The 121,896-nt window shown below is 43.4% G+C and overlaps 2 protein-coding genes across 3 annotated transcripts; one reads left to right on the top strand and one right to left on the bottom strand.

Moving 5' to 3' along the window:
• Positions 1-527: 527 nt before the first annotated feature.
• LOC136053026 (histone H2B 5-like) lies at positions 528-14,251 on the bottom strand. Its single transcript, XM_065743570.1, has 2 exons — positions 14,209-14,251; positions 528-2,303 (listed from the first exon to the last, which is right to left on the bottom strand). Exons 1-2 carry the CDS (start codon positions 14,214-14,216, stop codon positions 1,892-1,894), a joined length of 420 nt encoding a protein of 139 aa, XP_065599642.1. The 5' UTR covers positions 14,217-14,251; the 3' UTR covers positions 528-1,891.
• A 653-nt stretch (positions 14,252-14,904) lies between these two features.
• On the top strand, positions 14,905-94,463 carry GRAMD4 (GRAM domain containing 4). 2 transcript variants are annotated; one of them, XM_065743560.1, is made up of 20 exons: positions 14,905-14,985; positions 42,762-42,972; positions 50,788-50,908; positions 62,328-62,448; positions 71,050-71,111; positions 73,308-73,440; positions 73,908-73,933; positions 75,920-76,011; positions 77,418-77,509; positions 78,522-78,570; positions 79,446-79,517; positions 81,059-81,102; positions 81,198-81,307; positions 82,418-82,572; positions 84,840-84,875; positions 86,200-86,347; positions 86,784-86,877; positions 87,941-88,025; positions 89,688-89,756; positions 90,537-94,463. In XM_065743560.1, the coding sequence occupies exons 1-20, from the start codon at positions 14,957-14,959 to the stop codon at positions 90,636-90,638; spliced, it is 1,851 nt and encodes a 616-aa protein (XP_065599632.1). In that variant the 5' UTR covers positions 14,905-14,956; the 3' UTR covers positions 90,639-94,463. The 2 variants fall into 2 exon arrangements, with proteins under 2 accessions (XP_065599632.1, XP_065599634.1); XM_065743562.1 differs by lacking the exon at positions 84,840-84,875.
• Positions 94,464-121,896: the final 27,433 nt, after the last annotated feature.

The raw sequence follows: 121,896 nt of genomic DNA, 5'->3' as shown, positions 1-121,896 counted from the left end.
TGGCATCCTGAGACCCAGCTCATGCTTTATGAAAGATATCTTTAGTGATTCCTGATGGAATTACTGTATGAAATGTGGCTGAAAACCCTGCCGTGTCCTACCACTGAGCAAAGCACAGCAGGAGAGCCTATTTTTGGGCATGGGTGTTCAACCCCCAAGCTGCAGTTTGTTGCCACTTGTCCTTAGCTCCTGCACAGTGACCACATGGGAGCTCACATTGCTCTCGGGTTTCTGAGGTGGTCTTGGTGGCACAGGCACAAGCAGACTCTTCCTAAGGCCAACTGGATTCTGCATCACCCTCTTAAGCCAGGAAATAACAGAGTCTTCTGGACATGCAGAATTCTACATCTCCAAAAGCAACACAACGAGGGCCCCCATCATTCTCAAAGGGCAAAGAAAGAAGGTGGAGATAAGAAGTAGTGGAAAATGAGAGATGTACCACAAGACAGTTATTTAGGGGGTAGGAATTTATCCAATCATTAGCAATGAATTTTGGAGAGCAACTGCATTATTTCTGGATCCTGTGTCTTTTTATTTACAGAATAAATTGCAAAAAAAAAATAAAAAAATTTAGGCATGAATATTTTTGATCTGAAAGTGCTACAGCCTACCAGAAACTTTGACTTTTTTCAGTGTTGGCTAATTTTGTGTTTGAGTAGGAAGCTTCAACTTCACACCATTTCTACACGTGCTATTTATCTGTTACCCAGCAGTCCAGGCACGATAAACCTGTAACTGAGACATTCCTCCACTAATCTCTATGGCTTTATAGGGATTCTATTATTGCTCACCTTACTGTAGATTTTGAGAAGACATGGGGAATATCTGAAGTAGCTTAGAGTGATTTAATCTGTGAAATACTAGTGGGATGTAGTGATATTTTAAGTGTCCCTACCTATTCACCCAGCCCTGACTTTGTTTTGCTTGCCAGCAGATAAGTGAAGCAGGGAAGGCAGGGGCAAGGTGAGCTGCCCACAGTCCCTGGGACAGCACCCACTCATCCATCCTTACAGTGAATACGGCGGAAAGGAGCACACAGGCAGAAAGAAGTCTCCAAAAAGCAGCAGCGTTGGCAATGTCTTGCACACTGAAGTAGGTCTCAAAGTGGGCAAAGCAGCAGCTGGAGGAGGTAAGAACCAGGTCCCACCATTCCCCTTGTCTGTCTATATGCTTTGGCACAAGCTGGGAGGTGGCTGGTGGCTCTGGCATCCTGGTGGGTAAGGCCACATTTGCCTGTGCTGCCGGCCTGCTCGCTCCTCCTCCCTCAGGAGCAACGAGGAGGGGCAGCACATGGCATTACCACAGCATCTTCAACAGAGGCCTTGCACACCGTTGCCAAGCAAGATTTCTGCTGGATCAGTACAGATTTCACTCTATGGACTGTGCCTGGTGGTTGGTGGCTGTCGATGGCAGCTTGACCTGCGTGGGTAGGCTGTTTTGCTGTACAACAGGATGGATCTGGGCTATCACAGAGTGGATACAGCGCAGTCTTCTTGGCGCCCATGGACAACTGTAAGAAAGCAGCCAGGAAGACTTCAAAGGCAATATCTCTGCAGCAGTCAGACACCACGGCCAGCACCACACATGCATGTTCTTCAAGCACTGAGGAGAATCTGGATATGCTGAAGCCAGTCCTTCAGATGAGATGTTAAAGCAGAGGCCTCCTCCACCAGCGTTGCCTGAGGTGCAGCGTGCGGAACCAGTAGCACATCTTGAACTCATAATGGAAATAAGCCAGCATACATCTCGCTGCGTCCTCTTCCACTAGCCAGCTTCAAATGCCCATCCCAGTCCCGTCCATTGCCATGGAGAATAGCTGTGACATCCATCCAAACCATAGCTGCCTACCTGTGCCTGTGCTCAACCGGCCCACTGGAGAGGAAGCACTGGGCTACTTGGAGCTGGTGTACTTGGTCACAGCCTTGGTGCCCTCGGAGACGGCGTGCTTGGCCAGCTCGCCGGGCAGCAGCAGGCGCACGGCTGTCTGGATCTCCCGCGAGGTGATGGTGGAGCGCTTGTTGTAGTGCGCCAGGCGCGAGGCCTCACCCGCGATGCGCTCGAAGATGTCGTTGACAAAGGAGTTCATGATGCCCATGGCCTTGGAGGAGATGCCGGTGTCGGGGTGGACCTGTTTCAGCACCTTGTAGACGTAGATGGAGTAGCTCTCTTTTCTGCTCTTGTGGCGCTTCTTATCGCCCTTCTTCTGGGTCTTCGTCACGGCTTTCTTGGAGCCCTTTTTGGGTGCAGAAGTGGATTTCGCTGGCTCTGGCATCCTGAGAGCTCTCTTCTTCTGCCTCTCAAAGCTGCTTGGAAAGAACACAAAAAGTCATATTCAATTTTTATTCTCCTGTGGCACAGTTCTATTGAAAGATGACATCTCCAAATCTGAGACTAACACCACATGACCCCATCCAAGTGTTTCTGAACTGCCACTGCGAGCCACACTGGTTTTTGATTATTTTTGTGTTGTTTTCTGTTTAAATTCCCATGACACTGGCCTAGTCAACATTGCTGAACCCAGACCCAGCTGGCATCTGCTTTGTAAAGATGGGCTGGGGATGGACATATTTCTGAGAAGAATACCAAAGTTCCAAATAAAACATTAACTGCAGCATGGATTAAATTAAGTCTTTCTGGAACGGGCTGGAGACTCTTGGATGATCTCACTGCAGCCAACTTTTTATGAGACTGTTTATTTTATACAGTTACTACAAAGTCCAGCAGAGCTTTTCGTTTGGCACGTACACAGAAGTTCATTTTCAGAGTGCCTGCATTTATGTGGCTATTGTTTAACATCACATATTACAAAGGAAGATAAAAATAATATACTGCTAAGCTAACTGGCTGAAGCACCAGAATCTCTCAGCATTAAATTTAGCAAAAATATCAAGAAGTAGAAAAGCTCAGAGGAGAGGTCAGGAATCATGTAGATGAGAAGCAGGAATGAAGATAGGAACAAACAGAGAGCTTTTGGTCTGCGTGTTGATTGAGACCGTCTTCCCAGACTGAAATCACTGCTGGCTATTTGGTGCTGTCTGCTTTGTGGGGAGCAGCTCTGTAGGCCAGCCTGAGTTTCAAGTCATTCTGCCACAACTGGCAGAGCCTTGACCTTTAGCTGCCTGCCGTTGTCAAGGAGCGCTGTAACAAGAAGGCGGTATGTAAACAGGTCATAAAAGTGGATGCCTCCTCTACACTACAAATTTACATGTGTTTTACTGCGGGTCAGGGGAATAGCTATGTTGCAACCTGGTCTCTTAATACAAAGGGTTTTGTGTTGGAGTGCTCCCCTGGAAGGCAAATCTCCTGCAGGCTCTGCTGGAGGATCAGCTTCCAGCATCGCCCCAGGGCTTGGGCTTTCATGCTCTGCAGTCTCCCGCCTCCTGCTGAGCCTGCATCTCCCTCCAAGATGTCCTATGAATGGTAGTCAGTTGGCCAAGAGTCTAGAGGAAAAAAGGGAGAGTCAGGGCTGATGGCATGTGTGAATATCATAGGATGGCTTGGGCTGGAAACGACCTTGAAGACCGTATCTATTTCCACTCTGGGCAGGGACACCTCCCACCAGACCAGGTTGCCCAAATATGTAGAAGGACGTGAGGTAACCAGGCATCTCCATCCAGAACAACTTCTTACCTTTCTATAAAACCTGCAAAGACAAGATTTTCACCAATCTACATACTTGATTCTTCCACCCTTCTAAATTCTTTTCTGGTGTTTTTTCCCAGTGGAGCAATTGGAAGGGTAAATTCTGGATTTTCCTACTCTGGTGACACCAACACTTTTCTTCCTTTCCTCCTCTCCTTGGGAAGCAACATCGAGAGAAGAAACCCCCTACTGTTCTTGTTTGCAGACTCAAAGATATGACTTTTCAAGGGAAAGGCGTTTTTCCAAGACCAGAAATAATTGTGCACTTTCTTCATTTTCTCTTGGGCTAATTCCCTGACTGAAAAAACACTGCAACTGAAAAATGGATGTGACTGTTTCTTATGCTTACAGGATAGTTCTAGCTGCTCAGCTCACTGAAGCCCTTGGGTAGTGCAGCCAGGATCTCAGTTTTATCCCATTTATAGCTGTGATGAGGAGAGTAAAGATGCTAAAGCTCAGAGATTAGCACAGAAGCTTCGGTGCCATTGCGTTTCCCCACCTATTTCTTTGTAGCATACAGTTTAACAGCTAAATAATACCTTCTATGGGAACTGGCTGCCTGCCTTCCAGTTTGCTGGGACGGTGCCTGGTACAAAGGGCCTGACTGAGGTTGCTAAGTGCTGAATAAATCATGTCAGTAATGGCCCACAGTATCACCTAGAATTCTGTCAACGTGCCACACAGGCACTACCCTGGCACAGAGGCAAAATTAGTGGGATTATCCCCAAGGTGTCCAAGAGAACAGTCTGCTCAGCAAAAATTAGCCTAACTTAGGAAAAAAAAATGAAAAGTCCCATTCCTTTCTTTTCTTAAAAAAAAAAAAAAAGAAAGAAAAAAAGAACAAAAAGGAAGTCTGGAGAGACTAACGTTTATTATTTTTGCATTTAGAAGCGTTGCCACGATAACTCTTTTACAGGGAATGTGACTGAGCCCTGGCACAGGCTGTGGGGTCTCCACCCTTGGGGACACTCAAAACCCAACTGGACCCAGTTCTGGGCAGCCAGCAGCAGCTGGTCCTGGTGGAGCCACACTACACAATCTCTAGAAGTGCCTCCAGCATCAGCCATTCTGAGGCTGTTGGACACGGCAGCTGGGTTCCTAGAACAGGCTTTAGAAGCTGTGTTCCCCCACATGGCCATTTCCCATGGGATGCTGCAGCTAGCAGCAGCCCTACAAGCACCCATGATGAGGGGTGACCCAGGTCCGTGGACAGTAGGGTATGGCCACACAAGAGGAGGCACTTGGAAGCATTAAGGTGAGATTTAGGATTCAGGCTCCTGAGGAAAATCTTCTGGCATGTTTTTCTTTTACTCTTTATGCTGTGAGTCAATCAGTTACCATTGTTGGCATTTGTTTCCCTTTCTCAGAAAAACAACAACAAAATCACAGCAGTATTTCTTCCAGCAGTCCTAAGCTGTAAGCAGCAGCCTGCCCGCTGCTAGGAAGCAGAGCAGTAGGAAGTGACAGATACACCTCTGCCTCAACACCCCTTTCCTCAGCATCATTAAAAGGAAAAAGAGCTGAAAACTTATTCAAAGATAGGAATCACTGCAGCCTCCCAGATTTGAAAGGGAAGAGTCCTGCTGGGAAATCCCACGTGAAGCTTGATGCTGCATGCATCTTTCCTGTGCCTAAAATATTGATAGCCAGGCAGGCAGAGAAGCTCCTTCAGCATTTCTTTCTTATTGTTGGGGCTGCCACTGTAAAATCAGTGCCTAGTTAGTGCAGAGGTGTGCAGAGATGACAAAGGGTGGACCGTTCCTCGACCTTCGGGAGCTCTCCTCATGCAGAGGTGGGGATGGCACTCAGATTTTTCTTCCTTTTCCCTCACAAAATCTGTCCTCGCTGAGATGAGCTCTGTGGCATCCACTCTAAGTCCCCATGCCCACCACACCGCTCCCTCACTATAATTTACTAAGTCACAAAGACTACATTTCTATTGTGGTACTTTGTTCTTAGGATGTTTTGACGGAAAAAAATGAACATTGGTAGGAAAAAGCTGAAGCCCTGATCTTTTTGACATCTGATACTCTTCTGATATTTGCTGATCCTCTGATGATCTATTTTAATCCTTGTTCTAATAAATGGGAGCCAAGAGGATCCTGCTCTTTACTCTGCCCCTTACATACAAAAGTTTTCTCAGTTCTGGTCAATTATTGTCCTTCTCTTCAGTTTCTCTTGTAATACAAAATAAAGAAAACTTGGCTTTAATCCCATGCGTCAAGAAACCTGAAGAGAAATTAGGTATTGCTCTTTGCTTTACTCTCAAACATGACGAAGGGCAACAAATTTCAGAATCCTTCTGCAGAAAAGAGGCTTTTTAACAGCTTCACCTGCTCAGAAATGCTTCTAAGAGCACAGATAGATCTGTTAAATGCAGTTAACAAATTACCAGATGTCAGCAAATGAGCGTTATTGGAGCACACCTCCACCCCAAAAGGGCAGATCCCCAACCTTTGATAGTGGATGGCAACGTACCTCAGAGTTATTAAACATCCAACACATGCCATTAAGAGTGATAGCTGAGAGAACAGACTCCTAGCTTATGGTTATTTGGTAGCACGCTTTGCCTGGGTAGTAAAACAGATCAGAAGTGTGATGAGTCACGGTGAGATGTCGGTGACACTTCCTCACGTGTAAAAACTGGTCATCGTGTTTCGGACTGGGAAGAACATATTCTCTTGGCATGTGATGATGAGGTAACGTTTGCTTTCTTCTGAAGTTATGAGGAAAACAGTTTCCTAGAATAAGGGAGACTAATCCAAACTGACTTTTTCCCAAGGAGGAATGCCAAAGAGCTTGATTTCAGGGTCCTGCGTAATCCCGTATCAATAACAGTGCCCCATCCCAATCCCACATGTTCTGCTGTGTTTGTTTTGCTTACTTCTGTAAAATTATCATTTAGTGGGCTAAATTCTTAACTTTACATACAAACATGCAGTTCTTCTGGTTAAGAGATGTTAAGAGATTCGTGGTTACGTACTGGACCATGAAAATCTGTTACAGTTGAGGACGCTCCCCTCTTCCACCACATTTAAAGAAACACAAGTGGAGTACAGAGACAGACACAGTGGCATCCTAACCCTGTGACTGCTCCTTATCATTGCTTGTGGTAACACGTTACCTGGGACTTCCATCAGGAATCTACAGTAAGCTTTGCTTTGCTTTTCTCTGCAGGCATTTCCATTTACAATTTTAGAAAACACATTTCTAAACAGCAACAGCAGTAATTTCTCGTGCTACTCCTACCAAAGCTGCAAGTACTTCTCAGGGCTGTGGAAGCATCAGTCAGAGATGCTTATACACCAAGTATGGAGCAGGACCATACATCAGAGCTGTCTGCAGGGAACACATACTGAATTTCTAAAGAAAAGAAAATCTTATTCATGAGCCAAGCAGAGCAGCAAAGAGACACAGGGCTGCAAGAAGAATGGCTGTCATGAGGTTAAATATTGCTGTTGTTACTCTGACCGGAGTGCCTGAAGTCAGATGGAGCTTAGCCTGGGTCTGAAACCACAAGTACAATATTTAGAGATGCTTAGCACCAGCAGACAGCATTGATTTCCACTGGAACCCAGGAGGTTCAGTACTTAGCAAAAATCAGACAGTGTTTTATCAGGGTCTCGTTGCTGCAAATAAACATGTGAGTACTTTGAACATCTATTTAATGTGACTTTCATCTGCTCTTCACAAGATCACTTGATAGCTACCTGCTTTGGCATCAAATGCAAAAAGGAGAAATTATATTTTTGATAGATCAGTATCCTTTACAAGTTTACAAGAGTGTGTGTGGTACAGTAATCTGCTACAATTCTGCTCCAGTCAGCTTTCCTACAAAGAGCTGTGGTTTAAGAGAAGTGTGTTATCGTTACAACCATCCTCCACAGCCTCAGTACTAAAACGGTCCAACAGAGAACACAAGCAGGCTCACCTTCACCCAGTGCTTTTATCAGCAAGTCAAAACATTAACATGACATGAACTTCAGGCACAAGCATCCTCTGAAAGTTTCACAGTTACTGGATTTGCTTCTTCTGCCACAAATCCTTTCCTTAACGGCCTCCCAAGTGATGGCAGGAGCTAGGTGAGAACCAGCACAGCTGTACGGGGCACCTCTTTCTCCTACATCACCCGCTGCCAGGTGTCAGGAGGTCTGTGTGACCTTCTCCATTGCTACAGATAATGTGTAGCAGAAAGACGCTTAGAGCAGGGATACTCCAAAATGTTTACCACCTGGGAATAACGTGTAAAAACATGCAGAAGCGCAGGGCTATGCTCCCACACAGACCGAAGATCAGGCCAAGTCATTAAAGTTTTAAGGGTGGTGGGCACCTCAAAACAAGTATTGCCATGAGTCTCCTATGGCACAGGAGAAACCTTTTTGTGAAGCTCTGTGTCACGTACGTAGGTCTATGCTCAACGGAACAGCAAGTAGCACAAACCCACTTTTATGAGCAGAGACAGAGCCAAGCAAGGGTGTGCAGTGCTGTGTGCAGCTGTAATCAATCATGACCCACATTCCTTCCAAACCAGAGCCTCCGAGTTCAATTACAGTCCCACCGTCACTGCGCCCGCGCCTCCGCATTTCAGCATTTCCTGAAAATGATTGAAAAAATAATACTGGAAAGCATGCAAGTAATGAAGAAGTTGGGAGTACGTGAAAGCTGCTTTATCATCAATGTAAAGTACAGGTGTCCAGGATTGCCAAGTGCAAATGCAGAAATCGTGAGCTGAATCTGTAAAGCAAACAGGTGCACTCAAAAGGATTTGTGGCACGGCATGCCACGAGCCACACACGTCAGGTTTCATTCTTGCGAGGTACTCAAAATACTGCTGTGTGTATATTAATAACAAATTGGGCAATTTACAGCAATTTCACTGTAAAAGGAAGATGTGTGACTGTCACTACAGGGAAAAGCAAGACCAGCATCCTTCGCCAGAACTCCCAGCAGGCAGGAACAAACCAGGAACACAGCCCAGGGCTGCTGACACCTTTCTGCTGCAACCAGCAGATCATATTACCACAGCCCTGAGTCTGCAAACGTTGGAGGTCACAGCTGCGGGGACAGGGACAGCCTCTCCTAGGGCAGGGGATGAGGAGAGCACGGCAAAAGGCACTCAGAGGGAGCTGGCTGCTCTCCAGGAACAGAGCAGGGTGAAAATGAAGGACGTGAGAATTGTTTAAGTTGAAGTCTGCAATAAGAACTGACAATAAATTGTTTCAAAATGTTCACAAATAGGTTCAGGCTGGAGATGAGATGTAGAAACCTTTACCTGGAAGTGGTGGGAGAAGGAGGGAGAAGAGGGGAGAAATGAAGAAATCTGTATCTAGTCCAAAGACTAGATCTGGTTTCTTTGGGAAAGATTCCTAGGATGCGGCAATAGCAAGCAGCTACTCTGCATTAACCAGGCAATGCCCTTTCTGCTCTGTACTGCTGGGCTACCAAACTGCTATCAAAAGGCAGAGAAGCCTTTCACCTCGCTTTCTTCTTTCTTTATTATTTTTGTAATTGTTCCTTCCTCCTTTCTCTTCCACCCATTGTAGGGGCCTGGAGCTTCGGGGGAAGTCTGCAGCCACTCGCTCCCATTCAACACGTCATCTTGGTACCAAGGCTGAGCAGCCACAGGGCCAAAGAGCCTGCAGTTCTCCAGAAACACTGGAAAAGTGTGTTTCAGGTCAGCTCACAAGCAAACTCTATGCTGCACAGCATGCCTGCGAATGGAGTTTTAATTCAGCACTAATGCTGAGGTTAGTGTCATTGTCAAGGGGAGTACACGTGCTAGCCACTACCACTGAAAGACAATCTCCCTCCAAAGAAATCAAAGTATAATTAGGGATAAGTCAATATTCATGTCAGGCTGGAGTGCAGAGAGCTCTCTGCTGCAGGCTTGGTGACAGCCACTAGACCAGCAGTGAAGAGAAGAGGACTGGAGGACAAAGTGACAGCCCCAAATGCCAGCGGTCCTTGCTGGTAGGTAGCAATTAGAAAGCCTAAAGGTAAGGCTTGCTTTTTAAAACACAAAAGGGTTGTCAAGCACAGCCGGTGTAAAATGTCACATTATCTGTACCATACTGGTATTTTTAGCCATCCATGGCTTCATCCTCCTACACTCATTTTCCCCGAGGCTCCCACACCTTCAGTTTCCCAAGCTGTTTCTCCTGTTTGCCCCTTGCTCTGCCTCCTCACTGATGCTGCCCCTGTCCTAGATCCAATAGTTACATGCTTATGGTGTCCACCTGAGCCCTTATCTTGTGTTCTGCCCCCACTGTTTAGCAGGTTCAATCAATAGGAAAGATGGAGCTTAGCTGAGGACCCAGAGGCACACAGAAGAATAGAACAGGGGAATTAATTCTGGCATGGGAGAGGACAGGAAGGGTGAGACAGCTGCAGCATCCCTATCTCCAGGACAAAGCTCCTGTATTTGCAGTGCATTTAAGTTGCAGACACATGAAGAATGGAACTAAGCCTGTTTATAATGAGGATGGTCAGACGGCTCGCTCGCAATGGAAATCCCTCTTGTGTTCTCTACCCCAGGATGCTGCCTCCTGTCCTGCAGCACCTCACAGGATTCCTGATCGTTTCTTAGGTTCCAGACAGGACAAGGTGTACTAACCCTCCTCTCTCTCTGCTGATATTTTAGCAACATCTTTACTCTTCCTTCACCTGTGTTAGTCAACTGTTTCCACTTTTTGGTATTCCAGTTTGTTGATTCTGCCCGACCTTAGACAGAAGAATATGGAAACTCACATGAAATTATTTTTCCAGACACACAAAAATGTATCATCAGATACAGATAAGTTTTTTTTTTTCCTTCACACTAAGATTTTTCTTTATGCATTAAACTCCAGAGTGGTCTCAACTGTTCCGTCTCTGGCTTCCTGTACCTCAAGACAGAAATTTCTTTATCAAAAACGTCACATTTTCTGCTCAAGCTTCCTCTCACCTTCTATGGCAATTCCTATCCTCTACGTAACATGGAGTAATTTTTACTGAAGGTCCATTTTCATTTCCCCATATCCTTTTTCTTCATTGCCTCCTGCACACACATTCACTGTACTGCCATCTTTGCTTTTTGTCCTCATTCCTATTCATGTGCAGTATTTTCTGCTTGACAATACCAGCCTACTACATATAATCTCTTCACCCGCAAGTGTGACAGCTATACAGGTTACATAAACAGGTTATAAAGAGTGATCTGATGTGCTCCAAAGCAGGACCATTTTTCCTAACTTTTGCTTTTGGTCTGCTATAAACATGGGTCAACACAAAAAATCCTTATCATGGCTGCAGTCCCACTGGTTCCTTCCTCTTGCAGGGGTTACCTGCGGGAAGGATCTCCACACACTGACCCAGCTTGCCTCTCCAGATGGCAGAAATAAGTCCTCTGCAACCAGAACCCCTTCCTGGACCTGGAGTAGACCCACGTAAACTGCCAGCATTTAATGATGAGCACAGAAAACCTTATTGCTACGGACCACTTCTGCTGAATTGAGAAAAAAAAACCACACCTATTCTAAAGAAGTTTTCAGGATGGTTTGAAAGATAAATAATCAACCCCCCAAAGACTGCATCTTTAGGAAGGTCTGTGAAATGATATGACAAAAGTGGTGATTAACTCTCACCACAAAGGGAAATGTTGAGCTGATGTAGGTGGCACACAAAATCCCCCACTCCCTCTATGAGTCAAGGTAAGCTGCCAGGAGGCGGAGGTGGGATCTGTGGGATGGAGCTCTGTTCGCCCCAGCCACTCAGCAGTATTCTTTTTGAAAGACAAAAAACAAAACTAAAAAAGTTTAATCATTAAATCGTATTTTCAAAATTAAGTTTTATTTAAATAGCAAAATCTAACACTTGCCCTCAATCCCCAACGATGCTGTTTGCAGTGATAGGAAAGAAGAAAAATTATTAAACAACTCCACCCCCTGAGGTTAAAATAGCATTTTTGGGTAATTCATCTATTCTTCTGCCTCCCACCCACACCTGCAGTCACATTTCTGCTCTCTCCCTGGCTCCAGAAAAAAGGGAAGCAGGCAAGCCAGGATCCCAACCCCACACAGAGCTCAGCCCGAATGAGGAAAAACCATTTCCCTCACAATAGCTGCACAGTGTGGTTTAACAAACGCGTAAAACGAGACAACTGGGGAGGGAAAAGAAAAGCATCTTTTGGTCTGTTTTGGATCAGTTTAGGATTCAAAAGGTAATTTAAATCATAGAATAACCTGAGATGAAAGAGACCCCTGAGTACCACTGAGTCCAAACCCTGGCTCCACAAAGGTCCATCCCCCACATCACCCTGTGTCTGAGAGCACTGTCCAAACACTCCTTGAACTCCAGCAGCCATATGCTTAATCCTTCAGTCTACCTGACAGCTCAGTTGTCTCTGAGGAAGGGCACAGAGCGGCACACTGCGGGAGCTGGGAAAGAGATGTGATAGGATCAGACCTTCAGCGTGAGTTAGTTCTTTGTTTCAGATGGAGAATGGAAGATCTGGAGTGGAGTACATATATACGCATGGATGGGTGTATCTATATACATGGAAATGTCAGCCAGGAGAAGGGACAGAGTGGAACAATGAGCAAAGGAATAGACTGGGAAAAAAGTGTTAAGAGGAAGGTTGAATATGGATCTGAAGGTCCCCCATAACATTGTTCTCTCTAAATAGGAAATATACAGATTTGATGGGTGGACTATTCTTCTGGCTGTGAGACTGTACCCAGAGTGGTGCTCAGTGGCTCAACGTCCACACGGAGATCAGTGATGAGTGGTGTCCCCCAGGGATCAGTACTGGGACCGGTGCTCTTTAACATCTTCATCAGTGACACTGACAGAGAGTGCTTTTGTTGCAACCGTACCCTGGGCTGTGAAGCACTGGAACAGGCTACCCCGAGATGCAGCGGATGCTCCATCCCCGAAGACATTCAAGGTCAGGCTGGATGGGGCTCAGAGCACCTGATCTAGCTGTAGGCGTCCCTGTGCACTGCAGGGTAGTTGCACTACACAACCTTTAAGGGTTCCTTCCAACTCAAATGATTCAGTGATTCTAACAGAGATTTCTGAAAGGAGAGAGCAAGACTGGATATAAAAACCAAGCCAAATGAAGAAGAAAAGATAGGAGGAGAGGACATATGAAATGGTGCAAAAATGAGAGAAAAGCCTTGAGAGGACAAAAGGCAGAGAGAAGCAGGCAGGCAGGTAAAGCGACCAGCACAATGTCAGGTAAGACAGAAATACTGAATGATAAATGCGACATACTGAGGAGGGATGCAGAAAGCTGCAAGAAGAAAAAATGATCTGGCACAGTGGAGAGGGGAAATAAGCAACTGTGAGGAACACACCCCTGGAAATGAAGGGCTGAAACCAAGCAGAATAATTGGAAAGGCCCTGGAGATGAAAAGTAACACTGTCCTGTAAGGTTCCTGATTCATCTGAAACAGAATTCAGGTCGGTCATCAACACTGCTACTTAGATCTTACAGTTGAAACTTAATGATATGTATTTCTTTCCCAGCAACTTGTCCTCCTTCCCAGCCGTGATGACATTAATTACTGTGCCCCCCAATTACAGCCCCTGCCAGGGAACAAACCCTCGAGACCATCACGCCCGCAGCAGTCTGCTCCCCCCCCCATTCACATCTGGAGGGTTCTGCAGAAATATCTCCACAAACAAATCCAAATTCCTGCAGCTCCCAAATTACCATGAAGGAGCTGAGTATCATTAGTGGGATGAGGAAGGAAATAGGAAGGAAAGAGGGGCGCACGCTCTGGGGAAGGTTCATTTTGTTTTCATAATTAGCAAATCATACAGCACAGAGGGAAAAATTGCTGCTGGGACCTAAGCTGTCAGTCCTTCACACATCAAATAATAGGAACCAAGAGGAGGGTGTGGGAATTGCATTCAGATTATCAAATTCCTCCTGTTATTAGCGTGTGTTCAGTGTAATAAAACCTCATCAGGGAAAGTACACACTGTAACAAAAATCCTAGGGAGGATAATAGAGCCAAGTGCCAGCAGGACCAAACAGCGTTCCCAGGCAGCCTGAGACCCAGCGCGGTGCTGGTGGCACCAGGAGCAGCGCATGGAGATGAATGAAGCCCCGGTTGTGAATGTGCCATGCCACCGCACGCTCCTGGCTCTCATTTTCTGCCATCTGACTCAGCCTCCGCACAGATCCACTCCCCCAGGTTTTGATTCATAAATCCTTCATCTCAGGGAAAGTTGCAGAGACATGACACAAGCAAAGGGCACGCGATGACGTGAAATGGGAGAATGGCAGTGTGGAATGCGCTCGGCCGTGGCCCCGTGCCGACCTGCTGCCATAAAGACAGCCCCGGGCCATGCCTGGGGAGGGCACCTCGCCGGGTACACCGCGCGGCACACGGGGCCGTCAGGGCCGCATGGGGACCGCTGGGCAACGCGCGGTGCGTCCCCCAGGGCAGCGAATGGGACGCGTGCGGGATGCAAAGTAAGAGGCGAAAAAGAGCGTCGAAAAAGAGACAGGCGTTAGCATCAGCAGCGCAGATCCAACAGATGATGCATAAGCAGTGGTGTACGGCGCTCCGTGCTTACTGAACCATTCACGAGCAACCACAGCGTCGGTGCAGTGATGGACTTGCACGCGGGACTGACCCTTCCCTGCAGCCCGCTCTGCTGGGTGCGCGCTCAGGGCAGCGGGCACGACCGCGGGCCCACTGCAGCAGGGCAGGGCAGGGCAGGGCAGGGCAGGGCAGGGCAGGGCAGGGCAGGGCTGAGCCCCGCGCCCGCGAGCGGCAGCGGGCCCGTGGCGGGCTGGCAGCAGCGCGGCCCCAGGTGCCGCAGGGCTCCGGATGCGGCACCGCGCATCTCCGCGAGCGGCCGCCGCCAGCACGCGCGTTCCGGCACAGGCTGCATAACAAAGAGCGCGCTCAGCCCCGTCCCCGCGGCCCAGCACGGAGGTCCTTGCCTGCTAGGCGTCCCGGCTCCTCCGCGGGCGGGCTCCGGGCGCGCGGCCGCTCGCTGGGGCCGGGGAAGGCCGCCGGGCTCTGCGGGGCTCCGGCTCTGCGGCGCCGCACCGCTGCGGGCCGCCCACAGGCCGGGCTGCGCCCCGCCCGCCCCCGCCTCTGCGGGCTCCCTCCGCCGGGGGCGGGGCGCGGCCCCAGCGAGCGGCGCTGCGCTGCGGCGGCGGCTGCGCAGGGCGCTCGGCACGGCCTCGGCGCGGCGGCGGACGGGCACCTGCTGCCCCCGCGCCCGGAGCCCGCGCCCGTGTCCCGGCGGTGCGCGGCGGCTCTCGGGGGCGGCCCCCTGGCTCCGGCGGCCTGGGCGCGGCGGGGGAGCGTGAATGAGAGTTTGCTCCGATTTCCGAGCCGGGTGAGTGCCCCCGCCGGGCTCCTGTTTTCACGCTGAATTCTACGTGTGCTATTTTCGCACCTCCGGGGCGGCCGCTCTCTTCCCGCGTCCTCCGCCGCCTTTTGTTCGGCGTGCTCGGGGACGGGGACGGGACGGGACGGGACGAGATGGGGGGACGGACGGACGGACGGACGGGATGGGACAAGGGCTGCGGCGCTGCCCGGCCCTGGGGGCAGAGGGCGGCGGTATATATACGGCGCGGGGCTTGTCCGGAGCCGGGGAGGTCACATCCCCGAGCGCAAGGGCCGGCCTGCCTCGCTGCTGCTGGTAAGGGGCTGCTGGGACGCAGTGTTCCCTCTGGAGCTGGTTGTGCTCTGGGTGCTGGCTTCGGGCTGGGAAACGAGGCCGGCGGTGCTGCTGTTACGAGGCGTCCTGTCTCGCGGGCGGACGGGGGAAGCGCCGCGCTTTTCCAAGGGCGCACATGGGGACCGCGCACGGCAGTGAGAGGGACTGCTGAGGGGAGAGCAGCCCCGGCCGCAGGGAGCCCCGCGGGATGCTCCTGTGTGTAGGTGTGGAGTGTGTGTGTGTGTTCTGGGCCTCAGCTTTGGTCCGTGGGCCGTCCCCAGCTTTTGAGGCAACCGTGGTGCAGGTGGGAGATGTGAGAGTTGGCTGTCAGCCTTTCTTGTGGTTATCTCCGTGGCAGGGCTTGTGTAGTAGTGGTACTGTTAGGCTGGCGTGGATGTGGAGTAAGTGTTGGATGAGATCTTGGGGTTAGATGTGGGTGAAATTGGAGGCGCTCAATAAAGCGAGATGCCGGGCATCTGTGTGCTGCTCCTTACAATGTGACAAGTGGTCTTGTACCTCAGAAGTCATCTAGCTGTAGGTGTCCCTGTTCATTGCAGGATTTGCACTTGCACCCTTAAGGGTCCCCTCCAACTCAAACGATTCTGTGATTTGTTTCTTTTTTAATTCGAAGTGGGAGCTCCCTTAAACCTTCTTCGTTCCACATCTGGTTACCGGGCCCTTCAGAAGTGAGGGCTCACTCATTCCCAGTCTGCATTCCTTTGAAACCTGCATTGGATCTTTAACCTTCTGGTTCTGAAATGGGTAAAATATAAAACTAGTTGATCGTTTGTTGGTACCAGGTGACACAGGAATACTCAGGAATCCCGAGCAGCCCGAGCTGGGTGTCAGTGCTGTCATGCTGGGCTCGTTTCCCTGCTGTAACAAAGGTGATGTGGGGCTGACATTGGGACAGACTGCAGACCTGCAGCATTCACTGCATGTCCACAGCTCAGCGAGCCTCCTCCTGGAGGCACCTGTGGTTGGCAGGTTGGGCTGTGTCCGAGGTACAGAGTCGGGCTAGTGGGCTTTGCTTGTTTTTTCATTGTAATGGTGGCACTGCTGAGCCCCATTGGGGCTGGAGGTGCTGCGGTGGTGCCCGCGGGCACTGAGCACATTTCCCCATCCTTACCACCCGCCCGGAGCATCGCAAGGCCTCTGATGTAAGTGCCTGTGGGGGAGGAGGAATCGAGGACAGCAGCTGGAAAAGCCTGTCCTCTCTCCTCGAGGAACTGCCTGAGGGGAGAGGAAGCCCTGCTCAGAGAGAAAGCCCTGCAGGGGAAGGAGCAGGGCTGGCCAGGATTGCTGGTAGTGGTGTGCGGCAGCTCCAGGCACTGCCCCTGCCCTCCTGTCCTTGTGTGGTGCAGAAACAGATGGGAGTTCCTTGTAGGAGTCAGTGCAGTGTCAGGTGTTCTGTGTTTGAGAGTAGGAAGCTCTAGGGGGGAAAAAAAGCCCTGCGTTTTGTTTTGGTAAGGAAATTCGAGCGGTGTATGAGAAGTGGTTAATTAGTGTCACTGTTAAATTCAGATATGCCTCTGGAACACGAAGCCTTGTCTGTCCATTACACCGTGTATGTGCAGTGTCTTCACCGTAGTTTGGTTCTTCGGTGCTCATTCTTCAGCACAGAGACTTTGTGGCTGAGGAGAAATATAAAGTGTTTAACCTCCAAAGTAATGACCTGTTGGAAAGTGAACCACGACCTCATTTCATATTGTGCTGCTGTGAAAATTCATAGTTTAGTTTTCACTCAGTCACTGCCTCTCCTGTTTCTGAAGATAGGGGGCTGCTTTGTGTGTGCCATATGGCTCCATTAAAAGTTTTATGGTGATTGTCTTTCTGTTTAAGAAGTCAAAGATCGTGTTTCCTGATGTTTCCTAAAGGTCAGGAAAAGCAATGCTGTTCAGCAATGCATGAGCACCTCACTGGATTTTCTTGCTTTAAGGTAGGCTGTCGCTGGTCCAGGGCTCCTCCTCAGCCCAGTATTTGTTAGGCTAATTTGTCATGGTTACTCCCAGAGTTCCCAAAGCCCAGGCTGTCAGGATGAAACTGCAGTCTTATATGCAGGCAGTCTGCCATCCTGAATTGTGGGCTCTCTTCTCCAAACCTGACTGTGTCTGGCCCGAATGAAGCGTGCCGTTTTCTAGCTTTATCCTGCAATGCTGGTTCTCTGTGCTGATTTGTTTCTCTGGGTTAGATACTGCCTGATGTTGGTGAGCTGATCTGTGGAGTAATCTGTGCACAGCAATACAGCTGTCAGGCATTGCTTTGGGTCACGGTGTTGGGCACTGCCAGGATTTATGAGTTTTGGTCTTTAAAGTCTCAGAAAAATGCAAGTTTTTTCTTTTCATCTCGTGGTCACTGTCAGTTGTGGGTGTGGGAGACGAGGCAAAGAAGCAGAGCAGTTTCCTTGCTGGTCAGAATTTATTAATACAACGACAGTTTAGTGGTGAAATGAGTTAGTGCTGCTTCGTGTTATGACACAAAAGAAATGAAGAAGTCTTTGAAGCCACTTCAGACTTCATAAATATTAGCTATCTGCAGGCTTTGTGAAGAGTAGGTACTAGATTTTTTACTTCACATTAATGGTGCAGTTTCTCTTGTGCAGTATGTTGCCTTGGTTAAAGGGCAGTGTTCAGCTGCAAATTAAAAATGCATTATCTTTAGTTAGGAGCTTTCTTGCTCTTTTCCCCCTCCTCCCTATAACACCCAGTCATTTCTCCTGATGCACTCTCTGGCAGTAATAGATTTAGTTCCCTGACTTAGGAGAGCAGGCCTTCAGGGGTGTGTAAGTGACTGAAGATGCAGTTATCTGCTTCTGAGAGTGGCGGAGGGTGAAGACTCCTGACCTGCTCGGCTGGTTGCTCTTGAAAAATTATTTCTATTTGAATCTCGGGTCACTGTGAGTCTTTAACACTTGCCCGTGTTAACAAAGGGAGAGATGGATGGAGGTTTTTGTAAACGTGCTTGGAGAATGCTTAGGGTTGTCTGGTTTGCTTTTAGTTTGAAAGCTGTGTCCGCATCTCAACGGAAACTGTAGTTCTGCTGAGATGAGCTTCTTCCAGCTTGGAGTTAGTGCAGCCGTTCTCTGCCAAGCTCTGTTGAGAACACGATGCCTGTTCTGTAGAGGTGTGCTGTCAAGAGTGCATCGCGCTTAGCGGAAAGCTCGCTGTAGCTGTCTTGGGGACAGAAGCAAATCTTTTATTTCCTAGTATGCTGTAAAAAAGTAACTTTTAAAGTAAATTTTGTGTCTCGCGTTTCCTTCCTGAGATGCAGGTCCTAGAGGTCACTGTAAGTCGCTGGTGCTGCAGCTGTTCCAAGTGCTGCTGACCCTCTGCAGGAGCTGACGTTTCTGGTTACAAACCCCATACATTGCAGCCCTCTCTTCCTGATCTCATTGGCACCCGTGCTGATGCATCTTTTGACCTGTGATGAGGGGATTTATGACTAGGTTTGTGGGATGCACATGCCCAGGAAGCATAATCATTAGATGCTGGATCACTTGGATGCATGTGTGCAGGCTTCTGTCTCAAACTTATCTCAGTTTTGAGGGTATGTCATTGCTGTGTGCTGCCCTGGCTCAGCAGCAGCCACCTCACATTGCATTTTCCTCTGTCTGCTCAGTGCATATTCCTTCATGCTCCTTTGTGATGTGCATGAAGGTGAACATCTGCCTTAGAAACTAAAGTAAATGGGCTGAAGTTCAGATGTTTCCTTCTGCCACATCTGTTTTGTGTGCTTATGTGAGTAACTCTGTGGTCAATGTGAAATTTATAAATGAGGATTTTATTTTTAGGTCAGTGCTTTAGGTGCAGAGTGAAGCTGTTAGTGGGATCTCAGCAGCCAGGTAACACTGCTGTCAGCTGGGAGGGAGGGAGGGAGGAGGGCAAGAAGGAAGAATAAAGGATGAAACACCACTTCATCTTTGGGGTACACATCAAGCTCTGTGCGAGGGAATGCTTTTGTTTCTTGAGTGTGGAGCCTCCTCCTGTGTATCTGTACGTAGTTGACAAGCTGAGGTGGATTTTTTATCTTAACGTGACAAACTTATGCAGAAAAAGTAGTAAGCAGTTGCTTGCTTTCTCCACATCAATATGCAATGGTTAGTAAGTGCATTTAAAATTTCCCAAGTATCCCCCTGAAAATAGCTGCTTAATATGAGAGGTCTATACTTATCTTAATTAAAAGAGAACAAAGCCGTGCACTTCCTGGTGGCCTGACTTATATAATTAGTGCCTGAGTTCTATTAGTTTCCTACCACTATAGCTGCTTTATCAGAGCTCTTGGTAGGGCTGTCGGTGGCTTTTATTAGTAGCTTGCATTACCAATGCTTGGCTTTTTTACTATCTCGTAGGAGCCAGTTGTTCCTTTAATATTCATTTCAGGTACACAGTCACTGATATACAGAACACTGGAGATTCATGGGTTTGGAAACAAACTGATTTTGAGAATTAACATCAGAGTTTTCAATGAAAGATCCACAAGTATCTTTAGATGCTCAAAGCAGCGTTCATTTCATAACTTGAGGTTTACCATGAACTTAAATTTTGAACGTTAGACATGTGAAAGGGCTTCTTAAAAAAGCGTGAGCAAGACTTTTAGTTCTGAAGCTGTCTTAGGAGAAGCCCTCCTTCCTCACATCACTGAGGTTGCTAACTGAAGTGCCACATTCAGGAAAGGGTTCGTCTCTACTCGTTCTCTGGATCTCAGTTGTGTCCTTCTGTGTGCAGTAACTGCATTTCAAACTAACCTGCTGCACTCAGGTTTTGTCAGTTTGAACAGTGTTTTGTCATTTTGAGGGAAATGTGGCAGTGCTGCACAGAGATGTGGATTTACAACTGTCAGCAGTATTTAAGCAGTATCACGGCTGTAGGGATGGGGAAATGTGCAGCAGAGACCAGCCAGAGGACTGCCTTGGGATTGAAGGGGCTGGTGGCCTGGGCTCTGAGTGTTTTGTGAAAGGTAATCCAGCATCCTACCTCTGGGATATACTCACTGTAGGGTTCAGGCTTTCTTCAGCTTCTTTCTTCCTCACCTTTTCTCTCCTGCCATAAGCAGCAGTTCCTAGAGCGTTGGTTGTGTGTCCCATCCCAAAGCTCTGGCTGTTCCTGTTGCTGTGAGGAGCCAAGCACTACGGCTGCAGGCACAGCATCCCTGTGCCACTGAGACTGGGGTGGCATCAGTCTGTCACCATCAAATAATTGTTTAAAAAAAAAAAAAAGCCCATCAGAATATGAAGTGTTGTCACCTTGCAAAAATAATGCCATAGGATGGCGTAGGAATACATGGAACCCTCATTACTGTGTTCTTTATGTAGTCTGTCTCTTTTCAAAGCATTAAACCACTTCCAGGGGTTACAGCAGGCTGATGAAATTTGTAACTTTTAGCAATGAAGTGCAGCTACTGCTGTAACTCTGCAAACTGGAAGCATGCAATGGGGAATATCCTTCACCCATATTCCTTAGAGATAAGCTGTAGAGCACCCAGCTAGGTGTGTCAGTCCTGCAGGAGCTCTGCCAGCTGCTGCAGGATGCTGTACGTTTAAGTTTCACTTGAGCTGTAAAAGCTTCCTGGAAACTTGCAGTGATTAAAACTAACATCAGGAGCTTGCAACACGCTGCAGAATGGAGGATCGTGGTCTCTTCCAGATGACGTGGAGCTAGCCCTGCTGTGTTTCAGAGAAACGTTCTGAGTATGAAGCTGATAAGAAGGATCTGTGCCTGTTTTGTGGGTTTTTCACTTTCCCTATCTTGCAGCATTACTGATGGGACCAATGAAGGTATTAATCAGCTCTTACTTTTACTCCTAGTGGTGTGAAATAACCAGCCTAAGAAAAATAGTTCTGATTTCCCCAGAAAACTGTATTAAGAAATATTTTTACAGCCAATCTGCTTCTTTCCTGTTTCTTCTAGTAGCAATCTTGCTTCCGTTTTTGAGGGATCTTCGAACAACGATTCCATTTCATGCTGGATCACTAAACCCTCTACAATGAGTGAAAAAAGAGGCACAAACACCATTTCTTGGAATATTCTGTAGGAAGAATGTGGAAATTGCATTGCTGAGCAGTTGGTGGTGGAGCTCTCTGGCACTTGGGTGTCCTCATAAAGCAGAGCAGAGACAGCACGTGCTTTCTGAGTGAGAAACTGCTTGCTCTTCTCAGGCTGGTTTTCATGGCGGAGTGCAGGCCCAAAGGCACAGTATCTGCTTTGACTTTCAGTTTGATGAGTAAAGTTGGAGAAGATGGAATAAGTAATTCTCTGTTTTGTTGTTAATACTTTGGAATTGCATAAATATTTTTTTCTTTATAGATAAGCTTTAAGCATTAGGCTATTATTTGTGACTCATTACTGTGTAGTCTGCTGTTGGTGACAATTTATTGTCTTTGTTAAATCATGGAAAATCAATCTTTCCGTGCAGTTTGTATTTCTTTGTGTCTGAAGCAAACTCCATTTGTTTATCTTACCCTCTAGGTGGCTTTGTTCTCAGTGGCTGGAAGTTCACCATAATATCTCATTGCTACAGCAGACCTCACTTGTATCACAAAGATGTGTGTGTGTACTTAGCTGTGGAACAATTGTGTTAGATGGTTTCTGGAAACACCACGTGGACTTAGGCAAAGACGAGTATCTGTTTTTCTAAAGGTGGTGATTTGCTTTTCTGCTTTCTCATTCCTTTTCAAATTCTTCAGCTAAACAAAGCATTTGTAGTTTCATGCTCTGATATTCCTTAGAGCTTTTTTAAAAATATAAATATCAAAGTTAGGAAGTTAATACTGTGTTCTCATAAATGTCAGAAGTAGGTAAAGACAGATACACTGGAAATGCTAAGGGGCAGGACCCCTGACTGGCTGACTGCAGCTTGCTTGTTGTCTGAAACAGGAGAGGAGGAACTGTGGGGCTGTGTTTAGGAAGCAGATGCATTGCTGGTGTTTCTGAACCATGGAGGAAATACCAGACGCCAACACACTAGGAGATTATCTACTGCTGCCATACATAGTTTCTTACTTGCAGGCTGATCATTGTTTGAAGTAACTTCCCTTTTATGTGAGGACGTATTAGTAGATTTACCTCGTAACATATGTATATATTTGCCAAATGCAGTTATAAACCGTAATGTGAGTATTTTTAAGTGGGACAAGGAACAGCAAAGCACTCTGCTTATCATGGTGTAAAGGAAAGCTCATCTTGTAGCCAGTCAGCTAAAGAAAACACTTCTGTGTGAAGGGATGCAATGTCATGAGGTTTGGCAGTGCTGTCATTTCTACAGGTGCTCCCATCTACTCTTCTATGCATGCTTGTGTAGGGGAGCCACTATGATCTGAGCTCTTCTTGTAGCCTTGTTAAGGCATGTGCCCAGTTTTTTTCTCCAAAGGCTTTTTTAAAATTATTTTTTATTTTATTTTTTTTAATTTTTCACTTGTGAGCTTTTAGTTAAAAGTCTGGGGCTGATGGTAACAAATTGAACCTAGCTTTCATATCTTACTGCTTGCCTTGGTTCCTGGGTACCCAGAAACCTTTCCAGTTACTGGCCCTGAAGGCACTTTTCAAGACCTGACAAATGTGTGTATATCTTCTGGGTGGTCAGGCTGCCTTTTCTGAATGAGTATTTGCAGCAGGGTGTGGTTTTACTTCTGCTTCTTGCAGTGCAGCTCTTGGAGGCCTGGCACCTCTGGTTTACTGTGGGCCACTGGAGTTGAGTGGAGTAGCCAGAACAGTCCTTTCTCTTAAGGTTTTGTGATATCCAGTAAATTCCAGAGTCAGGCCTGAGAAAAGGACAACCGTTTTCTTGCAACATGATAAGCTTCAGGCACCATATGAGTTTGAAGACTGTGGTGCACATTACCAATCTTGGCTGGACTGTCCTACCACACCCACTGTATAGTCTGCATTTGGCATCTTTCCGGACTGATTAAAGATGCATTGTGTGAGCTACATTTTCCTAGCAATGATGCTGTTGTAGCAGCTAGGAAACAGTAGGTCACCTCCACTAGTGCAGATCTTTATGAGTGCAGCATGCAGGCCCTTGTTTGTTGCTGGTAAAAATGCATAGCTAACAGTGGTGACTGTTGAAAAAAATGTTTTGTAGCTGGGAATTTGCTTGATTAGACATTGTTATAGTGGTCTTGGTATCTGTTGTAGTTTCTGTGGAAATCAGGAGGCATTTCTTTTGGAGTGACCTGCACAGAACCAAGCTGGGCCCTGTGGGAGCTCCATGGTGTTTATCTTGTCCTGCAGTCTTCAGCTTGCTTCTGTCATTAATGCAAAAAGTCCTGAACTCCAAGTTACCCTGACTTCAGGGGACTGCTGCTGAAACATGTGCGAAGTATGAGCAGTAGGCTTGCTACCCTTGAATCAGAGTTTGAGGTTGGCAGGTAACTACATTCTTAAGCTAATTCTGGAAGAATGAAATCCATGGTTTAATTTTTAAAATTGCAAGGTTTAAATATGCGAATGTTCATGAAGTAACTTGGACCAGGATGGAGCTGGAAGAAGTCCTTGCTGGGAGGCTGATGAAGATGTCAGAAATGGGAGCACCTCTTTGAGAGGGCTGGGGCTTGGGTTGGGGAGCAGCCTTTTGGTTTTACAGTTAGACGCTGTTGTCATCTTCTCAGCTTTGTGTTGAGAACCAAACCATTTCTTAGAAGGAAGCATTCTTCAAAGAATGCTGCATCTTTCTGGAAAAGAAAGTTGTTACCTTTATAAAACCTGTCCTTAAAAGGTGCTGAAACAATTTTACTGCGACCTATGTGTGAGATGATAATCCATCTTGCCTCTTTCCCCATATCGAGCCATGACTGTTCAGAAAGATACTGTGTGTGTATGCAGCTTTTTTCCTTCAAGAGCTTTGACCTCTGGACCTTTATCGTTACTGACTGAAGCGTCATCATGGCATAAATATACCCGTCAGCTCAGACAGTGTATCTCTGGCCCTCATCCCAGTCTTAGAGGCAGACTTACAAATGCCATCCTTTATCTGCCGTTGAAATTGCTTGGTCTGATTGGACTGATGACTGCATTTAATCCTTTTCATATTCCTTCTACCTTGGTTTCTTCACTTCATTACCAAACCATCCATCCTGTTTTCCTTGTGTTAATTTAATTCCATTTGAAGTCTGAAACCTCAGCGATGTGCAAGGTTACTACACTGACACTGGGTTGTCATTGTTTTAGGAGCCTGACTGCCTCTGTGGTGTGTTTGTGATGTTTTGAGACAAGGAAATACTTTGTTTTGGAACAGAGCATGCAGAAAGTAGCTCAGGGTGCTTGCACAGACTTGGTTAATAACCTCCCCCAAGAGCCAGTCCTTCTAAGCGCTGACAGCATTGGATTCAGGGACTATTTTATGTTTGGGATTAAAAAAGCCCAACAGATTGGCAGAGCTTTTCTCTGCCTCTTCCTTTTGTCCAGCACATCTCATGTTGAGATGCGGTTGAAACTCAGCTAATATGGCTGTGTCAGAAGAGACTTCTCAGAGAAATGCCATTTAGCACAGATTTAACCCTCAGTGGTGCTGCCAGGAGTGCATTCCCCTCCATAGAGGAGTAGAGCTCAATATGCTGATATGCTTTGGTTTATTTAAGACTTGTTTGAAGATACCTTGTTCCAGTTGTTTTGAGCGTCTTCAAAACTGTAGTTGCCAACTCTGTGGGAATTTTTTTTTTTGCCATTGGAAACATCTGCTGTTATGAGGCAATAGGATAACAAGTGCCATTAAGATGTTAATTTCCTACGAATACAGCCAAATTAATGAGAACTGGACTAGTTTATGGTAATAGCTTCAGCTGGTTGGCTTTCTTGTTTGGAGGAGGCTTTGTACTCTTCTTACAGATTCACGTAACGCATCATTTCTGTTTTGTTGAAATTGTGCAATTTTTTGCTTTGCTTTCCTCAACTCTGTGCATACTTTAAGGAAGCCTGAAAATTTAAAAGATATCTATTCAGACTCGTTTCTTGTTTGGTTGCCTGAAGAATAGTTGTCATAAGCTCTTTGAAAGCCAGGGAAAAAAGCTGAAGGCTGTTACATTAAACTTTAGAAACTGCTGTGCTTTTACATTTTTTTAATCTGGAAGTTGTATATAAAATCACTCGGACTAAAAGTCTACCCATAGGACTGTTGTACTTGCAAGATTTTGGAGGTGTTCTTTGGTGTCTGGTGGAAACTGACGTGGATGTGACTTTGTCATGAGACCATGGAAAACAATGGCTGGTTGCAAAGCATTGATTTGAGGTGGTTTTAGGATTCTGGCAGCGCTTCAGGCCTGACACTGAAATCTCCTTATTGTCTCAGAGTCTGCAGAGCCTGGAGGGGAATTTGAGCATCACTGTAGGGTGATGTGGAAGAAAAAAGGCTGAGGGAGGAAGTGGTTTTGCTAGTGAGTACCCCACTGAGGCTGCTGACCCAGAAGTCCGTAAGTGTTAGTTTGCTGGCTTGTGATGGCCAATAGCTGGATGTGTCTTACTGCTTGGCACAGCCTCACTGCTGCTTCGTTGCAGAATGTAGTTGTGTATCTTCCCCTTTTCCCTCCTCTTCCTGGTAAGGAAGAGTCCTTATCAGTCATGTTTGTGTTCCTGTACATCAAGGTGCTGAAGATGGACAGTTGAACTTCTCTGTGTATCTGGGGATGAGGGAATGATGGCTGCTGGCCGACGCTTATTTGTATTACTGTTGAATGTTTCAAGTGATTAAATAATTTAATTGCTTGCAAAATTCCAAGTGGATGGAATTGGTTTTATGAACCAATAAAATTTGAGAGAAAAGTCAAGAATGTGTGAGAAACTTAAGGTTGTTTTTTTTTTCCTTTACTCCCCTACCCTCTGCTTCCTTACAAGTGCCTGACTTGTATGCTCTGTCATTCTTTCTGAGGTTATTGCACTTCATAAGATCACTGTATCATTTGAGTTGGAAGGAACCCTTAAAGGTCGTGTAGTCCAACCACCCTGCAATGCACAGGGATGCCCACAGCTAAATCAGGGTGCTCAGAGTCCCATCCAGCCTGACCTTGTATGTCACCTAGGACAGGGCATCCAACACCTCTCTGGGCGACCTGTTCCACTGCCTCACCACTCTTTTTGTAAAAAACAAAACCAACCTTCTTCCTTATATTCCGTCTAAATCTCCCTCTTTTAGTTTGAAACCATTTCCCCCTTGTCCTGTCACAACAGAACTTGCCAAAGAGTCTGTGCCCTTCCTTCTTACAGCTCCCCTTAGATGCTGACAGGCCGCTCCCAGGTCTCCCTGGAACCTTCTCTTCTCCATGCTGAGCAGCCCCAGCTCTCAGTCCGTCCTCATAGGTGAGGTGTTCCATCCCTTGGATCAGTTTTGTGGCCCTCCTCTGGATGCACTCCTGTCAGTAGGTCTCACTGTCTCACTTCCCAGCCCTGCCCATGTCCTCCTCTGTCTGTAACTGCTGGCGAGTGGGGAACAACTTCTGCTGGGGCTAATGTTTATACTTACCTGCCCCCTGATTCTTTAACGAGTCACAGTTGTGAGCAAGTGTGGGTTTCTGGTGTCTGTCCTCTGCTTAATGTAGTTAGTGGTAAGGCCAAAATTGGCTTTAGTTATTTATATATTTTTGAACGTGCAAGGGTTATGGGGAGAGAAGGTGGAGGAGATGCTGACAGATGACAGGCTGTCAGTGCCTCTTGGCAGAATCGGTCTCAATGGCAGCGATTACTGATTTTTGCTGTCCTGAGAATGTTAAAATAAGTACATGAACAGAAAGGTCTGCAGTTATGATGAAATACCCAGGCAATTAACTAACAGAGAGAGTTAATGTACAGGATAATGGGTGATTATGTTCCTAATGGCTCTTTTATTTTCTCAAAGGGTTGGATGCTCTACTGCCTGGTATGCCTGTATGCCAGCTTGTAACAACCTAAAGCAAAAGTAGTTTTTATTACTTAAATTCAGGATTACTAATCTATGTGTGAAGACAAGAATAGGTATTTTGTATGCTGAGGGAATGATTCAGTTTGAAATTTGATCAGATGGAGGCTTGCCCCTGTAACGTACTAGCTTGAAAGCAGTTTTCCAACCTTATTTCATTGTTTTAAGTCATTATTGTTCAAATGATCTAGTTATTTTAGACTGCAATCCAGAAGTCAAAACTCTTGGGTACAGTGAATCAATTTTGTTTATAGCAAATGTGCCAAAGTGCAAATGTATTTACGTAAAGAGTTATGGAGAAGAGGTCCGTGACACCTACAGGACAAGTAAAATGCTTTCCTGTGTATTGCAGCATTCCCTCTATGTGACAGAGTTTGGAAATATGATTTCTCCAATCTCTTCCCAAGCTGAGTGCGTGAGAAGGAGGGAATGATGAAGTTCTGCCCACAGTAGCTCCTGTTTCACTTTTCCATCAGTTCGGTTAGAGCTTGATCTTTTCAAACTCTTTGAAAAGATCTGGAGGAATAGTTTACACGGCTCTTAGGAGCTGCTGGATAGTACAGACTGTGCCAGAAATGAAGCTGTTGCTGGAAGACAGACCTACTGTATGCAGCTTCTTTGTTATTTCTTCTGTTAAATTATTTGGACAAATTCCTCCTGCATGCGTTGTGCGTGCTTTCTTTAACACAGTGCCTTTTTGCATATTATCTTTGCAAGTTTTTACACAGTACTTCACCGTATCTTCATTTAGAAGTTGACGTGATGAGGGAATTTGAAGACTATGAAGTTTCTTAATCTGTGCAATCGTTTATCTTTAGAGTTAACTGGAAGAGCATTTTCAGGTTTCTGTTGGGGAAAGGAGCAGAATGAAAAGCAGCCCTGCTTCTAGTCTAGAAATGTGGGATTTGGGGATTATATACATTCCATATGAGCTCAGTGCCAGTAGGAATTAAGCTGAGGATTCTTTACTGTAGCGATGGGTATTGTTGATGTGCCGGCCATATCACTGCAGTTCATTTTCATGTACTAAAAACTTCTTTATTTGCGAGAAGAGGAGGTGATGGTTTTTTGGTCTTTGTTCTGTTTTTATTTTTTATTATTATGAATGTACAGTGGTTGGAGAGCTACTGGTGGTTGGTGAAAGGCTTGGTTCCTTCCCTTGGCTGTGTCCATCATTGGTCACTGCAGCTCAAATACTTGCATTTTTTGATACGTTTTATTTTATACCATGGACATTTTAGAGGATTTGATCTTTCAAATGACAGTGGAATAGCTCAGGTTTGCAGAAGCAAGTTCAGCAGTGCTGTGCTTAGAATCACCACATCCTTCAAACGTTTCTGTGAAAATTCACATCTACATGGTTTCATGATAATTTGGTTACTCATAAAACTGTTATTGTTGGTTTTTGCTGAATTCTCTCTAAATTGAGGAGAGCCTCTAAAACAGACCATCTTTCTACACTCTGTATTATTTCCCATAGCCTTATTTTCAGTGAGGTGCCCCTATCTAATAGCTGAGTGATTTGAGGGAACTCTATAGTTGATTAGTGAATAAAAAGCTATGGGAGTTCATTTTGTCCTTGTGTATCTAGCATAGCAGTGCCCAGTGTGACAAGGGCATAGACATGGCCCTGCTGGTGTTTGTTGGTAAGGGCTGGGACAGGCTGTGTTTTGGCAGTGAGCTGCATGCTCTCAACTGTGCTGAGCCGAGGATCACTGCGTTAGTCATGAGCTGTGTCCTGCTTCAAAAGTGTGCCTTTTAGCTCTCTCTTTTATATTTTTAATGAATAGAAAGTTGAAATATTTATAACAGAGTGACTGTGTAGTCATTCTTGCAAACTGTACTTCAGGTTTTATGCTTTTGTTCTGTTGCTGAAGATTACAGGGTGAGCTCGAATAGAGGTACTCAGCTGCTGCTGAGAGGCCCCAGACCATCCTGCACAGACCGACCTTGGCAGGCTGTTCTCTTAGCTTGGAGTATGGTTCACCATTCATGGTGCCTTTTGTCACAACACTCCTTTAATTTATCTGTATTTATCATTAAAAGATGATGACTGTGCTGTTCAGATCGTTCAGTGCTGACTGTGTATTTCCACAGGCTTAATTGCATTGGCCTTGACAACTTGCGCTTGTTTTTACTTGAAGGAACTAACAGGGCTTTCGCTTTATAAACATTGCAGTGACCATCCTTCATAATAAATTCAGGTGCTTTGTCCCAGCTCCGTGCCTGCCTGAGCTGTGCTGGAGCTGAGCTGTGCAGGGGCCGTGCAGCCCTGCAGGCTGCTGCTGAGCTGGTGCTCCTCCCACCCTCACAGCCAGTGCCCCTGGCCAGCCTGCAGAAATCATTGAAAGAGTGACAAATGCATTCTGTCTGTGGTAAGGCGTGACATGTTCCATCCTTCAGAGGAGGAACTGAAGCTCTGTTGTGGGCCTGATTCTGGAAGTTCTCTTAGGGCGGCATCATAAAGGCTGGTTTCAGGGTGAGGTTGCGTGGTTGTTGAACCTGATTTGGGTGCAGGTGGCTGCTGTAACAGGATACTTTTTCACTCTGCCCATGACCATAAACCTCATTGGAGAGGTGAGGGCTCTAATAATGTGTGCAACTGTGAGTGAGGCTGAATGGCTGTCTGCTCCAATTAAACCGACCCTGCCAGAAAGCAAACACAAAAATTAGTTGGATCAGCAGTGAACTGATAGACGGCATTGAGCGGCCAAGTGACAGAAAGGCCCTGCCAGAAGTGAGGAGTGCGGGCTGCCCTTTGCTGTCAGCTGCGTTGGAGCTGCCTTCAGCCCGGGCTGCGCTTGGCCAGGGGTAGGCCCTGAGGGGAAAGCTCCAGTGGGTGCTGGTGGGAGTTGCTGACCGGGATGGAAGTGCTCAGCTGGAGGGTGACCAGCTGTTATTTCTTTTGCTACATGCTGCCTCTTTTGACAGACTATTTGCCATGCTCAGGGGGCAGGACGTGAGCTGGTAAACACAGATGCTGAGAAGCTGCCTGCTGTCCTGTGGTTTCAATCCGTGGGCTCTGCCTGTCACTGGAACTCATCTCTGCAGGCAAAGTGATTTTCTGGCAGGGTATTTTTGGTGGTTGCTCTTCAGGGGGAAGAGTAAATGTTTCACTTTCTCACAAGTGCCTCCAGAAAAATGAGCTTCTTCCTAGTCCAGGAGTTAAAATTGACACTTAATCAATTTACAGAGGGATTAATTTAATGTATCTTGCTAGTATTGTTTCATGATGAGAGAGTAGTACGGAGGAAGTAAGGTGTCTGTGTTTTCAGAGGAGGTGTGTTTTGAGAGATGAACTCTTCCAACTGGATTATTAAGTACAAATCACACCTTCGAGAGCCACTCAGCTGCAGTTGTCACTGCTCTTGATTTCTTCGCACACCGACAGGTGATCTGGGTAGGTACATGTGTATGGTGGTGGTGTTTTTTTGTCCGCTCTGTGCATCTCACAGTATTACAGTGGTGATCAAGCCAAACCCCCACATTTCAGCTGGCTGGGGATTGTCCATAGCCGTGGGAGCAGCAATTCCTTCTTCTGTGGAGAGATGCTGGCAGAACTCTGTGAAGGTCCAGAACTGAGGCCACGTTTTGCTGCCTGGTGTTATGCAGCTGTGTTCTGTGGCACCCCGCCCCTCCTTATTGTATGTACTACCTTGGTCCATCTCCTAGGCAGCTTTATGTTGGATGCTGAATGACACATGAGACTATTGGAAAAAATAGATTTCAGAGTAATCCATATTCATGAAGCTGCACTATGGTTGCTGTGACAACCTCACCTCAGTCAAGATCGGTGTTTTAAACTTCTGTCTCCTGTGTCTGGGTTTCTCCTGTAGTGGATGTTACACATTTTCCACTTTTCTCCCAGTCCTCCCATAGTGGATGGTTTAAATTGTTGGTAATTAATAGCTGCATCTAATAAAGCTTGTAACACATAACACATCCAGACACAGTTTCCTGCTTCTTTCCAGCTGATGTTAATCGAGTGCTGTGGGAGTTGGGTGCTTTCTTCTGCAAGCTGTCCTTAATGCTGGCAAGAATATTCTGGCTGGATTTTCCTTGTTCATCTTTCTTTTAACTTGGAGGGGGGGAAGGGAATCTTAATTAACCAGCATATTTCTTCCTACTCTAGGTAGGTAACCTAAATGATTACATAATCTCTTATGCCAAAAAAACAACAAAGCTGACCCCATACAAGTGTAGTGTTTTAAGGATTCCTGACCCTGGATGGATTGGATGCTTTTGACTGGCATTACTCAGAAAATAATTTTGCTCTTTGTGCTGGATGCATCATGTGTGGGGCCAGGGTATGATAATTTGGGGAAGATTGTAGCAGGTTGTGACATGAAGACAGTGACTAATTTCTGGATGAGCTTGTGGTGAGTTGAGCATTTGGAGAGAGAGCTAAGCTCAGAAGGTCAAGTCCTGCCTGTTTGTTGATGTGAGAAATTGAGGGCACTTGTGCAACTTCTGTGACTTTTGGAAGGTGTTTCTGTGCTGCTTTTGCCTGGTCTGACTGGATGCTTGGCCCAGAGGACTGCAGTTTGTTTCCAGCAAGTATAAAGTGCGTGGCCTTCTTCCTAATGCTGATGGCATGCGTGGATTATAGCTTTCGGAAACTGGCTGCCTGCTTAAAGCGTTCCTTTCTGAGGCTCTTGGTCAGCATGTGGGTTGGGTGTTGGAAGGAAGGGAACTGTGCTGGCTGGTGCCTGAGTTTTTGGGGAAACAGTGACATAGCTCTATAAAGAGAGCTGAATGTGTTGCGTGGTGCCATGTGAGGTAGGTCTGAGGGGAGATGGGTGTTTCCACAGAGGGATTTAGGACCGGGCTGTGTTAGGAGAAGTTTGTGCCTCCCCTCTTCCTTAGTCTTTCAGTGTCTTCTTCAGTTGAGCTTAATGCCAAGAAAGGTACTGTCTTTATCTGCACGAAACCACTTCCTGCTGTTCAAGAGAAGCTGTAAATAAGGTTTGGTTTTCTGAACAGATTTGAACCTTCTGGAGATCAAACTGGGAGAACTGTGTGCACCGGGGAGGGAGAACTGAACAGTCAGGGATCTCACAGTGCAGTCAGTCGATCTTTTTCTGGTTAAAGTTTTTGAAATATTAATAAGCACAAAATGTTCAGACAATGGCTTCAGTTGAGATTCTACCCATTAAAAAGAAAAGTGGGAGGAATGTATGTAGAAAGAGGGCAGTTTTTGTGCAAAGCTCTGTACGGAGCTGCCCTTTAAATCTGTTGTAGGTGTAGGTGTTCCACTCAGGGTTCCTGTTTTAATTAGACACTTTCAGAAGAAAACATGACAAGCCTTAGTTTTCAGCGCTCTATCAGCTGACATGTTTGAACCATCCACATATCTTGTGGTTTCCTTGCTTTCCTATCAAGAAGATACACAAGAGCATTTCACTGAAAAAGAAGTGAATACCTAAAATAAGCCTGATGCTGTTCACTCCCTCCATTTGCATGTCCCTCCCTCGTGATAAGGCTGAAATGTCCTGGTGTTGACACTGCCTGTGTTTGTTCACACGCACACAGTTGAGCTCTTACTGAATGCCAGAACTCCCTGACTTCTGTAGAAAGACATTTTGAGATTAAAAGGAGAATGTGAAGGAAAATGAAATGTGAAGATGTGAAGCGGGGGTATGTTAGATCTCTTTTGGCTCTAATATCTTTAGCTTTCTGAAATGCTGTTTTTCTAGCAATAGGAACACAGGTGCTTTGAGGGCTGCTCCACTGAGCCATAGTTTGGTATGGTGTTTTTGATTTGGTATAAAGTTCATCTATAATGTTGTAGTGTTTTGTGTTCTTTTTTTTTCTCCTCGGAGTCCCGATGAATGTGTGCCAAGGAGATGCTGTCTGTGTAGTGCCCCTGCATTTCATTATCAGATGAGGAAATGGCAAGGGTTGTGAAGCAGAGTCCTTTCTCTGACAAAGTGTACATCAGATTTTAGTTGCAACATCTCTGCCTGGTCTAGCAGGCCACGTATTCAGATTCGGCATGTTGTGGTGTCAAAGTCTGGATGTGAGAAAAGAAAACCGAAACCCTTCAGCAACTCACAGGAGGCTGCAGGGGAACGAGTCTTCCACATTCAGGCAAGTGGAGATAGATCATGTTTGCTTCTTCCACAGGGCAGCGAGGGCTGCTGGTGTTAGCTCCAGACCTGCCAAAAATCTGTCAGTTTATTGGGATGGGGGGGAGCAGTGGTGTGATGAGGTGAGACTCTTTCCATAGTAGCGAGTCCTGTCACTGCTGACCCTTGGGCTGTGTGGGCAGGCTGGCTCTGGTTGTTCTCCAGCTGCCTGCAGCTCATGGATAGCTCACGGCTATCTTTGTGCTGAAGCTGCTCTGGAAACACGGGCAGGAAGGCTGCTCCAGATCTCTGTGGCTTTTATTAGAAAGTTTAGGAAAACTTGAATTTTTCTCCATATCAAACATTAAGAATGTGTGCGTATGTTGCTTTGGGGATTGGAGTCTTGATAGCGTAAATGAAAGTCTGATGGTTATTTTGGTGCTAAATGAGGGTTTTAATCCTGGGTCCAAATAAAGTCATTTTATCTCTGGCCCTCTGTAAAAGGAATAAAACATCAGCCTCTGAGATTTTGCTTTAGCTGAAGAGTATTGATGGCAATGGAGGAAAAAAAAATAAGGGTGGTTTTGGTGTTCCAGCATTTGCTTCCTTTTAAATGTTAAAACCGCAGACGTTTTTCCCTGACCAAGCTCATCAAGTAAGTACATGAGCTGTTGCCTACCTTGTTACTGGATGATTTGGGAGCCAGGATAATTTTAACAGGCTGGTATTTAATTTTGCTGATATGACCTTTGCTATTGCAACAAGAGAAATGAAAGCCACCTTCTTAAAAAAAAACCAAAACCTGGGTGCCCGAATAGCCTTGTTTGTAAGCACGTTACTGTAAGATAGCTACACCGTATTATGACAAGAGGGTCTGCTAGTATTACGAGATCTGGCTGTGGTGCCGTGAAGTTGGACCTAAATCAATCTGCAGAGTCAGCGTCTGCTGTGCTGCACCCTGTGCTCTGCATGACAGAGCTGGACGTGGGAAAGATCGCTCATTGCTTGCATTAATGCTACAGTGCTTGTTTCAGAAATAATCTTGTCTAGCAAGAGGGAATTTGCCTCTATTTTGCTCAAATTAATAATTTATAAAGATGATACCAGTCTTAAGTCTTATTTGTATTATTTTTGTATGCTAGTGTGAACAACTGCCACTGTATGCACAACAGTGTTATGCACATTTGCAGTGCGCACAGTTAAAATAGTTGTTTCTTTCTGCTGATGGTCAGTTAGAACAGGGGACTGCTGGCCTGCATTCTTGCTTGTAGCTCTGCATGTACTAAGCTGCCTGTCAGGTTTGATATTACTGCTCTGGGATCTCTAGTCTGAAACTCAAACAGTCTGAAACTCAGAGCTGAGCATGCTGGGGCTGGGCCATGGATGGGGAGCTGGGAGAGGGCAAGGGGGTGAATAGTTGTGGTGCTGAAACAGGTGTTTTGGTATTTAGTTACTGTGTTTTACAAGACCAGATTCTGACCTATTAATAGGTTTCTTAATGTTTTGCAAAGACTTATTTGCTTCCTCATGCTTAGCTAGATTTCATCTGAGTCACTTGAAATACAAAATCTCTGAGAAGCTTTTCTTCTAGTGAATGTGAAGCTATTGAAATGTTGCCATGTTTATCGATCTTCATCTAAAAATGAAAAAGTTGCTCATTACAGGAATAGGCTGCTGACATGAAAAGCCTATCTCAGAGCACATGTTTGGCTTGAAGCCAAAGAATGAGCTTCTGTAGGAGCTTCTTGTTGGCAAGCTGAGGTTTTTCTTCTCTAATATAGCTAAGCAATCTGGGAGCCTGTTACATCTGAGCAACGTGTAGACAAGATGATGGTATTGTTTTAAAATTATAATTTAGCATATATTTCTGTATCACGGCTTCTTGTTTAAATACTTTACAAAAATGCCTAGGATTGTATTTCATTGCTATTTAATCATTTAAGGATTGACTTACTGAATAATACTTGAAGGAATTAATGCACTGATGAGATCTTCTTGTTATCCTGTCTGTTACAGAATTTAAGGAGATTGTTCAGTGAGGGTAACAGTGTCTTAAAACAAAGGTTTGCATTTTTAGATAACCAGATGATAACACTTAGTGACAGGTATGTATGTTTCATTAGTAAAAACACAGTAAGAGTGTTCTTGGTTTCATCTTTTGGCTCAGTTATTCCATGAGAAGGGCTGAAACACGTGAATGGTGCCTAGGAGAGGGCTGCCATTTGGACTTCTTGTTCCTGAGTGGTGTCCCAGTGCAGGCAGATACAGCACAGATAAAGTACAAGCTTCTTCACTGGCCTTGTGGATCCTTCATTCTTCATCCTTTGAAAGCAAAGCTTGAAGAAGAGTATCTGAGTTTGTTCTGTCTCAGTATTTTAGTTGCCTCTTGCTGCTTTTGTAAAGTGTGTATGAATTCATTCTCAGATGAAAACTGACTTCAGATCTCAGAATGGCTATTGAAGGGCTGTATGTGCCAACCTGCTGATTGGAAAGGTCCAGCAGCAGCCCTGGACTTTGGGAGCAGAGGATGAGCATAACCCTAACAAGAAACTCTGAGGGTTCTGGCTCTGCTAAGAACAGATGCCCATCTGCAACACTGAGCCAACTGCTTTGTCTGTAGGAGGGTGGAGATGGCATGTTTGTCTCTGTTGGTACCAGGCAGCATGTACGGACTAGAAAAGAAATACCATGTACTGTTGTCATTTCTGCTTCGTGCAGTGATGGTACAGGTGATGGATACAGAAGTTCGGTTGAGAACTGCCTTCTTGCGGGTCTGACCTGCATACTGTGTGACATCAGCTGAATGGTGATGGAGATCTTTGAGATGGAGGGAACATAATGTGCATTTGTGCTTATCAAGGATTTAAACTTCCCTGATAGCATTTGTTCTTGAGTTGCTATTAATAGCAGGGCCTAGAGATAGTTCAGGATGTGATAGCTGACAACTTTCTTCATCATATAGTCAATGAATGAGCAGAAGTGTTTCTATTTTAAACTCAGCTTTGACAAGTAATAGAACTTCAAAGAGAAGCCGTTTGTAGAAAATAACCTTGGGGTGAGTTACCACAAGAGGTTGAAGAGGAAAACTAAACAGAGGGCTGCAACTCTGATGAAGGAAGTCTTTTCTTTATCCAGCTGTGCTGTGGGGAATTTGTATTAGTTTCAAAGATGTTTGTTTAAGTTAAGGGTGCTAATAAACTTTGGCAGAGGTGCAAGTTATGGCAGGCTCTGAAGGAACTATCTGGTTTGAACGTGGTGTGAAGAGTTGCTGCAGAAGTGTTGAGGAATCTGCAGAGAAAGAAGGAACACTCTGCTCAAAAGAGGTTTTGTACTAGGAGGTGGGAATTACCTCTGGTGTTGTACCCTCAATCTTGCCAAGGCTCCTCTTTCTTGCTGTTTGTCAAAAGTGATGCCTGTCTATATCTTGCTTGTCTTCTTCATGTTGCATTGGTTTCTGGGATGATGTGATGATGTGCAATGCAGCTGATGTGTTTCTTTTAATGATTAGGAAGGGAATAAGTTCATAAGTTCATAAGGTTGGAAAGGACCTACAAGATCATCTAGTCCAACCATCCTCCTATCACTATCCCTACCCAACTACTAAATCAAATCCCTTAGCACCTCATCTAAACGCTTCTTGAACAGCGCTAGGGATGGTGCCTCAACCACCTCCCTAGGCAGGCCATTCCAGTGCCTGACCACTCTTTCTGAGAAAAAATGTTTCCTCAGGTCTAATCTAAATCTTCCCCGGCGCAACTTGTGGCCATTCCCTCTCGTCCTGTCGTTATTTATCAGGGAGAAGAGGCCCACCCCCTCCTCACCACAACCCCCCTTCAGGAAGTGGTAGAGTGCAATAAGGTCTCCTCTGAGCCTCCTCTTCTCCAGACTAAACAATCCCAGCTCCCTCAGCCGCTCCTCATAAGACTTGTGCTCCAGACCCCTCACCAGTTTTGTTGCCCTTCTCTGAACACGCTCCAGGGCCTCAATGTCCTTCTTGTAGTGAGGGGCCCAAAACTGAACACAGTACTCGAGTTGCGGCCGTACCAGAGCTGAGTACAGGGGGATGATCACCTCCCTGCTCCTGCTGGCTACACTATTTCTAATACAGGCCAGGATGCTGTTGGCCTTCTTGGCCACCTGGGCACACTGCCGGCTCATGTTGAGCCGAGCATCAACCAACACCCCCAGGTCCTTTTCCTCTCTACATTCTTCAAGCCATTCTGCCCCAAGCCTATAGCGTTGCATGGGGTTATTGTGGCCAAAGTGCAGGACTCGGCACTTGGTCTTATTGAACCTCATCCCATTGAGCTCAGCCCAGCTGTTCAGCCTATCCAAATCCCTCTGAAGGGCCTCCCTGCCCTCAGGCAGTTTGACACATCCTCCCAACTTGGTGTCGTCTGCAAACTTACTGAGGGTACACTCAATTCCCTCATCTAGGTCATCAATAAAGATATTAAACAAGATAGGCCCCAAAACTGACCCTTGGGGGACACCACTCGTAACAGGACGCCAGCTGGACTTAACTCCATTAACTACTACCCTCTGGGCACGGCCCTCCAGCCAGTTCTCCACCCAGAGAAGAGTGAACCTGTCCACACCACGGGCTGCCAGTTTCCTTAGGAGAATACTGTGGGAGACCGTGTCAAAGGCCTTGCTGAAGTCCAGGTAGACTACATCAACAGCCTTTCCCTCATCTACCTGTCTGGTCACCCAGTCATAGAAGGAGATGAGGTTGGACAAGCACGACCTGCCCCTGGTGAACCCGTGCTGGCTGGGTCTGATCCCTTTATTGCCATGGACGTGTCGTGTGATCTCCCTCAAGATCATCTGCTCCATAACTTTCCCTGATACCGAGGTCAGGCTGACAGGCCTGTAGTTCCCCAGGTCTTCCTTACGGCCTTTCTTGTAGATGGGAGTCACATCGGCAAGCCTCCAATCTTGTGGGACCTCTCCAGATAACCAGGAATGCTGATAGATGGCAGAAAGTGGCTCAGCAATCACCTCTGCCAACTCCCTCAGCACCCTTGGGTGGATCCCATCCGGCCCCATGGACTTGTGGCAGTTCAGATGGAGGAGAAGATCTCTGACCGTCTCTACTTGGATCACAGGGGGTGCATTATGCGCCCCGTCCCGGACTTCCAGATCAGGGCAAGTACCGTGTGGACAACTGTTCTGTCTATTAAAGACAGATGTGAAGAAGGCATTGAGAACCTCAGCCTTTTCCTTATCATCTGTGGTTACATTCCCTGCCTTATTGAGTAAAGGAGGGAAATTTTCCTTGTTTTTTCTCCTGCTGTTAATATATTTGTAAAAGGGTTTCCTGTTCTCCTTTACAGTAGTAGCCAGTCTAAGTTCAAGCTGGGCTTTAGCATTTCTAATTTTCTGCCTGCAGATCTTGGCCAGTTCTCTGTAGTCACCCCAAGTAGCCTGACCCATCTTCCAGAGGACATAGACTCTCTTTTTCTCTTGGAGTCTCAACAAAAGATCCCGGTTCATCCACACTGGTCTTTTTCTCCTCCGGCTTGACTTACGGGACTCTGGGACTGCCTGCTCCTGTGCCTTTAAGATTTCCATCTTGAGGAGCATCCAGGCTTCCTGGACCCCTTTACCCCTCAGGAGCAAGTCCCAAGGGACCCTTGCAACAAGCGTCCTGAACAGGTCAAAGTCTGCCCTCCGGAAGTCCAAGGTAATAGTTTTGCTAGTCACCCTCTTGACGTCACCCAGAATAGCAAACTCCACCATTTCATGGTCACTCTGGCCAAGACAATCTCCAACCTTCACATCCCCTACTAGTCCTTCCCTGTTAGTGAAAAGTAGGTCTAGCAAGGCATCTCCCCTGGTAGACTCTTGCACCAGCTGTGTCAGGAAGCAATCATCCACACATTCTAGAAATCTCAAGGGCTGCTTCCTCTGCGCAGTATTGTATTTCCAGCATATATCAGGGAAGTTGAAGTCCCCCATGAGAACGAGTGCTGGCCATCGCGCAACATCTACGAGTTGTTTATAGAACACCTCATCTATTTCTTCATCCTGACTAGGTGGTCTATAACAGACCCCCACCACGATGTCACTCCTAAAGTCTATCCCCCTGATCCTTATCCATAGACACTCTACTTTATCATTTCCAACCACGAGCTCTTCAACATCAAAACACTCTCTGATATAGAGAGCTATGCCACCACCCTTTCTTCCCTGTCTATCCCTTCTGAAGAGCTTGTAGCCATCAATCCCAGTATTCCAGTCATGGGAGAGGTCCCACCATGTTTCTGTAATAGACACGAGGTCATAGTTAGCCTGCCTCACAATGGCTTCAAGCTCTTCTTGTTTGTTGCCCATGCTGCGTGCATTGGTATAGATGCACTTCAGCTGAGATATCTGCCTCACCCCTTTTTCCAGCACAGCCTCCTTAGGCTCTTTACTGGTGAGCCCTGTTTTATCCCCTTCCCCCGTCACAGCTAGTTTAAAGCTCTCTCAATGAGTCCAGCTAGCTCCTGTGCTAGGATTCGTTTCCCCCTTTGGGATAGGTGCGTCCCATCAACAGATAACAGGCCAGGAGCCAAGTAAACTGCCCCATGGTCAAAAAACCCAAAGTGTCTATCTCTATACCAACCTCTCAGCCAGTTATTCATCACCTGTGTTTTCCTAGCCCATTCTGTGTCCTTCACCGCCCCAGAAGGTATGGAAGCAAACACCACTTGTGCTCCCACCCCTTGAACTAATCGCCCTAATCCCCTGAAATCTCTTTTCATAGTTCGCAGACTTCTCTGAGATATTTCATTGCAGTCTGCCTGAACTACGAGTAATGGGTAGTAGTCGGTGGGGCGTATCAAGTCCGGGAGTCTTCTAGTAATGTCCCTGATCCGAGCCCCAGGGAGACAGCACACTTCCCTGCGGTTTGGGTCTGGTCTGCAAATGGGGCCCTCAGTTCCCTTTAGAAGGGAGCCACCCACTACGATCACCTTCCTTTCTTTCTTAGTAGCAGCAGTCTCAATGCACGGAGGTGACTGCCTTGCCATTGGTGACCTCCTGCGGGAATCTTCCTGCACTTCACCCCTTATCACCTCTTCAACATCCAGTGCTGCAAATCTATTGCTTAGGGGTATCTGGGGACACTGGGGAGGCAGAGGGGGAGATTGCCCACGGTACTGAGCAGGGTACCGAGCAGGGACTCTCTGCCAGCCCTCCCTATCCTTCAGATATCCCCCTTCTGCCCTACGGGGACAGGTCAGGGAGTCCACCACCAACTGGGGGGGATCTCCCCGGCGCCTTTCTCTCTGGCACTCTAGGGAGCTACTCCACCAGTCAATCTCCCGCTCACAGTCCCTGATGGCCCTCAGTCTCTCAACCTCTTCTTTCAGTTCAATCACCATGCTAAGCAGATCTTTCACCTGCTCACACCTTGCACAGGAGAACTGCTTGCCACCCTCCTCCAGCAGTAGCAGGCTCTGGCACTCCTTGCAACCAGAGACCTGTGTAGCCACGCTTCTAGGCAGACCTTCTGTCTGGGTCGCCACAGCCTTTTTAAGGCAAGCCCTCTGTCTAGTAGAGACCATGGCACAAAAAAGAATAAAAACAAATAAATGAAAAATTGAAGCAAATAAATAAATAAAAATAGTTTATAATAATAATATATTTAGTTATGAATTGTAATAACTTAAAAATAAATAATAATAATAATAATAAATATACATATAAAAAATAAACACAAACAAACAGTGGGTAGTGACACTTCGCTGCCCTCCCTGAGCCCTATTCAGCTGAGGGGTGAGGGCGAGGGCGCTGAAACCCTGGCAACGCCTACGCCAGAGAGCTGCCGGGATCTGTCGGGACTAGCCGCTCTCACTTGGATCCCATCTTGGATCGAGAGACAGGAACCTCCCAAAAACCTGCCCTGTACCTCAATCAGCCACTGCATTGCTGGGTGACCTGGATGAGGGAATTGAGTGCACCCTCACTAAATTTATGGATGATACTAAGCTGAAAGGAAGTACCTGGGGGTATGGAGGCTCTGCAGAGTGATCTGTACAGGCTGGATAGCTGAGCTGAGGCCTATGGGAATGAAGTTCAACAAGACCAAGTACCGGGTCCTGCATTTTGGCCACAACGACCCCAGGCAATGAGATTGGGGCAGAGTAGCTGGAAAACTGTTGAAGAAGTAGACCTTGGGGATTTGGTCAGTGCATGGCTGATCGTGAGCCAGCAGTGTGCCCAGATAGCCAAGGTGGCATTCTGGCTTTTATGAGAAGTAGTGCTGCCAGCATGAGCAGGGAAGTGGTTACCCTTCTGTACTCAGCTCTGGTGAGGCCACACCTCAAGTACTGTGTTCAGTTTTGGGTCCCTTGCTACAAGAAAGAAACCACAGCTCTGGAGTGTGCCCAGAGAAGGGCTTCAGGGGAGGTTCAGGTTGAACATTAGGAAATACTACTTCCTGGAGGGAGTGGTCAGGCACTGGAAAAGGCTGCCCAGGGACATGGTAGTCTCACTGCCCCTGGAGCTGTTCAAGAAACGTTCAGGTGTTGTACTGAAGGATGTGGTTTACTGGGGAAGTATCGGTAGTAGGTGAATGGTTGGACTAGGTAATCTTAGAGGTCTTTTCCAACCTTGGTGATTCTATGATTAAGACTTTTGAATTATAATTTGTCTAAATTTAAGTACTGCTCACATGAAGTGTGGTCCCCAGGAGTGAGATATGGGCGTTTCCGATGCCTCCAGATGAGGTGGTATCTGCATGATCTGCAAAAGGGCTGGCTGCACTATTGCACTTAAACTTTTGCTTGCTCTGCCTTTTTATTAGTGATCTTACATTTAGTGATTCTCCTTTGTATGGAAAAGAGAGCTGTAGAAATCTATAAAAGCTGCTTCCCAGTGCATACAATATGGTTGATAGCGGTACGTTAAGGATTTTGGCTCTATGTTTAAATGTGGGTTATGTCAAATTCAACCATGTGCAAATTTTTGGTGGGATCTTCTTCATGGATCTGTCTGTCAGCTTTCTTCAGTGAATCCTTGTTACCTTCCTTTTTCTTAGTCTGAAGTCAGAGAGTGTTATGATAGCCTTGCTGCACTTTTTCTCCAGTTTTTCAGGGAATTCAGAGTTGTGAAATGGATTTTCATGTCTTTGATTAGACATGTCAACAAACTGAAGAATGTGGACTTACCAACTAAGCCTTTCTTGTTTAAAGTAACTTGTTACGAGCTGACTTCTTAACCGTTGTTTTTGGGGCAGCTTGTGAACTTGTTCCCATTCTGTCTTAAAAACAGCCATGAGAAAGGCCCTAACAGTAGGGGAAGATGGTAAGTTATCAACAACTGGAGAACAAACTGTGCATCTTTTGCATCATGGGGAAAAAAACACCTCTTAAAAATAAGCTGCAGAATGTTTTTTTTCTTCTAGTGACCAGAAGGCTTTTGAAAAGATGGCTGTAAGTAGGTAGTTATCAGAATGTATGTATTTAGGCTTATTGCAAGCTTTCTAAAGAGCTCTTGATGTCTTGCTTTTTGCAGAGACTCCAACCGTCATGTTAAGGTAAAGCAGAAAAGTGCAGTGCTGAACATGCTAAAGAAGTTGGACAAAATAAGGTTCAGAGGTCACAAGAGAGATGAGTTCCTTGATTTAGCAGAGTCTCCAAATGCTTCTGACACTGAATGTGGAGATGAAATCCCAGTGAAAATACCTCGAACATCACCCCGAGACAATGAAGAGCTGAGAGACCCTGTAAGTACTAGGTTTAAATATTGTTACCTTATTACATTGTTGGGTCTGAAAAAAAAATAATAATTCCTTGTCCCCAATATTTTGGATTTAACACTTGAAGTTTTGTGGATTGGGAATAAAGCTTTAAGTAGACTTCCATATTGTGGAAAGTTCAAGATACTTTCTCAATACTTGAGTTCACTCTTCCTGCTGTTGTTTTTAGATGTTGTCGGTTGACAGGTCTGTTAATTTTGGACATGCTTCTGAATGCTGTCAGGTTTTATTTGCTTTGTTAAAATACTAACAAATCTGAAGGGGAGACTTCTGGTTGCTTTTCAGCTAGAGAAAGTCAAAAGCTGCTCAAATGCCACTGCCAACAACTGCAGGCATACAGTTTCTGATGGCTTCACTGGAGGGTTGTACCACCTCGTTATTTACTGGGCTGTTGTACCCAGTGATGCTGCCATGCTACAGGGCTGGCTTAACCCTATGCAAGACTCTTCTTTACAACTTTTTGACACTTCTAAGCAGAAGTTACTGAATGTTATTGCCTTCTAGAATGCTGCAGGAATTATTAAATATTGTTTTTTAAAAAGGAAAGAAACAGTGTAAGGAATCCTCCTTTGAATTCTTGTATGACTGTGATCCTTGAGCTTGGACTACTGGGTACAATCTAAATTACAATTTGGCAGTTTAACTGTTGAAGTCAGAATGTGTTCCACTCTGGGAACTCCCAGCATGGCTCTTGGACCCAGATATGATGCAGCTGTTATCTGAAAGCTCATGTTTCTAGCAGCGCAAAGCATGCTCACTGCTTAGAGGAGTTAAACTGAAAGATTTCAATCTGTGTAAGGTTAAGCATTTCCTTTGGGTTTAGCAGCTTGTATCCTGTTCAGGGGCTATTAGTAATGGTGCTTTTTTTTTTCTTTGAATGTATAGTTTCACAAACAGTCTTTGCTTATATGGAGCTCTTTTGCCAGATTTTGTTTCCTATGATAATGGAACAAACAAGTGGTAATGCCAGAACATTTTTGTGTCACAAAATAAAAGCCTATTGTATTCATGTTGTCAAGCTTCTCAAACAAGGTTGGTCTTGAATACCTTTCTTTTGCCTTTACATTCCTAAGGCATCTGTCCTTTCTTCCTTCATATGTATTGTACGTACTGAGACTACTCTGTGTTTCTACCCTTCCAACATGATATTTTCTGAATGTGTTGTAGGTAAGTAGTGATTTATTTTCATCCAACCACCTTCTCAGCACGCAGAGATGAACAATTTCAGAAACCAATTTGAAGGGAAGCACTTTGCTAGCTAGTTGATTACATGATGTTAAGTGGAGTCTCCTGATCTAACTCTGTGGGATACAGTTAAGCGCAGAAAAAGTGAGAGAGAGGGAAGAAAAGAAAAAGCAGGAGCACTGTTGGACTTGTTCTGTGCTGCTTGTGCTGTTAGTGACTTCCAAAGACAGTGTGATGCTGGAACCATGTGGTAAGAACAACAGCTGTTCTACAGATAATGACAAAACAAGCAAACTTGGATGAGGAATAAGACCTGAACTAAAAGGGCTAAGTTTCACATGGGGAGTGTGAGGGATTACCACTTGGCTCTGGAAGATTTCTGTCCTCCTAAGCACTACTGCCCACCCAATAAAATGAAGGGAGAAGAAATAATCCGTAGAGCTGCAGAGTTGCCAGGAGTAACCAGTGTAATTCTTCTGTATTTAAGCCAGTGTTAAAATAGTAGCTGGGATCGTGTGAACAGAGGGATTCTGAGTTATGTCTGTTTCTTGTTGAGATCAGATGCTTAAATTCTGCCAAATTGTTCTCCGTAACTAAAACCCAAATCTTAGATTGCTTATACAGGGTGGTTGCCTTTCATAGGCTTTTGTAAGCACTGTAGCATTATACTGTGATTACGCTGTCTGGGAGAGGGATCAAGAAAAGAACAAGTTGGGTTGATATCTTCCTGATTAATTACTTCAGGGAGCTCTTTAAAGCAGACAGAAGTCAGTGCAAATAGTTTGCTTAAATAGAAGTTAGGTCACATGTATTTTCACGCACAGGTGAGCTGGTGCTGTGTTTTTACTTCTTTTGCTTCATTGTTTCTCTTGAAATGTGAGTGGGCAACTGCTGAGCTGGAAATAGCAGTGTTGGTGGCTTAGACGTGAAGGTAAATGTGGAAGATTTGAGTCTCAGTCCCCTTAGCTGTATCTTCAGTACACAGATGTCTCTGACGTTACTATCAGTCATTCCCTTGCTAAAGGTTTCTTCTTTGCCCATTCCCCCCCTCCCCCCCTTTTTTTATTTTATTTTATTTTTTTTACATTTTGTGGTCAGAAAGGATGTCCAGATGAAGGAATCTTGTGTGCTGTATCTTAAATGGTAAGCATTACCTTATTTAGTTCCATAATAAGCACCTGGCCTGTATTTGGGTAAAGCAGCTGTTCATAGGAACAGGTTGGCACTGCTAGGGGAGCCCTGGAGCTTGAAGAATTGCTGTTTTTCTTAGAATTTATTTGAATTCTGTTCAGAATCTTCAGTGATGGTTCAAAATATTTGTTGCTCTTTCCTTGAACTAGTTTGGTCTTGATTTGCTGGCTATCCTTTTACTTGTGTAGTAGTTACTTCATGGAGTTGTTGAGTTGGAAATGACTCTTAAAGGCCATCCAATCCAACTCCCCTGTGATGAACAGCTAGGTCAGGTTGTACTTCTCCCTTCTCTGCCCTTATTACTTGTCATTTCTGGGATAACAGCTACTTTCTTAGGCGCCTTCAGGTTCCTGGGCACTGTGACCACATCATAGCCCAGATACTGTGTTGGTTAACAAGCCCTTAGCTAAGTGTCTTTCAGTTCCCGAATAGCTTCCCAGATTATTCCTTCCCCCCACTTTAGCATCAGTTTTTTTGGTAAATGTGGACATTCAGCTCTATATGCAGCGCTGTTATTTCAGACTTGATATGTCAAAACACCACAGTTGTTGAATAGACAGTGAAGTAACCTGGTTCATTCCATCTTCTTTATAGTGACAGTATTAGCATTTGTCATATTGTGATGCTGGAAATTTACATAATATTTATTACCTGATTAATTAAAGCCACTTTCATTTAGTGCTGTCATAGTTTCCTGTTTTATAGATACAACATCTGAAGCTTCATTTGCTAAGATGCAAATCATCAGGGATGGGCTGCACCCTGGAAATCATGGGCCAGCCTTATGTTTGCCAGTTTGCTTGCTTTCTTGATAGCGTCCTGTTGTCTTGTGATACATGTGAATTTATGCACTGTTAATATTAAAGTGTTCCATTTTTATAAGAGGGAGAAAATGTTTGCTGGTACATACAGTGAGTTCAGTGCAGCAGAGGATCATGTCCCCTTCGGCAGAAGAGGGAAAGAACAGATTTGTGTTTCAGCCCCTGGAGCTTCTGCACTGAACTTGGTGAGAATTTCCAATTGAAGCTCTCTGGTACCTGGCATATTGTACTGAAAGCAGCCTAATCTACTTATGCAAGTTCCCTGCCAGTGCGCTAGGATTAAATCTGAGTTATTATGGTGCAGCAAACATTAATTTAATTGCTGTTCCAGTACAGTTTGGCTTTTCCTGAAACATGTCAATTAAAACCTTAAACATTTATGTGTCTGTTGCCTCATTTACAATGATTTGAAGATAAAAAGACTCAGGCAAACATTACAGATAAAATAAGCTGCCACTAAAATAAAGTAAAATAAAAAAGATCTTGCAAAATATAGCAGTGCTTTGTGCGCTGTTATGGATGTGCTTCCCAGAGCAGCTACTGAGGATTAACAGTTGATGCGGATGCTTTGTTCTTGAGCCGTCTGGCTGGGTGTTTTTCCCTTCCCTGCAGCAGGTGCTTGTGGCAGCCGTGGTGAACCCTTGCTTATTTCAAAGTATCTTTGAGCAATGTCAGTTGAGAACAGTGGACTGTTTCATAGCATGTGGGTATATGAAGGAAGTAGTCTAGAAGTCACGTGCGCTGTGTGCAGCGCTCATATGTGAAGGTTTTTGTTGGGGAAGGGGAGAAAAGGGCAGGATGTGATATCTAAGCTAGTGTCCCCAGGTGTGGCAGCCACTGCCATGGACAAATGGCAGCAAAAACAGTGCTCATCTTTCCCTGCATCAGTATTTGTTTCATTTGGGAATTGCTCCTCTCTGATAAGTTAATTACAAACCTGGAAACAAGACCAACACCTTGTTAGATGTTCCCAGAGAAAAGTCTCTGCGTTGTGTGAGTAAATAAAAGGAATTGGACAGTTGCACATCTGTGTAAGGCTGAGATGTGCTGTGCTGCTTGTGGAAGCACATCTGTATCTGCTGAGCAGCGAAGTTCCCTAGACCTTCGCTGCAGTTGTGCAGTGATGGTGTTCCTTGTGCTCAGCACCCAAAACCAAATGCTGGGACTCTCAGAATACAAGCATGTGCAGAAGGCAAAGTGCCCAGGTTGAGAGTTGCTGCAGGTAAAAACCCAACCTGCAGACGGCTTTAAAAGCACGTTTGTGGGCCAGTGAGATTTGCTTTCAGACCTGGAGCTGGATGTGGGGGGCAGGAACTCAGACAGCAGGTTAGAGGTGATCTATCCTCATCGGCAGTGTGCCTTTAACCCTCTGACTCAGACTCTTCCTTCTTGACTCCGTGGCATTTTGCTGGCTTCCTAGGCACTGTGAACTCATCTTTGCTAAGTAATTGTGATTGCCAGCATTTTGAGAGGGTCCCTGTGTCAAGCATTGTCAAAGCTTGGGAGGCGGAAGGAGATGGAGGAGCAGAAATCTGTGGAAGCCTTTGAGGCTTTCACTGAGTCATGCAGAAGCAAGAAAGGGCATCTGTGCAGTAAAGTTGTGTTAATCCAGTCCCTGGGCTGTCCTACAACGGCAGCTGAAGAAAGAAACTCTATTACCCACTTAGCACAGGAATTACAACAGGAACATTTTTTATTAACCCGTGAGTGGAGTCAATTATGCATTCCTCAGACAGGCAGCTGACCTCCAATGAGCGTAACAGGCTCATTTCTTATCTTTTTAGCCTATTAACAACTCTAGACAGAGCAAGGTGTGCTGGTGTGGAGAAAAATCTTCTGTGACAGAAGTGCCATCTGCTTAAATGTCTCCCATCTCTCTTTCCTGTATATGCTCAGTTTTTTGGCTCTGTTCGCTAATACTTCATGGTGTCGCTAAGTTTGGAATGGGTGCTCTGTTTTTCATCTCATCTCACTACTCAGGTTAAACCATTTCATTATTATATAGTCCTTGTATGGTGTTGCTTCTGGCATTCTTATCAAGCAGCCTTATATTTCAGTTTGTCTTTTTATTTGTTTTCTTCTCTCTGACTTAGGTCATTTTGGGTTAGTTTAATGAACCCCAGCAGGGGGGTTGAAACTAGATGATCTTTAAGGGCCTTTTCAACCCAGGCCGTTCTATGATTCTCTCTGTACCTGCTGATTTTTATCCCATGAACTGACAGACTTTTTGGGTCGAATGCTTTAGCAGACACACGTCTGTAAACTTTCCAAATGAATCCCTTTCATTTGTGTCATTGTGCTGTGCACCTTTTCCTGCTTCTAAAAGTCACAGCAGAGGTATCCTGGGCTTTAATTAGAGGTTTGGCATTACTGAAGAATCAACAGTGGAGCTGGTTCTGAAACGTGGCTCATCTGAGGGTGAGATGACTTGAGTGGCAACTTGAATATGCTCAGGCACACACTAGCCCTTTTCTCCCTCCTCTCCTCCCTCATTTCTGTTGCCCTATCCCATCCACTTTGCCTGGGGCTGGGGACCAGGGAGCTGTGTGACAGGACCAGTGTGCCTCTAGCAGTAAAGCTGAGGTGTCAGAGCATGTGTTATCACACAGCCCGATGTGCAAAGCCTTGTGAGCATTCCCGCTGAGTATGGCATCTTACTCTCAGGCCTGTATGTTGTTTTTATTTATTTGTGTATTTCTCAGCAGTGTCTTCAACCAGCTCCGTATCTACTCCTGCATGCTGGGGCCAGAGGCTGTCCATTTGCACAAGGTGTACCTCTGCCAAGTGTGTTTAGCTCTCTCCTATATGAGTCATAGTGATAAAAACTCAGTCACAATATCCAATCTGTGCTTTCGTGTCTGGGTAGCAGTCTGAATTTTTATAATGCTTCCTTCTGCCTGCCTGTAGCATGTTGCAAGATGCTGCTGCCTGATTTCTGCCACACCTTCCTCAGCAGGGCTGTGTGTCTGGCAAGCAGTAATGCTAAATCCTGCAGCAATGGATGCATACAATCCAGTCTTTAAGATAAGAAATCAACACTGAGGTTAATCATTGTACTGTGCTCATCTGCAAATAAACTGCTGCTTTTCACCAGGCTGGAGCAGTGTCAGGTAGCCTGTAGTGCTGCACCTCACTAGCTGGATGGGAAATGTGGTACGTGGGCAGCAGGATGCTGCACTGCATCTCCCCATACCAGTGTGGCTGTGGGCTCTGTCTGTCTGGTATGCCGTGCTGCTGGGATGCTCATGCTCCAGCTGTAAGCAGCACAGTGCTGACAACTTATTATCAGGGCTGGCAGCTTGCGGGGTTGTGGGTGCCCCTGGGGCACTTTTGGGACTGGAAGCAGCATCCCTGCTTTTGGCACCATATGAAACAAATCCAGGTGGGGAGCTGGTGCCAAGTAGATGTTCTGCAGTAAATGCCCACTGCTCCTTCATTTGACTTCATAGACAGTTCTGAGGTTTAAACTGTCTGTTCAGCTTGAGCAAGAAAACAGATGTTCAATAGGGTACCTCCATACTGCTGTGTTGAAAAGAGCAAATCTTTCCCACCAGTGAAAGTACTTTGGTGCCTGTGATCTTTGTACATCCTTTCTTAAGACATAGACGATATTTTTTAATTAACTCTCCTGTAAATTAGCTGAGTTTATGTGAGTATGTAATTAAACTGTCACAGTTAAATGTATGTAGCTGACTTTTGAAAGCAGTAGAACTCCTGTGTGTTTTCAGAGGTAAACGAAGGGTGGGGAAGTCTTTAAGACAGATGCCTCTTTGTGTGAAGATCAGTATCAAGATGTAGGCTCCTCTAACGTAGCACTTCAGTTGGGGCTTCTCTAACCCTCATGGGCAGCTGTTTTGTAAGCAGTGGGCACTGCACTCAGGGCCTCAGCCTCCGTTGCTGAGGAGATGCCCTCACCCACTCCTTTCCCTGCTTTCTGAAAATGCTCACTTTGTGAGGAATGGGCAGCATCACCTGCCTTCTGCTGTGTGGGCTCACTTTTTTTTCCTCTGCTCACTTCGTGGAGGTGGCAGTTGTCACTGCTGTTCTTAACTGATCACACTGAGCTTTAATTCTCGTCTCCAGCAGTATTTCCAGTGCTTGGGGATGACAACAATAAATCAGTCAGTACAGTCTCCTGACTCCATCACCCAATCCTCCAGGATGCTCTTTTAGAGTAAATATCGAGAATAATATTTCTTCCACTAGCTTTTCAATTTAATGTGTAAAATATGTCACATCATTCCTTAACTGGGAGGGGGAGGTAGATAGTTTAAATACGCTTTTCAAATCAGCACAAGAAAGGGTAAATGATGGCGCAGCATAGCTGCTACAGGGGTAGAAAAAATAAAATCTCTTTTCTGTAACTCCTTGAGGTCTGCATAATTCAAGAGATACTGTGCGTTGAATTAGTTTTCACTCATTTATTTTTGATTATTTAATGCAGGCTAAGAAAAATGCAGAATTGTTGATACTTGTATGTTTCTCCCATGTCTGTCTGTTTACTTCACCAAAAGTAAGTTGATATATTTAAATGACTGAAACCAAATTGCCTCTGAACTGTCATTGAGTTCTGGCTTTGTTACAGGCTGGTCCAGGGACCATCATCATGGCTTCAGGAGTCCAGGATTTTAACAGAACGGAGTCTGACAGACTGAATGAAATCAAAGGTCACCTGGAAATAGCCTTACTGGAAAAACACTTTCTGCGTAAGTATAAAATTAATACTCTGTGGGGAAAAAAATGACTTAGGCCTGCTGAAAAAAAGACATGACATATGTTCTGTAAGACTGCAAAAGATGGCATTAGAATTCTGAGGAATGCTGATGACTGGATAGTGCAGGGGCAGACATTTCTCTCAGAAGGATTTTGCATTCCCAAGGTTCCTAGATCATTGAAGTATTTTTTTTTTATTGCTTTTCTCACAACATAATACAACACTATGTGACAAGTGCTGCTTATTTGAAGCCTCAGTGTTGTAATGGAATATTGCTGGAAAGGTTCAACCTTTAGTGCCATACCACCAACATCTGCCCCCGACATCTTGGGCCAATATTATAAAACAGGAGAAATTATTTACAGAGCAGCCCTCATTTCAGCACATCAGAACAGAAGACAAACATTCCTTTAACGTGATAGAAGCAAAGGTCTCCAACAAGTAAAGTTCTTGCTCAGTTGCCTTCCCAAATGGTCATTTTAGTGGATAATTTTTGAACTTCAGAATACGAGGGTTGTTTTTAGATGTCAGATGCTTTCTAAGGATAAAAATATAATGTTTACAGTTTCTATTCAATAAATAGATTAACGTCTTAAAATAATTTCTGACTTGTATCTTACCTTCAATGTGTTCTCAAGGACTTGAAATTAATTTTATGTGATTTGTTTATCTTTTGGCAATATTTCTTTGATGTTTTATTCCCCTGAGTGCAAGAGGGAGGCGTGATAAAGAAACAGGACAAAAATGTATAGTGAGCTGATATAAACTTCCACTGATAACATGGAAGATCAATCTGTCAAGCGAAAACTCTTCTTAATTTATTTGAATACTGACTTATCTGTGCAGTACTGAAGTTACCTCGTACTTCTTATATCCCTGGAGGTGTATTGCTTAAGGTGCTGTTATCAAATTGTTCTTTGAACAAGATGGGACTTTTGTGATTCCCTAATGTAATCTGGTGTGTAAGAGAAAGTAGACCTTCCCAGAACTCATTTCTGGTTTGAACTAGGACATGTATCTTGTTAGAAAAATACTGTATGGTTGCCAAACACTTCCACTGAATCTGTTTGCAGCCTTTAGTGTGTGGTTACAAGAGCTAAAAAATGTGTAGACCACACGTCTTGGCAAATACCTTTTACTTTCAGGCTTATGCTATAGTCTGAAAACCTTCTTATCAACCACTTTAGCACTTGTAGTTGAATCCTTTCCTTTTGCACGCTGATTACAAACCTCAGGGTGAGAAGGTAAGGAAGGAACCTCATTGTTTGAGAAGATGTTTGGAAGTTCATGCCAACAGGGGTGGTTCTGGTGAGTCAGTTGTTATTCCAGCCTTCCTGCTGTGTCGAGAGCTCTTTACAGAAGCCTTCTCTTTGCTTTAGCTGCCATCGTTCTTACTCTGTACAGAAAAAACAAGAGAAAGAGTGGTAAACTGGTAGAGGAGCAAGCACAGGAAAGCTCGTTCCTCACTATGACTCCACCCTCTTCACAATTTTGGGCTGAAATACATAACTGTATTTGCCAGTTGGGATGAAGTAGGAGCTGACTTTTTTGAGTATGGTTCCTGTATCTACTAATCCTCTTCCTTATTTCTTTAAGGTTAACAAGTTGGAGGTTTTTTTTCACGGTTCTTTTTGTTCTAGAAGTGCTTTCTTATGATTATATATATATATTTTCTTCCCAGAAGAGTGAACTGACAATGAGAAACAGTCTTGAAGTGTGCAGTTTGTTTACTTTATTTGCCTTTGGAAGAAAGCCTGGTTTTTAGTTGTTTTTTCTTTTTTTAATCTTACTGCTTCCATGGATATTTTTAAGGCTATTAACTGTTTTTACACACTTTTATTATTTTTTAAATTATGGGATTCTTTAAGGACTCTTAAACTGTTAGGTGTACTCCCCACTGTTCAGTATGTGCAGATACAACTACAGATCAGTTTATGGTTGTAAGATATGGTTCAGTGAGTGGCAAACTGCTGATCTTTTCTAAACTATATTCATTAGTTGTTAGTGGGGATGTGTAAAAAGTGTAGTTTGGCTCAGCAGTATGTTTTGGTAGAACACATCTACTTGTGACCAAAGCCTCTAAAAGCTGGAGAGGAAATGTAGAGCAAATATTTAGCTGACACACGCACACACAAAACAATGTAGTTATCTAAAGGGAGAATATCTTCATCCATGATGCCAGATGAATCCCTTTCTTCCTAAAGAGAGAATCTGAAAATCCAAGGAGTTGAAGATGGAGGGGAATTGCTTAGCATGTTCCGTTGCAGGAAATGCAAATAAAATGACTGGAAATGAGTGGATTTTAAGCTTCAGACTGACAGCAGTCCTCCTGTCACCTACCAGGAGGAAAGGATCTTACATAATGACATCTTAAGCAAGAGGGATCATCTGGCTCTTCCACCCAAAAGGACTAAAGTTGCTTTTCCTGTCCATACAGGAATGTTCTTAATCTGAGTAATCTAATGGGTCCTTCTGAACCTCACTGTATGACTATATTATATGGTGACAACATGGGTTTTGGGTATGAGACTGCAGTACTGGAGTGGGTGACTCAGTGCTTCGTTCCAGCAGAACAGTGTTTAAATACTTGCTGAATGAAATGTGCGAAGACCTTGGTCTGCTGGAAACACCAAATAGAAGGATGAAAATGAATTGTTTCGGAGCTGTCACTATGATACATTTGTAAAGGACCATGCATTACTACAACCTTGTGTTTGTGCACTCCAACACTGTGTTGTTGCTAGCTGAAGGTTCAGGTTTGAAAGACAGATTCTGAACTGGAGCAGCTAGACTAATACGTTACAATTAGCAGGGTTTTTAAAAACATTGTTCATAGTATTTGTTCTGTTTGATCATTCTTAATACAGATGAACAAACTACTGAACTGTACTTCAGCAGCTAAAATTCAGTGCTTCCATTTCATGCTGTCTGTATGTAAATGAGAAATAAAACCTCATTTGCTGCTCTTGCATTTGGAACACAAAAGGATAGGCAATACCCTTCTGGATTTGCAACTCACTGAGGGCTTTACTTCCTGTTAGTGTTTGTGCATGATTGTAGAGGGCAGTTCTGCAGCTGGAATTAGCTGATGCCTGCACTCTGTGCCTCAGGCATGCTTTGTGGGCAGGCATACATCCTATGGCTCACATGAAGCATTAGCTAATTCTCATTCAAGGATGCTCAAGCCTGTTGCAATGCTAATTTTAGCAACTCAAGGAAGAGGAGATGATGGTAGCAGCAGCTGAGAGTAAACATACCGGGTGACTTAGAGAAAAGTCACCTGGTGACCGAACTGGTGAACTGAGATTTGGCACGAGGCTTTGAGAGGAATATAACGTCCCTTCCCATAAGAATTTTGCAGTCCACTCTGTTCTACAGGCTGTTGCAGGAGTCCCTAGGTGCTTAAAAAATACTCTTCTGGTTATGATTTTTATTACTATGTTAAAGAAATGGAAAGCACTCATCTTTCATATTAAAAATTCTGCTGAACTTCTGTCCCTCTCCCATGTACTAAACTGTGTATGTGGCTGAGCTTGTGGCTTCTTTTGTTCTGCTGCTAACCAACTCAATGATTCTTTGCATGAGGAGCAGATTAACAGAATGTACTTAATGAAAGTAGGGCTCTAGATGTGTGTGGTCTTCAGGCACATCTGGGATGTTAGGAAAGGGGTGACATGTGTTGCTGGTGGTTGTGACTGGACAAAAACAAACCTGTTTGAAGGCGTGATCTGTATAGAAACAGTAATAGCTCCTAGCACAGCTGCAGGATTGTATACAACAAACTGACTGTAAAGCTGAGTCAGAGTCCCATTACCAACTGTGTCACAGTACCCTTGGTGTAATCATTCCTGATATGAAGGTCAAATACCTGCTTCAGTAGCAAAGCTGGAGAACAGCAGAGGAACAGTTTTAGTGCAAGTTTTGCTTTCTTACTGACTCAGCAGCCTATAGTCACCTTTGGTTCAGAAATTTTGAAGTAGGATTAAGAGTTGATAAAGCAGCCTTTGTTCTTAAAGTGCATCGATGCTGGTGGACACTGAGGGCTTTGTACTGCCTCTGTGCCTTCACCTGAGCCTTGTTTTTCTCAGCTTAATATTCTGGACTCCCAGATGCTGATAGTACATGATCAGTACATGTCCAGTGCTTTATCTAGCTGGTGGAGGATGGGTTGTGCTCCTGCTCTCTTTCAGCTTGGCTCCAAGAGCCCAGGCTTGCCAAGAGATGTGAAGGAAAGGCTGCAATGACAGCCCAGTGCCAGCAGCAGGATGGAGTCTTGGTCTGGTCCTGTTCCAGGGCTACCTTGTGCAACCTGTGCTAGACATTGCCCAAAATGTGATGACAGTGATGTTGAGAAGGTGCCAGAAACCTATGGGGTGCAACCAGGGAGGATCCCACGCTCCTCTGATGCCTCCTGTGGGGCCAATTAATCTCAGTACAGTACTGTGCTGACAAAGATAGATTGTTTCTGGTTCTGAAACTCATACATTCACTGCCTCTGACAGATGCTGTCTACACATTATGTTATATAGATGCAGGATGCTCTTCCTACTGTGTTTTTTTTTTGGGGTGCCCAACTTGGCTTCGTGAACTGTGGGGCTGGAAGTGGCTGAAACCTCAAGCTGGGCGGTGTGAACACTGCAGTGCCTGCTCCTGTTGTGTAACCAGGAGATTTTAGGAGCTCTGTGTAGAACTTGCCCTTCCCTGCTCGATTCAGTAATGCAGAAGTCTTGGGAGAGTCTGCAGCTATTCCCGAGCCAGGCGTTGAAATGTTTATAGCCTGTTTCATTTCTTCTGCCAGAAACATGGAGTGAAAACACTTCCTGCACTAACGACAACATTTTTCACAGCTCTCTTCATTTTAGATGGATCTGCAACTCTTCTGGCGTTTTTAGTCTCTGAAATTTCTGAAAATTCACAGAGCAGTAGTTCTCATGACTTCTAAGCTGACAAAAGTCTATCTAACAATGGAGAACTTCACAGTGAATGTTTCCAGAGTAGAATCTATCTCAGTGAGCTGTGATCTTTAAGATAATTGGCATGTTTTCAGGAAGCTTTTAAAGTTAAAACCCATTACAATAGTCAAATACTTGTCTTTTCTGTATCTATTATAGAACAATAAAGCTCAATTGAAAAAGCTGCACGTAAATGTAACTAATTAAACATTAGTGTAATAATTCTGTTCAAACTGTAGTAATGACACCTCAGTTCTTTCTAACATCACCCTCTCTAAGTGGTATGCAACAGGAGTGGTGAGAGAGGACAGCACACCAGTTTGCACTCACCTTGTTGAATAAGATGCACTTTTAAAATTAGGCATCCTCATCACGTAAGACAGAAGAACACTTTACAAACAAATAACACAGAACTTTGCTTTTGAGATCAAGAATACCACACCTCTGAGCAGCAGGATGATAGTTCAGGCTTAGCCTTCCCTGCTGCTGCTTCTGGATCAGCTCTGTTTTCTATCAGCGCAGAGGAAGTCCATGCCTCTCTCTTTCAGTTCCTGTAGGAGCATGCTAAGGGACTCAGAAATTGGTTTCTCAAAGCTACACTTGTTAAAGTACTGGAGCAGGAGCTCTGCCTTAAAAAACAAACGAAAAAAATGGTAAATGGAGATACAACATAATAATGAGGATGGGGGGTAGGAGGGACAAAGGAGGGAAGAACAAAAGGAGAGAAGGGGGATTGTTAAACTGGCAAATTTGAGATAGGTTGGTTTCAAGAGAGCTGTCACTTCAGTTTGATGTGTGCAGGTAAACCAGACTGGGCGGGAGAAAGATTATGGTGAAAATGTGTGTTTTGTTCTCTTTCCTTTTAAATATTTAACTGTTTCATTTCTCCACTCTTAATGAAGTGCCCATATAGGATGCAAGAAGAAGGAGGAAAAGATGTACAGTAGATAAACATAGTTCATTTTTAATGTATCCTGTCTGCTTTTCTGGCTTCATATGACAGCTGTATTCCCATTAGAAAATCTTTTTCCCCTTCTTTCTGCATGAAAGATTCTTTCAAGCAAACAGGAGGCCTGACTGCAAAGAGGAACCATTGAATTAACAAAGCAAGGCATTTGCAAATGGAGTAAAACGAATAGCTCTTCCTTCCATCTTCCATCTTTGCTGACTTTTTTTCCTCTTTCTTATCTCATTAGCTTTCAAGTGTCTTCCTTTTCGTCTTTACACGTAGTCTGGTTGGATTTAAAAAAAAAATATTGCTTTTATCATTATCTTCCGCATATCACAGTGACTGTAGTTCAGCAAAGAACAGCTGAGGATAAAATAGTGCAGGGTAAGTTTTGTAGGACAACATGGAAATAAGTTCTTGAGGCAAGAGGAATGAGAGTTCTTGAAGAGTAGTTAAATGTATGGAGAACGTGTTCTGATCCTTGTGCAGTTGCAGATCATGAAAGATCTTGGTTTGTTGTTTTTTTTTTGTATGGTTTTGAATTCATTCCTACCAGGGTTTCTTTGCTCATTTGGGACTCCTTGCCACTGAATGTCTCACAATTAAAAAAAATAAAAATAAAAAAAACCCCCAAAATCCAACATGATAACATTTTAATTTTGCTGTGTCAGATGTTAATGTTACCTCATCTGCTGAAGGTTCCATAGGTGAATCTGAGCCCTTAAATGGTGTTCTTGTTGCTGAAAGGTGGAACTGTATTTGCAACGTATCGAAAGTATGTTGGTTTCTCCAAAAGTAATACCTCCTATTTTTTTCCATGAAGATTACAGCAGCTACAAAGAGCACAACAGTGCTGTTTGATAGTGCTTTATAGCTGAGAACTTGCTCCATTTTTCAGCATCATCACCATTAGCTATGCACTTCACCCAATATGAACAAGAGCCTGCATGCCATGCTTGTGAAAATCTGCACCAACTTGAAAGCTTGTGAATTTAAGAGGTGACTTAAAGAAGAGAGGACAGCTAATGAAGTGAAGCCACTGGAACAGTCAAGCCCTTTTCTTTCTCAGGCATCTCTCTTGTGAAAAATTGGGAAGTTGGTTGCAAAAGCTAGTAAATCATTTGAAGTCTTACGGACAGATGTGTGGTAACATTTTGGAGTTTCCATGGCTCTCAAGTCACTGGTGGAAAGAACAAAAACCTTTTGGGAGGAGAGGTAGGGATTCAAAGGAGAACTGTTAAATAAGTAGTTCACGCTGCAGCTGTATCCATTTATAACTGGATTGTGAACTTGCTTCAACAATACAATACAAATTTCAAGATTACTGTAAAAAGCAAAAACAAACAACAAAAAAACAGCAAAAAAACCCCAAACAACATAGGTTACCATGTAGTTATTTTTTGGTGGGTCGTTCCTCATCGCTACTTGTTGCTCAGACAGCAGATGGTGTTCTTAGAAAATGGCTTTGTATTATGACAAGTGGTGGAGCACTTCCATGTCTTTCACTGTGCTATTTAATGCTGGAGTTCAGAATAAAGAATAAAAGCTCTTCAATGTCTATGACAATAAAAGTACATATATATTTTCACATTTGTAACGTTTTGTCTGCAGTGTTGTGCAACTAGCTTACTTGGGGCAAACTTAAAACACTGGCTTTCTGTAAGAATTAGAAGTCAGGCAAAGGCAAAATCTGCATGTGTTGGAGGTAACTTCCAGCACTGCTGCTGAGATCCAGTCTGGTGATGTGTGGTTGAGATTTAGAGCATTCATTAGCTATTAGATAGCGTACTTTTAATCATTGTTCAAAGGGTTAAAGGGAGATTTGCCCTAATTAACATAGACGTAGAAGAGTTATTTCTGGCTTATTAAGCACTGGTGTTTCCCCATGTAAACATGACAGGATACATGCAATGCTATTTCACGCTTCTATTTTAACTTCATCTCTTTGAATTTAATGCTGAGCTGACTCGGTGTCCGTAAACACCAGTTTACAGTCTCTACAGTCTCCTCACTAGGCTCTGCTCTGGGAGCAATTTTTTCTCTCTTTGTCTCGTGGGAGATTATGATGCGTACCTGTAGGCCTCCAAAGGAAAGCTATTATGTAAAATAGCTACTGGGAGTCTCCCTAATCCACCTCCAATCCCCTTATTAAGGGAAACATCCGCTTTACTACACACGCAGTATTGAATTAGAAAGCCAACTTCCTGCATAATGCCTTCCCAACCTAACATAGCATCTTCCTTTCCTAAATATTGCTCAGTTTTGTTTGGACTCTCAGAACTAGGTATTTTGAGTATTTACAAGATTTTTTAGCAGAACATTTCTTAAGGTATGCTTGTGTCTTCTGAGGGGAAAATGGAATTTTTTCAGTTGCTCCAGAGGCTTGTGGTGTGGTAGGGAACGATGGCTGCATTGCAGTGAAATACTGGATAGCTTGTCTTCGAGTGATTAGGTGATAGCGACTAAACTTCTGCAAATGCTAATACTATATGCTAAAACTAATGCTATATATATGCTATATGTATTTATACTATATGCTATATACTAATGCTAAAACTATATGTTCTTTATATTTAGATGACTGAATCCTTAGAGTGCAGGATTCTAAAGCTCGTTTTTAAAAGTGCCATAGTATCCAGAAGGTTCTCTTTACTTGGAGAGCCTTTAAAACACCTGTGGGGTCGTACTTCCATGTCTAGTTAAGCCATGCCTGGAACCTCTTCTAACACCTCCATACCCAGCAGGAGATAGGGAGCTGTGACTAATGTGCATGGGAGGGAAGTTAAGGAAGCGGATTAATCTTGGACCTGAAGCATGACCTTCTTTGTGTACCCTTCTGGGGCAGCAGGGGAGGGAGAGTGCTTTACTTTTGGTTGTCTGAGGACAAACTGCAAGGAGCGCACATCTCTCATCATCATGGAGACTACACATCTGTAAAGCTCAGTAGATGTTGTGTGATCTTGTGGGCTGTCCTCAAGGGTTTGTGACTACAGCTGCTCCGCAGAAGGAGCCCCGGGGGCTCGAGAATTTCAGTTCAGTTTAACCAAACTGTGCATTATTTCAGGGGAGAGAGCAAGGAAGAATACTTCATTTTTTTTCCCTTTTTTCCCATTTTTTCTCTCCTTTGTGATTTCTGTTGCTTAGCAAACCTGAAGTATTTAACAGAGATTTTACAACACCAGACCAGCAGTGCTGCCAAAGTAGCAACAAATGCTGCTTTAAAAAGTGGAACAGTCCAGAGCTGAGGTGTGTTTAAATTGCAGAGTCACATACCTGAAAGTTAAGGAGTGCAATGTAAAGTGAAGCTGATCAGGTGCTGTGTTTTTTGCTTTGTTTTTCAGGAGTTCTGCCTTGTTCATTGTGCACCCTTTAACTCTGCCTCCTTTTTGTAAATAAATCTGTATCTGACTCTTCCTGTCCTCCAAGTGCTCAAGTTTCTGGGTTTTGTTTTGTTTTTAATAGAAGGAGATACAGTACAATCAGAACAGCAGGGATTACGAAAGCTGGAGGATCAGTGTAGGCTTTCCAGAGCACTGAGGTTAATTTATACTACTTGTGGTTTTCTTATGTATACAGAATGTTTATTCACTTCCTCTTGTTTTTAGTTTTTATTTTTTAAATACCTAACAAGGAATTTTTTTCCTTTTAATGGTCATGGGAAATTGACATCCAGTCTGGAATCTTTTGTGATATTGCACAAGCTCCAGTGTTTTTGAATTACAGCAACTGCTTCCATTCTTCTGAGTGCATGCTCTCGTGCAGCAAGGCAAGCTCTTGCGAGTGTAGGCAAGGCAAATTGCAAAAACAGATTTTTTTGCTGGAATTAAAATTGCTTTTAGACATGTAATTAGAAACAGCACTGGGTGAAGATATGCCTCTGCCCATATCTTTATTTACAGGAGAAACAATCCCTGCTGCAACAGTGAGTTTTTCTTCTGTATCATGTCATAGCATACGACAGTCTTGAAAATATATATATATATATTTTTTTTTTGCTAGAGGATAAGTTGACTGCTCTGCTCCATGTCTTCTTTCTGGGGTTGTTAATGAAGCATCAGTGGTGAGATGACAGCATGCTCCTTGTGTTTGCTGGAATACAACCTGTAGCCTCCCAGTGGAACACATTGCATTGTGCTGTTCTCTCAGTTCATCTTTTTCTCTCCTAATTCTGTGCTCTAAGCTCTTACTATGGCATGAATACAGATAATCTACAACCATCTAACTTGAACAGCAGATAAAATGATCGTAGATTCTGCAGGAGCCCCTTGTGTGGTGGGGGGGGAGAGGATTTATCAGATCTTCTGAATACTTGCAGTGGGACTACTGACCTCCTCAAGGCACATGCTGATTGAAGTGACAAGGTTCACATATCAAAACTGTCAGATTGACCACAGATTTACAAGACTACATAAAAAGAAACAGAAGAGGTTGCTGTAGGGTAGAGCATAATCTGTGACTCATGTAAAACTTGTGTAAGGCTTGAACCCCTGTGTCGATGGTGATAGTAGAAACTGCAAGTATTTCTGTTCTGGTTTGCTGTAAGCTTGAAATACACCTGCTGTTCTATTTATTGCCAAGACTGAGCTAAAAAACTCAACAGCCCAGAGAACAAAAAAAGAATAAAATAGAGTAATTTTGTCATTTAAAAAAAGGGAAGAACAAAAGAGATTCCCAGTCTTCTTTTTGTCACGTCTCTTGAGTGCCTATCTTGGCAAAGTGATTGGTGACAGCAAGTCTCTTGTAGCTCTAGACTAAAATAAGATCATGACAACGATACTGCCAGTGACAAAAAGCAAAGCTAATTAACTGCAAAAAAAGCCTTATGCGTAGATGATAGTTCATGAAAGAGAATATGTATATTTGTATGCATATATAGGTGCGTTTATACATATGTATGTAAATTATTTCTTGGTATTTATTTAGTAAGGCATGCTGTAGCCTTGGAAAAAAAACAGAAATCTGAACTCAGTTTCTCATTCTGTGACCTGTTCTTAAAACTGTGATGTACTCAGGTCTGTAACGCGTCCATCTGAGTTGGATAAAAAACTTGGTGTGCCAGGAGTTGACAAATAGACAATTATATAGTACTGGAGAACTTTGAGCTTGTATATGTTTTTCCTACCCGTAAACATGGGAGGAAAAGGAGGAACAGAATTGGCCTTTTTTATAATTTATTTTTACATTTTTTGAACAACAAATGCCTTTCCTACTGATTATTCCTATGGAGAATAAAAGGTATACCAAGCTGTATTTAGCTTGTACCAAAGGCTATTTTTTGGTTTATCTGTAAAAGTTTGAAGTCATTTTTCTAATTTGCTTTAACTGTTTGAACTGAGCATGTGCACTTTTTGTGAAGTCATTCCAAATTTTTATTGTGAACATATTTGCTGTAGCCCAAATGGAAAAGACGAGAAAACAACGACAAATCACCATCTTATTTGCCATAGTTAGGGTTTATTTTTCTTTTATTTTTCTTCATCTGAATCATTTTCTTCTATCCTACTTAACAGAGGAGGAACTGAGGAAGCTGAGAGAAGAAACAAACGCTGAAACATTAAGGCAAGAGCTAGAAAAGGAACGACAGAGGCGACTAGAATTAGAACAAAAAGTCAATGAAGTACTCAAAGCAAGGTAAGAGAAATGTCTTTACTGTATAGCTGAAAATGACTTGAGGTCTCAGACTCTAAATGAGGAGTTTTGGTGAATATATCAATTTCGAGCCTGGACTCTTAGATTAGTAATTCACAGAGAGAGAAGCTGTGCTTGCCTGTAAATGTGCATCAGGAAACTGAGAGAAGAAACAAAGGCTTAAACATTAAGGCAAGGGCTTTAAAGAGGAGTAGCTGAGAAAATGAAAACTAGAACATAAAGTCAATGAAATACTTAAAGCAAGGTAAGAGAAATGTCTTTGCTGTATAGCTGAAAGCCTCTTGAGGTCTCAGACTCGCTGAATGAGGATTTGGGGTAAAAATTACGGTTTCCAGCTTAGACACTCTTAAAATAAATGAGTAGTTCACAGAGAGAGAAGCTGTGCTTTCCTGTACTACATCTTGTACTGAGAAGTACTCCCATATTACTTGACCGTACATACTGTCATGTCAACAGAAATGTCCTGACAGTTATCTGGTCGGAATGTTTTTCCTATCACCACCTTTGGGGCCTGAGTGCTGCTGAATGCCACAGACTGTGCCATGCTGTTGGATATGCATTGCCTCTTCAAACACTGTCATCTGGCTGATGTTTTGTCAGAATCCTTGTTTGAGTGAACTGCTGGGGACAGTGGAAGAGGAACAAACTTGGACCTGTCCCCATGCTGAGAAAACCTGTATGCTTGGAAGCAGTGTTACAGAGTGTGAGTGTCAGTAGGTAAAACTGATGCTTCAGGACACCTTTTTGTCTCTGATGTGCTGCCTGTTGTGGCTTAACTAGACAGAGCCATATGGTCATTTGCTCACTCCTCCACTTCCTAGTGGAATGGGGGAGAAAATTAAAAAAAAAAACAAATAGAAATTGTGGTTGAGATAACACTGTTTACTAAGATATAGAAAAGGAAAATTGTTATCACTATGTATTCATGTGTGGATAGCAAGTGACACACAGGCAGTTGCTCATCATCCCCCAACCATTGCCCAGCTAGACACCCGAGCAGCAGAATAGAGAGAGATGAACTCCCACCACCTTCAAAACTCCTTCCACTTGAAGTCATATGGTATGGGATATCCTTTTGTCCCACTTAAGTCATCTGTCCTAATTCTTTTCCCTTCCAGCTCCTTGGGCCCCTTGCTGTGGTTGACATTGGCTCTATACAGCACTGCTTAGCAGGGAACTGTAAACATCACTGTGTTATCAGTATTGTTTTTCTTCTAGATCCAAAGCATAGCATTATACCAGACAGTCTGAAGAAAACAGTTCCATCCCAGCTGAAACTAAGGCACTACCTTGAATGTGTTTGAGACAGCAAATTCCACATGCTTGCAGTTGAGTACTGTACCCGTTGTGCCATCAGCTCTGGCCCTTAGGCTGTCTCCTGAGAGTAGGTACACCTGGGTTCCAGGTCATGCCCATCACAGAATGGGGAAGATGATCCTATTGCTACTTAGAATCTGAAGAAGAACAAGGGCTTCCTCTGCAGGAGGTGCCCCTCATCCTGTCTGTGGAGTTGCTCTTTACAGGGAGCAATGAAGGTGTCCCAGGATCTGATGTTGCCTGGATATGGGTCTGACCGTGTCTTGCAAGTATGTGCATTTTACAGAGAAAAGATTTTGGTCTTTGTTTATCAAACCCCTGGGCTTTCTTTCAGCTCTCTCAGTGTTTTCTCTCCAACTGTCAAAATATTTATTTTTGGTTGTGGATAGCTGTAATCAGAGAAAATCTCTAGCAGGTGTGCCACTGTTAAACTAAAGTGGCATGACCTCCCCACCTCAATGCTGTATTCCCATTTAGATATCTTAAGGATTACACTAGCCCTTTTAACTTGAGTTGCACTTCAGGATTACATTCAGCCAATTACCCATTTTATCCAAGTCTTTTTTTCTGACTCGTCTTGCTTACATTACAGTCTTTTTGGGACAGACAAGTTTATACAACAACAAAAACTGAAACTGTTTCCCAGTTTACACTCAGAAGAGGAAAAATTGGTTTACCTAGGCTTTTTCTTAGATTGTGATCATTGTGTGAAATTCTTTTCCACTGCTTTTTATCTTTTGCACTTTACTGTAGGCATTTTAAAATACCTCTGTTATCACTACAGGCAAAGTGTTGACACAATCAAGCATATAATAGGCTAAATATATATGTGCTAGAAACTTGATTTCATTAAGTGAATTTACCTCAGAAAGTCGCTACTTGTACTTACATCAACAAAACCATATTTGCCCAAGTGCCAGTTTAAGTTTCAAATCATCTTCAAGTAGAAATACTTATAAAAAATGTTTGTGTGTATTCTGTTTGCTTTCAGAAGTGAGCTACTAATAAAAAAAACAAATTGAGCTGTATTGTAAGGAGAAAGAAATTGTAGCTATTCCAGTATTCAGAATTATTTGTGAAGCAGATCAATACATGTAGGTGTATAAATACATGCAAAGTGTTCAGCAAGGAGGGAACAATGAGTTAATGACATATTCTTTATGTGTAGAACGTGGGCTTATTTCATTGAATTGTTTGTAGGGAGGAGTGAAAGAAGAGGATGTTTAGTTGGATTTGTTTGACAGTGTTCATTGTCTGTATGTCTGAGCACTGAAAAACAGGCCCTCAGCTGAAGTTTTCCATAGACGCTTTGAGACAGCCCAGCATTTGGTGCAACAGCTGAAGCCAGTAGTGGAACAATGCATAAATGATCTGGAATAGTCTGTCTGAGTAATGCTTGTTTAGTGTAAATTGTGGGCTATTGCTGCCTTGTTTTACAATTTGTTTCCAGCTCTGTCACACAATAAAAAATAAAAAGTACTGGAACAACACTTACCAACAAGCTGTGCCTTATATGAATCTTTTGGTAGTAACATCGTGAGCTATTTTTAAGAGAGAATAGACAGTGGTTTTACATAAGCCATTGTTTCTTCAGTACTGTGCATTTTTATTGACTAACTGGCCCCTTGCTGAATGGCATCATCTTCCATGCATGCACCATTTGGGGCATAGTTGGCTTTGTTCCTTGAGAAGATGCTTTGGATGACAATGAAGATTGCTGTGAAAGCTGAAGACATTCTCTGCTGGAAGGATGCCTGTCAGGCTGGGACTCTACACAGGTAGCAAGAAGCTGAGACCCAGGTCAAAAGTTTGGCAGTGGTATTGCACTGGGATTGCTAACGAATCCAGCTGGCTGAACTGTCTGTCTCGTTGTTTTTAACTTAGCAGCCTGTCATAAGTTCATAAGTTCATAAGTTCATAAGGTTGGAAAGGACCTATAAGATCATCTAGTCCAACCATCCTCCTATCACTATCTCTACCCAACTACTAAATCAAATCCCTTAGCACCTCATCTAAACGCTTCTTGAACAGCGCTAGGGATGGTGCCTCAACCACCTCCCTAGGCAGGCCATTCCAGTGCCTGACCACTCTTTCAGAAAAGAAATGCTTCCTGAGGTCTAATCTAAATCTTCCCTGGCGCAACTTGTGGCCATTCCCTCTCGTCCTGTCATTACTTATCAGGGAGAAGAGGCCTACCCCCTCCTCACCACAACCCCCCTTCAGGAAGTGGTAGAGTGCAATAAGGTCACCTCTGAGCCTCCTCTTCTCCAGACTAAACAATCCCAGCTCCCTCAGCCGCTCCTCATAAGACTTGTGCTCCAGGCCCCTCACCAGTTTTGTTGCCCTTCTCTGAACACGCTCCAGGGCCTCAATGTCCTTCTTGTAGTGAGGGGCCCAAAACTGAACACAGTACTCGAGGTGGGGCCGCACCAGAGCTGAGTACAGGGGGATGATCACCTCCCTGCTCCTGCTGGCTACACTATTTCTAATACAGGCCAGGATGCCGTTGGCCTTCTTGGCCACCTGGGCACACTGCCGGCTCATGTTGAGCCGAGCATCAACCAACACCCCCAGGTCCTTTTCCTCTCTGCATTCTTCAAGCCATTCTGCCCCAAGCCTATAGCATTGCATGGGGTTATTGTGGCCAAAGTGCAGGACCCGGCACTTGGTCTTATTGAACCTCATCCCATTTTGCTCAGCCCAGCTGTTCAGCCTATCCAAATCCCTCTGGAGGGCCTCCCTACCCTCAGGCAGTTTGACACATCCTCCCAGCTTTGTGTCATCTGCAAACTTACTGAGGGTACACTCAATTCCCTCATCTAGGTCATCAATAAAGATATTAAACAAGATGGGCCCCAAAACTGACCCTTGGGGGACACCACTCGTTACAGGACGCCAGCTGGACTTAACTCCATTAACCACTACCCTCTGGGCACGGCCCTCCAGCCAGTTCTCCACCCAGAGAAGAGTGAACCTGTCCACACCACGGGCTGCCAGTTTCCTTAGGAGAATACTGTGGGAGACCGTGTCAAAGGCCTTGCTGAAGTCCAGGTAGACTACATCAACAGCCTTTCCCTCATCTACCTGTCTGGTCACCCAGTCATAGAAGGAGATGAGGTTGGACAAGCACGACCTGCCCCTGGTGAACCCGTGCTGGCTGGGTCTGATCCCTTTATTGCCCTGCACATGTCGTGTGATCTCCCTCAATATCATCTGTTCCATAACTTTCCCTGATACCGAGGTCAGGCTGACAGGCCTGTAGTTCCCCGGGTCTTCCTTACGGCCTTTCTTGAAGATGGGAGTCACATCGGCAAGCCTCCAATCTTGTGGGACCTCTCCAGATAACCAGGAATGCTGATAGATGGCAGAAAGTGGCTCGGCAATCACCTCTGCTAGCTCCCTCAGCACCCTTGGGTGGATCCCATCTGGCCCCATGGACTTGTGGCAGTTCAGATGGAGGAGAAGATCTCTGACCGTCTCTGCTTGAATCACAGGGGGTGCATTATGCACCCCGTCCCGGACTTCCAGGTCAGGGCAAGTACCATGTGGATAACTGTCCTGTCTATTAAAGACAGATGTGAAGAAGGCATTGAGAACCTCAGCCTTTTCCTTATCATCTGTGGTTATATTGCCTGCCTCGTTGAGTAAAGGAGGGAAATTTTCCTTAGTTTTTCTCCTGCTGTTAATATATTTGTAAAAGGGTTTCCTGTTCTCCTTTACAGCAGTAGCCAGCCTAATTTCAAGCTGGGCTTTAGCATTTCTAATTTTCTGTCACCAAATCTACTTCTGAAGTACCTCCTGTTCAAGAGGTTTGTTTTGTTTTGTTTTGTTTTTTCCTTTCTTTTTTCTTTCTTTTTTTCTGGCTACAAACATTTAGGTGAGATCTTGCTCAACTTTGAGTTGTTCTGAAACTACAAACTACATTAGCCATGTAAAATGTGGGAAGGACAAAGCCTTCTGAGGTATTTGGTGTATTCTAATGGGAGTGAAATGGAAAATGTGAAAGTATTTTAACTCAAGTATGTAATAACCCTTCAGATTAGGAAGCTACATATTCTTGAATGATTTATCTGTAATCTAGGTTGTGAAAATGCCTCCTTTCTGGATAATGTTTATGTTTCTAATATTAGAAGGTGCTTTCTGTGGAAGTACATATGTATTTGTGTTTCTTTGAGATCCAACAGAAACTTGACTGGCTTCCACAAAAGCATTTAAAGGAATGGTGATGGGTTTTGTGAACTCAGAATTAGAGCTAGTCTGTAGGAAGATTACTTTGAGCATGGCTGAGAGCAGCACTGTAGCTGTTGTAAGGCTGTATGCAATAGGTCAGGTCTTTGTCTTTTTTTTTGGAGAGGTTCTTTCGAGTCATGTTCTGTTCAACTCACAGCTGTAGTCAAGGCTAAAGATGCACAAAATCAAAATATGCAGATAAGATAAACGACCAGCAGTTCAGCATCAAGGTTCCCTAAACGTTTGGGTCATGTGGCTACAGAAGTAATGGCTTGACACCATTCTGTATATTTCTGTGGGGCAGAATTGAGTGGAAGCCTCACTGGTGTGTGCTTGTCATTTTTGAACACTGCACGTGTACTAGTCATGAACAGCTTTAACATGCATGCTTCCCTGTCAAGTATACGTAAAAGAAATCCCACACTCGTGCTCATCTTTTCTTAGCTGTAGCTTGCTATTTCCTGTTTTAATCAGCCTTTGCTTCTAAGTGGGTTCACTCTGTAGTGGCATAAACATGCCCTACTCTCAGAAGGGTGACCTGTTAGCCTTACTGACCGCAGCTTTTTTCTGGGTGGAAAGCGTGCTCACAGAGGCATTAATGCAGCTTGTTTTCTTCAGGACAGTTAGGAAGCCTGTATCAAAACACAACCTTCTGTGTTGTTTTGGGGACAGTTCATGTTTTCCAGCCTTCTATCTGGTCTCTGTCATGAGAAGTGGTTCAGAAACTGTAGGGAAGGTGATGGCTGCCCATCAGGGGTCTTGCTGTAGTGGGTTGGGCTTCCCAGTGGGTGTACAAGCCTAAAGAATGAATTTTGAGCTTCCTGAACCAAATCTGTCTGAGGTGGCTAATTATAACCTGATTCACAGGTGCTGTAATGAGTTGTCATTAACCTGGTGATTCGTAAAGGTCATGTTCTTCACGGGGAAAGAGTAACAGGCAGATGGCAAGTCAGACAGTGCCAAAAAATGAACAAATGGAAAAACCACCGGGAATGGCCAGGGCCAGACTCTGGGGTGCTACTGAGGAAGCCGGTAAGGCTGCTATTCCAGACTGCTGCTGGATGAGATCTTTCTTGATTTTTTTCCAAGTAGCATAGAGAGTAGTGACGCTGAGCTGCTTCTGAAAATAGATCCCAGCGTGACAAAGGAAGACCCAGCCTGAAGGCTGTGGCGGTTGGTGGTGGTGGGATCCCGTCTCCATTCTGTCATCAGAGTTGTTCAGGTGTGACATCCCCCCAGGGTGTTCAAGCAATGGGAACCTGCCTGTGGATAACTGTGGCCTTCCTACTAAAATGTGTTTTCAGTGAAACATGGTGGCAGTGACAGATGGTGACTAAAATGTACCACCTGTATGGTGTAGCTGTGTTTGGAGAAAGATGATGCTATATAACGATCTATGCAGATTTGATCACATTAATTGCTCCTTGTCTATAGAGAGACAGACTTGGAAACACAGGGTTGGAAGCATGCGGAGGAAACAGCAAGGAGAAGGAGTGTCTGGGTGGAAGACCTTAGGGTTGTACAAAACTGGAGAAAAATTGCAGAGAAACACAAGTGAAAGTTTAGTTAGAAAAAAAAAAAAAAAACTTGGGATTTAGGTGACTTCTGGAGAAATTTGAAGAGTTGCTGCAAATATAGAAACCATGTGGAAAAGTCCTGCAGGACTGAAAACCAGTGATTTTTAAAGATGAAACCATCGAGTTCACCTTAACAGACCTTCAATTAGTCGATAAATCAATAAGCAACTTCTAAATGTTCCTTTTAGAAACAAACAGGAATGTGGAAAGCCCATTTATGTATGGGAGTGCTTGGGGAAGAAGGGAGGTAATTAGTCTTGTCATTTTTCCATCTTAATCAGTCAGAATGCACAAATTCACAATAGCCTTTGCCATGTGCAGACAATACAGTGAGATCTTTATCTAATGTACTTCTTGGAGGAAAGGCAGGATACCTATAAACCCACCTGTCTTCTGTTGCCTGCCTGGTGCAGTATCATCTCCATTTGCTGACCTGCATCCATCCCACTTGATTACCTTCCTGAGGAGTGAGAGATGAAGGGGACATTTGAAAGCACCTGCCTTGTCTGCTTAAATGAGTGTCAGTGAAATTACACAGCTAACACATTGTTGTTTTGAGTAATAACCTTTTTTGATCATACAGTTCTGTGTCACGTAAGGCTCGCTGCAGCTGTTGTTTTGTTTTCAAAGCTGCTTCTTCATAGAGAAATCCTTCTGTAACACGTCTGCATGGATGGCTAAAGACTTATGGACTGACACTTGAAGCGTTCTCAAGACACTTTAGCAGTTGGGGGCTATGGATACTGCAAATGTAATATGAAGCCCTGTACGTGTGCAGAATGGCCAAATGGTTCTTGTTTTCCAAAACACTTAGTTTTAACAAATGAGAGCATTATTCTTGACCTGTCTTGAAAGATGAGACCAGTGATACCTGATTCTTAATGTGTCGTTTTAGAACGTTATCATCTCCGTTTTTCACAGTTATTTGAATTTTACATATATATGTTTTTTTAAATATAGTTTAACCTTGGCTTGGAATCTCTGCACCAAGAGCTAACTGTGTATCATTTTGAAGTAATTCTTGGTATCTGCTTTTCTCACTGTGAAGATGAGTGGTATTCCCTGTACTAACAGCAGCAGAATTCAATGTCATGTATTAAACTATGGTATGGTTTGCGTACTGCGGATATCAGCTTGCAGTATGGAATCCCGATTCATTTATTGCTGTAGGAAGAGTCAGGGCTCTGAAGAGTTTTCTGACAGCACAACAATGAGCATATAATGCAAAGAAAGACAGAAGGACTGCAACAAAATTGATTCTAAAATATTTTGTTAAAAGATCAGATTGAGCTGTTGCTGACAGGAAATGGCTAAACTTCACTTCCCCTTTACACAGTGGTATTTCCCTGGATATTAAATGCAATTCATGGGGAATATTTTTAGTCCTGCAGTAGGGCATGCATTTGATTGTCTCTTAAATTAACTTGCAGCATTTTGCATTGTTTCTTTTTCTTTGTAGAGCTGAAGAGGTGTCTGCAACTCAGCAACCTGCAAAGCCACAGACACAAGCCAATGGAGCAGGTAATCTTGGTCAGATCTGTACTAGCAGTTTTTTTTTCCACTCCCTTCTGAAGCGTTTCCAGAAAATAGGACTTTATGGGACCAAGGACAAATCCTGCTTGATCAAACTAGTGGCTTTTAGTTATGGTGTAACTGTATCAGCAGACAAGAGAAGAGCCACTCGTGTCATCTGTCTGGACTTCAGTAAGGTGTTTGACACGGTGCTCCACAACATCTTTCTCTCCAAGTTGGTAAGATATGGATTTGATGGGTGAACCATTCAGTGGATGAAGAACTGGGTGTAGGATCGAGTGGTGGTCAGTAGCTCAATGTCCAGATGGAGATCAGTGTTGAGTGTTGTCCCCTAGGGGTCATTGCTTGTACGTATGCTCTTTAATGTCTTCATCAATGACATTGATGGTGGGTTGAGTGTACCCTCAGGAAGCTTGCTGGTAACACCAAGCTGTGGGGTAGAGTCAACACACCAGAGAGACGAGATGCTATAAGAAGGACATAGACAGGCTTGAGCAGTGGGCCCAGATGAACTTAATGAGATTCAGTAAATCCAAGTGCAGGGCCTTGCACCTGGATTGTGGCAGCCCCCACTACCAATACAAGCTGGGGTTTGAAAAGATTGAGCACAGCCCGGCTGGAAAAGACCTGGGGTACTGGTAAATGGGAAACTGGACATGAGCCAGCACTGTGCCCTTGCAGCCCAGAAAGCCAACTATATCCTGGGCGGCACCAAGAGGTGTGATCAGCAAGGTGAGGGAGGGGATCCTGCCTCTCGACTCTGCGCTGTTAAGGCCTCACCTGGAGTACTGTGTGCAGATGTGAAGTCCTCAGTATAGGAGAGACACAGACCTGTTGGAGTACATCTAGAAGAGGGCCACAAAAATGATCCAAGGAATGGAACACCTCTGCTATGAGGACAGGCTGAGAGCTGGGGCTGTTCAGCCTGGAGAAGAGAAGGCTCCAGGGAGACCTGGGAGCGGCCTTTCAATACCTGAAGGGGAGCTACAGGAAAGAAGGGGGCAGGGTGTGTTTTGTTGGACCAAGGGAAAATGGTTTCAAGCTTAAAGAGGGTAGATCTAGGTTGGATATAAGGAGATAGTCTTTTACAGTGAGGTTGGTGAGGCACTGGAACAGGTTGCCCAGAGGTGTGGCCCTATCACTGGAGACTTTCAAGGCTGGATCGGATCAGGCTCTAGCCAACCTGATAGAGCTGTGAATGTCCCTGTACATTGCAGGGGACTTGGACTAGATGACCTTTTAAGGTCTCTTTCAACTCTGAAGGATTCAGATTACTCCCACAGACCTTGTAGTTCACATAAAATATAGTACAACTTGCCATTTTTATCTGTCTTGCTGTATGGCCAATGTTTTCTTCTTAGTTCTACATCAAGTATTAGCATGTGGGAAGCTACTTCATATTCTTCATTTTCAAATATAAACTTTGTCTCAGCTGCAAACTGTCATCAAGATCCTTGGTTTTCAAAAACTGGAATAGTTGTCACCCATCTGCTCTTTCTTACACTGTTTTATTGACCTTCCTTTCTAAATAATAGTCTGTCTTTTGCTGCCAGAAAGTGATTTTCTGAGGTAGAGGTAGCACAAAAGATGTGTCTTCTGCTCTCATCAGCTCTGCTTTATCCTGCTATACATTTCCACTGAAACTCACATAAAGAAAGTATGCAGTACTTTGTTGCTTTGCTGAAGTTTCCACCTCCTTTTCCTGTTAAATTAACATGGTTGTAAGGCGATCTTCCTGTTCTCTGCTCAGTGTTTTTGCTTTACACTTCCTTTTGTGTAGATGACCCATCAGCACAATAGGAGTGCTGAAATTTGGGTCAGACTTTGGTTAACAGAAAAACAGCAAAAAGTTTGTTAGTGTTTGCTAATAAAACTCTCAGTAGTTAAAGATGTTTAAGTAATTTCTGTACTTCTGTAGTAAGATGTTCCCGTGTGCTGTACTTACAGCAAAACATGCTGGATGCAGGAATCACTTTTAGTCATCTCTACAACTATGGTTAAGTCTCTGTTTCTGTGAAACAACAGAAGTAAATCACATAGTGAATTTCCAAGAGAAATGTCAGGGGCAGAAATGCTGTTAGAAAGAATACTGCTCTACAAAAGCAGCTTACAGGAACACACGAAGTTTTATATGAAGATGTTTTCTAGTAATATCCTGGTAACGGAGTGCTTCTTTTTTTGTAGATAAACACAGTCACACGGTGTGTTCGAGGCTGCAGAAGTGGTTTTGTGACAAATTTGGGGAGTATGTTGAGGACTTTAGATTTCAACCAGAGGAGAATACAGTGGAAACAGAGGAGCCACTTAGTGCTAGAAGGTAAATCTCCAACATGACTGTAAGACATTATTGGCTTTTTACAAGTTGCTTCTCTTCAAAGACAAAAAACTCAACACCTTCTACATGATATGAGCAAGTGTCTGTATAAAAAGTAATTAAACTGAAGGCTATCCCAAATGGTTTATCAGTACTTTAGATGAAACAGAAAAGTCTGTCTGCAGTCTGATGTAGAATAAGAGTTGCTTATCAGGCTCTGTCACGCGCTTCTCAATTATGGGCAAAGGCTTAGTTAGGCTGCACAGTTTTTATGTTTCAATTTTTGTTTTGATGCAAGATAGCCTATATTACTAGAAGCACATTTCATAAGGGGTGAGAATGAAGCTAGATGCACAAACATTTAATTTATAACCGTGAACAGTTTTCCAGAGACAGGATGAGTGTGACAACATTTAAATGTAATTCACTTGTTGTCTATTTAACAAGTTTCTTTCATTGATTTTTTTCAGGTTGACTGAAAATATGAGAAGATTAAGTAAGTACTAAAAGTTTTCCAATTTCTGCAAGTAGAATTAGTTCTCTGTAACTTTATTGAGAAGGCTGCTGCATACAATATTACAAAGTTTAGAAATACTTCTGCTAGTTCAGAAGCAGAAATGATTCTGAAATCCTGCGCTAGTGTTTGGAGTACAAAGTAACTTAGATAAGCGGTGGTAGGAGCTTGCCTTTAATCTTGAATTACACAGGGTATCTCAGCAGTAAAAATGTAGTGCTAATTAAAATGTGAAAACATATAACAAGTGAGAACAGGTTATTTCTAGTGGCAAAATGCTTTTTCCTGAGCTGCCCACATACTTCTGTGCTCCTTGTAGTTTGCTTGCTGAGCTTTTAGCTTATGGTTTCAAAGGAGGTGTGGCTAGACCATAAGTGTGTCTTATATTTTCTTCTCTTATGGAGCTGATAACTTATTTTGGAAGGTGAAGGGTGTGTGATGGCAGGTTATACTAAGTAGTTAAACCTTCTAGAAGTTCTGTACAGCCAAGAATCGCTACAGCTTGAAAAAAAAAAAAGGTTGTTTTGTGCCCCAAATCTTTATAGTATTGTCAAGGAGAGGCACATAAGGGTCTTTAATCTCAGTATAATTGCAATTTTATTATCCTTAGAATCAATACCAGTACTTTGGGAACATACCTGTGATCTGTTCATTGTGGTGAATGTGCTTGCCTTTTGAATAGCTTTAAAAAATTAGTACTGAGGTTATGCTTTGAGTGGTTCTCAATGGTGCCTGTTGTTCAGGGGTTCCTGAATGCCACCTGCAGCTCTCAAGGGCCTTTCTTTCCAAGTGGTGACCTTCCCTGCAGGTTTGGTGTGGGATGGTGAAACAGAGCAGATGGGAAGAACTGCTGGAAGCAGTGCTCAAATCAGTGCCTTGTCTGATGCCTTGAGTCTGTCCTTGCACTTGCTTCATCCTCTGCTCTGTTTATGTCACTGATGCTCAAGGAAATCTGGCTGTTTAATCACTGCCCATAGGGAATGCATCAAGGCTAGCTGAATTTCAGGCCAAACAAAGTAGGACAGCAACTTGCAGGCTCTCTTGAGGAAAGCCTTTCAAAGCTATGGGCTGTGCTGCAAACAAAGGTGGGTACTTCTGGGACACCCTTTGTGAGAAGAACATTCACTTTTTATCAGTAGGGGAGGCAGAATCAGTGTTTTTCAGTAGAGAAAGCAAAGGTTTTCTTGCAGCAGCCCCTTTCTGTTTTGCTGTGTTGCTTAGCTAAGTGGTAAAAGAGCATATAGGAATAGAAAGAGTGAAGGACATGTATTTTTAGGAAGCTGAAAAAGAGCTGCTTTTGCTGCCACTGCCTGGCTGGGCACATTTGAAGATGGGAGCAGTGCTTCTCCCTGCACAGATTTGTCCCGCAGCAAGAGCAGAAGTCTGCAGAGCTGAGAGACAGGCAGCGAGGTCCCATGCTGTGTCTTACAAAGAGTAAGCAGCCAGGTGCTGCTACCAGTTTTGACTGCAGTAGAAGTGCAGCCAAGAGATATCTAGCCCGGTTTGAGATCAGTGTTTTTGGAGTAACAGTGAATTGCTTCTTCGTGGCTTGGAGTCTGGTCAGGCTAGTTTCTCTTGTTTTACAGTACAATGAGCTGACCTCTGCAGAGTTCTTTGGAACAGTATGAGCAGAGCTCAGAACAGATTGCTTTAGGCATCCAAGTTACCCTTACTGCTTATTATTACCCTTAATCTTGATTTATTTATTTGATGTGTACTTAAGAGTTTAGATATAACTTTTATCTTGAATAACACTTCAGCTTTTCCAAACATATCGCTTAACTGGTTGTTGTTACATCGATAGGTCTCTACGTTTTTAATTTTCCTTAATTTGGATAAGCCTTTTTATGTTTACATGTCTTGAATGTTCTTATTAACTTTCTGATTTTGTTGTTTACCATTTGAAAACCGATTTAGCACCACCGACAGCTAATTCTAATAATTGTGTTTTTACTCTGCTCTGTTTAGAGAGAGGTGCCAAACCCGTTACTAATTTTGTGAAGAACCTTTCTGCCTTATCAGACTGGTATTCTATCTACACTTCTGCTATTGCCTTTATTGTAAGTTATCCCATTCCTCCAGAAGTAATAAGAACTTTAAAAAAATGTATTATTTATGGAAATTCACTGAAACTGCCATATATTCAGAGAGGTTATGCTGAAGTCAAATCAAATAGTGGGATTGCAGTTAACACAAGATAGTGTGTAGCTGCCATTTAAATTGTATCTCAAAGCCATTTCAGTTGTGCAGTCTGAATTTGTTTTGTAATTGTTAAAATAACTTGGAACAATATGGACATTGTTCTCATAATCTTTGATTCCTGTCTCGCTGTTCTGTGAATTGATGGTTACTGCAGCCTCTGCAAAATGTCTCTTTTTCTGGAGCTGAAAAGCTGATAGAGGCTATATTTGATAGGAAGATATCTTTCACCATCAGTGCTCTTTTCTATTGATTAAAGTCACACTTAGTGATGAGAGACAAAGCGCCTTGATTTTAGTTTCATTTAATGTGCCAACATGAGATCTGTGAACTAAATTTAAGTGTTCCCATGAGCTAAATTTAAGTGTTCCCACAGGTCAATGCAAGAAAGTTTGCATGCTGATGTGACATAACTCTTTAGTGGAGTTTTGATTTGTGTTTGTTTTTTTTTTCTTCCCCATGTTAACAAAATGATCTTAAATCCTTTGGTCATGCTATAGGCACAATATTTAGAATGTCAAAGGAAAGTTCTAACTGACTTTGTCAGAATTAAACTCTTTGTTGAACATGCTGCACACTTTTTCATCAAATGATCCAACCCTGTAAGTTACAGAGCCTTACTGAATGGCACTTTGCATTGCACAGTTGAAAGAATGTTGAGGAAGAGACTAGGTTTGGGATTTAATTGATCTGAAATGTAACGGTGAGTTGTCGTGGTGCCCTGTAAGGATATAACTGTCCTAACTCCTGCTCTTCTGCTATGTTTCTGTCACTGACCTAGCCTGGTCCAGCCCATCCCTGAACACATTCAAGGCCAGGCTGAACAAGGCTCTGGGCAACCTGATCTAGCTGTGGATATTCCTTTTCATTGCAGGGGAATTGGACTAGATGACCGTTAAAGGTCTTTTACATCTCTAAGTATTCTATGATTGTATGATGTTCAACCATATCATGTTTATCTAGTAGATTCAGAATTTAAGGTTTATTATTTTTTTTCTACACCTTCATGTGATCGCTACCTTGGAAACAGCCAATCCTTGGGCAGCTGAGAGCTGTTTAACTGTTACCTCTGGAGATTTGATTCAGTCTTATAGTTTCAGCTTTACATTCATTAATGCATTGCTGTTTTCAATCTTAGAGTAGTTAAAATTCATTAATATTAATGATCTGAGTTGTATTCTTCTGAACGCGACAGCACCGTGGGAAAATGTGGATGACTAACTGTACCTGAGTTTGTAATCCACTTTTTTTTCTTTGCCATCTGCAGATTTACATGAATGCTGTATGGCATGGCTGGGCCATTCCTATGTTCTTATTTTTAGCAATTTTGAGGTTGTCCCTAAATTACCTCATAGCAAGGTATGTACTTAAATATAGATTATTTCCTTCTAACGCTTTGCTTGAATTGTGTTTTTTTTATTCCTGTATTAAGTTGTAAACTGTTACTTTTTCTGACATTGTGAATTAAGTTAACAAGGCAAAGTTCGAACTCTAGTGTCTTTTATTCCATTGCTTAATTCTATGATTTTTGGGTACACGTAAGAGTTATGTTTATTTCCATGGCTTGGGTCATCAGAAATGACACTTCCAGACAAATCTCTCATACTTAAAAATTCCAAAATAAAAATAGCCTGCAGTACTTAGAGTAGCTGGAAAACATCACCTTACATACTGAAGCTATGTACATACAGCTTCCTAGAGAGAATTTTCACCTAGACCTAAATTTCAATTTTGTCTTTTTCCTTGACTCTTTATGTAACTTATCCAGAGTCTTCCATTTGTGTACTTGATCTCAATTAAAAATTAAGGCTTCTTAAAAAATACCTTTTTTCTTCTTTCTGTGCTGAGAGGATCTTTTAAAATGCTATTATAAGGTTATGATACTTTCCCCCTTAAAATTGAGATGAGAACCTTTCAGGTTGTGTGTTGTAAAATCATCTTCTGATTTCTTGATTAGTACTTGCAATCTGACACTCCACTCTTGGAATATTGACAAGAGCAAATCGGCTCCTGAATGTGTTTATCCAATTTGTTCATAAAAAAAAATCCTCATTATTGTTCTGTGCATGCAGTTCACTTTTATTACAAAATCCACAAGCAGTGTATTTGATTCTATCCAGTATCTACTTAGCTAATATAGTTAAAGAAAAAAATGCACCACATATATCTGTAAACATTTAAAGCTGCTTGGAGTTGGCTACTTCTGCTTCTGTCATGTTGTAGGCCCCTTGTTGGTTTTTGAGTGCTTTTTTTTTTTTTTAAAGCCATTTTTCTTATTGCAGAAAATTGCTTTTCAACCTCTTAGAACCAGTTCACGCTGGTGGGTGAAAAAGAAATACTTGCTCTCTTTAACTATTCCCATAACTTTTAGGGGTTGGAGAATACAGTGGAGCATTGTGCCTGAAGTTTCTGAACCTGTGGTAAGTCTTTGATTGGTTTGTCTGTGTGACTATGTTAAAAGCTGCACTTTCAAACTCTTCCTACGTGGTTGTGTGAGGAGTTGAGACAAGAAAGAGGAATAAGGTGTAAATAAGGACGCTACAACTTCTTTTTCTTTCTCTTGCCATTTTAAAACTAATAGCACTCTTAGATTTGTGTGCTTAACCATAAGATATTCTGAAATCGGTTGAAATTTGTGGAATAAATGTTTATGTAATAACTTTGGCCAAGTTAGATCCTGTGGGAACTTAAAGAAACCTTGTATTCTGTTTTGTTTGTAATGAATTATTTCTTATGAACCTGCTTTAAGCAGTACATTGGACTAGGTGGCCTCTTAAAGTCCCTTCTAACGTGAATTGCCATCTAACATATGTGCTTTTTTTGTTGTAAGTACTCATATAAGATGGAGTTCTTTGAATTTCAAAACATGCACTAAGACCTGCCACTACTGTTAAGAGATCAATAATCTATTGAAAACAAAAAAGTTGTGGAACTTGTACAAAAATGACATTTCTGTGCTAGTCCAGAAATAGGTCACTTTAGGTCTGTGGCACAGACTGAAAGCCATTGTAACTGCATTGCTTCAAAGACGTATTCTCTTCTGTCTGTAATCTCATATGACTGTATTTGCATATACCATGGAGGAAAGGGCATTCATAACTAAAGATAACTGTCAATGAAAAATAGCTATCAGTAGATCTAAAACAAGGCAGGAACTTAGTAAACTTAGAGACTGTTTAAAGTGTGACTATTGTTTTCAAGAATGTGTAGGGGTCACATTGTCTTGAGGAGTTTTGTAAAATGTCAGTTTCATCTGAGCTAAAAATTAATTGGTTTTCTCTCTTCCTTGCTCAAGGAACCCCCAAAAGAGGACCTGACAGTGTCTGAAAAGTTTCAGCTTGTTCTAGATGTGGCTCAGAAGGCGCAGGTACTGTGCTACTCACACCTCTCTTGCTGTTTCCCTAAAAGAAGGAGGTTGAGTGCTCTGAAGTGGTCAGAGCACCTATGCAGCACATTATAGAGAGTGTAAAAACAAATGCTTAGACAATACTTTTCTAACATCCTTTACTTACGAGAAATAGAGATATCATTAAGATACCTAGAGCTTCTGAAATGCCAAAATGCTTTGGAGAATTGGTTGATGTTTTCCAACTCATTCTGGACAAGGTCCAGAGAGGAAGAGAAATCGTTTCTGAACGTTTTCCCCCTACCATATGCAATCAAGTTTCTGAAAATGAGGTAGTGAATCTCCCAAAAGTGCTGGAACATAGGTCAATACCACGAATTTGCTAGTCACAAAATTAAGTCTTTATTCTTTCAAGTTTTAAAGTGAAGGCTGCTTGTTCAGCTGTGTTAGTTCAACAGTTTGTCACCAAAAGAGTCTGATTTTTAACCACCACCATCTTAACCTGAAATCTGCTATCTGTGTGGCAAAGGATTAGGGAAGACTTTCTCTCAGCTAAGTCATTTTGATGGGCTACACTGGTAGTTGAGTGAGTCAACCGTATTGTTGCACGGCACCCTTGTGCCATGTCTAGTGTTGTGTAGCCACAGAAAGTAGCTTACCTTTCTATTGCCAACTGGATCGTCTCATACTCTTCTTTCTGCTGGTTGTGGTTCATACCTGACTGTTCGTTCATGGTGTTTGTGTAAATGAATCTGATGAAAAATGAATGCTTATTCTTGATCAAGTGGAGGCATGTGACTGAGAGCAGGGAAGGAGCTCACCGTGGCAGTGAGCTGTTGTTAGCATAAATTAGAGTGTGCCAAGTCATCAGTGTAGTCTTCTTCACTGACTGTCCCATTGGTAGCAGCAGTATCAATTTGTTGGTTCTTTCTTTTTTATAGCTGTAAATGACAGTGCTTCTCTTACATTTCTATTAATATTTCTCAGAGTTTATTCAGGAGATGACAGCAAGGATCATTTAGAGAAGGTTGCTGAATAACACTGTTAATCCAGAGAAGTGGTCTGTTTGTAAGAATTGTATGGAATCTTTAAGGGTATGTCATCAAGATCCCATAAAAAAGCTAGTAGCCCAACATTTGACCATCTCAGTAACCACTTCCTGAAATTTCAGTGCTTAAATGATTCAGCCAACTTTCCATTTTGTTACTAATTGACAGAAGCTTTTACCTTTCAAATTCTGGCAGTTTACATTTTTTGCAGTGATACAAACACTTTCCAAAAATAACAGTGACTTTGGAAAACTTCTTCTCTTCACTTATAGTAACTAATCTTGAATTGCAGAACAGAGTGTTAAAATTAGATGGAAGTCATAGAATGTTGCTGTTCACTGCTGTATTTACTCAGTTGTGAAATCCTTAAATGGATAAAAAATGATTTTTTAAAACATCACTTTCAGGGATTGCTTATTCTGTAAGATAACTTTGTTGGTTTCTAATTATTTCTAATAAAAACCCACCAAAATAACACAAGAATTGGATTTAATTCTCTTGCTTCTTATGCAGAATCTTTTTGGGAAGATGGCAGACATACTGGAAAAAATTAAAAAGTAAGTTATGTAAGTTAATCTTTTTTTTCCCCCTTTTTAAAAAAGACAATATCTGGAAAGCTTGGTAATGCAATTTTTATTTTGTTTGTTTTCAGCTTGTTCATGTGGGTCCAACCAGAAATAACACAGAAGCTCTACATCGTTCTATGGGCAGCTTTTATTGCATCCTGCTTTCTGCCCTACAGGATTATTGGACTTGCAATGGGTAAACACATTAAATAATTGACCTATTAAAGTAGAGACTTAATGCTTTAAAATTTAGCATGATCTTCAGAGAGGGAATTTCAGAGTGTAAGAATGAAAGCCCTACATTAATAAATAATGCAGTGTTTTAAAGTGTTTTCGTTGTGCTTGGCATCGTCTGTTGCATGCATTTTTGAAAGCCATATCTGAATACATAATATAATAGAAAAAGACTAGAGAATGCATTCAGTCCTTGAAGTGGGGAAGATTATGATGAGCTTTTAGCAGAGATCTTCAGACTGTCAGCTCCAAGGCTTCCAAGTAGTTCTATATTTTGGGCTTTATGCTCGTACTTCCTTGTATGTGAAGCACATACACAGAAGACACAAGGATGGTAGGGCTAGGAAAAATGAGCAGATAGAAAGTGAGAAGATAGAAGGATGCATCTTGTGAACCAGGGTTTTTGGTTTTATGTTTTTTTTCTTGAGTTAGAGGTAGTCAAATGAGTATTGGCTTCAGTGGAACTGAACTTTAGACCCTGTTAACCAAAACGTATATGTGGATTTGCTTGATATAGCTATTGAATTATGAGTGTGGGGTGTTATTTTATTACTCCGACTCTTAGGAGATCTGAATTGTATTCACTGAAGTCTTAAGACAGTATTTTATCTGTCAGGATGCAAGGGAGTACCTTCTATGAGATAAAGACACGCTGAGCTGGAAGATAGAGTTTAATACAGTACATGAGAGCCCTCTGTTGCCACATAAATTCTTGCAAGGAACTGCAGAGCTTAGTGGTCGGATGTGTTTTTTGTTCTGGAAGTATTATGTTTTCAAGATGTTTCTGATAATAAACACTGGATGTTTGAATTATTTCAATGCTCTTCTACATAGTGAGAAACTTTGTGTTTGAAAGAACCTGGGAAAGGGAGAGATCTGTGGGTGAGGAGGGGGAAAAAGATTTTCCTGCCTTTGTAAGAAGACTCCAAGTAGAACCAAGGAATGGTCTAGTGCTGTGAATGAAGACACTTAGATAATTCGGTTTCCTTCATGAACTTGTTAAAACATGGTCATAACTGTGATATTCTAAATGCCCTTACAAATGCATACTATAGAGATTTTTTTTTTTCAGGACTCTATGCTGGAATCAAGTTTTTCCTTATCGATTTCATCTTCAAACGATGCCCCAGGCTAAGAGCTAAGTATGATACTCCTTATATCATCTGGACAAGTCTCCCAACAGATCCTCAACTCAAAGAGAGATCTAATGCTACAGTGTCGAGACGAGTAAGGATAATAAATCATTTTGTTCCTCTGTCCCCAACATCTTAAAATCTCCCTTCCGCTTTTCCCCAGTGACTAGAGCACAATTTAAGGGAAGATTAATTAAACCTTAACAATCATTATTAGTTCAATTTTTATAATTATTTTCAAGATTCATAGTGTTTCCATATAGAATTTTTTTCTTGTAAGAAATGAATTCAGTATCAGAATGTGTGTGTATATACATGAGCACAAAAGTAATGGAAATCATACGAAGCTAAATGCACAGAAATAATGCCATTCACGTTCATTTCTATTACAATTTCTGTAACATACATTGTGTGATCTTTTTTTGTAGTCAAAATTCATTGTAGTCAAAATTCATTGTAGTCAAATTGTATTGCCTTTCTCTGTTCTCAGATTTTTTTTTTTAGTGGAGATTCAGCTGCTTGCATGAAGAACAGGAAGAAAAGAGTATATACATAGATTACTAGTGGGATAAATATTAATAGAATCAGTAAAGTAGTTTACAGATAGAGGTATTATGTTTAAAAGTTATTTGTATTAGCCTTTTAGCATAGTGATGGTAAATGATTTTTCACCATGTTGGTACTTGTAACAGTAATTTTTTCTTTTGTTGAAGTGTCAAGACTCCAGTGTATTCCATTTCAGCGTTGGCTTAATGCCACTTACTACATAAGTCGTGTCAAGGGGTTTCTGAGCACTCTCATAAACTCCCTGACTAAAATACGAAACACTTAACAGTAACTTGGGCTGGGTGTGCAATTGGGAAGCAAAAGGGATAAACATGAACCTGTGGTTAAGCTGTCAGGAAGAAGTCTGGGGCCTGGGGAAAATTGAATAGAAGGTGGCAGAATGCTAAGTGCAACAGAACTTGAGCTTTTCAGAAGAAAGAAGACAAAAAATCTGACTGAAATTGAGTCTTTTGTTTGTCTTCTGTCAGATGAGAGAAATGAACAAGAGGTTAGACAGAGCTGTAGATTCTGTCATCTGTAGCTGCTATTCCTGTTGCTTGCAAAAGATGGACTTAAAACATTCTGTGTCTCTAGAGCTTACAGGTTATCATTCACTTAAGATTGTGTAATCTACCTTAGGGATGAAAAGGTTATAAGCTGCTGCATCTGAATCCATAAACTTAGAGAGTAATTGTCCTTTCTGCTTCTCCTTCATGGCTTAACTTTTGTCAAGTTGACCAGGATTTTGAGATTGACTTTACAGAGTTGGTTTTTCACTTTGGAAAGTACACATGGAACTGCATTATCTATTTTAAAATGTCTTTGAAAGCTTTAACTTGATCTCAGTAATTTCACTAGTTTTAGACAAACTTTCTCACCTCTTGAGAGATTTCTGGGAGACTTGTAGAATAAAAAAACTTTTTTTTTCTTTTTCACATAAATGGCAAAGCACAAAAGCATGTATTGCAGCATACATGCTTTTGCCTTGGCTTGTTACCCTTAAATGGTGTATAAAACATGGTAAACTTAGACACCATGCAATAGTAATTAACTCTACCACCCTGACCCCATGTCCTGAGAGAATCATCTTGATAACAGTGTCTGATGGGTACAGGTTGTGTGTCAAAAGCTGATGACGGATCAAGTGGAAGCAGCAAGGAATGCTATTTGCTTGCTTCCAAATTGTTGGTGACAAAGTTAGCCAGGCAGGATTATTCCAGCATTAACAAATCCAACACCTTGCAGTTAAATTTAAGTTTATCAAAACCAGATGTGATGTTCTTTTAGTAAAGGACCATTTGTTGTCTCATTGTCTCAAAGCGTGAGAGGTTATACTTAAATGAGCTGCTTGCTTTAGGGTAGTGGAAACGTGCCTGTTTTAGGGAAGACACGAGGAAAGGGCAGAACTTCTCACATCTCCAGCCTCAGAGTCTCAGAGTGGAATATGGCACTGAAGCTTATCTACCTTTATTTTTCCTCTGTGTTGGTTATGTGGGAAGCTGTGCAGCACGGAGCAGGGATAATCTTCATTTCAGAGCAAAAAGCATTAGGTCTCTTTTCCTGACCTTTTGTACGTCTTGGACCATAGAACTTCACCTGGTTACGCACGTACTGAGCCAAATAACTTGTCTAAGAAAACCTTCCAGAATTTCTCTGGCTTTACTCACAAAGAATTGGAGAAGCTATTATTTTCCTTGGTTCCAGGGGCTTGATCATTGCTAAGGGTACAGCAGAAGGGCAGTAACTGAAGCAATAGTACAGTTATTGTCAACCATTTGCTTTCAATCTCAACTGTCTTTATTCTTTTCCCTTGAGGCGTCGTTGTATTACGGTTACCCTAAAAGCTGGATGGTAAATACCCTCTGTTGTGCATAACTGTTTTGTCAAGCCTGATTTTGTAGCCGGTGATTGCAGTGCACACTTTTCATTTGCTTTTGTTAGAGCTAAATCCTGTGAAGTGTTGAGTGCTGCCAACTGAAACTCAGAAAGCAGCTGAGGCTAGTCAGCTTCACATGGCATTGGGCTGTTGCAGGAGGAGAGCTTAGTCCCAGGCTTGCACGCTGTCACTCTGCCAGTTGTTTAACTGCATGTGTACAGTAGGACTAAGAATGGAGGCTGTTACTGCTTTTGTGACAAAAGCCAGCCTTTAGAATTGTGTGATATGCTACAGAGCAAATGGAGGCAAGCTTTTGGACAATAACTGCCTGCTTTCCTTCCAGAAGCAAGACTGTTTAGGGCTTCAGTGGTTCAGGAGCCCTGCTGAAAAGAAGATTTTACTGAAGTAATTCAACTTGAAGAACTCCCTGCTACTTCCCAGCCTTCCATCCCCCTCCCAAGGATACTGACTGCCATTCTAGTTTCATTTCACGTGTCAATGCTCAAAATTCAGTGCAACTTCAAAGAAAAGCAAAGATCAATGACTCTAACACAACCTGAATAAATTGAACTGGTGTGCTCTAACCACTGCTAACTCTCATTTTTAATTGCATTCGTTGTGTGTAGTCTTTTGGTGTGTGAGCAAGATATTGCAGCTTCACTCAGTTCATGTTTTATTCTGTCTATTATACTGTGATACAGACTTCACTTTTTTCTTTTATCACTGTCACATTTGTGTTGTTTGTTTCTTTTCCTACTAGCTGTCAGGGCATGAAAAGGTATGGATCGTAGCGTGGAAAACTCCCTTTCAGTTTCAGCATTTGTATTCCTAATGAGCTTCTGCAGTTTTGTGTGACTTTTTCTTTGTTTGCTCTTTTTTTCTTTCTAAACTTAGTTTGTACAAGAGTGTCTTGGCCTGTCTCTTGAAGACAAGCTAGATGCTGATAGTATGTTAACTATTGTTAGTCCCAGTAGCGTAGTCACCTGGAGTTGTGTGCAGTGGTCTAGCTGTGTCTAATCAGATATACCATTCACTGTAAAGAAATGGTATTTTAAGACAGGAATATCTAGCACCGTGTAGTTTTGCCCCTCCAAGTGTAGTGCTTGCAAGGTTGTCTTCAGGTAGAGCCTTGCAGCCTTGTGATACAGAATTAGCACAGTGTAGCAGCAACAACTTCATTGAAGTGATGAAAATTGTTGTCTGACATTTCTTTGAAGAAGAATAGTTAGCCAGGCTTTTAAGAGCACAGTTCGAAAATGTTGCCGTTCAAATTTTGGTATGTTTCTTTTTTTTTGTCAGCTTCAGACAGCAGCATCCAGAAGTTACGTGGGCTCAAATGCCCCAACTGGAATAAACAAAGATGAAGACACGAGTCGTTTCCATACCACAAAGAGGGGGAATTTCCACGAAGTTTTCAATCTGTCAGAAAATGAGCGTCCTTTGGCAGGTATTGCAGCATTAGTGGAATATGTTGTAACCAGCCAAGGATAGCTTAAAGCTGAATTCTCTTTCTGTGTAATAGACAACAGAAGTTTTTGATTTAAAATAGCTGCTTTAAATTAGAATGGATAGAGGTGGTCTCTTCTATTCCACATCCTTACAATTGTTTGCAAGAATCAGCAGCGCATCATGTCTTTTGTTGTAGAACAAATGTTAGAGTAAATAAGTGTGTATGTGGGTTGGTTCTTTGTTTTTAATTTATTTTTTTAAAGCAGTGTTAAAAAGATGTCACAATGCCTAGAAGCACCTTCTCTAGGTTTTGCTATGTAAGCACTTTTTCTTTTCAGTATCTAAAGTTTAATTTTCAGTTCTGCTCTTTTAGAAGGTAATTGCTGTTTCTTACTTTCCTAAAGTAAGATTTCTTCTTACGATTTTTTGTTTAGTGTGTGAAAATGGCTGGCGTTGTTGCTTGATTAATAGGGATAGGAAGATGCCTACAGACTACATCAGAAATGGAATTCTTTACGTCACAGAAAAGTAAGTCATTGCACTTGCCACATTTCTTAGGAGGGAAATACAACAGACGTTAAAAAGAATCTGAAAGTGATCCTTTGGCAATATTTTGAAACAACACTTTTCTTTATAAGTGGATATAAAGTGCCTTTTCATGGTACTTTAAAACCTCAAAGCGTGATAGGAGAGCAAGATCTAAATCTGGGGTGTACTAGAGCTTAACAAACATGGTTTTGTCTTGGGAAGGCTTGCATGGGAATGGGGAACAGCTCTATATAATATAGTCAGTTGTTAGTAGCTGCAGTCCGTGATAAAGATAACGTACACTCACTGTATGTATGTTAAAAAAACAGAAAAGGAATCTAAAAGCTATTGTATTCTGAGAGTTCTGATCAACAGTCAGTTATTTCTCAGTTTCATTTTTGAAGCAAATTGAATGTGTAGCTTCCTTGAAGCAACATACAACAAAACCAACAAACCAAAGAAATTCAAGCCTTGGTTTCAGAACTAGTAATTTATTTTTTCGTTTTGCTGGCTTTTTGTTCTTGTTTTTAGTCTTTACTTTCTCTCTCTTCCTCTTCCTGTGCTGAAATAAGTATTGCTACCATTTGGCTCTTGCACTGAAATGCCTTTGGAGTGTAATGAATGGAAGTACAACTAATCTGTATGCAGTGTCACCTAGTGACAGAGAGCGTTTAGAATCTGTAGCGTTTGAAAATCTGAGCTTTTGTGTGCATCACAGTAACGTGAAATTAACACAGTAATTTTCCATTAGTCTTATTGTAGGGAAGGGTAAAAGACTTATAAGCTTTTGGAGATATAGTATTTCAATTGTTTAAGTCTTTTCTTGTTTCCTGTATTTTTAAAGTTCTTGTTGTGTTTACTCATAAAGTGCAGTAATATAAAAGCAGTATTTTTTTTGTCTGTACCTGCTGTATGTTCTGGGCTTCCCAACATGTAAACCAATTGTTAGATTTTATGAATGTTCTAAATTGGAAGCTGTAACTGAATTAATTGAATTGCATATTCTGTGGTCTTTGTTTTAGAATGCTGTATCAAAGTGAGCATTTTCTTTTCTTGTTTTCAGTTACCTGTGCTTTGAAAGCTCCAAATCAGGCTCATCTAAAAGAAATAAAGTTATAAAGCTAACAGATATAACAGATATTCAGAAGGTATGTCTATTTTGGGTGGCACATAGAGAAAAATGTTGATTTTCTCTTCAGTTAGTTACGTCTTGTGTTTCTGTTTATGGTGGTTTGGGATTTTTGGGGAGGAGGGTGAGGACAAGGAGGGGAAGCATGACATTGTTTATATAACTAAGATATAGTTCTTTGATCAAGAATATTTTTCAGGAACACTTGTTCAGCCATTTAGACAAACCACATGCAGACTCACTGTGAGCATACAAAAAGTTTACAGAACTCTTACACTCTTGAGTTATTTTTGAATTGAAGTTGTGTCGTTTCCAACTGCTGTGTTGACTGGAGCTGTGTAGGCTTTAAGAAGATTTTTTTGTTAGCAACAGTTGTGTATTGTTAACTTTGAGTGTTGATGTCAGGAGATGCACCATCTTAAATGTAGATGCCTTGGAGGGAAGAGGGATAACTGTCGGTGGAGAAGAGTAAAGCATTAGAGTAGCGTTACAGAATCAGACTGGAATTTTGTCTAGATGGAATCCATCACCAAGAGAGTGAAAAGTGGATGATTAGAAGCCTGGCAAGTACAGTGTAACCTTCTGGTTGAGCCTCCTGTCACCAGTGCCTTCATCCTGTGCCTAGCATCACGCTGTACAGTGTTCGGTATCACTTTCTGTTACCCTCTCTGAAATTGTCTTATCCTTAAATACAGACACCCCTACTTTCTGCTATATCCTGTGGCCATAAAAGCCACAGATTATAATGTACAAAGAAATAAGTCAGTCTGGTGTCTACTGTGCCAGATTCGCAGATGAAGTCTTTCCATTTACATCACGTGTCTATAAAGGAGATCACTTGAGCTCAGCTCAAACATTCTCATTGAAATGAATAATTCATACTGATGTATTTTAAACACCATACTTAAAGCAGTGCTGGCTTGTGGTTCAGTTGGTCTTTACTGCCATAAAAGTCCTTTCGTATCTGTGTAGCTTCTTGATGAAGGTGAGACAGAGATTGTGCAGCCAAGCATGAAAACACAGTGGGCCTTGTTTTATTGGTGGGTAGGTTCCAGGCTCCTTCCATATTTAAGATATTCTCTAGTTCAGCCAGCAGTATTTTTGCTTAGCCTTGCAGACTTTCTTTAAAAGGTCCATCTGTCCATACTCTGTTGATCTATTTAATTTTGAAAATAATTTTTGGTGCGTTTCCTGTTCCTTTAAACCATCGATGATTATTAGTTCTAAGGAAACATTTACACTATGCACTTGCACACCTCTATTGCCTGCTCATAGCTGTGCACGAATATAGATATATATATATATAAATGTATCTGCACACACATAACACACTGATCTACTGTAGAAGAGCAGGGTGCATGTCTGGTCACTGACCACTGGTGTCCCTTAGCTTGGAGCTGCTGGCTGGTCCCTGGCAGGGGCAGCTCCCAGTAGCAGTGCAGTGCTGGGGGGCATTGGGATGGGCAGTGTGGGGCAGGTGCTTGCTGGGTGAGCAGTGCTGTGCTGGTTTACTCCAGGGTCAGTGAGCAGTGTCTGGCCTGTGCTGATTTTAACACAGGCCTATTATTCATAGATTCATAGATTTGGAAGAATCTACCACTGATGAACTGCATAACTTTCTCAGTGCTTCTTAAAATTGTTCAGTATAAGATAGCTTAGGACTGTACTTGCTTTTTTTCAGTATAAAGTGCTCTCTGTTCTCCCGGGATCAGGGATGGGTATTGCTGTATCAACACCATCTACCCAAAAAGTAAGTAGCTGGCTCTATCTGTATTACTGTTTGACTTTGTGCCCTTTTTGACATATTTCTCTGGCAGGCAGCAGCAGAAAAGGGCTTTTTTTCTTTCCTTTCTCCTCTTTGCTAGTGTTTTGCTTTTTTCTCTAATTCACTTGTATATAATTCAGTATGTTTCAGAATTATAATGAATTTCACATTCAGCCTGTTTTAGTGCATCTGACTGTTTTACTGTAACACTTCAGATGGATTTGCTTGCTTCACCCTTTCTGCTCCTTTCTTTCATTACCTCAATTGGCTGTTCTCTCAGCATCCTTCGAGAGCATGAGGGGTGATACACAGGGCAACAGTCTGAGACTTAAAAGTTGATGGCTTGATGGTATCTTTGGGTAAGGAATGGTCTGCTGTATGGCACATTTGGGGGTGGAAGGACCTGACCCTCAGATTCAGTTTTCCTGTTTCAGCTTTATTGTGCTAAAGATTTAAGAGATTTGAGTATCATCAGGAAAACCTGATGCACTTATTGAGTGAGTTAAAGTGTCCTCAGTTGCTAGTGCTCTGTGCGCATGTGCTTTATGCCATGGGTGTTTATGCAAACGAGATGGAGATGTAAACATATTAGAAACTTGGGCATGTATCCAAGGATTTAGTAGAGAAAAGGATTCTTACTCTTTGTTAATGTACTTTGAGTACAGTTCTGCTCCTGCTCCGAATGATACTGCCAAAACTATACCTAATGGAAGAGCTTTCTTCTTGAGACTGACAAGATCTTTTCTTTCTTTTCCTGCCATTTAGCCTTTGGTGTTTGGTGCTATGGTACACAGAGATGAAGCTTTTGAGACGATTTTCAGCCAGTATGTGAAAATAACCTCTGCATCGTCGAACAGTGAGAGCTAGTATCCGATCTTAGAAAACCTAAAGGAAACTTTCTTATTTCACAATTTGTTAGTGAAAAAAAAATGAACATCCTCATCTATTTTGCAATAATTTTTCTTGTCTGGTGGTTTATATTCTATCTGTTACATAAATCAAGTGTATTTTATATATGCCTTCATGTTTGTTTTTAAGGTTTTTGTAAAAAAAAAAAAAATTGTAAAAAACCCACAAAAAAACAACCAAAATGAAACAAAACAGTGGAAGTGCTATCATCACTATTAGCCTTGTACATTAAGCACTTTTAATGTTTATTTACTGACATAAATAGCTCGAAAGACGCTAGGAGAAATGACTAAATAATGGACTGAAACAGACTGATCCCTTTTAACTGCACTTATGTCACTGGGGATACATTGGACCCATTATCTCAGTTATTTTTTCCCCAAGGCGTGAGAATGACAACTGCAATATCCTGAGGTCTTGTTTCTTCAGCTTTATGTTCTTAATTAGGTTCCATATTAAAATTGGTGGCAACACCAAGGAAGTATTGCCATCTTAGTGTTTCTGTATTTGTAACTGCACTTGAAGTTACTCCTCCTTGCTAAATCTTGCATCGAAGAAGGTTACTTACCAGTTGGCTTAGGATCAGTTTTTTTCTGCATACAGAGATTTAAATTGTTTGTACAGTGAGTTGGAGGAAAACGTTTCTAACTATATCTTCCTTTCCTGATTAACAAAAGTAAGAGGAAGGAAGGCAGGCAGATACTTTTTATAAAAGAGGGCATCAAAACGTTGTTCCTAAAATGTTAGGCATTGTGTATTTGTATTTCTGTAGATACTCGTCATAGAAGGGCTCAACTGTTGTACATGTTGTATGTACAAGGTGTTTGTATGTTAATGCATAAAAGACTTGGGGGCTTTTTGTGTTGGGGGAGCTGGGAATAGTTAAGCTGAACTGCGATGTGTCAGTTTTTAATTTGTCTTTTCTCTAGAGTTACCTTATAATAACACTGCAAGGTAGCAGCTGAAAGCACTGTTTCCTTCTCAAAACGTCATTTGAGGGGCATTGCAATGTCAGTGTGTTTCCACTTGAAAAAATCAAATTTTAGTAACGATTAAATGCAGTTGCCAGGTAAAACAGGAGGGCTGCACTCCTTCTCTAAACTCTCTCAGGCCTTTCTAGCAGCAAAGCACATACTGACCTTCATCTTTAATACAGGAAGCTTTTATATTCTATACAATAGCACCCATCTGAGAGGTTTAGAATTCTATTTGCATTTTTCTTGAAGCACAGTAGGAGTTATGCTAAGCCTTCCAGTTTGTCTTTTCCTTCTCTGTGTCTTTTGAGTTGAGCAGTGCAATGTCTCCAGATGTTATGTGAGGGCCCCTAAAAATGTAATGGAAATGCAAATTCTTATATAAAAAATGAGACTTAGTTTCACCATTTTTTTAACAGGGTTTTTTCTTTCTTTTTATGGAGAAAGGGATAGAATGAAGGAGAGGCAGAGCCGAACACCAAAGGATCTTTAGCACTTAGCACAGTTTTTAGTTAAAGTAACTAAATACAGCAGTACTGAAGGAGGCAGTTAAACTGTACGAAGCTATTTCAGTCTGGCTGTGAAGAGGTATTGATGCAAAGAACTTGAAGTGCACCTGATATGAAGACATACTGTCAAATACTGTGATTTGGTTGGGTGTTGTGAAGTAAAACACTGACTGTGGTAAAGCACCATGCCCTGGGTGGATCTGTGAACAGGAGAGAGGCCGTAAGAGCTGGGATGTCATTTTGGAGATCTCTGGCTAGAGCAACACTTGAACTTTGCAACCAGTAAAGGGGTGCATTTCTGATGTGTGTGTAAGCTGTGGTGTACGTCAGGACCTGAAAGTTTACCATGCAAGAGAGGCTGGGTGGGCAGTCCATTTAGCCACCATCTAACATAGATGTAGCTTGGCAGTTCACGGATTCCTTGCTTGACATATGCAGGTTTTATGTTTAAATTCCTTGAACATTTTTTTTTCCTCAAACCTGCTTTAAAATCAGTTAATCTTTTTGTAATTGCTTTGTATCATCATTTGACTTCCCTTTCGAGAAGCTTCCCTGAATAGTGAGTGTGGCTAATAGGCATTAAAATCGCTTAATGTTATATAAATCTTAACCAGATTCATTCATTTTGTCTTAAGGAAAAAATCCCTTGGGTGTGTTTAAGGCTATTGGTTTTGGGGTGGTTTTTTTTTTTTTGAAAAAAAAACCGAAAACTATATTTTTTACAGAGAGCATGCTCTTTTTCTTATTTTTGTATCATTTTTTCAAGTGTAATTTATACCTTCACTTTGATCATAACAGCAGTTTCAGTAGGAAATCAGTTGACTGACACTTGGTACTTCCCCCACACCCCGGTCTCTGGTTGACCCCGGTTTATAGGGCTGTCCTAAATTCTGGTTCCTGAAGGAGCCATAGGTCCTGTGCTTGTGGTGCCAGGGTGGTTAACCATACGTAGGCTTCAGAGCAGGAGAAAAGAGATGATGACCCTTTCTCCCAGCCTGAAATGCCTCATGTACAATACACTTTGGATTTTATTTTCTTTCTGGACAAAGAAATGAAAAACTTCTTACAAAATCTAACGTCTTGGCGTTCAGAATCAGTGCACACTTTAGCAGTGTGAATCTGAAAACGAGCAATTCTTTAAGCAGTAAACCTAGTGCAAACTGCAGTGCAGCATCATTTCATTCTAACGTGTGGAAAACAGACTGGATTTTATTTTTAGGAGTAATGTCTGTAATATAACGGACAGATGTCTGTGTACATATTTTGCAAAGCTCACTTTGCATTAGGTTGTCCAGGTTGCTGCTGTGTGAGTGCTTTGTGCGTTGCAGAACATCACTGCTGCTTGAAGGTGCCCTCAGCACGTTTACCTGCGGGTACTCCTGTGCTCATCCAGCTGCTGCATCCAGGTTGCTTGGAGGGCAGCAGGGGCAGGACAGTGAGTAAGTGTGTACTTGATTTGTACAGTCACACTCAAGTTAACCTTAAATTCCAGTTGTCTTACATAACTTCGCAGTCTAACCTGCTTTGCTTCATTAGCAGGCCGGGTGGTACCACATAATGTAAAGTGTTACTTTCTAGGAGCAGTAAGTGATGTTCTTGTCATTCTGTTTGCTGTTTATATTTGCAGTTCTGTTGATGTATGTGGTTCACTGCTGTTGGTTTTAACTTCTTTTAGTAGAAGTGCACTGGTTAGTTTGAGTCCCTTTTAAAGGAATTAAAAAAAAGGGAGATGAAAACTGACTACTTTCAGTTACTTCTTGGTGACCATTTAAATTCAGAAGGTAAAAAAAGCTGAAATATGAAATCATGCCTTTCCATATGCTGTAGCTTTTGTGAGGCAAGATTGACTGAAACAAGCTATTTGTAAGTAGCAGCATCACACGGGAAGCCAGCAGCAAAACCCCACTGTTGTTCCTGCCAACAAAGAAGAGCAAGGTTTTACCCAATCCTGAAGAGATGAAAGGATGTACTTTTTTTTGGCTACTTAAACTTGTATGAAAAACACTGGTAGTTTTTATTGAATTCTGTACATTTTGGCAGATGTTTAATTTCTACTAATAATCATTGAAATATAATGGATGTTGAAATTTTTATGTCTGAAGTTTGAGTCTATATTTTGAAGTTGTAAATAACTCATTATCAGTGTAACTTTTGTTTGACAAAAGACTTATACTGTACGAAAAATCAAAATAATGAAACGATTTGCCCTGTACATTTTTTTAAGAAAATGTTGTTTGTTTAAAAAGTCTTGTATAAATTATAATTTTTATTTAAATAAACATATAAATGCTTTGTGCTAATGCTTTTTTACGAGCTTCAGTTGTTTGTATAGCAAATCCACGCCAGATTTCTTGCAGCAAGGGAAAGTTCTGCCTTGTGGAATTCTCACAGTGGACTCGAGCCCTTCACCAGGGAGGTGGACTGCCTGTTTTGAAGCACAAGAGCTGTGCTTTTATCTGAAGTGATCCTGCTGGTGCACTGGGGAGCATGTCCATGGTTCGGTGTTGGTCAGACCCAAGGGATGGAAGAGCAACTGGTGAATTTAAGGTGCTCCCACTGGAGGAAAGCGTGGGTGAGATGTGAAGAAGCTCTCAGACAAAACAAAGTAATAGCTGCAGGCTGTGCTGCAGGTAGGCACGGAGGTAAGAATGAGGGCCTTTCTGCCTCAGGAGGGGTGCTAAGAGTGCTTTGTCTTCCAGTTCTGTGGTCACTTCAGGTCTGTTTCACAGACATGGGTGTAGCTGGTTGCTGAGCCTTTGGCCGTGCTTCTGTGAAATCTGTAACCCTGCTGGGGATGAATGGTAGGGCTTCTTTATCCACGGTGTCTGCCACAGGAGCTGGCTGCACAGCACTGGCTTTCACTGCATACTCAGGGCTTTGTCTCTGGTTAGGAACATGATACCAAGAGTAAGCTTCCTGGTCATCTAATCTGAGTGTATTTATTTGTCCTTACAATACTCCTTTTTATGTTTTGCCCCACTGAAATGGATCAGTCCACGGCAGACCCTGCAGTCATGAATGCATGCTGTTTCATTTACTTCTATATTCTGTTCTCACGGTGACAGCTATGCGTCTGCTGATAAAATGGTGCTTTTAAGCTTCTATTTTAAATACTCGTGTTCAAACCATACTTAACTTCCCTCTTGTTCTTCTGTTAATGCCTTCTTCGTTAAACACTTTTGTACAAGATCGGGTGCATCTGTAGCAGTGCTCACACAGGTTGGATTCAGCCCTGGCTGCCTGCAGCCTGATGGGAAGAGTGTGTGGAGCCTTCATGTCTGGTCCTTTGTGGGACAGCGTTCCTAAAAAGGACACTTGTTTCCTCTCTTTAGCGGCCCATGAAAGTAATAGGATTTACTGAATGAGCTGCTTACCTGCTCTCCATGCAACTCTAACTCCATTGTGCAGAACGAGTAGTAACATGTTCATAAAAGACAATTACTGCATTCAGACTGCAGAAACAGGTGTGGGTTCATTTTTTTTCCCCTTATTTTAACTAATTTTTTACATCATTCCCGTACAGAGTCCCTGGATTCAATGAATTCCTTTCTGGACAGTTTCAGGGTAAGCTAGACATTCTGTCACCAAGTTATTGGCTCATCTCACCTTCAAATGATTCCCTGCATCGTGAGTTAAGAGTTCCAAAAGATGTATTTTCTGTTTTAGAGACATTGGGGTGTCCTGAAGAGAGCTGTCTCTTGCAGCAGCAGCTCCTTGCTGAGCTGTTGACACACAAAGTGAAGTGGGCTTAATGCAGCACCTCGAGGACGTAATTGTGAATGTGTCTGGTATTATATTTAACCTGAACTGATTTATTTGTCCAGTTTAGCTTTGGTTGGGAGGCAGAGAGGGAAGATGATGGGCAGATAGCTGTTTCCATATTTAGATACCTGTCTCTTTGTTGTCCTTCTGAGCTTCACCTTTTTGAGATGTGAATTGGGTATAATCTGTTTTTGCATCCTCTACTGAAGCTCTGTCTTTCCCACTTCAAATGGAAAATGGCTGTATGTGGAGAAGGATTTCCTTCAGTGTTCCTTTTTCATTCTGCTTTCCTTTTGGTTAACTATCAACTTTGCCTATTCTTCAGCTTCTCTCTGTGCTTCACTCTCCCCTAACTCCGTGTGAATATTTTCCTTTATGCATCTGTCTTCCTCCTTCTCATGTGCATACACGAACCTTTCTCCAAAACCATTTGGTCCGTGTACCCTCTGCTCCATTTTGTCTCTGGATGATCTCACATGGCTGGGTAATAGCACTTGCATACGTGGACCAGAAATTAATCTCCATCCCCGCTTCACGTGGCGATCAGTAGCAATCAGTGGCTGGCGTCTTCCCTGCAGTCTAGCTGAGATTGAAGGCAAATCACGTCCAAGGTTTCTTATGGATTCAGGTTCACTTTTATCAGAAGGTGTGTCTGTAAAAGAATACATGGAAAACTGGCCACGCAACACAGAGGGATATTTGGGAAAGATTGTTCAGTGTAAGCTGATGTTTGTTCAGTCACCTCCATGCTGTTCTCTTGAGCACGGGGCATCAGGTTTTGGTCTCTCTCAGCTAAGTCAGTAAGAGCTTCTGTAAATGCTCTCCCTGCTTTTTCTTAAGTCAGGGAAGTATTTCAGAGGAACTGCTGCTAGTAGGAAGTCTGTAAACCAAACAGGTACAGGAAGTGTTATTTATGTGTTTGGAAAAGTCATCTCTAGCCACTGACAAATGCTATCCTGTCACATGCGTAAGGAATGAGTCGCAGGAGCTGTTTCTAAAGCCAACCATCCCTAAAAATACCTCATAAGTCTATAAGTAAGTTTGAGAAGCATAGCTCTTGCAGGGAATGAAGTTCAGTGCATCTCCCAGATGTTGAGTTTGATGCCCTCGTTAGGAGCAACTGTGCTGCCTGCAGTCTCTCTCATTTTGTATGTCTTTAATGAGCAGCAGGCGCCTTTCTCAGCTGCATTTGCCTGCTGGTCGGTGCAGATTGTAACTGTGGAGTCTGTGGACTCCGAGTGGAGCCTGTGCAGCTGCAAGGGTGATAGGACAGCTCCTGTGCCAGGGATGGAGAAGAGCTGCTCCATGCAGCACTGGCGTTGCTGTGCTGTGCTGTTGGTTAAGTCTTCACCCTGACAAAGCTCAGGTGGACTTTGCTATAGGTCTTCACTTAATGTGCTTTCCTGTGAGCTCTCCTGGTGTATTTAGCTCACTAATACAGCTCACGTTCTCCCCAAACCTTTAGCACAGCCCAGTAAAAGCACTGTGTGGCCCTGGGAGCAGCTCCACTGTCCTGAGAAGACACTGCTGCCCCATCACCAGTGAGCTCAAGGCCATGGGGGACGGTGCTTTGAGTGGGAGCAGCCCGTGCTGGGGCTGGACCTAAATGATCCATAAGAGTCCCTTCCAACCTCTGCATGGGTCTAAGGGGCAGCCTCTCTAAGACTGCTGCCTTCTTGTGGAGTTGGAAGGGCTGCTCCATAGAAGTCCAGCGTGGCTACTGAGCTATGTGTGTCTACGGGCAAGCATTCTCCTTGTACTTGCTCTCTGCTCCAGCTAGTTATTGCTGAACAGAACAGCTGCTGTCAGACACTTTGGGGACAAAAAGCTATCCTTTGGGAAGCCTCTGTATCTGCTGTGCAATGAGGGTGGGCTCGTGGCAGAGGAACTTCCCAATGTCAGATGCAGCTTGCTCCCTTCTCACGGAAAGAGGTTTTATTCAGGCAGTTTGTGAGGCATGTGAACAGCTAGGATTTATTATTTTAGATTTATCTTTGTTTTTAACGGTTTTGTTCTTTGTCTTTGAATCAACTTGCTTCTTCCTGTGACCTATGAAGCCCTTCAGAAGCAGTGAAGGACAGGAGAGAGACTACAGACAAACAGTGATAGTTATTTCAATGTTTCATTCATTATGAACATACAGAGTTTTTATAGGCCAGGCAACAGTAAGGGCTTTTGTTTTTTGTTTTTGTTTTTTTAATAATATTTCTAATATAATTGCATTGTTTGCCAGTGTCTAAGGAACAACTCTCATTACAATGTTAGACTGTGGGATATGGCATGGCAACTCGTTTTAAGGGTCTGTGCGTATGGAACAGCTGAGGGAGGAAGCAGAACAGGGAAGAGGAACTGTCAAACAAAACCAAACAAACCACCTGAAATCTGAGGTACAGCAAGCCTGCCGTCTTCTTCTGGACCTGTTATGTGCTCTCCCGAGTGTACCATTGCCTTTTTGCTTCCCAAATGTCTTATTTACCTCAGTGCGTCCTTCGGATCCTTGGTGACATATTAATTCTTTTCTACTGATGCCTCTTAAGCTTGGCTTCAATAAATAAGAAGCGTATGCTTGAGGATGTTTGTATTTTCTCCTTGTTTCTTTCTGGTTTGCTGTTAGATTCAAAATCAGAAGGAACTCAGCTTCCTTCTGAAAGATATCTGAAAAAAAAAAATGAATCCCATTTCCTTTTGAGGTGCCAAAATCTCTTGATAGTAGTCCTCCCGACTGCCGCTTTGTTGCTATGGTGATTATTAGTCCATTTAAGCAGCTTTAAAATGGTAATGATAAGTAGGAAAAAGGGATTCATAACAACATCATTAGCATAGCTATTTCTGTGTGTTTCAGGAGATTAGGAAATGGTCAAAGTCCAATGAATAATAGGATGATTTATTTTCAATTTTTGTGGACGGGTAATGGTTTAATGCAAAACAGATTTGATGCATGCTGCTATCAGATGCATCAGTTGAAAGCTTTGTGATGATAAAGCTACCGGACTTCTGTGATCTCTGGTGGCAGCATTAACCACCTTGAACTAATTAAAATACCATCCTTCATCGCTGGCATGACATCAGCCATGCTCTGTGAGAAAGCTGGCCCTACCCTGCGCTATCTGGGAAGGGAAATCTCTGAAGGTGTGGAGTAGCAGGACTCGGTGTGCCACCACCATCAGCACTGGAGCTGAAGCATGGCAGCAGTGATGCAGTGCTTGAAGCCAGCTGGGGACCTTGGGGGGGCTGTAGGAGGGCTCAGCATGGAGGTGACTGCAGGCCCTCGCTGTAGGACAACGCCCAGTCTGGGTGTACCTCTTTTAAGTTGCTCCAGGGGAGGTTCAGGTTGGATATTATATGAAAATTCCTTCTCTGAAAGAGTGGTGAGGCATTGGCACAGGCACAGGCTGCCCAGGGAGGTGGTGGAGGCACTGTCCCTGGAAGCGTACAAACAAAGGGTGGATGTGGCACTGAGGGATGTGGTAGGTGGACGTGATGGTGGGTTGATGGTTGGACTAAATGGTCCTAGTGGTCTTTTCAAACCGTCATGATTCTGTGGTCTTTGCTAGGGAACTTTAAATGAATGAAAGGCATGAATAATGCCAGTGTGAGAAATGCCTGGTGGGGTTCATGGGGCTGATTCCTGTGAGTGACGAGGGTAAGTGCCTGCCCTGGACAGAAACAGATGTGCCTTATAGGTTCATAGGTACATTAGGTTGGAAAGGACCTACAAGATCATCTAGTCCAACCATCCTCCTGTCACCATCCCTACCCACTGAACTACTAAATCAAATCCCTTAGCACCTCATCTAAACGCTTCTTGAACAGCGCTAGGGATGGTGCCTCAACCACCTCCCTGGGCAGGCCATTCCAGTGCCTTCAGGCAGCTCCAATGGGAGAAGCTGGGTCTGTCCATACAAACCTGCACTTCTTTTTGTCTTTTGGTCATCACTTCAGAATGCAGTAATTTCTTTGCCCCTTTATATAAAATAAATAAATTAATTAATGTATTTCTTACTGACAAGAATCATTGCATGGGGAAATTCTGGTTGATGCCAGATGGAGCTGTGATGGTCTCCAGCATTTAGAAGGACACTTCCAACCCTGCTGATGGGACAGAGGATGGGAGATGTTGCACTGGTAAGGAGTGTTTGGTGTGGGCAGGCAGCAGCCAGTTGCCCCCATCAGCAAGCAGGAGACAACAATGGCCTGACTCCAGGGATGAGAGCACTCTGCAGCACCATTTCCCTACAGAATGCATCCTCTGCAAATTCATCCTTACTCAGCTCATGTATCAGGGAATGAACTCCAAAGTCTCTCACTTTATGGAACGTGTATTACATGAGAGTTTTTCAGTGACTAAAAACCTTAAAAGTACTGTCTGGTGGCAGGGAGGGAAGGAGAATTGGAAGAATTAAGCAAAATGAAATAAAAATGATGAAGTACCAGTCTGTGCTGCTGGTGTCACTGATACTGCTTTGGCTAAAGACTGTGAAATGAGAGGAACTCAAGTCTCAGACAGCATAGAATCATAGGGGTTGGAAGGGACCTCAAGAGGTCATCAAGTCCAACTCCCCTGCCAAAGCAGGTTCCCTACACCAGGTGGCATTCAGCCACCCATTCCTTACTTTACCTCAAATTAGCAATGTAGCCATATATTAAATGAAAAGATCTTGTCACAGAATCACAGAACTGCAGATTGGGAGGTACCTCAGGAGATCATCAAGTCCGAGTCCCTGCCAAAGCAGGCTCTCTACAATAAATAGGTGGACAAAACAGCTTCTGTGAATTTCAGGTTCTCTTTCCAGAACCCTCGGAGCATCACTCTCCTCATTCCACCTCATTGCTATGGAACAGCTCATGTCATTGCTAGCTCACAAACTGCTTCTCCCCTTTAAAGAAGTTAAGTCAAGATACTTTTAAGTTCTGGACCCCCTCTACTCTGCCCTGGTGAGGCCTCACGTGCAGTACTGTGCCCAGTTCTGGGGTCCCTGGTACTAAAAAGACAGGGATCGCTTCAAAAAAGAGTCCAGCGGAGGGCTACAAAGATGATCAAGGGTGTGGAACACCTCTCTTATGATGAAAGGCTGAGAGACCTGGGTCTGTTCAGCCTTCAGAAAAGGAGAGTCAGAGGGGATCTGATCCACGTCTATAGATATCTAAGGAGTGTGAGTCAAAGAGATGAGGCTGGACTGTTCTCAGCAGTGTGTGGTGATAGGAGGAGGGGAAATGGCCACAAACTGAAGCATAGGAAGTTCTGCACAAATGTGTGTGGGAACTCCTTCCCAGTGCAGTGACGGAGCAGTGGCACAGCTGCACAGAGAGGTGGTGGGGTCTCCTTCTCTGGAGACGTCCCAGAGCCGCCTGGACGCCTACCTGTGCAACCTGGGCTAGGGAGCTGCTTTGGCAGGGGGTTGGACTCCGTGATCTCTGGAGGTCCCTTCCAACCCCTACAATTCTGTGGTTCTGTGACCTAAGAAATCCACGTAAGTTAGTGGCAGCCTCTGTCCATCCCTTCTGCCTGCTGCCACCAGCAGGCCGATGTGCTGCCCTCTGTGCTGGCTGCAGGTCTTGGGTGATCCCAGCGATTCCACAGTGGAGGAAATGCAGGATCTCCCTAGGTCCTAAAGAAGGAGGTGAAAACATCATTTTAATTTGAAGGCTGTGCACTGTGATATTTGTTAATCTCCTCCATGTATACGTGGCAAAGCAAGAAAAACAGTATCAAAATTAAAGACATGGCAGTAGCTCTGTCCAGCTGAAATGTTATCATACATCTCATAAGTGGCGGAGTAGGGATAGACTTGGCTTGTCACTTCAGAGGCAGGCAAAGGGACAGGTAAATTAAAAGACTGAGAAGGAAGGTGTTGGGTCACTATCTGTAATAACACATCTACTTCTGTTGTTATTCCATCTCCAGGCTGACTGGTGGAATTTGTTGAACTGTGAATTTCTGTACACGTATAAGGTTCACGCTTCGGTGCACTGCACTGATTGCTCATCAGAGGCCTGTGAATGAAGGCAGCTCCTGCAGAATTCAGTTCTTCTCTAATGAGCTTGTCTAGAAGTAAGAAGAAGGATTAAAGTCAGTAATAAATCACATATGTTTTATTTTTCCACTGTAGTTTGTCTTTGCAAACATCTTAGGTTTCTCTCTCAAGAGTTCTGTACACGACTGTATGTCTTTCCCACTTGAAATGTAGCACCAGAAGAATTCTTTTTAACAGACATAGAATAATCAACAAACCTAAGCCCCAGAATGCTCATTTATTTTCTGTGATGTTCCAGTGAGGAACGTCTCCGTTTCCAAATTAACCAGCTTCCTCCTCTCTTTGACTGACAGATGAACATATCTGAAAGAATTTGCTATTGCGTCTCCTCCTCAGTAATTAATCAGGGTAGAGCAAACTTCCTGCGAGGCAGCAGTGGCAGCACTGTGCTTGCAGGGGAGCAGCCAGTGCAGCACTGCCCTTACTGTGAACTGGGGCTCTTCTTTAGTAGGAGAACTCAGCCCATGCAGGAACCATGTGCACACGTGGGATGGGTCAGGGAGCCGTGCTTTAGGGTCGTGGCAAGGATGGGAGTGCCACAGGAGCTGTTTTCTGTTCCTCTTCTATTGCGTTCACGTGTATCAGAACTTTGGTATTCTTTTTTTCTCCTATTGCAGTGTGCAGTGAGGACAGCTGGATCCTGTTCAGCTCTGCAACTGACAGCTTTCTCTTTGCTTGAGAGCAAGAGATGGTCTTTCTTAGGAGGCTGACAGCAAACAGTCCTTTCAAATGGAATTAATCCCTGCAGGTTTTAATGTTGATTCTTTGAAATCCATCCCAGGGATGGGTGAGCATTTCCTCGCTCCTGCAGAGCTGGTGCTGAGGGACTGGCTTAGGCCCCTCTTCCCTTCAGCTGGTACAGGGAATAAATATTGTTTCCACCATCTCGAAAGTACTTCTCTTTCTGTTTTTCATAATGTCTTCATCGTATCCTGGCAGTAAAATCATGCAGCTCTATAAAGCACATCTTGTTAAAGTAATATTCTCCATCCCATGGGTCACTCAGTGCTTAGATTAGTCATGTTTATCTCCAAGGTCGCAGTCCGCACACCGGCTGCTCTTACTTTTCTCATTACACTGCAGGCTCAAACAATTTTCTCTTTTTTTCTCTTTTCCCTTTGATTGCTCACACAAGCCATTAAAAAGTTGATGTTTGCGAGTTCTTACCACAGGTACAGTCCACTTTTAATTAAGCCTCCAAGCTACTGCAGATTGTTTATTTTCTACAGCCAAGCAGAAATTAGGTATTTCATCTCAGGGGAAAAATGGCTTCTCCAACATTTGTTGTTTTGTCCTAATGCAAACTGAGCATAAACATCGGCGCAACGTATCGAGAACCGCTGTGTAATTTGGAAACATCCAGATGTTTGTGCTCTAAGCTGTGATCTACAGCTTGCATATGCCCCTGAAGCTGCAGCCCGCGAGGGCACGTGGCTGTCCTGTCCTCTCCCAGAGTCTCCATGGCATCAGCCTTCAGCTTTGCTACATCACAGCCAACAGCCCTCAGGAGGCACTGTCCATTAGGCAGCAGCCTGCTTTGCTTTCTCTCATTTGCTTCTGTGGGACCTCATCAGCCCTCTGAGCACACGTTCAGCATCTGAAAGGCTGAGGCCAGCAATTCCCAACTTTAATAGGAGGCTCGTGGAAGCCACAGCATTCCTATGTGATGGATTGACCTGTCATATGTTCCTTCAGCTGCCTTCAGAATCTGTGCTGACTTTCAGTTTGCTCTCATGTGAGATGGGACCCAATTAATGTTCTTACATTTCACAGGATTTTTTCCAAATCTGCTACTATGAAATCCTTACAGAAAAGAAGCTCAGAGAGAGGGATTAACCTGATTCAGAGTTTATAAAAACACAAACCAAAAAGAATTCAAAGTCTGGGTAAGGTGAGGAGGAGCTCCTGCTTAACTCAATGTGATGCGTTGCAAGAAGGATAATGCCACAGCCTGCAAATACTTTCAAGTCAGCAGAAATATAAAAGAGCTCTTCAGAGACTGTAGGGAGAAGGAGTTAAGCACAAGAACGGGCAGTTTGGACGCTTAACAACCTGAACAATTGGAATAACAGGCTAAGCCGTGATGAAATACTAAGCTGGGGCACCAACAGCACAGGCATCCAAGAATGGGCAAATGAAACTTAGGAAGAAACATTGCAGTGAACACTTCTGTAAAGATATCAGTGATCAGAAAAGGCTTGGAGGGTTGGGTTTTTTTTGTTGGTTTTTTTTTTTTTTTTTGCCCAGTTTGTGCAGATATTCATAGTAGAAAAGCCAAATGCATTCTTCTCCTGCCATTTCAAAAGCATACATCTATTTCATGGTTCAGCAGTGACTGCAGCGTACTGTAGAATCACCGAGGTTGGAGAAGGCCTCAAAGATCATCTAGCCCAACCGTCCACCTACCACTAATATTTCTCCACTAACCCACATTCCTCAGAGCCACAACTCCACTTTACTTGAACACCTCCATGGATGGTGCCACCCCCACCTCCCTGTGCAGCCTGTGCCAGTGTCTCACCAATCTTGGAGAGGAATCACCACTCTTTTAGAGAAGAAAACGTTCCTAATATCCAACCTGAGCCTCCCCTAGTGCAACTTGAGGCTGTTACTTCTGTCCTATTGAAGAGGCTGACCCCTACCATATCACAGTCCCCCTTCAGGCAGTTGCACAGTGTGATAAGGTCTCCCCTGAGCCTCCTCTTCTCCAGACTGAACAATTCCAGCCCCCTCAGCCGCTCCTCATAAACCTTGTGCTCCAGACACGTTACATGTTTGTTTTAATATTTTTAATTATGCTTAAATTATGGCTTTCATTTAGAGCTGTGGGCAGAGCAATTTTAAAGCTCATTGAGATCCCACAGCTTCCAGTCAGGATGATCTGGGGCCAGACTTAGACTTGGCTGTTGGGCATTAAACATGCATGGGCCCAGGTTGCAAGTGCTCATGGTGAAACCAACCATAGGATGGACTCTACATTTTGTTTAAGAAAAGAAAGGCAAACAGCCTGTTTCCTCCACCCAGGAATCCCTATCTCGAGCCACGTCTTTTATGAATCTGCGACATCTATTTTACATAGGGACAGGTAATTAAAAATATCCATTGATAAGTGATTTTTTTTTAATGTTCAGGATTAGAAGATTACAGTGGATGGCTCAAGCAGATCAGGAGTTTATTAATACAAACTAACTTTTGCCCCAAATCCTCCTTGTTTTCTTCCACAGGAGACATTAATGTTTTCTGAAGGCTTTTTATTCCATCAAGTTCCTAGCACTCATAATGACGGCAAAAGAAATGAATGGGATTAAAGCCTTGGAAGAGAGCATCCAAAACACAGCCCCTTCCTCCCAAAGTTCAGGTCTCCTTTACAGGTTCTCTGCAAAGCCTTTCCTGTGCTCCTGGTGATTTGGTTTAGATAAGGGAGGAAGTTCTCAGGACAGTTGTTTTTTTTATTCTCGTGAGAACAGCTCTGCATTTCTCTACCATCACCATTTAAGGCATTTGAAGGATGTAAAAACCATCTGGAATTGGAATCAATTAAAGAAGAACACAAACTGAATCAGATTAATTTCTCTCTGATTCACCACTTTGAAAGAAGCACAAAATTAGAAACAATGACAAAGGAGGAAGAACACTTTTTAAAGGGTTCAATTGAAATCCTGTAAGCCATGGAGATTAATTGAGGCAAAGACTTTAAATTAACATGATTTTAAAAGGAAATAAAACACAGTAAAACACTGTAGCATGAAACATAGTACTGGATGATGGTATTCAGCTGTTCCTCAGCCTCCTGCCTATGTGAGACAATGACTAAGCAAAGAGCAGTCCACTGCTCAGATGCACACCGTGATGTAGGCATTCATGTCATGGAGGTGAGAGCAATGGAGTCTCTTTTCCTCCTCAAGGATAAAAGACAGTAAGAAAAGGAAAGATGTCTGCATGTGGTGGATTTGTGGTAGAGTGAGACAAAGTGCTTGGTGCTGATGGGATGCGTGCTTCTGGGGATGGGGTGACCTGTGGGGTGCCAAGCAGCACAGGAACTGGATGGCCAGGACAGTTGGGTCAGGATAGTGGAGATGCTTTCCTGTGCCAGCCTTCCTGGTTCAGTATTGCTGTGTGGAAAGGCGAATCCCATATATTTGTAATCTGAGATTCACCTGAGACATGTGGAGTATCTGAACAACATATGCTGAAAGTCTTACATGGGGAATTTGTGGTTGTACCAGAAAGCGTTTTCTGGGCCGTGTTTTCCCTCCTTTGGGCTGCCTCACAGTTTGCTCTCATCCCATAGCATCTTTCTTGGTCCTTTATTAACTAGCTCATTGGTCTGGAGTATAGACACTGCACTAGTGTATGTGTTAAAGGGGAAAGGTTTCCTGTTCATCGAACCATGCTTCAAATTAATATGTGTACAGACCACAGCAGGGTTATTCTGATACCTGTGCACGTGCTTGAACATTTTAGTACACTGGAAGTTAAATTATGTGATATTTATGAATGTAATTATGAGTTACTGTGCCATTACAGGGTTCATTATCTTAATAGAACTTGAAAAGTGGTTAACTCATGAATGTAATTAAACTGTTTAGCTACAATTTTGACTAGAATTGCTGTACAGCCTGTCCCTGCCCCTACACAAGGTTTTATTTCGGGACAAATCCATACACTGTACCACATGATCGCAGGATGGCTGAGGCTGCAGGTGCTTCTGCAGGCCATCAGCTCCAAGCCTTGCTCAGAGTAGGATCAGCCACAGCAGCTTGCTCGAGGCCACATCCAGCTGGGGTTGAGTATTTCTGAGGCTGGGGATCCCACAACCTCCCTGAGCAGTGAGTTCTAGTGTTTGACCTTCCTCACAATAATAATGAAAAAAGGTGCTCGAGTGCTGTACTCTGCAAGCTCAGGCTTCTTTAAATCGGCACTTGATGGCAAAATAGACTTCAAATTGGATATACTAATATATGGGGTTTTTTTCCTCAGTAATTTAGTGCAGTAGAGAAACTACCACTAGATGGCACAGGTAAACTCCGAGAGTACAAAGCTGTCGGGATACATAGAGCTCTTCAGGCGTCTGTTATGCTCACAAATCAAGGAGTGCTTGCAGAACTTCTAAAATGGGGTCTGAGTGCCTTGGCGAGGATGGGGGCCAGCCTGACTTCCCAGCCCACAGCCCGAGCTCCTCATTTGCTCTGGTTCACGCTCTCCCAAGATCCTTAGGAGATTTGCAGTAACATTTCTTTGGCCCTCCTGAAGCCCCGGTTCCTTGCAGCACTGAGCCACTCTAACTTGGTCATGTGGGCAGAAGAAGCGATTACCTCTGCTGCTTCAGCTTAGATGTTGTACAAACACGTGCAGATCTCACTGAGTGTGTGATCCAGGTAAGATGGATGCTTCTCAAGTGCCGAGCTTTAGCTTCCAGCCGAGCAGAAGTAGCTCGTTCTCTGAGAGCTGTGTGAATATTTGCAGGCTATGCTAAAGCAAATCCTGGGTAGGAAATTAAGAGGGGAGGAAAAAAAAACACAAAGGAAAAGATTACCATCTTTAAACCAAAGCAAATAATAATTTAAGATGCTCCTCCTGAAACGTTTTCCCTCCAGCCTCCCTGGCTTACTGCTGTAAAACACCTGGGGCACTGCTCCTGCTAATGAGGTCGGCGAATTCGTGGAGAGCCCAACAGTCGTGCTCCGGGTTAGCTCTGAGAGTGAGAGCAATGTCTCACGGAAGCACTGGATGGCAGTAAATGCACAACAAAACCACCTCAGACAAAGGCAATTAAATATAGCACGGCGAAGAGAAGCTGAAAACTTCAACTGCTTCAATGATCAGTCCTTTACAAATGGCTATTATGTAATATAATAAGTAACTGTAGTTTTACTTATTCATTAGAGAGTTTTGTGCATGACTACAATCCATCTGCTTTAAATGGCTTGAGAGTGAAATTAGCTGTCTCAGATGTGATGGGAGTCGCTGCCTATCAGTAAGGAGGAGAAACCTTTCTGTTTTCAGGAATATTGCAAAGCGGATGAAGTACAGATTTTTCTTTGAAAATTTAAATAACTGAATAAATTTTCTTATTTGCCGAGGTTTTGCAGACTGATTGCTTTCTTTGTATGCACAGGCAAATGAGTGCAGAGCAGTATTTCTGTCAAACCCAATATTGCTTTTTCTTTGAGATTCGGCTGGGCTGATAAAAGTAATGTATTGCCAAACGCTGCACTGTCAGGCATCTTGTTGGATAGCATCTGACGTTCTGTTAAGAAAACCAACAACATTTCTGTACACAAACCCCTATCAAAAGGCTCGAGAAATCTGCCAACGGATGGAGCCCGGAAAGGAATAACGTTTAGGAACCAGCATCCCAGAGGAGCGTGTTTGCTGGGATTTTACCTGCTTATGGTCCACATCAACTGGAGTGCAGCAGTGCCCCGAGAGAGCTGGCTGCTGGTGGCACGGGGAGATGCTGAAGGGCAGCTCCCCAGAGCTATCAGGTCGCCCAGAAACCTGGCCCCGCTTGAATAATGAGCCATTTAACGCTGTGCTGAGCTGCTGGAGATAGCAACGCGTCTGCTGGAACAAAAACGCGGGTGCCGGGGATAGGACTCAGGATTGTATTTCAGCAAGCAATGGCCAAGAAATGGTTTCACAGTGGATAGCTGACTGCTAATGGCTCCCATCTAACCAAGTGGCTGAAGTGCTGCAGCAATCCTGGCCTGAGGAGGAGGAAAGTGCTCATGAGAGGCGGGAGGAGAAATTATCACTCCGTGAGGCATTAGCAAGAGCATTACTGGAACAAACTGACCACTTCTTGGATCCCCAGTTTAAAGAGCACGCTGATAAATTGGAAAGGATTCAGAGAAGTGCTGCAAGAATGATTTGAAGTCTGGAAAAGCTTAGAGGGTGCCAAGTATTCAGTATAATTTATCCAGAAGAAGCTTAAGTGCCTTCATCATGGCCTGTAAGTCCCTACCCAGGGAAAAGCTTCTCAAGTCTCTGATTCACTTTAATGCTTTAGAGACAGGGGCAGGAGAAGACTGAAGATCCAGGCTGGGGGACAAGGACTTCTTCAAAGTGTTTGTGCATTATCTTTGAGGAGCCCGGGCTCAGCCCTTCAGGGATGACTGTGATCCAAAAAAACTGAGCATCCTGTGGCTGTTTCTCCCCTGTTACACCAGTGGGTATCTAGATGAGCAACCAAAGTCAACAGTTGTTTTAGATTTATTCAAGCATAAACATGAGCAGATTTTTGTCTGCCCTTCACCAAACTGCAACGTTCCTATTTCTTCACAGCAACATTAAAACAGAGAGAACTATGTTGCCATAAAATAAATCGTGTAGTACTCAGAAGCAATGTAATATAGACAACGAGGTCCTTAGGATAAACAGATGATTTTGTAGCAAATGCAACAGAGTCCTTTTTACACAAAGAAAGCCAGAGATACATCAGATAGAAACCTCAGTACGCAGCTAGATAACAGACCATATTCAATAAGTTTTCTAAACATCTTGTTCTGTCTGTCAGATCTAATGATGACTGGTGACTAGACACCTCAACAAAATGCTGCTTTGCTATTTATTTCTTGTTCGCTCTCCTGAGAAATCTCAAAACATTTCCAATTTGATTTGAGGAAGTTTCCCGAAGTCAATTGCACATGCTACAGAAAACAGTTCACTTACACGGTCAATATGCAGTGTGTAAAGAACAATGAGGAGAAAGTAATTTCATTTTGATGATGCTAACCCTGTCTATTTATACTCTACTTGGATTTTAATCCCCCTGTCACCTTCTCTGAAATTTGTTTTTTCTTGAATCCTTCTGTCACATTCACATCTTCACTGAGATAGGATATAAGGCTGCACCTGGACTCTGCTTCCCCCAAGGCTCATGTGGGCAGCAGCCCAGGAGGCACACAAGGGAGAGCCCAGGATGGTGGCAGGGAGCTGTGTGATGGGGCTCCTGCTGTCACAGTGGCTGGCTTGCCTAAGCATTCCCTTGGCTGCTTTTGAAATCGTTTCTGGGGAATTTGTTTCTGCCAAAGAGAAGGCAACAGAGAATCACTTTTACACCAGAGTCCCTCAAACAGTGTTATTCTTACACTGACAGCAGTGATGCTCTGACCAACTTCAAACCCATGTTCATCCTCTACGTACATCTGCCCTCTGGTATCCAGAAGGGATGCCTGTGAATCCAGGTTGTTATTCCAGCTGTGGGTTTGGATCCCACTGCTGCCAGAGGATCTTTTCAGCCAGAAGAAGGCTTCAGGTAAACCTTGTTGAGGTCTTCTGGTATTTTAAGGGAGCTTATAAGCAAGATGGAGACCAACTTTGTACCCAGTCAGATAGTGACAGGACAAGGGGGAATGGTTACAAACTAAAAGAAGGGAGATTAAATTTAGATGTTAGGAAGAAACTGATTAATTCAGAGGGCGGTAAGGCTGTGGGTGCTCCATCCCTGGATGCACTCAAGCCCAGGTTGGATGGGGCCCTGAGCAGCCTGAGCTGCTGAGTTGGAACTAGGTGGCCTTTAAGGTCCCTTCCAACCCCAGCCGTTCTGTGATCTATGAACAAAGGGTCTGTGCTCATCCTGGTAATATACAGACTGAGAGGGGATATGCTCACTGCAAAATCACATTCTGGGAGCAAAGACCGAGCCCCACCTCACCACAACCTCCTTTTAGGCAATTGTAGAGAGCCATAACGTCTCCCTTGAGCCTCCTCTTCTCCAGACTGAACCATCCCAGTTCCCTCAGCCTCTTCCCCTCAGACCTGCTGAAGGTGGCTCAGAGCAGAGCCAATGCCCTGCTGCAGCCCTGGGCTAAGGAGCTCCATCCTGGCTCTGAACTCAGCAGTGTGTCACCCTGTGCACTTCTGTAAAATTCATGTTTTAACTCTCCTTGGTTTTTGTAAAGACCAGCTTGTCTGCCTTGAGGTCTCCCTCCCAAGCAGCATGCCTACACCTCTTCCAGGCTAATGCTCCCTGCACATCCATGTGAGAGATGTGCATAGGCTGCCTACACCTCCACACTGCCACGCTGGCTATTTTCCCCTAACACACAATGAGCACTGATGTTACTATATATGAGATGTCTCGGTCCTGAGAGAGCTTTGGAGACATTCATCTGAGAGATCTCTGTCAGCCAGAAGCAGAAGTCACCTCCTGGATCACCTGCCCACAGTCCCTGTGCTTCCTCCTGGTTCTCAGTTCTGTTTAAATGCTGAGTGGCAGGCGGGGGATGTGGGAGGAGAAAATCTTGGCACCAGATACTTATTATTGGGCTTGAATAATATGTTTTCCTCATGTTTTCTGGCAATTAGCAGAGCGCTGATATATCAAAAACATACATATATTAACTCTTCCTGCTAAATTCTTCTGCGGTTCCAAAATCTCACGTCCTTATTCTACACCATGCTGAGCCCTCACTCTCCCCCTAGGGGTTCCCAGTTTGCCTCAGGGCGAGTTATGCCACAGCGGTTTGGCCATGCTAGTGCTGCAGGGAAGCTGGAGCTTCCAAGCAGGCAGACAAGCAGCCGTGCTGCCTGTGCATAACTCCTACATTACTGCAGGCTGCTCTTGGGTGCGTGGGGTTTGGTGCTGCAGGAGTTAACAGCAGCCCTGCTGTAGTGGCAGAGGGCTGCAAAGCGCGCTTTTTAGCATAACAGTGCCTTGCCCCCTGAGAAGCACTGCAAGATCAATCATATTTCTATTTTAAATTCACATCCTTACCTCGACAATATGCAATGCCTCCATCTCCATGGAAATCCTGGTGTTGTACAGGGTTTGCAGCACACAGGCAAGAAGCACAGAAGACACATTTTGCCCATGTAAAGGGCAGGCCCAAATTCTCCAGCAGCTGTGAAGGGCTCCCTGCTGCCATTTACCCATTCAGTACAGCTGCTCTGATTAAAATGCTTTTAAACATCAGAAAGTACTGGGCTTCCTAGCCCTTTTCTGTCTTCAATTGTGAGGACATTGCAGCGGATTCCAGGCTGGTATAAAAGACCTGCAGAGAAATGCAAAACTCACTGCACTGAGCGTTGCAGTCCTCATGAGTGTACATTATTGGTGATGAGGTTTATTAACGAGAGAGGGCTCTGGTTTGTACAGGAGCATCCTTTCTTCTTAAGGTAGATCGGAGCAAGCAAGCTACTCCTTTTCCCCTGTGTATAGGTCTTTTCTTATTGTGTACCTCATTTTTATAGGAAAAGCAAACACACCTGGAGGTCTGCTTTATTAACACAGCACTAATTCACTGCTTCGTTTTCAGCAGTTGCAGGGAGAAGTACAGCTCTTCAGGCTGTACTCTAGTGAGCTTCTGCAGCCCTGGAATGATACCCTGCAGTGCTGAGCTCCTGGCCCCATCCCACCCAGTGCCCTGATGTTTCTCCCACCCACAGGGCTGGTCCCAGTCCTAGGAGATGGTGCATGTATGAGGGATGGGTGGCAGAGAGAAGCAGCCCTGTGTGCTTCGGAGAGGTCAGGAGTGAGTGATGGGGAAGGCAGTGCAGGGCTGGAGGCTGCTGCCTGCCTTGGTGGGATGCGTCTCTGAGCTTGGCTACCTCTCTTCTTTTGGAAGAACGTGGAGAGTGACTGTAATGTCCTTTTGTGGAAGTGCTTTAAAATCTACAGATAAAAAGCTGCTACATAAAGGCTAAGTACTATTATTTCTACTTCTATTCACACAGCATAGGCTTGAAGCACTCTCCTGCTTCTGCTCTCATTTTTAATACAAATAGGAAGAAAATAATAGATCTAAGGGGATGGCCAACCTGGAGTGAGCTGTCTTTCTCCAGATTAAAGTTGTCAGAGTGAGGTGATGATTTCCAGGGGCTGCTGAAGGTCCCGTTGCCACCTGCCATGGTTTTGCTCCCGTCTCTCACACGCAGCTGACGACTCCTCATGAGCTTCATGCGTTTGTTCATAGGATGGAGACATCAGACAGGCAAGAAATTCTGGTTGCTGGCGTTTGTTGCAGTGGTTGTCACTGGCCATATCAACACAACTTTAATATTTTGCTGTAAATTCATATATGTCTTAATAAATAGCATGGACTGCCTTTTTATGGCCAACCCAAGGCTGCTGCTTCTGGAGTAGCACTGTGTGCCACGTGCTTGCCTTTCATTTCCCTGCCTCCCCAGCCGATGCTGCAGAGGAAGAGGCTGTAAAGGCTTCTAGACAAGAAGAAAGAACAGACCTTTTAAAATTGATAGGCAAATACAAGCTAATGCTTAGCGAGAAAAGCTGATTATATGAGGATGAATATGGTATCAAGTATAACAAGGAATTATTGGGTTTATTTTAAGCTGATTTATTTTAAAGTAATTTCTGAGCTCCTGAGGAACTGCATAAACATTTCTCATAGTATTTTACAGCAATAGCAAGAAATCTGGGCTTTTAGTAGAGCTTAAAAGTTGTCTCCAGACCTCACTGACTTTGTACATGTGCCGGGCAGCTTACAAACCTTGGCTTTTTGACAAGCTCAGCTCAAAAGAGGTTGTGGCAAGGTGGAGGTTGGCCTCTTTTCCCTTGTAGCAATAGGACAAGAGATAATGGCTTTAAGTTGCACCCAGGGAGGTTCCCTAATTGCACCCAGGTTGGATATTAGGAACAGTTTCTTCTCAGAAAGAGTGGTGAGGCACTGGCACAGGCTGCCTAGGGAGGTGGTGGAGTCACTGTCCCTGGAGGTGTTCAAGACACGTGGAGATGTTGCACAGAGGGACATGGTCTAAAGCAGTCAGAGGCATGAGCTGATGGATGATCTTAGTGATCTTTCCAACCTTAATGATTCTGTGGAACATTTTAACTATTTTCAGTTGTGCTTGGTAATTCTGACTGAGTTGATTCCCTTTGACCTGAGAGAGAAGAGACTGCTCTCCCCTGACCCTGGATGTTCACAATGCCTGTATCCAAGCTAGCCCCAGTGATTCCCCTTGGCCTCCAGAGGGACAAAGCAGGCTCACCCCACTCACAAAAGCCATCTGGGTGCTTCAGATGTCTGACATACCCTGAAGTATCACTCTGAAGGTGACACTGCCAAAGTCAGGAGTGCAGGGAGACTGTCCTTGTTGCCCTACAAACAGCAGCTCAAGGCAACAGGGAACATGATTCAATGAAACAGCCTGACTTGTTAGGAGGGACAATCCCACTGGGAGGTTTGGGTTCTGTGGTCAAGCAACCCATCAGAAGAGGGTCTGAGCTTCATAGGAGGTGGTGAGCTCTACAGGGCCACCCTGAGGTGACCAAGAACGTCTCTGCCTCCTGAGCTATTTCTGTGGTTGTGAAGTACAATATGTCACAGCTGTGAAGCAAAAATACCCATGAAGCATGCAGGCTAGTTTCAGATTTGAAAAGTTTGGGATTCCCAAAGAGAGGCTGCCCCTGTGGCTTCTACCACTGTAAGTCACAAGTTTATTACGAATGCAGAAATTAACATCCTTGTCTTTATAGCCTGTGAAAAACCTGATGGAGTTATTTTTATAAATGAGTTGCATATTTTTATGGGCTTAACCTTTTATCCTGAAACTTCTCATAACTCTTTTATTAATACTCAAGAGATCTGAAGTACAGATTGCTCAGCTTAACTAGTGGAGGAAATTTAAATTACAGTTAAGACTTGGCAGGAAAATTAACCTGAGCCACAGCTGCAGCTTGGAATGAGTGGCTGGTGGGTTAGGTCATCTGCCACTGACCATCTGCTTGGAAAATGTAGGCTTTGTACACTGAAACATACTTGGTATTTCACAGCGACAGAGATTTTGTAGCTAGACGGTAACCCTTGACATGAACATTCATTGAGAAGTAGTGTTTTTTATTCCCTTTAAATGCTTTCTCTCATTTTGAAACTCTACATCACTTGAGCAGAAAAATGCAGTCCATCTGAAATGATGCTGCCATGTCCCTGTGCCCTCAGCAAGGGCACTTTGAAGCCATTGTTCCCCCGGAGCTGAGCAGGGCACGATGCCCAGCTCCGTGCCAGGACGCACTTTGGCACAGCCGGAAGCTGGCATCACTCTGGAGGGGAAACTTCCTTCATTACAAACTGCTGTACCAAGGAAGCAAGTTAAATCAGAGGCATCCTAGTCTGACCTAATTATTGAATTAGAGGTGACCTCTAACTTCCAAGCTTTTTGCTTGGTTTTTTGAATGCTGTGTTAAGGTAATATTTATGATTGTCTTTAGAAACCCATGAAGATTCATCTTGCTGTCATCTTCAAGAAAAGAAGATGAAGAGTCTGAGGGACAGGAAATCACTCCACTTTGGGATGAGCAGAGAACAGCCAGTGCCCCTGTAAACAAGGTAAAAGCACATTATGAACGGACTGATTCCAGAAGGAAAGGTTGAACAGAAAGAGCCAGAGGACTGCCAGGAAGCCAGAAGCGACTTTCAGAAAACTCTAAAAAATCTGGATGAGAGAGTCTTGAAGTGAAAGCAAAAGATGGCTTCTCTTTCCTTCCTTGAGTGGATGTAGGAATTTACTGAGCATATTTTCAAAGCCCATGTTTGTATGTTGGCATGGGCAAATACCAAGAGTTAATTCTACTGCCAATCTGAACCAGATGGTGCTCACTAAGGCTACCGTTGGCATTGTGTTGAGGTAAAGAAAGGAATGCATAAACGGATTTCTTGGTTGATATTACAAAGCTCAGGTGATAGGCTGGAGTCAGCTGAGTTTGCATGTAGGCCTACATTTAAGGTTGCTAAGGTCATCTGAGGACCTCTGGCTTAACCCTGCGATCAAAGCAGGGCCAACTTTGAAGTTATCTTCAACTTCAAAGCTAGATCATGTTGCTGAAGGTCAATATCCTGTGCTGTACAGCATACACCAAAGCTACATGGCTCAGTGAGGCATGCAAAACCAGGTGTTGAAAAATTAGGGACTCTTTCTGCTATCAGAGTCTCTGAGGAGGGCCAGTGCCAACAAACAGAGTGACTTACAGTTCACTGAAGCAAGGATGCCATCACCTGGTACACAGTTAAGCTGGCACTAAAGTCTACATAATCCAGCGCTGGAATCCTAGATGATACAGAGTCTCACAAAATAGCAGCCTTTTGTTAAGTTTGGTGCCACTGGCATCGTGCACTTTATAGTTCCACATGTAACAAATGTGGGATTCCTGTGACAGAAACACTTGTGCCATTGCTGTGTCCTGCAAGGCTTGTTTGCTGAGAAGAGGAGCAGCACTCGCTGGGATGACTGATTTGCCTTAGGGTTGGTTGCATTTCTTCATTTGTTAGGGAATGAGATGGATAGTTATGAGGTAGGATTTAGAAATAGGAGCTGAAAAATAATTTTTTTTTTATGATCGCAGCATATCATGCTGTGCTACTACGGAGCTTAGAAATTGCTCTGATCTATTGGCCTCATTTCATAGCAGCCTTCATTGCTGCCTGCAGTCAGTGCAGACTACAGCAACCCCTTCTTCCTTATCCTGAAACAGTGGCCATCTGTCCCATCACTGTTATCTTCCACATTGGTCTGGCGTGTTTACTTGTCTCCTTCTGCCTGCAGAGAAGACTTTTCCCTCTGACAAAACATCACAAAAGGTAACCAATTGACTTTGTTAAACCTGAGGATGTGAGGAAATAAAACACTGAATTGTCCACAGGAGCCTAACCCAGCCCAAGGAATGGAGTGCTCACAGAGATGACAGAGCCAAACCCTTCTCCGAGATGCAGAATGAAAGGATGAGAAGCCACAGTCACAGGCTCCAACAACAGAAAAGCCAACCTGACATAAGAAAAACATTTCTCAGGGGGAGTGATTATGAACTGGAAGAGGACAGCCAAATTTATTGTGGAGCATCGTCTTGGGCAAGGTCCTGCTCTGCTTGGAAGCTGCCCTGCTTTGAGCAGAACATAGGGATGCAGGGATGTCCTTTCTCATCTGAACTGCTCTGCAATCACCTGGTTCTACTTTTTCACTCCTAGGACTTCTTACCCAGCAATAACCTGTACAACAGGGATCTGCCAGGCCTGGGAAATTAATCATTTATTGTTTATCTGCATTGTGTTCTGCCAAATCTTCCATGCTAGAATCAAGAAGGTGACTGCAGGGTAGAATTACTTATATTTTATCTAGCAAAGTTATTGTTTATGGCATTACAGCTAAGACAGAGATGGAGTGGGATAAAGAACATGCTTGCTGATCTTGGGGCCTCCAGGGCTGTATTTATTGTGGTATCTGTGGCTATATCTACAGCGGTAAATTAAACAGAGCCAGGATATGCAACTGACTGTATTGTTTGGTTATTAACACTGTCTCTTGAGGGGCATTGGCCTGGCTCAGACAACACCTGTACACAGTTCGGGACATAACATAGGGCATAGCACAGGCCAGAGGAAAGAGCCAAAGCTTCTGTAAGAGATACGATGAAGACTTGTGCCTATAGAATGGCATTTTGTCATTTGTTGTGGTATGGGAAAGGTGACTGGGTTGTGATCCATACAAGGCTTGGGTTTGAGGTATCTCTTTGGGAAATTATATGTCAAAGAGTTGGGACACATTCTGAGCTCCTGAAGAAGAGGAGTGAGATCTGGTTCCCCTGGAACACAGCTTCTCACAGGCTATGTGTCTGACTTAAGCTAAGGTATGCTTAAAGAACAGGAATTAAGAGCCTGAAGAGGGTTATGCATTGGCAGCCCTGTGCCTCCTGTGGGGTGACAAAGGCCACTGTGTAGTTCTGGTGCAAAAGGTATTGCTGAAATCCCCACTGTGGGTACAGAGTTTCACCCCAGCCTTTGAAGGGTTGAAATGTAAGTCTAGCTCTTTAGTCCCTCCCTCATGTTGACATATGAATGCTGATAGATCCCAAAACCTCAAGGAATAAAGACATGGTTTGGCTTAGGGTCGTGGTTCCAGGTTACAAAGGGGGGAAACATGAAATATTAAAATGAGAGTTGAAAGCCAGATGAATGTGTTCTGGTTAATGATAAGCTAAATTTATTTCTGGAATCATCCATGTTAAATTCTGAGGACACAGAGGTATTACTGGGCTGGATTTAAAGCTAGAATTGGAGCTGAGTGTTAGAGGTAGATATGTGCAGTCTTGGAATCATAGAATCATTAAGGTTGCTAGATCATCTAGTCCAGCCATTCAGCTACCACCAATAATGCTTACGAACCATATGCCTTAGTACCTATGTGTCTTCAACACCTCCAGGGATGGTGACTCCACACCTCCCCGAGCAGCCTGTTCCTATGCATCACTGCTCTTTCTGAGAAACTTTTTTTTCTAATATCCAACCTGAGCCTCTCCTGGCACAACTTAAAGCTATTCGCTCTTGTTTTGTTGCTGTTACCTGGGAGAAGATATTGATCCCCGCCTCACCAAATCCTCCCTTCAGGCAGTTGCAGAGAGCAATGATGTCTCCCCTGAGCCTCCTCTTCTCCAGACCAAACAATTCCAGTACCCACAGTTGCTCCCCATCTGATCTGTGCTCCAGACCCCTCACAGTGATGCTGTCTCTCTCTGGACCTGCTCCAGGGCCTCAATGTCTTTCTTGCAGTGAGGGACCCACAACTGAATACAGCACTGAAGCTGCAGCCTCACCAGTGTTGAGTATGAAGGGATGATCACTTCTCATGTTGATGTTATTTAAGGACTTTGGCAGATCAATAAAGTTAGAATGAAGCCTGATTCTCACAAGAATAACTGGATTATAGTTTAGTGACTATTAATTAATTATTGTTCAGCCTACGGTTAATGCTAGGCTTGGGGATTGTGAGGGCAAAGAGTTTTTTACTAGCTGTTGGATGCTGTAAAATCCCAAGGAAGGAAAAGAGGCTAAGGTGGGTGTGGGTGAAGGAATGTTGGTACCTCTCCCTGGGCTGGGTGGGATTTGGGTACAGCAGACTACAGAAGTCAAAACACGAATGGATTTGCCAAGATCTGCCACTGTAAGATAATTGTATATAAAAGCAAACATAAAAAAAATAAGCAAAGTGGAGAGTTGGCAGGAATGCTTCATAATAGAAAGCATCCAGGAGAGCATGGCAGGGGCTACAAAGCACAGATCAGTCCAGCTGCTCGCCGTGTCCAGTGCTGGCTTCTTGCTTAGCTCTGCCTGCTGCCAGAATGTAAAATCCAGCCAACGTCCTTCCCTAGCTGTAATTTCCAGTTCAAAAAGAACTGGTACGCTTTTGAAAAGGGTCCAGATTTGAAGGGACTGACCTTTTTTCTCTAAGTATTGGGCAGTATATTCACGTTTCATGGAAGTGTCCATATACAACCTTGATTAAAGGATGAAATGGAAGTCTTCATACGGTACCCACTATAATTTTCCTGACCACAGAGGGCAATGTTTAATATTCGTGCTTTGGATGTATTAAAAGATAAAATATAAATCAAATAGCGTGACTGGAAGCTGGTTTCTTTCAGAAGAAAGTAAAAGTTAAAACTTTTATGCATCTGCACATCAAAGTGTTATTACTAGCTAAGGTTTCTTTTTATAATTTAAACCCATATCTGAATTGAATTTCAATGGGATGGTTGTGCAGTGTGTTCCAATCTCCATATCAGTCAAATTTGATGAACACCCCAAAGCTCAGTGGCTGAGAAAGAGAGAAGAAAAAAGCTGCCTAGGAACATCAAATGGGAGTGCAGGCCTGATATCTTTTGTCAGTAGAAAGATTGTTTTAATACCCTGTCGGTCACAGTAATAACCTTAAACAAATAGATCACTTGTATTTACTTTGTAATATCAGTGCTTTTACAAGATTGACTACCTAGTGGGATTGTCTGTACAAATTTCACAGTTGTCCCCAGGCAGCTCTGTGAAGAGGACACTTTAACTCCATATGCCACAGAAAGATGCCTTCAGTGACGCTCTATGAATTAATCATATCCCCAGGGGCTGTGGGAGGATAATCGAAGAAAAACCCTGTTGGAATCACTGGGAGAGCTCCAACGAGCTGTCTCAGCACCTGGCCACTCTGCAGCGGGAGCAGTCATGTTGAATGGGCTGTTCTGAGCAACTGACCCTCACTGAGCTGCTGGGGCAGGAGATGACTGTGAGCTGAGATTGAGTGGCTCCCATTTCACAACTGCGTGGGCTCCCTGTCTCCTGTGTCTGTAGGGGTTAGAAGAGAGACAAGGCAGCATGCAGTCATCTAGCACATTACTCTTTTCTCTTAATCCCTACCACTGCTCTTGTGTTACAGAGGTACTCTAAGGATAAACTGTGCATGCTATTTTTCACTGTTAAAATTACCAAGTAGCAAGTTGAAAGTTCTGATGAACAAATGACTTTTGTCTTCATTGGTCATCCATTGCTGCTTCTCAGCTTCTAGGATCATACCCTCCAGCCCAGGGCTCAGCCATTCCCAGAAAACATGGTGTTTGTCCAGGCTGTGCATCCCAGGTTAACTGCTTGCAACAGAAAGGTAAAACGATCACTGAGAGCACCTCTGTTTTCCATTCTTGCTATTTACAGCAGACTGTGTTAGATCTGGTTCAATATTCTTTCGTCTTTTCTGGGCAACAGAAGTTTTCTTTTCAGATGAAAATAAATAAAAGCCTTTCAGAGTAAAGATGTTTGCATGGGGGGTGTGCTAGCCTACAGGAGTGTGAAGTAGGTTTACATTCAGAGAACAAAGTATGCAGCAGGATTATTTACCATCCCTCCATCCATGTGAAACCTTTCCATTTTAGTTTCTATTTGTGCGAGGTACCAGTTCATTACTCTCAGACATTTAAAGTGCATACAGTGTAAGTAATACATCAGCTATTTTTCTAAATGTTTTCTCATTTGGTTTGTTTCTACTGCATTTTAAACCTGTTTTTCCCTGTTATGACAGAGCTTGCCTGGATGAATATGATTACAGCTGTGGTTTTGTATTTCTTGCACCTGGTTCTGAATTTTCAGGTCTGATTCACCTCTCCTACCCTGCCCAGGAGACCATTGGAGGAACACCTGATTTACAGCTATAGAGAAAGTAGGAAATTAGACCACCAGTTAAAGCTTTAGATATGCCAGGCACGGATTGTCTGACCACGGAGACACACAAATTGCTAGAAACGTAAAGTAGATCTGCACCCTAAACACTCCTCCTTATCCCATCTGACATACATAAATGAAATCTTGGTGCTACTATCTTGGATGCCATCCACTGCCCACATGAATGTGTTTCGCATCTTTCTCACTCTTGTTGTTCATCAACCTGCAGGGTGCTGTTGCCTTTGAAAGACCTCAAAGCTGAAAAACCAGGCTCCAACACATCCAGGATGTGCTACCATCACCTCAGAGAGAAGTCCATCAGATGCTGCTGGCTGCCCACCTGGCCAGTAGTTCCAGCCAACGTGTCATGAAAAGTGTCATTACTTCCCCACAACAAGGTCAAGGCAGTTAAGAAGGGGCTAGACCCAGAGGAATGAGCTGCCTGTAACACTTCATTTCACACAGTCCCCGAGCAGCCAGCCCACCTCCTGGCACTGCTGGTGACAGGGATGGATCCATACAGGTCTCACACCCTGTCAGCTGTTGAGGGAATCCATGCTGGAGGCATTCTGAAGGAATCCATCCTCTATATGAGCTCACTGGAGGCACCAGGCCTCGCTGGGTCCGACCTTGCACCCTCTGTGACATTTCTGCTTCCTTTCCTTGTGGCGCAGCACGGTGGTTTTGTATTTTTGTATTTCTGTGGAACATGAGTGGGCTTTGGACTGGGCAGGTACACACAATCAATTTTACTCCTACTGTGAGTAAAAACCTCAGACTGTTTAGTCAACACTAGTCTCCTCCAGAGAAATGCCTCGTTGCCTGGCTGTTCTGTTCTGAGGCCTCGCAGCCATGAAATCTGCTGGGAGAACACAGACAGCCGTGATTACCTGACAGCTCCAGGAAATGGCACACAGACAGTGTTTGCCTTGGAGACAGAAGTGCTGACTGCGGGTGGAAGCTGCGGGCAGATCTTTGGAACTGCTGCCAGGACTCTGGGCTCT

Source organism: Cyrtonyx montezumae, unplaced genomic scaffold (genome assembly GCF_038088225.1).
Source record: "Cyrtonyx montezumae isolate F1298 unplaced genomic scaffold, pur_monq_1.0 scaffold_3, whole genome shotgun sequence".
Taxonomy (NCBI): domain Eukaryota; kingdom Metazoa; phylum Chordata; class Aves; order Galliformes; family Odontophoridae; genus Cyrtonyx; species Cyrtonyx montezumae.
This window is presented reverse-complemented; position numbering and strand designations above follow the sequence as displayed.

Excerpts from the sequence above, each read along its gene's own strand:
- GRAMD4 (XM_065743560.1), top strand. The coding sequence starts at position 14,957 with ATGAGAGTTTGCTCCGATTTCCGAGCCGG. Across the intron at positions 73,934-75,919 it reads TGAAAATATGAGAAGATTAA|AGAGAGGTGCCAAACCCGTT; the intron begins GTAAGTACTAAA and ends TGCTCTGTTTAG. Across the intron at positions 81,103-81,197 it reads ATACTGGAAAAAATTAAAAA|CTTGTTCATGTGGGTCCAAC; the intron begins GTAAGTTATGTA and ends GTTTGTTTTCAG.